The sequence below is a fragment of the Syngnathus leptorhynchus genome, chromosome 1, assembly GCF_054491065.1.
Source record: "Syngnathus leptorhynchus isolate UIUO chromosome 1, UIUO_Slep, whole genome shotgun sequence".
Taxonomy (NCBI): Eukaryota; Metazoa; Chordata; class Actinopteri; order Syngnathiformes; family Syngnathidae; genus Syngnathus; species Syngnathus leptorhynchus.
In genome coordinates, this window is record NC_141195.1 from 22663768 (window position 1) to 22785663 (window position 121896).

At 44.2% G+C, this 121896-nt stretch overlaps 9 protein-coding genes across 22 annotated transcripts; 6 read left to right on the top strand and 3 right to left on the bottom strand.

Moving 5' to 3' along the window:
• Positions 1-5123: 5123 nt before the first annotated feature.
• Positions 5124-53312, top strand: pou3f3b (POU class 3 homeobox 3b). 6 transcript variants are annotated; one of them, XR_015065946.1, is made up of 4 exons: positions 5124-5300; positions 42510-42600; positions 49772-49898; positions 52272-53312. XR_015065946.1 is itself a non-coding variant. In XM_085910857.1 (2 exons), exons 1-2 carry the CDS (start codon positions 50668-50670, stop codon positions 52368-52370), a joined length of 1338 nt encoding a protein of 445 aa, XP_085766983.1. In that variant the 3' UTR covers positions 52371-53312. The 6 variants fall into 6 exon arrangements, 1 of the variants encoding a protein (XP_085766983.1); XR_015065951.1 differs by lacking the exon at positions 42510-42600; XR_015065947.1 differs by lacking the exon at positions 49772-49898 and having other exon boundaries at positions 52272-52374.
• A 9757-nt stretch (positions 53313-63069) lies between these two features.
• mrps9 (mitochondrial ribosomal protein S9) lies at positions 63070-66167 on the top strand. Its single transcript, XM_085915365.1, has 11 exons — positions 63070-63180; positions 63419-63601; positions 64157-64219; positions 64301-64331; positions 64404-64483; positions 64553-64638; positions 64724-64799; positions 64875-65043; positions 65127-65235; positions 65586-65755; positions 65861-66167. Exons 1-11 carry the CDS (start codon positions 63091-63093, stop codon positions 65950-65952), a joined length of 1149 nt encoding a protein of 382 aa, XP_085771491.1. The 5' UTR covers positions 63070-63090; the 3' UTR covers positions 65953-66167.
• A 404-nt stretch (positions 66168-66571) lies between these two features.
• On the top strand, positions 66572-70216 carry LOC147062746 (SLAIN motif-containing protein 1-like). 3 transcript variants are annotated; one of them, XM_085915534.1, is made up of 8 exons: positions 66572-66947; positions 67426-67556; positions 67915-68028; positions 68125-68187; positions 68329-68484; positions 68883-69055; positions 69222-69329; positions 69405-70216. In XM_085915534.1, exons 1-8 carry the CDS (start codon positions 66655-66657, stop codon positions 69612-69614), a joined length of 1248 nt encoding a protein of 415 aa, XP_085771660.1. In that variant the 5' UTR covers positions 66572-66654; the 3' UTR covers positions 69615-70216. The 3 variants fall into 3 exon arrangements, with proteins under 3 accessions (XP_085771660.1, XP_085771669.1, XP_085771654.1); XM_085915543.1 differs by having other exon boundaries at positions 66577-66947; positions 68883-69122; positions 69198-69329; XM_085915528.1 differs by having other exon boundaries at positions 66578-66947; positions 68883-69122.
• A 689-nt stretch (positions 70217-70905) lies between these two features.
• On the top strand, positions 70906-77106 carry LOC147062747 (protein Shroom2-like). 5 transcript variants are annotated; one of them, XM_085924700.1, is made up of 11 exons: positions 70906-71028; positions 71316-71659; positions 71748-71910; positions 72065-72166; positions 72323-72340; positions 72507-72626; positions 73062-75149; positions 75272-75676; positions 75766-75928; positions 76004-76276; positions 76344-77106. In XM_085924700.1, exons 4-11 carry the CDS (start codon positions 72072-72074, stop codon positions 76614-76616), a joined length of 3435 nt encoding a protein of 1144 aa, XP_085780826.1. In that variant the 5' UTR covers positions 70906-71028; positions 71316-71659; positions 71748-71910; positions 72065-72071; the 3' UTR covers positions 76617-77106. The 5 variants fall into 5 exon arrangements, with proteins under 5 accessions (XP_085780826.1, XP_085780842.1, XP_085780833.1 ...); XM_085924716.1 differs by having other exon boundaries at positions 76007-76276; XM_085924707.1 differs by having other exon boundaries at positions 71316-71648.
• Positions 77107-78064: 958 nt separating this feature from the next.
• sumo1 (small ubiquitin like modifier 1) lies at positions 78065-79695 on the bottom strand. The gene is made up of 5 exons (XM_085912970.1): positions 79518-79695; positions 79126-79200; positions 78925-79002; positions 78747-78818; positions 78065-78663 (listed from the first exon to the last, which is right to left on the bottom strand). Exons 1-5 carry the CDS (start codon positions 79527-79529, stop codon positions 78595-78597), a joined length of 306 nt encoding a protein of 101 aa, XP_085769096.1. The 5' UTR covers positions 79530-79695; the 3' UTR covers positions 78065-78594.
• A 516-nt stretch (positions 79696-80211) lies between these two features.
• Positions 80212-87397, top strand: map3k2 (mitogen-activated protein kinase kinase kinase 2). 2 transcript variants are annotated; one of them, XR_015067333.1, is made up of 17 exons: positions 80212-80550; positions 81531-81604; positions 81701-81819; positions 82078-82118; positions 82197-82296; positions 82377-82490; positions 82573-82669; positions 82753-82883; positions 82974-83053; positions 83126-83190; positions 83827-83919; positions 83995-84231; positions 84339-84451; positions 84541-84712; positions 84799-84928; positions 85047-85224; positions 85336-85484. XR_015067333.1 is itself a non-coding variant. In XM_085921340.1 (17 exons), exons 2-17 carry the CDS (start codon positions 81601-81603, stop codon positions 85553-85555), a joined length of 1890 nt encoding a protein of 629 aa, XP_085777466.1. In that variant the 5' UTR covers positions 80212-80550; positions 81531-81600; the 3' UTR covers positions 85556-87397. The 2 variants fall into 2 exon arrangements, 1 of the variants encoding a protein (XP_085777466.1); XM_085921340.1 differs by having other exon boundaries at positions 84339-84487; positions 84581-84712; positions 85336-87397.
• Positions 87398-87749: 352 nt separating this feature from the next.
• Positions 87750-91572, bottom strand: LOC147062750 (alpha-tectorin-like). The gene is made up of 15 exons (XM_085919624.1): positions 91541-91572; positions 91221-91442; positions 91065-91142; positions 90900-90993; positions 90705-90834; positions 90379-90622; positions 90058-90311; positions 89866-89925; positions 89586-89788; positions 89341-89475; positions 89091-89278; positions 88745-88899; positions 88436-88681; positions 88208-88361; positions 87750-88133 (listed from the first exon to the last, which is right to left on the bottom strand). The coding sequence occupies exons 1-15, from the start codon at positions 91559-91561 to the stop codon at positions 88038-88040; spliced, it is 2280 nt and encodes a 759-aa protein (XP_085775750.1). The 5' UTR covers positions 91562-91572; the 3' UTR covers positions 87750-88037.
• A 3530-nt stretch (positions 91573-95102) lies between these two features.
• Positions 95103-100021, top strand: LOC147062751 (DNA-binding protein SATB2-like). 2 transcript variants are annotated; one of them, XM_085915087.1, is made up of 11 exons: positions 95103-95228; positions 95731-95904; positions 95997-96179; positions 96923-97049; positions 97117-97240; positions 97397-97499; positions 98008-98384; positions 98445-98630; positions 98695-98832; positions 98912-99088; positions 99414-100021. In XM_085915087.1, the coding sequence occupies exons 1-11, from the start codon at positions 95216-95218 to the stop codon at positions 99942-99944; spliced, it is 2133 nt and encodes a 710-aa protein (XP_085771213.1). In that variant the 5' UTR covers positions 95103-95215; the 3' UTR covers positions 99945-100021. The 2 variants fall into 2 exon arrangements, with proteins under 2 accessions (XP_085771213.1, XP_085771221.1); XM_085915095.1 differs by having other exon boundaries at positions 96000-96179.
• Positions 100022-110969: 10948 nt separating this feature from the next.
• Positions 110970-121273, bottom strand: LOC147062752 (vasopressin V2 receptor-like). The gene is made up of 6 exons (XM_085918798.1): positions 121024-121273; positions 115167-115546; positions 114090-114335; positions 113861-114007; positions 112869-113373; positions 110970-112273 (listed from the first exon to the last, which is right to left on the bottom strand). Exons 2-6 carry the CDS (start codon positions 115542-115544, stop codon positions 112071-112073), a joined length of 1479 nt encoding a protein of 492 aa, XP_085774924.1. The 5' UTR covers positions 115545-115546; positions 121024-121273; the 3' UTR covers positions 110970-112070.
• Between the last annotated feature and the right edge of the window lie 623 nt (positions 121274-121896).

Consider the following 121896-nt stretch of genomic DNA (forward strand, 5'->3'; position numbering starts at 1 on the left):
GTTGAGAAACATCAAGAAAGGATGGACAGAGGGAGCAACCTTCTGCAAGACTCTCGGTAGAAGCATAAAGAGCTGAATGTGAAGTTCAAGTGCGAGACAGATAAGAATCCAAGCGGAACACGAACCAGGAAGAGTTCTGAGCTGATGTTTCTTCAAGCCAGCATGATGAACATGATTGTTAACTATGAACCAAATTCTTGATTCAAGGCACAGAAATTGTTGCCCCTCCCCCTTGATTGGTTGCAAAAGCTTCTTGAGTGGTCATCTCAATTGGAAATTCTGAAAAATATTCACGCGGATCTCATTTTTAGTTCTCGTCTTGATTGTCCCAAGCGCATCCACCTACTTGTGTTGGTGGTTTGAGGCCGGTTCAAGAGGTTACAGATTCAGCACCAGCAACATGCGCTCGCTTATTAATGAAATTTTTTTGGGCAGCTTAGTGGCACGGAATATTCTCGACCTCCTACACAGCTGGGAAGGTCAAAGACGACTCAAGCGCAACCGTGCACGCTTTAGCTTTCGGATCGACTTGCTAGTGTGGCCCCAGATATTTACTGTAATATTTTTTTGGTTCTGAAATAGGCCTCAAAATTACACTGAGAAGGAAATACAGAAAATCATCTTGGACGTGACGCCATCCGATCGGTTTTGGATTGACCACATTTGCTCCTGTTTTCATGACCAGGAGGCTCTTAGCTAGCATCACACATCCAATCACGCAATGAATGAAATGAAAACAAAAGGCCATTTGTTAATTTCCCGTCGTTTCTGCAAATCAAGAACCAGATGTTGCGGACATCCCGGTTGATACTTTTCATCTGGTCTTGTCTTCCGTCGCTTCGCAGCCCATCTGTGTTTGACCGCGTCCTCATGTTGAAGAGAGAAAGGCGGCTTATAAAAAGTGAAATTTCCTTCTCGCTCTGGGAAATGGTCTGTTTTGCATTGATACAGGGACACAGGGCGCCGCTGGCCATCTGAGTCGGAGCGTTTTTTTTTTTTCTTCCTTGATGATATCCTGCCATCGCATCGCCTTTCTCGGGCAGGTCTGAACAATATCCCCCCCCCCCCCCAACGCTCTAATTGGAGGTGTTCAGGTTAAAGAACGTTATCGCAAAGCTCGCAGAGAAGCACAATTCAGCACAATCATTTGGTTGATGAGTGACTTGCATTTTCGAATATTTTTTGTGTCATTATCTCATTCATGCACCAGTTTGTAATTAATTGGAGCCGAATAGCATTTTTTCAAACATGGTCGATATGTCTGGGAATTTTATGAAGATGTTGATGGTTTGTTTTTGCACAGAGTGTGGTCTCAGAGCTTGTCTACTTTCTGCCTCTGGCTTCTGTTCATTTTGACAAACTGTGCACGCTTTCTCCCAGTCACTTCCAGGCAACCACAGCTACAATAAACACCTTTTTGGTTCTTTACACACAGCCAAGGCCCGGTTTGATGCCGAGCAGAACCACCCCTGGCTAACTCGCTTCTTCCAAGCCCAAATAAACTCACGAAAGAACGGCAGCTGCCACCTGCATAGCGTTGGAGCAGAAATGACGGGTTGAGATGTCATGTGACTCGCAGCAGATATTTCATTCCTCGGCCTTCTGAGGTGATCAAAGCTGGAAACGGTTGACGTCAACTCGGCTTCTGTTTTCTGTGTTACAAACAGCGAGCAATGACAACTAACAGAATTTTATGGCCAATGTGAAAGTCCAAGTCGTTAACGTGACGGGATGTCAAACAAGCGTTTCCTGCTAACGGCCACTTATCTTAATTGGGCTCGAGTCCGGCGTACTCGGTCTGCTTCTCATCCAGCTCCGCCCCAACACATTCGGCCAATATTTTACCAAGATGAGGTTGCAAAGACACGTTGGGCTTTGCTTATATCCGAGCATGTCGTCCTCTTTGGGCTTCTCGACTGCAACTGGGATCTTAATAAAGTCCAAACGCAATCTCCTTCTCACCCCAGAGAGAGGGCAGGGCTCCTCAGCTCTCCCATAATGCACTATTCATGCTTTTTATTACTCTCTTTTCTCCTCTGGCCATTTTTTAAATCACTCCTGTTGTTTACTCATGAATATCTTTTTTTTGTGTTGAGAAAGGGAGGGGGAGAGGCGAGATGGTTCTTCATTTGTAGGTCAGTTGTGGAAAGGAAGCCTTGTGTTTCCTCTCAGGATCATCTAACATTGCAGGACTTAAGAGTCCAAATATAGCCCACTTGAGAAGACACCTCTGGGACCAAGAGCTAGGCTAATTTGTGGTTGTCACCTCAATTTCTTTTCTTTTTTTTTGACTCGTAAAGTTGAGGACATTGCCAAATGTTTTTTTTCGGGGTTTTTTTTTTATTTATACGTCTTTTACGTTATGTTAAATGAGTATTTCATTTTTATTTTTTTGACAACCGACACTTCCTCATTCCCTGTCACCTGACCTAACGAACCAATCAGGAGCTAGCAGTTTAAGCAGATGCAAGCCAATGAGTAAAAGTGTAACAAATTTTTCAAACATAAACGAACTTAATGAACATAAACTTATTTTTCATACATTTCTAAACCTTACAAGAGCACTAATGAGCTGGGCTGTTCTAGAGCAAGTGAAAAGAGCTTCCATTTATGGTCCATATTGTATATTTATGACAAAGTGTGGTAGTGGTCATAATAGGCCATCTAGTAATATCAGGAAAGGGAAAAAAAAAAAAGACAGGCAGCATTAAGCTAATCTGTCCCCATTTCCATGCTTCCTCGGATTCAACGCGAGAGGGAAAAGTGCGGCCGTGTGTTGGACGAGGGGGGACAAGGTGTAATGAAAAGGGTCTAAATGACGGTGGCTTGACGGTGGGATGGCCTGCTAAATGACTGCGGAGTGGCTCGCCTGCGGAGAGGGGATGGAGGACGCTCCCAGTAGGCCTGATTAATTCCGCTCGCCGCGGCTGCCGGGGGAGAGCCGGGCCGGGGTTAGCGGCGGCTCGAGGAGGAGCCTATTACCAGCGCGCCGCTGAAACCGATATAATCAGTTCAACTCCGACCCGGCCTTCCCTGGGACCAACTTTTCCAGGGCTCGCTCCCCATTTGTTCCACACTGGGATTTAAATATAGGGAGAATTGCGGGGTGGAGGTGAAGGAGGTTTGGCGGCTGGTTTGGAAGGAGGCTACAAAGGATTTTCTTCTGGAGAGATGGTTAAAGAAGCTTTGAAAGAAATCCCTCCCTCGCTTCGGTTGTACCTCTGCGTCGCTTTATCCTCCAACCCGCCATCGCTTTCCTCTCTGGCTGACTTCCTGCAGCTTTGATAGCGGCGCAGCCTCTTGCACAGCAGTAGCAGCAGCTTTCATTTTTTGGGTCAGATATGAATATGTCGCTGCTCTCAATTCCAGACGCTTTTCCAACAGCCGGGTATCGCAGGTCGTATCTGACGTGCCGTATCTCGCCAACACTGCTTTGTTTCTTTGGTTCTGACCTCCAAAAAAAAAAGGAATACAGACAGAAATTTAATGTGATGAAATGTTTGAAGCATGCGTCCACTCCACAGTTGTCTTGGAGGGAGATCGCTATCCCCCCCCTCCCCCAATACTGATGAAGGTGCTGAATAATGCATTTTAAAGCACTCCACCCAGGGCCGTAGACAAAGTGTTAAAATATTGATCTTGGCTAGTCATAATAAAGAGAAATCACCCAAAGCAATCCATCACCGTAATCTGAGCGTCCACTCAACTTGCTCAATTTGCCACCTCTGTGTTTGTGTCACATTGTTGTGGATGGATGGATGGATGGATGGATGGATGGATGGATGGATGGATGGATGGATGGATGGATGGATGGATGGATGGATAGATAGATAGATAGATAGATAGATAGATAGATAGATAGATAGATAGATAGATAGATAGATAGATAGATAGATAGATAGATAGATAGATAGATAGATAGATAGATAGATAGATAGATAGATGGATAGATGGATGGATGGATGGATGGATGGATGGATGGATGGATGGATGGATGGATGGATGGATGGATGGATGGATGGATGGATGGATGGATGGATGGATGGATGGATGGATGGATGGATGGATGGATGGATGGATGGATGGATGGATGGATGGATGGATGGATGGATGGATGGATGGATGGATGGATGGATGGATGGATGGATGGATGGATGGATGGATGGATGGATGGATGGATGGATGGATGGATGGACGGACGGACGGACGGATGGATGGACGGATGGACGGATGGACGGATGGACGGATCTATTTTTTAGATATTTTTTTAATCCAAGATATATTGTGATGTTAAACACATCTGTGTACTTTGTCGCGCTTCTCATCCGATCAGTGGCGCCACCTCTAACCCAAAACGCTCAGTGACATTTCAAATGGCCATTAAGAAAACCTCCAGGCCCAACTAAGCGAGACTTTTCCCACACCTAATGAGTTTTTAAATATTAAAAGCGCCGCACTTCCTCGTCACTATTGTGAGCTCTTAATTTGCCAAGCAATTAGGCTTGTGCTCCCATTTATCAGCGCATGTTCATTTGCAGGAAATCCAGTCACTTTTTATTAATCGACGCCATAGAAACGACGAGGCGAAATTAATGCGGTGCCCGACAGAGGTCACGCCAGTCGGGCTCGCTGCTCACTGAAACGGGAGATAAAAAGGAAGTGCGCTTTGGCGGGTGATGCATGGAGATGGAGTGATGCCGGGCTCATCTCCTTAAAGCTTGCCTCGACTGATTTCTCTTACCATAATGATCTTTTGTTTGTGGACGATATATGCAAAGATGGCTGAGCGGACTTTTACTTACCAACAAGTCTAGAGTGAAACAAAACAGAAAACTCATCTGCAATTGGTGTCCCATTCATTCAAATCATATTTAAAAAGCCTAATGAGCCAAACAATTCTTAATTCGTTACAATTAAAAAAAAGAAACTTTTTTATTTGATTTGTTCCTGCTTGTATGAGAGATCAATTGATAAAATAGTAAACGACGACTTTTCAGGCATGTTGTTTGCCTCCTATGTAGTGTGAAAATAATGGCTACGACTAACATTGACTGCAAGAATTAAATGTTCTATTCTAAAGTTCGTGTCATGAACCTTTGTTCTCCCCAGTGCTCTTCCAGGACCTGAGTCAGGTGGTGGGCGGAGCTTCGATACACACCTGTGCTGACTATTTAAATGCTGGGGAGAAGAAAACTGTTGGCGAGTGCTATCATTTATTGTTTTATTTTTTTATCTTGATATTTTTAGTTTTGGATTTCCTCTTGTGTGCAATCAGTCAATTGTGCACCTCCTTAATTCCGGTAAGGCTGAATTCTTTTGTTTGTGTTTTCCAATGACTTGTGTTTTCTTTCAAGTAAGTCTTTTTGCTGACGTAGTTTTCCCTTTGTATTCTTTTGTTAACTCATAATTTGGCAGCTCCCTTGGTTGAAAAACATTGTATCTATATGTCTGTTTAGATTCTGTTCAAATTTACAATCAAACATGATTCCTGACCACACCCGATTGTAAACTAGCGCTACCGCTGATGCCGATTACTTCAGTTTACTGTCTGTATTGTAATCAGATTCATGGGTTCCTTGATCTAAATTATAGGCAGGTCTCTTGAGTTAAAATCAAGTTAGATAATAATCAAAATAGCATCGTACGGGCCCTAAAGGACGCCGGCCCACCGGGTATCCACCAAGTACACCAGATGTCAGAGCAATGGATCAAAAACAAAGATTCAAAGGGACTTTAATCCATTTTGGAAATCAGGACGATTAAGACGACAGTGGCACCATCTTGCACCTATACGGCAAGACCCCTGATACACGACCCCCAGGGATGTTAAGCCGCGTTGTTGTCTCGGCTCGGGCCCAGCACGGCTGCTAATACGCTCTCATTTCTCATCCGGACAGTCGGTAAAGCGCCGGGGCAAAAATATTCCGTTTCCCTGAACAGCTTCTAATAAATTGTCCTTTCATCCAGGCGCAAGACAAATTCTGCCTTCCTTGCCCTCCCTCCACTTTCCTCCATCTCGCTCCGTTTTACTGGAGTGCCCTCCTCCCCGATTTGGTCTACTCTGTGGGGGTTTTTGTGAAACTGGCACACTCCCTCCACCTCTGAGTGAACTGGAGTGATGCGGGGCCCGCAATACGAAGCCTGGATTAACCAGGTAGCTCCAGTCATCTCCAAGCTGAGCTGCCATAACCGGCTTCTTCTTTGTAATTGCGCAATTAGTGCCAGCGCCTGGTTTCCATACATCACAAATGCCGCTATTAAAGCGAGGCCCGCGCCGGAGCCGGCGCTACACGCTAGCCACGGTGCATTAAGGGCAACGTTTTGTAAAATGTGAGCCAATTTATCATGATCTGTTTTTCACTCCCACCCACTGCTCGCCCCACCCCCACCCAACTGCCTTGTCTTTGAGCCTGACCTTGTACTGCGTGTGTATGTGTGCGTGCATGCTTGCACATGGTTGTGTGTCAGCATGCGGAGGTTCAATTTGCTCATTGTTGCCCGCTTGCATAATTTCAGCCGGCTACACACACACACATACACGCCTGCAGTTACACACTCAAACACTTTTTAATGTGCATGTACACTTCCACATGAAAACAAAAAGCAATCGCTTCCTCCTTTCTCCACTCCCGAGCAAAAAGCCGACAGACTCATTTATATGCCGAAGCTTAACGGCATTCATTTGTAAGATGGCGAGCGGCTATAACGCAGGTAATTTCTACTCCCTCCAATTTCCAATGCACTTTCCCCTTTTGCTGTCATAATCAGTGCATTAAGAGAGCCAGGCAAATCCCTTCAGCTAGCCGCTCGCCGTCACCCGCTCGTCACCCTCTCTTATCCGTGCTTGCGTGTCGGCGCTGTGAAGATTTACGCCACGCGTTCGTTCCCTCCAACATACCGCCGTTGCCTCTCATCCTTCCTGTTCTGTGGAAGCCTAGACTGACATAACGAAGCTAATTCAAACCTCGCTGGATTTTTCACCCCGGAGAGCCGCCCTCAGCACACTAATAGGACTTCCTTTAGCTTAACTGATGCCGTCCTGAGTTAAAATGGGTTGGAATAAAAGTACAAAAGTTGTAAGATTGTTTTTGCTAGCCACGAATTGGTAGTGGTCAAACATCAGGCCCGTAAATTCACCCTGTTACAAATGCAACATTGTGAGAAGGACACAGCTGGTGAGCGAACAAGTCTCTGCCCACCTTGGCGTTAATGTGTTTGCGGCTACTTGTAAACAGCCACTTGTTTTGGATTTTTTCCATAAGTGTCTTGGCACTGCTGACACACTGCACAGAAGCGCAATTACTGTTTTTTGCTTTTTTTTTATGAAAGCCACAGCTAACAGTTTAGTGCACGAGGCATAGACCCCCTTTCCACTGCTCACACTCAATTTGATAAGTGGGCAGTTTGTAGTGATGGGAGCAGAGGATGATGAACATTACGTTGTTTTTCGGAAGGCTTTTTTCCGCATTTGGCTTAATACCAATGTGATTGAAAGTAACAAGTTAATATTAATTAGTCATATTCTATCGTTTTATGTCTGCAGTGCTTGTTTGGTTCTAGTAAACCATTTTTTTTCTGCTGACGGTTTATTTTTATTTTATTGATTTTATTTGATTTGATTTCTGACTGAAGTGCAATTAAGATAACTGTGACGGACTGACGATGACTGAAATATTGATGGACTGATAATGACGGTTCTACGTGTATTTGGATTATATTCAGAACTTATTCTTCAAATGAAGTCCTTCTGCGGGAAAGCATTTTAATTTCTTTTGCCCAAGCCAGTACATGTTGTTAGTGCTAGCTTTAGCATCTCAAACATGGTCGTCCTCCTTGTACTGCACTCACATTCCCCCGTGCCTTCAAAAGTAGCATCGCAGCATCTAATTGAAATGAATTCCCAATCTTGCATCACAAACAAAGTCCTCCTTTTAATTTCCTTTAACAGTCCCTCCAAGCCAATGAGCGCCTTTCAGTGTGTAATAGCGGCGAGAGTTAATGTAGCTTAAAGAGACAACGTAATTGTGGCTGTCTCTGTCATATTTATCTTGTTCAACATTTGCGAATACAGCAGTCGTTAATCACAGGTGCACGTGTGAGTTTTAGCGGGTAATTAGCGCTGATCGTCACCAGATATAGAATGTCACAAGGCAGTCGCCCTCATAAAAGGTCATGTGACCAATGGACTTTGCTGTCTCGAACTTAGCTTAGCTTCTCTGGGTTTTTTTTTTGCTAGCGCGTGACATTTTGACATGATTGGAGGCCGAAAGAATCGTGCCGAGATGCAGTCCCGTTGTCATGGCAGCAGCCTCGGTTGAAAGAAAGCAAAATAACATTCCAAAGTAAATCTGCAAAAGCTCCTCTGGGTGCAATTGCGGTCTTGGAATGAGCTCTTGTTTCTCAAAGATCCAACATTAGCATTGCGCTTTTAATCACAGATACCTGCTCTGCGCTTACGTAAACAGACAAATAAAAGCGGCTAATGTTTACCAAAAGTTTCCGATGCAGTGCAATGTGTTTCGTTATTTGGGATTTCCAATTTGTCTCCACTCATCCAAAGGAGCATTTGGGAAGGACAGAGATCACTGATGATGGCGTACGATTTCTGGGTTCAGATCAGGGCTTTTGAATTTGTCCCTACAATTTTTCAATGTCTTGACTTTTTTCGGAATGTGGCTGAATACTTTTTGCCAAAAGAAATATCTGCTCAAAGACCCTTTCCCAGTTTTGCATCTCCATGCAGATGCATTTCCAAGATGGATGATGAATAGTGCCTTCTCAGCATTTTTTTGCTTCGCGTCGGCGTTAATGGAAGTAAACGGTGGCGCATCTGCCTCGCCGATGTTTGTTTGCTACATTCGCAGTCATCCCCCCCCCCCCCCTTCCCATTGCACTGAGGCTTGTTTACCAAGATCAGAGGCAAGCGTCCCGGCTGCGTGAAGTGTTCCCATCATGCTTCACTCGCCGCCTGGGCAGCTCACGCCCACTCATCATCCCCACATTAGTAGTCCTCTCTCTCCCCCCCTCACACAAGCCGGCTTTTTCTTCTTTGCCTTCCTGTCGTTGTGATCTCCCTGTTTATGTCTGACCTTTTTTTGCCGCTCTGCACCGGCTAATGATGGTACAGCGATAGCAGGTGCGCCGCATTAGCCCGCCGCTGCCGTGGCGGAACAAATTAGAGGTCCGCCGACACTGAGCGCCAACCTTTTCACCGTCGCTATTCCAGTTTGTGGCGGTGAACACAAACACGGGGGCCCGTTCGGCGGCTATGTAAACTGACGTCACGGTCCCCGTTTGTGTGACTTGTCAGGTGTGCGCAATTTGAGTAAAACAACGTGACCTCGACAATATTATCTTCTCACCTGAGGAAAATTTGGGAAGGGCGAGAGTTTGAGTAGAGTTTTACAAATGCTGTGCTCTGCAGCTTTTGATCAACTTTTTTCAAATCCGCCACAGCGGATTATGCTAACCATCTTCCGCATTCAACAAAACAAGGCAAAGCATTTCCTTTCCGTTCAATTGAAGAATCTAAAATGTTTGTGGTTTACACAAGATGTCCTCAAGCATTCCGCGAGTGATTACATCTGATGTCCGTCGCATTTGCGGACAAAGGTTTTTAGCTCACGTTGGCTTTGTAATTTTTTTTTTTTAATTTCGAATAAAACAACATCCCCTCACATGTTAGCGGGAGGGTGAATGATGTATGTCGATACCCAATGACAAGAAGCTAATCTGCGGCTAAAATTAGAAAATGTCTTACTCTCCTCTAACGTTGTATTTTTGTAAGCTAATGATAGGTTTAGCGCATTACAGCAGTTTCAGTTTTTGAACAGCTAGCAGCTTTTTGTATTTCCTCATTTGGATTCTATAATTCATGTCAATGCTCAATATAGAAGAATGTTAAAAAAAAATTTGCTTTACATTGACATGTTTTTTTTTTTTCCTTCTGATCATAAGTAAATTTGGGTTTAATCGTTGATATAATTTCTGTCCGTCCGTCCGCTCATCCGTCCATCATATCCATCTAATATTATTTTACCCCAACAAATCTTGACTCAGCAAATAAAAATAAACTTTTGGAATGAGTCACATTCAGATAGAAAATTGGAGATGAGCAGTTTAGAAAAAAATACAGACAAGACCTCGCTGGAGGATATCTCTGTGCTTTTAAATCCAGCGGCCTTTGCACACCATCAACCCGTAGAGATGAAAAATAAAGTGGCGAGAAAATTAAAAACATACTTGATCGCTTGAAACTTGCTGTCGGACCAAATAAGCACCTTTTAGCAAAGGGGGATAAAGCTTCTGTTATTTGCCCAGTGCTATCTTGCAGGATGTCATTGGGCCCTTCTATGACTGTCATTACGGCAATCAGTCCTTTCAGTGTGTTGAATGACAGCCAATCTACATTGGGAACCTTGCCTCCTCCTCTTCATCAATCATACGGTATGTTTGCTGACTGATGCCACACTTCCACAACCTCACATTTAAGGCTAGCCTTCCTTCTATGAAAGCCATTGAATGGAGGGAGGATTTTGGCAGTCAGGTTAGCTCTGCTCATTTTCTTCCCAACACATTGAAAGAATCCAAATGGAGCTTTTGAGGACCCAACTTGGTTTTATTCTAGGAAATATCTCCATCCATACGTACCACAACAGCACCACCAATGACGGAACAATAGCTGATCTGGGTACAGCTAATATCTCTGACCTCTACTAGAAGTTCTCAGTCTTACCAGCCACAAACACAACAAACGAGGTTATTTGTTTGTTTTTTAAAGGAGGTGAAATTGCCTCATGAAGCGCTGCTGGATATAACCGTCTTACAATCTCCATGAGTACAGTAAAGGCTGCCTTTAAATTGAATTTACAGGTCCCTTTCTCAGGGACTCGGCAGAGGCTTAATATTGACATCACACAATTGATATTAATGAAAACATATGGAGTGTGGCTACACGGTACCACCGTTGCAAATGAACCAGAGTTCCCTGCGAAATGAGGCACAACCTGGCGAGCGGCTCCAAATTAAACAGTCAGATTTTGTTTGCGCTGCACCTGCTTGTGTGTTAGCTTGTGTGTGTATGACGCGGCTAATTAGGCATTACAAGCCGGGGCTAGCCCAATCGATGGCGCGCCGTCACCTAGCGATGCTGATCAATTTTTCTGTATCGATTTGGGTTTCCCCTCGCTCATTAACGTGTATGATGTGTGGGCTGGGGATAGTTTGGGGAAAGTTTTATCACTGCTGTGCTATAGGCGGGCTTGTTGCAGGCACGGGGGGGTACTGATTAGTCTTGTTAACACGGAGGGTGTCAGGCGCTTGTCCAAATGGCACCATATCGGTGCAGATTGCTCCAGCGGTGTGTATGAGCCAAAATCCGCAACCCAAACATGCTGTTAGGTCCACAGGCCCGGGAGGAGACGAGCTGTTTTGTTTTGGAATGCTTTGTAAAAAAAAAAAAAAGCGCCGGTCCAAAATGACCTAAACAAGAAAACGCATACTCAGCAAATCTGAGTTAGCCCTTCCCACAAAAAAAAAAAAAAAATTGTGATCCTGACTCGGTTAGCAGAGTCAGCGCCCGGACTGCAAGATGACTGTCTTCCCCAGAACTTATTAAACATAATTGCAAACTAATTAGTACAGCGATGGCTTGGCACCTCCGTCTAGTGCCAGACACTCAATGTGGCTTTACAACATGCATTTAAATTTTACACTAATTGCCAATCCTTGATTAATTCATGACTCGGTGTGCTTTATAACAGTTATTAATATGGCTGTATAGATTAGATTAGGAATTAATTTCCAAATAAAAACCTGTCATTACGTGCATGGCGGCAACTGTGTTGCATTGCAATGATTCATGTGTTGTGTCAAAAAGCAAAGGCTGAGCAATTTTATTTAACTGTTGCATGTTTTTGTGAAGGTATGCATTTAAAAAAATCATTATTATTATTATTGTTATTATTATTAATGATGATAATAATTAACAATTATCTTAAAATAAATCTTAAAACTCTCTTGTTTGCTATAAAATAGTACGCAAAGCCCCGCGCACTGGTTTTGTGCTTTCTCGTCATCCGACCTCTGACCCCTGCAATTTCCCCCAGCTGATTCACATTGATCCAGAATGCATCATCTTACCAAAAGTGTGCCCGCGTACGAATTGTGTCCCACAGCTGATTCCTAACATGCTGCTGGCTTGTTGTGTCATGATTCAGTGCAAGTATTCTCCCATTCTAAAAAGGCTTAGCGGTGATAAGTACGAGAAAGTGGGTGAATGGGGAAAAATATGTTCTTGTAGGCGAGATGGTTCATATTCCTCACCTCAATGACTTGGTTCTGATTGGCTCCTATAAGCAACTTCAAACAAGCTTTAAGTCTCATGTTAAGAAATGAAAGATGTCAGGTCAGTTACTTGTTCAGTGGACGTACTTTCTCATTTGAAGAGGTTTTTGTTTTTTTTAAGCCTGGGAGACCAGATGAGTGACAGCTGCAGGTTGTAGCCCCAAGCAGTTCAGTTGAATTCACTTTTAGCCTTTTTGATTGTCAAGATGTAAAGTCTACCGAAATAATGAAGCCTTTGGACACGTTTGGAAATCTGAACGGAGGGAAACCAAAACACAGATTGCTCCGAGTTGTACTTTCCAGCATGGACAGTTCATCACCGCTGCCTTAATGACGGTGACCAAGTTTACGGTCAACCTTCAGGTAAAACACACACCCTGTCACACATGACTCACAAGCCGGCATTTAAGAAGCAGCCCACCCGCCAACCTCCTTCCCAGCCCGGGCAAATTATTTTCTTTGAGTGCCGTAACTATCATGTCACGCCACGTTGTCATTATAGTGATTGCCGGCAGCCCTGATAGCCTCCCTGCGGTGATTTGTGCCTTTGAGGAGTTTTCCCAGCCGTACTCTCCTCTCGTCTTGATTGCGGCAGCTGTCATCAGGCGCTATTGCCTTGTTTGCAACATCCACAAAAAAAAAACTCTCCACAATTTCATCTACCTCCCCAAAAGCAGGCCGCTACCTCCTTCTTGACCCCGCCCCCTCTGGGGTTCACATCACCTCGAGTCTTTACGACGCTTTGTCTCGGTGTTGTGAGAAAGCGTCTGTCGTCTCCTAGCGCGAGTCGCTGGCCATCGCAGCGACGTTTACGCGTTTCTCTATTGATATTTTGCTTTGTTTTCCGAGCCTGCTACACCCCCCTCTCTCCCTTCTTCATGAAAGTTGTCATTTGTTGCCCATTGTCTCGCTGGTATTTAGCGGCGGGGAGATTAGGCAGCTGTGAATGGACTGCAGCTGTCTACGCTGGATTAGGGTAGTTTAATCAAAGTATTTTCTAATGCGCCTGGTAATGATGATCCACGGGGACGATGTCTCTCTAGCAGATAATGATAGCTGGGCCGGGCCGCCTACTGGAGATGACTGGCTTCTGAAAGTGCTGCTGTCTTTGTAGCTACTGCTTTTACAGGACAGTGAGTGATTCTAGACCAGGAGTGTCAAACTCATTTTTCCCCTCATGGAGCCATTAATGACTTAAATAGAAATGAATGGCCCTTCATATTATCACAACAGAATCCGGTGATGAAAAGGTTATTTTGAAAGTGGGATTGTGACAAAAAAAAAACATTCAGTTTTGATATTTTGACACATGATTTGCCTTGGCGGGCCATATAAAATAATGTGGTGGGCCAAATCTGGCCCCCGGGGCTTGAGTTTGACACCTGTGTTCTAGCCAGAGAACTGGATAGCACTTGTGTCAATTGACCTCCTGGGGTATGTTTTGAAAGAAGGCAATGAATCGTCTTGCGCTAAAACCTCAGTAGAATCTTTTGTGTCAGGGGAGGACATAAGAACGCAGATGGATCAGAGAATTTTTTTTTCATTGTCTTCTCCCCTAGCGTCCTCACACATCGGCCCCTTGCCGTGAGCTCATTTCCACCGTGGTTTGCTTCTCAATCAGAGGTTTAGCTTGCCACATCAAGGAAACCTGCGCAAACATCGGAGGAGATGAGAGATCACTGAGGTTCCACCGGTTTCCTCACCGCGACAGGTGCCGGTCGTCATGACTCCGGCTTTCTGTGATGTGCCTGACTCACACCAGACGACATGTTGCGAGGAAAAGATTTCGTTAGACGGATGGATTTGTAATCGCTGAATCTTGTTTATAGCTTAGCATGCTTCGACATAAGCTAACAGGTGGTCGCGTGTCACAGGCAAGGTCACTGGCAGGCTTTGAGGTTGCGACCATCTTCATGAGGTTCCGTCCGTATGTTCACTCAGCAAAAGTTCACTAATAAAAAAATAAGTCAATTAAAAATAAATAAATACATACATACATAAATAAATAGCGACTTATAGTCCAGAAATTATGGTAATTAATGGTGATCCTTGACCAATTGAAGTTTGTACACTTCAGCAAGGGGCGCGGGACACCTGTCTGTTCCGCCTACCCAAAATAAAAGTTCATGAAAATATATCGTCATTTCTCCTTCCTCAAACATTTAGATTTCTAAAGAGTCTCATTACCAGGTAGTGTCTGCGCACACCGTGACGGGTTGCTACCGTTCCTGTTGCGAGTCCTTGACATGAGACGCTGCTTGTTTTCCTGGAGGATGTGCAGAAATAACAAGGCCGTCAGCCTCTCTCGAGCTGACCTGCCTTTCCGACGTGGAACTCTGAACACGACGAGACAAAGAAAGCCTCGGCGTCAGTTTGTAAAAATAATCTCTCCCAGGGATCCTGCGTCAAAAATAACCACACAGCTACTTTTGACTTTTGATAGCAGTGTCTACGCTAATAGATGATATCGCTGCCACAGTCTGGAAGTACATTTTTTTTATTGTTTGTCGATTGTCTCGCCTCATCACATCATTACTGCGGGATTACATGTGCGCGAATCCCCTTTCTCATTCACACAATGACGTAATTATATTTTCCCTCCCGACAACATCTCGCAGGTATTTTCTCAACCGCATGCACACATGCAAAGCGAGACCAAAGGCCATTTTAAGACAAAAAAAAAAAAAACGGGGTATTTTGTGCCTTTGACACGCTCGCCCCTCCCCACTACGGACAAAGGTCCACAAAACCCGCCGGTGAATGAGGGTCATCTGTGGCCAGGCCCCTGGGAGCCTCCCGTTGAGCCGTTTTAATGAATGTCATTTTCTTGCGTTAAACACCCCGATTGTTGGTTAATGGCCTTCCAACAATAACATTCATGCAATTCCCCTGTCTTTTGGGTCGGCTCATTTGGGCCGCAGCAAGGGGTAGTAATTGATTGTGTAATTCCAATCAGAGCGGTAAACATATTGGACCAGTACACCTGACACATATACAAACACACTTATCAGAAAGGACACACGGAAAAGAACATCATGTAACTCCAAGTGGGGGTTCCCGGACCACCTCCGAACCCCACAGAGTTGTTTTCGCTTTCAACTTAATGTTCCAGTTTGCATTAACACTGTCTTAAATTTACCAGAATTCCATCTGACAGCTTGTTGAACCAAATGCTGCAGCCGCTTCCTTAATGGAAATCCAGTGGGAAGTGAGAAGATTAAAAAAAAAAAAAAAATTCATAAATCCACAGCGTCCCTCAAGAAGAACTACATACCGGACCACAAATTCTTCTCTGTCAAAGAGGTTTCATTTAGCAGTATGCTTATAATGTGGTTGCTTGTTACTAATAGAATTTTGGAGAGGATCGGATCATAATATTCATGACTTTCCTTCCACCAGGAGGACTCATCACCTGTGTTGGCTGGTGACCTAACCTCCGTTTCTTTTCTGTAGCCTCATTTGGGTCACAAGTGATCTGGAGTTCAGAACATGTACAAGCAAACGTTCACGCTCACATTCGTGTCTTATTTCAACTCCTCAATCAAACTGGAGTTTGTCAAAATGGTGGCTTCAACCTAAAATGACCTACTTTTTTTTTTCCCCGTTCATGTGTTGTCAACTCGTTAACACTGGTCAAACCTGGTCCTTGTGTCAACCGCTGTAAATGAGTAAACCAAGTTATTTGGTATTTTAGTTATTTTTGTTTTCCATATGATTTATTTAAAGATTCATACCAGCGCCGCCGGTTGTTGCGGTTTTCTCATATTTCTGCTGACTTGTATGAGTAAATTTGATATTAAAGCAATATTGATTTGCAGATCCTTAATCACTTTGAGTTGGCCCACTTTCGGTTATCCCCGCTGAGGAAATGAGCTCCCCAGGGGTAAGACTTCAACCTACTGTATAGACAGGCACTCTGAGGCAAATTCAATTTTTCTGCAATGCCAAAGAGATTTAAATATCCCATCATCAATCATTTGACCACATATAGATATACGGTAGGTGTCACGTGCGATCAATACTACAAGTACACCAAAGGAGTGTTTTGTCATTTCACAAGTCAGGCAAGCTAGGGCTCGTTCTAAAGTTACATCATGGAGAGTGAGAGTATGTTTAAATTTCATTTTGGGCTGGTGATGACTGACAAAAACATTTTTGAAAAGCCTACCATTAAAAGTCATTAATAGTGAGAGTCATTGAAATTTGAAGAGGCGGAAATTAATTTCTTTGCATCCCAGTTATGAGCATAGGTGCGCTTCATTTGCCGACCCAGACGTCCGACTCATTCATGGAAAATGATGTCAAACCCACAAAACCGGCATTTTCTCTCTATACGTTACATTTCTAGGCTGCCAATAATGTTACTTGTTGACCCAAAAAGACATTAACACATTATTTTCCACACTAAATTATTTGTGAAATATAACCCACCCGCATGGGAACTGACTAAAAATGTGAAAATGACCACATTTGGGCATGGAAGGCTTCCGTTGTACTCACCTGTGAGTTTGAACTATTAACCTCTGACATAATATCATGGAAATATAAGAATATAATAACATTTTTTGTTTTTATACCCAAGTCTTTTATGAAATGTCCCCTATTTGCAAGTAGAGAGAAAACCTCATAGCCACAAGTGAAAATTTTGTACATATGCTGTGTGTATTTTGTCATGTTGCTCCGCCCCCTCACACACACTTAATGCTTATGCCGCAACATACACACGTCAGTGTGAAATGCGTGCTGCTGTGTGTGCCGCTTGCTAAACAATGCTAATTAAGAGAGACTGCGGGATCGCTTCATTGACCTCTCTCTCCCCGATGTGTGTTTGTTTTTATTGTTCATGCTAATTAGGCTTAATCCTCCTCGCTTTCTCTCGCTCGCCGCCGACCACGACCGACGCCGGGCACCTACGCCACAGCCAATCTCGTAAAGCCTTACTGCAAAGCTGGAATGAAGGAAGAGCAAGAGGAGAGTTATAGCTGGACTGGTGTGTGTGCAAGAAAAGGGGGTATCATGTCGGCTGGGGCCCCTGGCAGCCATTGTCTCGCACTACAATGATACGGCTCACAAGTGAGCAGTGGGCCGGTAATGAGGTGGAGGCCCCGCCGAACAGCGTGTCCCTGCCAATTGTTCTGCCGCCACAGTGGGAGAATGGAGCTGTCTGCACGGAGCCTACTCACTCACACACACACACACACACACACACACACTGGCCACCCCCTCCCCTTCCCTCATCTCATATCTCTGACATGGGAGTGTGTTCGCTAATGGCTAATTAAAACAGGACTATGAATGAATGGCCAAGTCGAAGGCAGATAAGGAAACTTCCAGGGCGAAATTAACACATCAACGTGTCAGTCTGGATGGAGACCCGGATGAATTTTGCGCTCTCACGTGGGTCTTGCATTTGACTTTTATTTGGATTTCACTTTTTTTTTTTTTTGCATGATGACATCACACTGGATCTTTTATGAGACAAAAGTATGATGGGGGGGGTCAATGTTTGGGGTGCCTCGTGAGCTCCGGCGTGCAGCCGGAAAAGGTCAGGGCCAAGTGTTATGCGCACAACCACCTGTGCGCTGGTTCTGTGATCCCATAAGCCAAGCGCCCACCGCACGGCCATTGTGTTGCGGCGCTACAAGTGCAATTCTTCCTTTTTTGTCACGGCTTGAAAGAAGGGGGGGGGGGCTGAAAGAGCTCATGCAGAGGGGAGATATGCTCAAGTGATTCACAAGGCAGGTGGTGCAGTTCTCAGGATACACACACACACACACACACGTACACAATGCTATGCTTTTCACCAGAAGTGGCAAAATGAGTCAAACTTTGTACAGATACTTGTATTTAAAAAAAAAAAAAAAAGTAGAAGTATAGATTTAACTCCAAAGGATTGAGTGCAATGGACTAAATCATAGAAGTAAAGTTTTATTTACATAATAGCCATTTGGACAAATCGGGAATGCTGAAACACACGGAGATTTGTACATTTGGGCACTACAAAAGCAGAACACAGTTATTTTAATTGACTTTTTTTTTCCCATTAGAATGGGGGGGGAAGGAAGATCCTATGTAATGGTTAGCTCGCTAGCCAGCACTCAATGCCTTTTACGATAGCTTTCATGCTCCATCAGCTTCAAGTGGAAGAAACTCAAATTGCTCACCTTTGTGGAAAACCGCCATTGTCGACTTGATTGCATGTTGTTGATGTATTTTGGCTTTATTTGGGATTTATTTTTATTAATTATTTTTATGTATTAGTTTTATATATTTTCTATATGTTTTATTTCTATTTTTTTGTAGATTTTTTTTTATTTGTTTTATTTTTATTTATTTTATTTTTTTATGTTTTAGTTTTTCATTTTTTTTATTTATTTTGTGTGCAGTTTGGGAACTTTATTTTCTAAAGAGTGACAAATTGTCAGATTGTTTCTTTCGATTCAGTTCAGCCGATGGTGTTATCTTTGGTTTGATTCCGGCTCAGCGGTATTAGTCGGCTGCCTACTACGGTAGAGGTCAAAGGTCACCCTGTTTGTGTGCGCCTTCGTCAGTAATCTTCATCTTTGCGCGGGTGTCCCCATCCTCATATTAAATCACACTTGACACACCTGCAGCCGACACCGCCTCATCCATATTTCATCCGGTGCACGCTTGCACTTTTTTAGCCCGGCTTCATTTGGCAACTGACCCGGGCTGGGCCAGACGAGGAAATAATTGAGTTTGAGCCTGGGAAATAAAATGAAAAGGGAGATGAGTTTATAAAGTCCACCGGGCTTCAACTCTCAGCATTGTCGGGGAAAATTTTAAATGCATGAATCAGCAAAGGCTATTTTGTCAGGGGTTGTTTTTTTTGTTGTTTTGTTTCCAAAAGCAGTTGGATAGAAAACAAATTGCGCCTTCTGCTTCGAGCAGAGCCGAAGATTTGCGACTCAATCAGATGAGAGGAGATGGAGCAACACTTTGTGATGCAGAAAGGTCAAATTGTTTGCTTAATTAGCCACAAAAAAAGCTGAGCTTTAATGTGATGCTTCTGCACCCACCTCTCATTTCCTTCCTTCTTTCCTGTTGCTCCTGACCTCTCGTTTTGACATTTCAGCAGTTGGGTTTTTTTAACATCTTGGCTTCACTCGCTCTGTCCATCCCTATATGGAACCAAAACCGAATTGTCGATCCAGAATTACACTCTTTAAAATAAAAAAAAATCCTGATTTTAAGACAAAAACAAATTGCGATTCACGTACTCGCCCTTTGAAATCTCTCTTGCGACTTTGCTAGAGCGAGAGCGTATTGATTTAGCTCCAGAGTTAGAGAGTTATGACATGTAGCTGCGATAAACACATCCCATAAATTGCTCTGTAAATTCTTCAAAGTGCTCCCAGGTCCACTCGCTTTATGAAGAAGTTCCCAAGAACATACGATCCATCTAATCGATGTTCAGATGGATCTCTGCACCTCGCTGGTCCTCGTTTTGAGAGCAGACATACCTGAAGGTGACTCAACTGTTTAGAATTCCTTTCAAACCTTTTGCCGGTGTCTCCTCGGGAGTGAAATTGCAGTGATATATATTTTTTTTGTCCCTCCAGCTGCCAGCGAGCGTCCCAATCAGCAGTCATTGATTAATTGGATTAAACCGAGATGATCTAAATGACTGATCAATTTCCATTAGGTAGCCTTAAGTACATTTTAATTGAATTGGAGGAGTGCTGTGATTTTTCAGAGTTGGTGGTGGTGCACCTGAAGTTTAATGCATTCGAGAGCGACGATTAAAAATGTGTTTGCGCAGATGGACTTTTAGGCCGGATTCCAGATCATCCCTTTGGATCTAAAGTTGAAATTCCTCATTTGAAACAAATGAAATGAATACATCTCATGTCGTCCAGCTTCTTTTCTCTCTCCCACTGCTTTAGCGATTGCCCACCCTCCATGATTCGCCCTCTGTTGTTGCCATAAACAAGCAGCAGGGGGTTGTGGGTAGCGAGCCTGCCCGATGCGTGTGAAACCGGACGGGGGAATCTGGATTTTGTAGTTTGGTATGGGACCTTCTGTCATTTTAAAAGCCTCTAAACAGAATACAAAACCAAATGGCCAATAATAAAATTTTGTTTTTTATTTATTTCCTTTTATTTATTTTATTATTATTATTCATAATAATTATTATTTATATTATTTTTTTATTTTTTATTCATTTTAATTTTATGAATTGGTTTTAATTGGGCCAATGCACATTAATGAGCTTCCGTACAAAAACAAATGTAAATATGCCAGATTACAGCCACAAAGCTAGTTTACATTTGTAGTCCCCAGGCAGGCCAATACAATAAAAAGAAAATATTAATATGGACATACTCCATATAAATACATACAAAACAAAATATAACATGCAATATAAGTAACTCAGTGAGCCCAAGCACACATCATGTTTATGACAAATGTTTACTTTCCGAACAAATCGCCGGCAATCAGTTTATGAGAAGCAAAGATTCTGTTCGGAGTAAAAAAAAAAAAAAAAAAAAAAGGAAATGGTCAGGTGAGTGGTGTTGACTGACTTCACACTCGTTGGAAAGGGATGTACAGCTTTCAGAGCTTTGTGTGTACACGCAAAAAAGGAAATAAGCACTTTAGATCCCCGTTGTACACAGCTGTGAGGTTCTCATCTCCCGTGGAATACTTAGCCTGAGGATTATGCCATTTGCATAAATCCATTAAAGCATTTTTGCCATTTTCTTCTCTCTTGCCTTGTCTCCTTTTCCCTCTCTCTCATGCACCTGTGAGGGAACGACAGAGCATGGGAAGGATTTCTTTCCCGTTGGTGTGAAAATGGCGGTACGGCGCCGGAAAGCTAGCAAAGGCGTAATCAACACAGGAATCGCGTAAACATTTTCTGATCTTGTCTCGTTTGAGTTCTTTTGTGTTTAGTCACAATGCGTCCCTCCATATTTGCTTAAAAGTGTTGGTTAAAAAATTGGACCCATGCAGGAAGTTGGGTTTATTTGGTTGGTTTGTTCAAAACAACCCAGGATGTTGAGATAATTTAAGCCAACTAATTGGGTCAGCCCAATAATGAACCCAAATTGGATTATTTTGCATTTTAAAGAGTGTAATTTAATATTCAGTCAAAACAGCTTCCCCTTTACCTCATTTTGCTGTTATGTTTTTTTCAAGACTGGGCGGCCATCTTGTGAGTGGTTCGTTAAATTCTGTGCAGTCATGATTATTTTGATCTGGTACATTTTTCATGACCTCATTTTGCTGCTCAAGACTGGGCGGCCATCTTGTGAGTGGTTTGCTAAATTCTCTATAGTCATGATTATTTTGAGCTTGTACATTTTTTCATTCCATTTATTTTGGCGGCCATTTTAAATATATTTACATCGGTGCTGTAACTTCTCGTTCATCTTCTGTAATTCCTTAAAGGTGATCAACTCAATCAGGCCAAGCTAGGCATGACTAAGTGTGGCGCTGAGAAGATTGCTTTCTCAAAGCACTCTCGGTATATCTGGAGGCCTCCTCGTTCCCGCCTTCGCTTTCCCGTCTTACTTCCTCCGTTCTTCAGTGATGTGAATCATGAAAGCGGTTCCCTATACAGTCGAATGTCTAGAAGAAGAACAATAAGCAGTAAAGATGTTTTCTTGATTGTGACGCCTCAGGAGCTATGAATCCTTAGCTGAAGCCTAAAGGTCAATAATTCATATCTAAATATGTACACTTTAAGGACAGATGGGCTATGTGACTTAATCGCAACGATTGCATTCAAGGTCGAGATGGATGACATCATCGATGGGAGAAAGAGCGCACTCCAACTGCTTGCTTTCTAAAACGGCCGACCGGGGGAGTTCAAGTAGAGACATAATTACTCGGAAGCGAAAACACAACACGAAGGCGTTCTTAGCATAAATGAGTCATTGCGCTATGTTGGCTTGTTTTACTGACGTTCGACCTAAGATGTTCAAGAGGTCTTCGTTGACGGCATAAAAAGTTCTTTCACCACCACCTCCGTATTGTTTCCTTTTATGGTGCCAACATGTAGAGGTCAACATCTTCCTAATGCCCATATAAGGTCACATGGAGGGTCATGTGCTCAGATGCAAACGGAAAAGAGACGAGAATATTGCAGAAGATTCTGAGCAGAAAAAAAAAATCACTTAAATTTGTATTTATTTTATTTAATTATTAGTATTTTTTGTCATTTTATTTTTTCCCAATGTCCACGAGGGTGGACTACCTCAAGTGGCCGCTCATATTTCAACGAAGCGGTGCACGCTCGGTTCCGCTGAGCCGAGTTTCGTGTCAAAACCGAACCGACGCATGTTTGACAGCATTTAAGTCAGTGTGGTTGTATGAAGCAGAAGGTCGTGGATAACTGTAGTCTTCCTCTATCATATTGATTTAAACATCTTGAAAGATCTGCGTTGGTCGTGGCAATGTTAAAAACTTCACGTTGTTTATTTCTGGGGGGAAAAAAAAAAAATTGCTCTCTGCTCCTCACTGCTGGGGACACACACTTGACTCATGACCGCTTATGCTAATTGCGCAGCATTTAACACGCATGATAATTAAATGCAAGTTTAGGGCACGCCCAGAGGCTGCAAAAATATGCAGCACATCCAAAGTTAGTTTGCAAAAAAAAAAGTATCTTTTGTCTGCATGGGGTGATGGAAGACCTGCGGCGATCATGAAACAAATCTTGCACTGTTTTTGCCCAAGGTGCTCTGAACTCGTCTACAGGAAATGAGAAAGTGCCACTCCCCCGATGGCGAAACAACAATTTCTATCTTTTCAATTTTGCCATAGTGTCACAAGAATCTGAATTAGCTTTTTCTCCAAAACTCTCTTTAGTGGTGGTTCCATTAAATGAATGAAATCTGCACATTTAAATTTCTGTCTGCTTTTTATTTAGCCAGCACCCTAGTTCTTCATCTTTAGCCTGAAACGACAAAGAACAGGGACAATAAAAAATAATCACATACTGTGATTTAATTTTCTTTTCCCCGCCAGACTCTTGTGCCTTAAATTATGATTCAAGGATGACTCAAAACTGCTGGCTGAAAAACCAACAGGTGCAAGAACTCATTTGAGGCATTTTTTTTATTCCCAAAATCAATTCGATAAAACAAAAAAAATCAAACAATAAAAACTATACAGTGGGTTCTTTCTATTTGCAAGGGACATGTATGGTGAACAGCAAAAATCTGTTTATAATTGACAGCTATTGAAATGCATTGGTGTGGAAAAAAATGAACAAATATAATAATAATAATAATATAAGATATATAATGTAATAATAATAAAGTTCCGGCCTTTTTTCAGTAAATGATGGCACCAAAGAGCTTTAAATTGTAGAAAATGGAACTGGCATTGCAGGCAGAGTCGGAGATAAAGAGGCTTGTATGTCAGAGGTCATTGTAGGACAGAAATGGTGAGGTTATTAATTTTTTGTAATGCAGTTTGGTGCAGATGGTGACTCCTGAGCAAGGTTTGACTTTAATGAAAATGCTCGGTGTGGAAGATTAATGGCTCATAAAGATGTAGCGTTTAGATCGGGACCACTGCCTTAATCTGGACGCCGATGACTAATCGGCGCAGATCCTCAGCCGCTCAAGTGCAAACACCTAAATACGCCGCTTCTCTTACCTCACCCGGTTCTTCTTTTCCACCTATGCTCACCCACCCCCACTGCTTCATTTTCACATCACCCCCCCCCCCCCCACGCCCACCCGTCTTCATGTTGCTATGAATTGTAGCGGGGTTAAAGTTCAAGGCATGCTGAGAATTATCTTGATTTATGCCCTCCCAGCTCCAAACAGTGTGGCAGGCGGTCGGCGGACCGTTGGGCTGCTGAAATGTAAAGGTAACCTCCCTCCAGCCTTACCAAGTTGCCGATTTATTTATTTATTATTTTTTTCATCTTCTTCTTAACGAGAGAGCCAGCGCATCATCAAGTCGGACAAATCGCTTGGCTAGGCGCCAGCTTTTATTTTTTTTTTCCCCCCCTCTTTAGCTGGTTAAGCTTCATTCTAAACCTGCAAAGCCACCCAGTATGATGGCAAGAACGATATTTTTCAAGCAAATTGATTTGGAAGCTTTACGACATGTTTGTGGCACAAAAGCTGGACGAGGAGCGTCGGCCGTAAAGCAGCAAGCTGGTGTTTTATATTTCAAAGCTAGTAAAAACATTGACCCTGCCAGATGTGTCAATTAGTTCTATCTAAAATCCAAATGAAAACAGGAATGTAGCTTAACTTTGATTATTAATCATCTGCATTAAAGCCACGTTAGAAGGCGCAAAGCTAAATATGAGTTTTGGCCTAAAAACGAAGAAGCTGCGGTGGGACTCTCAATTCTGGATGGAGTTTAAACCTCCAATCTAAACAAGTCAGAACCCCGGACCTCCCGTTGCCCACCGACCAAACACAGAGCGAGACATTTTTTACAGAGTAACGTGACACGTGGAGCACGGAAAAGGTAAAAAAAAACGTGCCAGGACAAACGTGTTACGATGTTCTGTTCAGTTGAGCGTGCAGTAAAAATACCACGAGCTCAAGACTCGGGAGTTTTGTTCCCACTGCGGCCGCCGAATGAATACGGCATTGATGTGGAAGCTTTGGCATGAAACTACCTTCTCCATCCATCTGATCAGGCCATGGCGACTGTTGGCTGTCAAATGGGGGTCAAATTTATCAGGCATATTGCTCGCTGCCATGACGACGCACACGCCTATCGTGCAGCGCTAGTTAGGGCAAAGGTATGTTCTTGTCAACATACCGACATGAAAATCTATTTATTTTTATGTGGCGCGAGGAGGAGGAGGTGGAGGCGACCCCTGGAAGGCCTCAACTTCATCCAAAGCTCATCCCCCCCCCCATCCCCCCGACAAATTGGAAAGCTGCCTCCCGCACACACCTCCTCGTCTTCATAACGTGACCTTGCACCTGGACCCTCTGCCTACTTTGTCATCCATTTCATTTCGTCTTCAGCAGTCTGTGGGGCGGGTTGGGGAGGTCTGGGGGGGGGTCAAAGGTTACAATGCGCAGTCTCACCTTGTTCTTTACCTCCACTTTAGAAAGCGACTTACTTTTTCGACTTTATTTACGCCTGTTTGACCCCCCCCTCCCATTTCACTAGCTTGACATCTCTGCTCTCTTCTCAACAACAGGGAGGGAATCCACTGCTGATTCAGCATGCCTGTATGGATTTTCACACAAGTCCCAGGTAGACCTGCAAAATGAAGTTCACACTTCCCAAATCAAATTTCTCCCCTTTTGCCTGCCACGTCGTATACAGCAAGCGCGTCTCTAAAGAAATCACTCGCTAGCAAATAAGTGACAAATTGGGTTGACTGTGTGTGTGTGCGTGTGTGTGTGGTGCTGATCCGACAAATACTTGACGGTAGGATTCTCACACAGACAGACAAGTTTTCATTTAATTCAGTGTTGGATACATTCTGAAATGAAACAATGGTAACATTTAAATGAGTCATCCCAACCTTTCCATCCTGTTCATTTAAAGCGGACTTTGACTTTGATTTTTCATGCACAAATCATATTTTTGAATTTTGACTGAGGCCAAAAATATTCTCATAATATACAAATATCTGTATCTGTGCGTGTATGCATGTAGAATATTTTGCATATTTTATAGTTATTGACATTTAGTTGTTTTTTTTATTCATGTCAAATTACAAACATTATATATAGACAAAAAAAAAAAAAGCTGGAAGTCCAAAATGTTAACTCTTTGGTCTTCATATTAAATTCTGCACCTTTTCTGAGCTAAAGTGCACATTTCATAAAAAAATACACACACACACACATGGATAAAGATTAGCCCTTCCTACTGATAGCTGAGTTGCTCCTGTCAAATTACCCCAAGCGCAATCTGTTTTGTTTTTTTTTTATTCCACATTAAAATAGCCAAGATAAAGTGTTTTTCTTTTGTGTGTTGTCGTGGTAGAGTATCGCAAAGGCCGGGTGATTGAATTAGCCAACGTCCCTCGGTGGCTAAGAGGCGATAATTACGCTGGAATTTAAGATTACATTATTAACCAGTTGACTTGATTACAATGAAACATCACCTCTGTAGTCAGTTACATGCTTAGCAAAAAAAAAAAAAAAAAAAAAAGAGCGAGAATGTGGAGATGGCTGCAGTTGTGCTACGATAACAATAAAGATGTGCGCCTCATTAGCAGAGTTGTGCTGAGTCACACAAGGATCTGTCAAAGGTGAGTCATTAGCCGTAGATATTGCTTTTTGGGTCAGACCACTAAACGACTGTCGCTATTTTTAAATTCCAGTTGACATGATTCACAATCATCAATCAAAAATAAACAGCACGATAAACATTGTCTGGCCCTTAGGACTCTCATCCGCAGCCTTTTTTATCAAATCAAACAAAAACGTTGGTTTTTTTTTTACTTTAGAAATTGTGTTTCCTGGGATTTTTGTGGTGTCGTATGTGTGCCTTTAAGGGGCGTGGCCTCGTGAGTGACGTCAGTAATATGGTCGATTAGAATTTGTCCAAACTTCTGGATGAAAGTTTTGATTGTAGTTCTTGGCTAGAGTTTTGATTTTCTATTTTTTTTGTTTGACTCTTTGTATAACATTCAATAAATAAACAAATAAATAAATAAATGAATGAATAAATTAATATCATAAACTAAATCATAATAAAATAAATAAATAACCAACAATTGTTGGTCTCCCTTGAAAATTAGGCACCGATAAACAAAAGTATCACTCTATCCAATATTGACACACTTTACAGTTTATTCTTACCACACAATTCCCTGCTTTATATAAAGGCATTAAATTCACATTGGAGACAATTGAGGTTAGCGCGGTGTTGCCCTCAACAACCGTTCCAGTTTCTCACGTAGCTTCTTTGGAAAATTAATTGCCCACCCCTGACCCTTCTGACAAAACAACGGCAGCCGGATCACATACACGCGTGAGGAGCATCAGGCTTTGTAGCAATCTTGGTGTCACGTGGTGGAGTAGAAACCAAAGGCAGGTGGACCCGGGAAAGTGGGCGGGGCTAATCTGGAAAAAAAAAAAAAATCTATTTTTGTATTCGTTATATAGAAAAAAAATGTTCATCCAACATAACCACCTTGGTTGGATGTTATGAAAATAAATTCACCCTTTCACACGTGTGTGCATTTTTGCAAAGGTCTCGATCTCTGTAAACACGAGCCAAATCACCGCAGGCCCCGCTCACCCCCATTCTGTGGGAACTGAAGCCCACTCCTCCGGCTGGGACAAAGACAGCCCTCCCCGAGAACCTCGCCCCCTACCCCAGCCACCGCTGCCCCGGCCCACCTTACAACAAAAGGGGCCACGACGCCTTAATTCCCAGGCAACGATATAAATGGCCGCCCCGACTCCCGAAGACGGGTAAGGAACGAATGAGCCTGAAAACGCAATAGCGGGGGGGGTATGGCATAGAAGTCATAAAAGAGGTACCCCCCACACCACCTCACTCATGCCCCTCCCTTAGCCAAAATCTTCTTTTGTTGCTATGTTAGAAGGGACAGGCTTGGCGGGGTCGGGGGCGTTCCAGGGTGAGAGACGACAAAGGGCAGGTCGGAGAAAGTGACAGGGGTCAACCCGTCCCCCCCCCCTCCCTCCAAGTATCCACCACACATCGGCACCATCAAACGAAGATGCACACTCAGAAACTTTTTTAAGGAGGTGAAGCATTCGCGCATCTCGAATATTTCACGCTATAACTCTATAATTTGGTCCCGATCCAAATTTGGAGAGCTTTGAATTCCTTCATTTGGGTCATCCAATGTGTTGGCTGGATCGGACTTGGATGGTAGCGGATCATTCGAGTTACGTTGTCACATTTCTTAAAGCAAAATATTCGATCACAATAAACAATATGGCGGACAATTTCAAAGCAATTTTCCACCATTTGCTTGCCGAAACATTCATTACCCCCTCCAAGCCAGAGGGTCTATGGAGGACCTAACCCCCAAACTGGCCCCCACCCTAACTTTTTCTCTCGTCTGCATAACATTGAGGCTAGAGATTGTGAAAAATGCAATTAGAGGGACCAAATTAAGTAGTAATGGAGGAGCAGGACTCCGTAACAGTGTTGCCCTGGCAACAAGAACTCACAACACCGCCTCTAGTAATTTTGCTACTTTATCTTCAAAATGCACAATTGAGCTTTAAACCAACCCTCTGTTTGCAGGAGCCAAGCGGGTAGGGTGGGGAGGGGGTTCGGGGAGGGGTGCGCAGTCAGGCAGGAGGGGGGTTGAAGGGGGGGGGTGCTGCTTGCTCCGAGGTTTCTCTGTGTCTTGTGATATTGCCGTCCGTCAAATATTTATTCTGCAAACTGTCTAATGCGCCACGATTCGCTTCTGTGTGCGCATGAGGGCTGGATTTCAAAGACCCCCTCAAAGGGTGACGCACGTTCGGCGCGCTTTGATTGCGTGCTAGCCTCCAGTCGTAGCCGAGTGGAGGTGGCGGAGAGGAGGGAGGCGGCGCTCGGTAAACAGCCTTCAGTCGCGCGGCCTTGTTGACTAAAATGATAAAAGCGCTGCGAGTCGATGACATGAAGTGGATTTGCAGATTCCAAGAAATGGCATTACCCTTTTGAAAGGAGGCGCCATCGCACCTGCAGACTTTTTGGTGGATTTCACTGGGAAAGTTCACTTTGTGTTTGGATGTTTGACGGGGTTGGCGCTTCTCAGAAAAAAAGTACGACTCAAAGCAGATGACAAAGAAAGAACCGGTGGTGGGTCAGAGATCCGAGTAAACAGCAGCCCAACCATCAAAAGGGAACATGGCAACGGCTTGTATGGCACGAGGGCAGTAATACTTGACAAACAACAAATTATCCACTTTCACTTCCCGTCATTTACGGACTATAAGCCGCACCTGAATACAAGCCGCACCAGATAAAATTTGAGGAAATTCTTGTTTTGTTCATATATGAGCCGCATCAGACAACAGGCCGCAGGTGTTTTTAATAAAATGACTTTTAATTTCTTTTACCTGTATTACCAAAACACATACTTTTTATTAATTATATATATATATATATTATTATATATTATATTGTATATAATAATTATATAATATTATATATATTTTAATAATCATTCTTGTATATATTATGTATAATATTATTTTAAAAATCATTAAAAATCCATGGATAATTATTACTTATATATATATATATTTTTTTTTTAAATCAATAAAAATTCATGGATAAGCCGCAGTGGACTATAAGGCGCAGGGTTCAAAGCTAGTGCAAAAAGTAGCGGTTTATAATCTGGAAATCACGGTAATTCATCTGAAAATGATTTCTTTCCTTCAAGTCATTTATTTTAGTTGGTTGGTAGTGACAGGCAGAACAATTAAACAAGCTTCCACGGGTTTATAGAAACTTGCCTCCATAATGGATTATCATTATTACAGATTGGTCTCAAGAAAGGTTGGGAAACACCTTGCTGATTCCGTCATCACGCGACGACGGTCGCACGCCGTTCCTTTGCATTTTCGCAGCCCAGCTGTGCACATTCCGTGACGGATGACCAGGTGCCCACGGCTTTCAAATTTGGACACTCACATTCACACGCAGGTGTTGAGCAACCGACTGTAGCGGTGCCAAACAAGCGGATGGCCCAGACATGTTGCTTGTGCACAATCGAAATAGATCAGAATCGACCCGGTGCATGTATTTCCAGAAAACAACTCTTTTTTTTTCTCATAATTTGTTTTCTCAGAGAGCAGGTGAAGCTAAAGTAGCTTGCTGTTCGATAGCAGCCAGATGTTTGAGACAGTAGATGGCTGACATGAACATTTGTTTTATTCCGATTTTTTTTTTTTTTTTTTTCGAGGGGGTTCGCTTGTGGTGCTAAGCAGAACCAGACGTGGGAAAACACAATCACACCTAGAGTGGTGTGATTGAACAGACGGAGGGATAGTTCGGGCAACGTCGCTGCCTGTTGCCGTGTTTGGTAAAAAATATGCCGCTCGCCACTGCGATGGGAAGCAAGACGGCAGAAAAGCTCAGGGTTCAATTGCTTTGATCTCGGGAAATACGGTCAAGGTACTTTGGACTTCCAGTGTGTCAACATGAGAGCGAAGCACGCAAAAGCGGCAGCCAGTCACGGTGCTCAGAGCCAAGATGTTTGGCCAGCCATCCCGCAATCACTTGGTAAGTGTTGCTGATTAGGCGAGAGAGAGCCCAGCTCTGTATTGCGTTTGGACTCTTCCCAATTCAGGGCAGGGTTGAAATGTTTATTTTTATCTGGTGCAGGGGTGTCAAAATCATTTTTGTAGTCATAGTTTTCCTCGGAGGGCCATTATGACTATGACAGTATTGTCTACACAACAAACTGACTAGTTTTGAAATCAGAGACTAGTAAAAACGCTTCCGATCGTTTGAAAAGATGAATGGTCATAAAAATTGCGAGCAATATTTTTAAAAAGTGAAGACAATTTGTAATTTTAGTAATGACACAAAGTTGATGGAAAATGTGTCGTGGCGGGCCATGTAAAAAAAATGTGGCAGGCCATATGTGGCCCCCGAGCCTTTAGTTTGACACCTATGATCTGATGGATCCCGGAAAACATTTCCCCTCTTTCTCACATATGACATGAATGAGAGATGTTTTAAATAGTTTTCTTTTCTTTAGAAAATCTTGGTATGATTCCAAATTCCTTCTTCCGTAAGGCCAAATATTTATTCAAGTAGTAGCATGACATAATTATTTTATTACGATTATTTTGCTCTTCCATAAGTTTCTGCAGCCCCCGCAGGTCTAAATCAGGCCAGCCGGAACAGAGTGAGCCAAAATGCTAAGCGACTGGTGCTCACGCTCAAATTATTTTCTCGCACTTAGTGCCTGGAAAGCTTGCAAAACAAACAAAATTAAGGGCGATTTTTTTTTTTTTTTTTTTTTTCTGGTCAGTTTTTAACAATTTGGTTTTCGACAAAATCTCTCAGTGACTTTTGTGGCTTTTTATTTCTTTAACTGGACAGAACATTACAATAACAAGATGGAAACTTAAAGTATGCTGTCGGTTCCACCTTTGCAGCTTGAGTATGTCTGCGGTAACGTTTGTCCGTTCATCCAAAAGAACATCTGTAAAGTCAAAGATCACTGATCTCATTCAATAATTAAAACGTGGTGTGAAGGGAAAGCCGGACTTGATTCATTAATTAGGATTGTGTTCTAAACATCGTATAGAAGGACATCGTGCGGTCGCAAACAGAAAAAGGGAGCATTGAAATAAAGTTTAGTTTGAAAAATAACAAGCTGCAGTTTGCTGAGTGAGTTGCATGTGTGTTACCTGGCAAGCGTGTACGCGGCGCGGCGCGCCTCGCTTTGGCCAGAGGCTGCTAAATAATGGATGCGTTGGAGGGAGAGCAGGCAGTTTGAAATGTAAATGTGATGGATGGAGAGCAACGTGCCCAGGTACGCCTTGTTTGAGGCTGTCACCGATGGACGGGACCGCTTATGCTTCCAGAATGTAGCGGTGAGTAGATATGAAGCGCTGAAAGTTTTTGTGGGGGGGATTTCTGAAGGTCCAGCAGTTAATTCTATGACCTAGATTACCTGGAAGATTTTTATTTGAGGGGGTCGCTGATTCCAACGACACCAAAAGGCGGTTAGCAAGACAGATTTAGCGTTGCAGAAGCTACATGGTGCCAATTGTGTGTGTGTGTGTGTGTGTGTGTGTGTGTGTGTGTGTGCGTATGTGTGTGTGTGTGTGCGTGTGTGTGTGTGTGTTGCCAGCAAGGCAGCAGAGGGCCAGGCTGTCTGAATCCCCCTGACAGCCACTTGTCACTCTCCCCCCTGACCATCTGGACCTCTGCCTTATCTCCCAATGCACAAACACACACATATACACACACACACACACACACACACACACACACACACACACACACACACACACAGTACAAGACAATTTGTCATACAGAAAGTTTAGGACAAATGTTTTTAAAATTAAGATCATCGCAATTTGATTTGGAGCTGTTTTTTTCCCGTGTCGGGGGAGGAGTGTCAATGTGGCATGGCTACATCATAAAGATGGGACAAGATCTCGTCCCGTGAGATCTGGCAGGGATTACATTTCCAGTCTTTGCACAGCACGAGATTTATTTTTCCTTTGACTTGCGGGCTCGCCACACCTGATGTTCTAAACTCAAAAACCCGCTGCAAGAGATTCCGACTATGCACAACTTGCTTAATTGTCCTATTAGGTTAAAAACGGAATCTGTGTTTTGCTATGTTGAGCCTTATACTAGTTTTCAATATCAACAAGCATCTGGACCAGATTTGGTTTGATGCCACATGTGGCCACCTAACTGTCCTCTTAGCATTCAAGTACAAACGCGGATTTGACAGAAGATCTCCCTTGGAGTGGAATGACTTGTCTCTGGCCCGCTTTAGTGTTTTAACAGCACACGTGTGTGAAGCCATTGATGGCCGAGGAACAGAGCGGGATTGTGACAGCCGGAGCGAGTGTGTCCTATCTGTTATATTCAAAAACCATTGAACAGATAAAGTCTACGGACAGACCAGAACCACGTCCACTTACAAAAATCGTCCATATTTTCATCTCTCCTTACCTCAGGTAGCTTTTTTTTTTATTTGTCTCTCTCTCTCAAAGTGAATCACTTTTGGAATGAGAGTAGAACGAAGGATGAGACTTTGAGACCCATGTGGTCCCCGGAAGGGTTTCGGTGGGATATATCGGATGCGGAGAAGAAGTGTGTGGCTGTGTGCGCAAAAGAGCAAAAAAATGTCAGAGCAGAAGGGGAGCGAGCGAGTGTGCCATCCGGGAAAAAGAGCAAGCGTGTGTGTGAGGGACAGCTCGTCCTTCAGGCACACCACGGCACCCCTCGGGGTCCGACTTCTCGGCACAAGCTGCGCCGTTTTACTGGTCCCGGCTGACGGCCGTGAAATGGAAAGAAATTTACTGCCGGGGAGCTCATGACTTGGCAGCCGGGCGAGCGCTGCCGTCCTTGGTTTAGTGTGAGCCACCTTTACCGTCTCCCTGGTTCCCGCCCACGGCTTGCCCCCGTTGTGTCACTTTACCGTCCCACTTTGTCTCGACCTCCAATCATCTATTGTCGGCTTAATTAGAGAGGGAACTCAAATATATACTTTCAAATGAAATTTGATATTCATGGAAGCAAAGTTAGCTTGCACAATAAAGCAAGCTAGTGAATAATTTGCTGAGTTGTTTGATGTTGGTGGGTTAGTCCATGGGGGCAACCGATTTTGAGTTAAGTTGTCTTGATATTTTGAACTGGTTTTGTGTCATCTGTCAAGCGAAGACATCATCGGTGGTCAGGTAAAAAAAAAAAAAAAAAAAAATGGGCGTGGGCTTCAAGCAGCAGTGAGTCTGTGCCTTGCTTGTCTATACCTCAGATGTTTCCGCCTGACCTTCTGCCTTCTCTTTTGTTTCATCCGTCCATCAGAGTGGAGCTGGTGAGTGTGGGGCGAGATGCAGAGGCGAGGATGAGGCGGGCGGGGCGGGGGCGGGGGCTGGCGGCGTCCTGTCAAGAAAGGAGTGAAAAGTGTGTTTGTGTGTACAGCTGAGGGAGGCGTCGATATGATGAGGCTTCAGTCTTGTCGGGATGGATTAGCCGGCTGACTTTGAGGGGTTTGTTCTCTCGGCTTTGAGCACTCAGCCAACTGGCTTTACTCTCCCTCCTCAACCTAACGGAAAGCCCCCCCCTCCCCTGCCCCTGTTCTCCTCCTCACCATATATTTCTCAAAATCTCTATGTTGATCTGCTGTGGTGGGATAACACAAATCTCAGCCGCATCTGACTCGTCATCCTCAACACCTGCCTTGAAAAAATCTCCCTGGAAATATTAGACTGATATCATCTAAGCTCCGCTTTTAAATATTTGATTTGCCTCTTGTTTATTAGAAAGAAAGTGTTGACATTGTTTTTGTAATTGCTAAATGACACTCAGTTCATAATCCTTGACTCTTCCATCCGCCAAGGTTATAGCATTAGCGCATTACCGCATTAGCGCCACACTCGCACAATCAAATATATATATATATATATATATATGTATGTATATATATATTCCTGCCCCCCTGTCTTGTTGCCTTGCTTCAATTCTCCATTAACCATAAGTAATTACCAATGTTGATCATTTAGGGCAGCTGTGGCATAAATATTGGCTAATGGTCTAATAAATTTGTTAAGCATATGTTTTGTATGTCATCACGCTGATGTACGATTATGAATGCAAATCTACATATGGAGCGTGACCATGTGCGCATGCTTGTTTTGTTTTCCCGAATATCTCGTTGCGTCTTGTTCGGTCCCGGGTTGGCTCAGCCCTCCCCCCGGCCGACCCGTCTCACGGCGTGTGATTGATGTCGCAGGGGTAGCATTAGCACTTCTCACAGGGACTGGAAGGGGAGGCGGAGTCCTGTACACCAACGACTGATTACCCCGCCGCTCCCCTGCTGATGACTTCTGTAAAGATGGCTCCCTCGCAACCAATAAGGAAGATTCTTACTTAAATATAAATCACCGTCAATTATCCATGAGTGACACTTTCTTTACTTCCAATGGAGATGAAGCGTTTATCCTCAACTGTCTCGTATGTGTTTCTAAGCAGACACATAGTCTGGTCCGACAGAAGGCAGTTAGCGACGTCGTCAAAGATGAGTCGGAGCTCTCCAAAGTTATCCGCATCCCCGACTGCTCGCGTCCCGTGGCTCTGTTCCATGAAAGAGACGTTCCGCTCTCTCAGAAGCAGTCATTACTCTCGTGCAGCTTTCCGACTGACTGCTCAGCTCTCCCGTCGCCGAAAGGAAGCCAGACGACTGTGCCCGTTCGACTCCCGTGCCATTTTTTTTTCTTTGAAAATGGAGCTTTCCAGTTCAAATCTGATTGTTCTCTTTGGTTGAAAGCAAATTGATTGGTTGGTTTCTATGTGTGCTGGTTTTGAATTCCAGATGAGGGCATCTCATGGTTGTCTCATTTCTGAGAGCAGTGCCTTTGAGCAGGCACTCCCCCCCCCCCCCCCCCCAGCTGACTCGACGGGGTGCGTAACGTCCCCGCACAGAGGGCCGTCCACCTAAAACGCCATTTTTAACAGCGTGTTTGAAGACAGAGCATTGAAGTGCTAACTCACACTCGCTCCCAATTTAGTGGCGAGACACTGCTGGGATTTTTATCCCCCAGTTGAAAAGAATATTGACCCAATGGAGCTCTCGGACAACATTGGTGTCAATGAAGTCAGTCTTCAAAAGTCCTCGAGATGGAGGAGCTTCTGTTTGCAACAGTTTTAAAATAGCCTAGGTAGGAGTGATATTCTTGAAAATGTGTCTTAGCAGAGAAATGCTGACTCGGCGACCGGCTCGTAAGTGAAGCGGGGGACAAGTTCATGTGTGAATAAGCACGAAGCTGCCATTATGTGAATCTTTGTGAGATGTTACGAATGACCAAATGACGTGGGAACTTGACTCTTAAGGCCCGTAGAAAATAACTGTTTTGATTTGCTGGATTGATATAGAAGAGCCCAAAGTCCTTGCAGATAAACAATACGTATGTGTCGTGTTTCCAAGCGGAGAGAGCTAATTAGCTAACCCAAGATGTGGGTAGAGTGAGCTTGCATGTTTTTTTTGTTTTTACCTGATATTTGCGGTATACGAATCGCAGGCAGTTTTCGCCCCCGGAGAAACTCGGCGTGATCGGAGCTGGCTGTAGCTGCAGGCGAAAACAACGAAGCTTTTAAACGCGCGCTGTCAAAGAAGAAACGCCTTCAGTCTACTCGAGCGCCTTGAAACGCCGCGTTGGCTTCCTGTCTTTGTTGCCTCCCGTCGTACGTAAATCCAGAGCGTTGCGATGATGCCAGGGAACTCTCGCCGTCTGCTTTCCGGGTATCAGGCGCACGGGGATCCTCAGAAGCAGGCATTAGCAGGTAACGCAACCTCTGCCGACAGCGTGCGTGTGCATTTAAGACAATTACGGCACACGCGTGTTTCCATGTGATAGGGACAAAGACGCAAAAAAATATGTTACTTTTTCTAAGCTTCCATCTGGCAACTTAGACTCTCGAATGTTTTAAACCTTTCAGGTTTATTTACGAGGCCTCGTAATGGAACAAAACCAGGCACCGTGCACACATACAACTTGACTGGCCATCGAGACTCTGCTGCTTCTTTTAAAAAAGGAAAAAAAACTCCTGTCTTGTCAAGTTCATGAAAACACGTTTTCGGAACAGCTCTACTTTTAGCGCATTTCGATGAGCTAACAAACAGCAGCATATTTCATTTTGTTCCTGTGGTTTTGTCATTTTTTTGACCTTTCCAAGTTCTGTTGCAATTCACCAAATGGACTTCCCTTGCATGCAGACAGCGAATCAGTGAGTCTGTTATGCTTGTATGTTGTTGCCCCCCCCCCCTCCCAAGCGGAGACAGCAGTCCATCTCACAGCACAGATTGGCCTTGACAGCAGCGTTATTTCAAGTTGGGACTTTGAGCTAAATTGGAGTGAGCATTACCACCTGTGCTCCCTCACGCTGCCGCTTTACAGAGAAAAGCGAAGTGTGGAGAGCGACTGATGGTGTGTACAGCGAGAAAGGGCGGAGCTTTAAACAGTCCCTTGCTGCACCTTCATTTCCTGCCTCCAACCCCTCTGTTTCCTCTTATCAGTGGGCTGTAAATAAAGGCCAGTCTCAATTATTTTCAAGAAAGACCCACTTTTTCCCCTTCTACACCTTCCATGTGCAATACTCAAAGTGGTGATCGACTGTGTGACTGTTTTTGTTGGCCTTTTTTTTTTTACAAGTACAGTTTCGACACTGGCCGTTCCAAGAACTGTCACAAATGAACAGTCAAAATATCCCTCCGAGTCAGAATTAGCACTTTGTTGCTGGCGTGTGACAACAAGGCGGGGAGAAGGCTTCTACTCGAGTCCATTGAGCACCAACCCCCCCCCCCCCCCCCCCTCCCCCCGCCCGATCGTCATCATGTGCAGGAAAGGGTCGGCAGCACGTAAGTGACGAGGGTGGTGAAGCAGCATGGGGTCAGTCGCGAGGTCGCCACACTTACTGCACAGCCGAGCTCATTTCCAGCACTGTAGCGAGGGTTCCCCCCCCCAGGAGAAGAGCAGCCTGTGAAACGGCTCATTCGCTCTCTGATCACAGCCCTGCACACACACACACACACACACACACACACACACACACACACACACACACACACACATTCCAGGCTGTTTTCATCCCCCCCCCATCCTCGGTGTCATGAAATGTTTCCTCGGCTCTGACAGCTCATACTGTGTTCACCGTCACTTACCAGACTTGCTCGATTTCTTCCGAAGTAAATTACATAAAATTAAATAAAAAATACAAATAAAAATAAAGGATGATAGCTGCCATTATCTTGCCTCCCCTCCAATGGTAAACTTGCCCTCAGCGGGCCCTCGGATCAATACCATCACACGCCACAGCGATTTACTCACACTCGGCGCTGGCACCGAGGGACGGCAGGCGGGCGGAAGGTCAATGGCGGCATCCTATCGGGTCAAAGCGGTGGAGCTCCGTGTTAAGTGTCAGCGCTCCCAGGTGACTGGCGCACTCTCCTAACGACCGGCCAATCAATAGCCTGCTGCCCTTGATACTGACCAATCAAAGTGACACGTCGATCTCGTACATCAACAAACTCAATAAGACCACATTAACACAGAGCATGTTTATTTCCCGACATATTTTGGCATTTTCATATTCTTTGCAGCCAAAAGTTTAGTTTGATTTCAATAACAACTTCAAACCTTCCTGCCCTGATGAACTTGTGTTATTTTGGTAGTGTTGACGGATTTCCCAGTTATCTGGCGAGTAGGTTTCTTTTATTTGACAGACTAGATTTTTCTGGAGCTGGAGTCACCTGTAACCTGGAAGTGAACTTGGTTTTCCCTTTTGAGATATTTTTATCTGCTCCACCTCCTCGGGGTTTCTCTGTCAGTTCGTTTCATCTCCATTCTTGTCACTTTTTGTGTGTTTGTATCAAGCAAACCAAATTTTATTTATGATTAAGCAAAGGCAGCAGCTGCTCCCCCCCCCCCATCCCCCCCCTTCCTATTCTTCTAATGCTGCATCACGAGTTCTGGGATGGGACCGGAAAAATAGCGGATGAATAGCAGCGAGGGCCCGCATGGCGATGGCGGCGGTGGCGACACTGGCGCTTCAGTCTTCTGTGTCTGTCGCCGCCTCGCTCCGTCCCTCCAAACGCGTGCCTCAAAGGGACGTTTATCAAGCGTTCGCTCCGGACGTGCATCCTCGTCCGACGTGACCCTTGAAGGGCTTCAATGAGATGTTTTTATTTCAAATGTGTATATGCAATGTCATGTTCCAAGTTCATAAAATACCCATTTCAGAGTTCTTTGCAACATTATTTTTTTTTTTAAGTGCATTAAATTAATTAAAAACTGTATTGACTATTTCAAAAATTGAACCGAATCTTCCATACATATATTTTTCAAATGATTTTATTGTTGACTCATAGGATGCTAGCCTATGAAGAAAAGTGTACATGACAGCAGTTATGACTTAGCCATTTTCCAAACCATTTGTCATCGCACAGCACTGAATGTAAACAACATACAAAAATTACATGTCAGCATTTTCCGGCAAAAACCTCCCACATTCAAATCTAATTAATTACTTTCTCATTTGAATGACACAACAGACAGAGGGAAAAAAAGATTATCTGGTGCACTGACTTTATTGAAAACATTTACATTTCAGAAGGCACACGTTCAAATATGCAGTACATAAAAACAAATATTTTGGCTTTTACTCAGCATGATTAGTGTCTGACTGCCCTTTTTTTTTTTTTTTTTTACTTGGTTTGGTGACAGAGCCAAGAGGTGAGAAGCGTTTTGAGATGTGAGCATGAGTGGGTAAAAAAAAAAAGAAAAAAAAAATGTTATCTCCATCCCTAAGCTACGCTGACAAAAATGTCTTTAGGTGGTGAGGATTACGGATTAATCTATAATGACTAGTGAAGGAAGAGAGAATCACAGCAAAAAGCAAAACTTCCTCAGCATCTCACATTCCCGTTAATATTCCCCTCTTGATATCGTTTAGAGCCGCACTGGCAACAGGTAATTAATTTCTCCCATGCTATCCCCCCCCCCCCTCCCCACCACCACACTTCATTAAATAAACCAAACGTAAATAAAAGTGGAATTTTTTTTTCTTCCATTTTATCCACTTTAGTCGCCTTCACCCAAAGCCACCATTCCATTTCTTCATAATCTGTTTATCCGTTAGCGTCGCATTACATTTGCAAAGAAGCTGTGGGGACTGAATGGGGTGAGGCGGGTGGGGGGGGCTTATTGGTGGTGGGGGTGAGGAAACATGTCAGCGTGTGCTGCCATCTTGTATGGAGCGGCTCCAGTGTGATTAGCCGTCTCATATTTGGCGCACACTTGTCAAATCCTTTGATCTGAACCATCTCGGTAATCACTTCTAAAAGTCTTGCTGAGAGCTTCACTTTCTCACACACACACACACACACACACACACACACACACACACACACACACACACTTTCTGTTCCATTGAGACAGTGTCACATTTGTATGTTTCAAAATGTTGACTTGCTAGTGAGAACGTGACGCTTTCCTTAACACTTACAACAATGAATTTATGAATTACAGGCAGGACATTTAACTGATTTATGCCATTTTTTTTCTTTTAGAGTTGGTTGAATTTTACAGCAAAGAGAATTATTAAACTGGTTTTGTTGATTTCGGATGATTTGAAAAGTCTTTATCGCTCAATTTAACTCAATCCTGATTCATCTTTGCCAAGTGTGTCCCCTTTCTTGCCAAATGTTAAATGACGATTGATTGGTAGATTGATCGATTGCTACTTAAATAGACATCTAGCTAATGATAACCTGCTTTTTACTCTCACCTTGTAAGTCTGACTTTTGTTTGTTTATAAATTTCCGTTTGAAAGTGTACGTCTGTACTGCACGTGATTCCATCTCTCTCTCTCTCTCTCTCTCTCTCTCTTCATCTCTCTCTCTCTCTCTTCATCTCTCTCTCTCTCTCTTCATCTCTCTCTCTCTTCATCTCTCTCTCTCTCTCTCCATCTCTCTCTCTCTTCATCTCTCTCTCTCCATCTCTCTCTCTCTTCATCTCTTTCTTCATCTCTCTCTCTCTCTCTCTTCATCTCTTTCTTCATCTCTCCATCCATCTCTCTCTCTCTCTCTCTCTCTCATCTCTCCATCTCTCTCTCTCTCCATCCCTCCATCTCTCTCTCTCCATCTCTCCATCCTGGATGGAGGAGGTGGCAGGGAGGTGGCAGGAAGGTGACAGGGTGTAAAAGAAGAACCACCACCGCCACCACCTTTCCTCCTCCTATCTTTGCGCTCCAACAATAGCATTTGCATATTTCTATACTTTCTCTCTCTCTCTCTCTCTCTCTCTCTCTCTCTCTCTCTCTCTCTCTCTCTCTCTCTCTCTCTCTCAAAGAAAACAGCCCAAAGCAGCAGTCAGCGTGAGGAGGGAAGCGGATGCCGAGTAGACGGCGCGTCCGCTTTCACTTGGGGTTGGAGTGAGGAGATGCTTTGCACTCCCGCACACACACACACACACACACACACACAAACACACACTTGGGCCCTTACCTCCAGAAGTCGCTTAGTGTTGGGGGAGAGGGGGGGGGGCAAAGTTTAATGTGTGTGTGTATGTGGAGGAGAGAAGGGCGGGTGCTGAGGAGGCTCTCCTGGAAGAGGAAGAGACAAAGACATATTAGAGTCCCACGCTAGTCAAATCGCAAGTCGACATGGCCACAGGCATCGTTACTGAACGACGCTCGCTCAAACCAGCAGACGTTTCGAGAGCTGATATTGTTTTGCGACTAATATCCTCGCTAGGGTCAGACAATTGCAGCAGCACGAAGAAATGAACATTCACATTTGCTCAAAACTGTTTTAGTACTGTTAGTTAAACTCTTCGACAATAAAGAAGCACTTTTTTTTGTGCTAATAGATGCTAGCATTAGCCATAGCATGGGCCACTCATGAGAATCGAACATGATTTGCCATACAGCATTATTGACAGCAGTTTTTTTATCGCTGGAGAAAATAGAGGGGAACTTTACAAAACAGAAAATCATATTATGACTTTAATATCCATACATAGAGGAAACTTTTTTTTTTTTGTTAGTTTGGGACCCAAGGTGGTGCGCTAATAAGACGGCTTAAGAAATGTGTGGCTTCATTTATTTATTATATGTGTGTGTGTGACAATTATTGGGTCAAATTATCAAATCTATTCCTCCTAACGAAGCTAGCTGAAAGTGCCTACATGAAGTCAGCATTTTACAGAATTTGATTTACTTTTGAGATGGCTACCATCTTTTCATAAATGTCTGACAGGAGCAAAATTCCAAAGATTCCAACACAAATGGACGACACCGGAACATATCAACAGCTGGAAACAAATGCAATGGCCTTGTTTGAATGACAGATGATTGCTTGCGTGACTAACTGTAGGATCCACACTCTCCCACGCATCCGTCCTTATTTGCGTACGAGATTGGAACATGAGTTGATGATGACTCGCGGTACACTGCGATGTTACGTAACAGGAGGAAGGATGGCGGGGAAGGGGGGGTTGCATTCGTTGTGCGGTTTCGGGGGAAAGATCTGCACAATCTTAATCCAATAGGTGCTCGGCAAACAAGTACACGCTCCGTGTCGGTACCAAAAAATCTGCTTGGCTAAGCTCTGCGTAAGGGAGAGAGGCAGGCTTCATTTGACATAACATTGAATTATCGATTCCGAGGTAACAATGGCGAAATAATTGAACTCATATTTTTCCAGATAAACAGGAGCAGTATGTTTGCCACCAAATATGAATCGTCTGGTGCTGTTCTGCAAAAAGTCACTTGTGACGTTTACCTTTCAGGTGCTGTGACAAACTATTTATATCGAAAAAGTCCTCAGCACAGATGTAACATGATCCAGATTGGTTTGGCACCTCTCGCCAAAACAGTCTCAACACGCGCACATTTGCAGCATGTTCGCACACAGTCATCATGGCATCATGAAGAAAAAAAAAAAAGAAGGAGATTTGACTTGACAGTCAACACTGAGGCAATTCTTTGACATGCTTGAACAACAAAGTTCTATCGTGCCATTGCAGGCCCGCAGAATTCTTGCTTCTACAAAACCCAAGCGACTCACTCCCGTAGTGTCCGTCCATCCTGTGACGCCGTCTTCACCGAGGCCCGTTGGTGAGTCATTTGTTTGCTCCGAGAGACTACCCCCCCCCCCTTCCCCCTCCCCTCAAAGACGCTTTTGTGCCGCTGCTGGCTGCAACGCTTACAGGCTTGGACTAAAACATGGCCAGGGGAGGAGACGGGGAAACGGGACACTTGAAGTTCTGTGGATGCTGCAGTTTTTGCATCAGGGGAGCTAGTAGGTTAAGTTAACAAAGATATATTTTTACCTATTTAACTCTCCATTGTGAAATGCTAGACTGAATTCATTTCTGAATTTGAAAAGCAGTTATAGGCTAATTCAACAGCTGCACTCTTTGGCCCACATTGTCCTTCAGAAATTCCTTAAAGGGGGAAGGTCTATCACGAAGGACTGCAACATTCTGGAAACTTTCAATGGGAATTCATGTCAAGTTTTCCATGAATATAAGATGTGGATCAGTTGTACGTAAAATCGATTAAGGCATTTACGTAGTTTCGGTTTTTAAGAAAAAAAAAAGTGAAAATGAGGCTCAGCTAACATGCTGGATTTTAAACTGCACAAAATATTTGGGGGTAAATTCGTTTAGCAATATGTGATCACATCTAAGAAAATATATCAACCTTGGTGACTCAATATTAACTTGTACTAACGTATATTGTCGCATTTAAGAGATGTGTTTGATGTTGCCTGCGACAAAAATTACTATTGTCTCGTGCTGGTGTGAAAATCAAACTTTTGGCATCTGGAAAAAAAAATCCATGTCCATTCTAAAATACACAGGTTTAGGTTTATGTTATCAGTTGTGCTAATATGGTGTTTTTTGTTTCTTCATAATGTTAGCAAAGCTATGACACCAAGTTGTTTTGATAGCATAAAGGTCGCGCAAACGCAAGCTAACTCTTGATTAGCTTATTTGCTATTCAGCAATTTCTCAAAATACATATTAAATATCATTGACGATATTTTTCTTCCGGCCTCTCCTATCAACTTAGTTCACCAGCAAGCACTGACGTGGTGTGGGGGGTTCTAAGTTGAGTCATTTAGCAGAAGATGTATGTCAAGCCATTTCCCAGCAAATGGGCCGAACTGCACGGCAACGGCGTGAGGTGCCATAAGCGTCCGGCGTGCATAATGCCCGCATGAATCAAGTCTCCCCTCCGCAGTTTGAACGTGACCGCACAATAGTTGCTGTCGCTGCAGTTCGTCAGCGCTAGCTTGCCCTATAGAGCCTTTCACACATTCTCGCTGACGCCCTTTTCCACTTTTAAGTCGCATAAAGCTCAACGTATCCTACTTCATCCGCTTGCTAGCAAGAGTGTTAGCAGCACAGCTTAAGCTAGCAAGGTTGCTTCCATCATGGATACCAACAACACAAGGCAAAAATGATTGGGTAGCATTTTTTTTGCTGGTGTGTTTATTGCCTGCTTGTAAACTTTTCAAGAATTATTAGCCATAGCGCTGTTGACCAAACAGCACAAGTAATAATATAAATATTGTCATGCTTTTTTATTTTTTGCAGGTGGCTATATTTTGTTGTTTTTGTGGGTTATGCTGAGCTGAAACTTGGAGAAGTTTTTTGTTTGTTTGTTGTTTTTGGGCTTGTGACCCAGGCGGCCGACAGTGGCAGACAACAACTTATTTGTACACCTCCACATCCGCATTCACCGTCTATCGCGTAGTCTTGTTTTTTTTTTTTCTGCACCCGAGCTCCCGCTTCCATCCAATTATGTTGTTTGTCTTCTCCCGGGCCTCAATACTTCTATCTGGGCTCTTGCCTACCTGCCTGCACTTGCTACACCAACTTAGACAGAACTAGATCCATTAAGTTGGTGAAATGAGAAAAAAAAAAAAAAAACAACATACAACAACAAAGTGTGCACGAGGTTTAGCCTGGGTGCCGACTCCTCTGTTATCCAATTTTACTGGGATTTGGAGTGATTTGCGCCTAGCTCCCCAAGGGAAATAAATACTTTGATTAATGTAATCCTGCAAGGGGAGGTGCCACAAACGCTCGGACTACATCCTTAGGGACTGACGCTGTTTAACAAACAAAAACAAAAAAAAGCTGCCACCATCACCATACATATAGAGACAAACAAGCAGTGTAGATTTCCTGCGGGCTTAGTTTATTTATTAAATATGTTGCTTGATAACCAAATATAAATCTTGATTAGCAATTGTAATACAGGGCAAATGAATAGAGAATGACCATTGTGTTCATTTGCGGATTTGCATTCACAACAAACACTGATTTGTTTCCATCAAGGGCTTCAGGTGTGTGTGCGCGTGTGTGTGTGTGCGCGTGTGCGTGTGCGTGTGCGTGTGTGTGTGTGTGTGTGTGTGTGTGTGTGTGTGTGTGTGTGTGTGTGTGTGTGTGTGTGTGTGTGTGTGTGTGTGTGTGTGTGTGTGTGTGTGTGTGTGTGTGTGTGTGTGTGTGTGTGTGTGTGTGTGTGCATGCACACACAAAAGCTACACTGAGTTTACAGCCTTTAATTGAAACACACACAGACTTGGAAAGCTTCTTTTTCGCCCATCTGTCTCTTGTCACTCAACTGTCTGTCTGCACTAACACCTTGACTTCTATTTTAGTTCCTTAAATGCTTTTAATTTATTTACCATGGTCATGATTTTAAAAAAAAAAGTCGTAATTTTTATCATGATTTTAACATCAAGCTATATTTGTTTGACGATAATACATATCATCTTATCAGTGGATTAAATGCAGTTATATAATTATATGTGTAGAATAAAAATGCACCTACTGGGGGTGTGCATGCTTATTGGTTTTGATTTTAAAATCAATAGATGCTGAACTGCAAACATAAACATTTTAGCCTATCACTAACAAGCACGCGAGATGGAATGAAAGGTGTTTATAGCTCTTTAGTATTATTTATTAATAGAATATCAATAATGGTTGAGCTAGAAAGAGGGGAATGGTGTCTGAAATTGAAGACATGTTTAATGCTTGCTCTGATATTGTGCTTAGGTCATTTAATTAACGGTATAGTGGCCACATTATCGTTTAAGTGCTCCAAGTTGAATTCAGCTATAAATCAGCGTTTAGCCTGACGTGAGACACACTCACTGTATGTCGTTTCACATTAGGGGTAGGGGGGTGGGGGGGAAATTATGCAGCCCATAGGCAACTTAAGTGGGCCATAATTAAAATGGCGGGAATTGCATCCATTCAATTTAAATATTGTAACCAGGGATGCAAAGGATGCACCTTTTGAAGTGGGAATAAATCTTTCTATCGTGCATTCATGGCAGAAATGAGCATAAGGAAAAGTTTTATAAGGGAGAAGAGCAGTTTGTTGTTGTGACAAAAATATTTTTTTTATGATGATGTTTTATGTCTTACTATTCTTTATATTATCAATTGCCCTGAAATATCGGTTCTCACGTGTTATCCTGGTGGGGGGCTGGTACCTAATTAATCAATTTTCAAAACGGTGTTGGCAGTAGAACAAGGCTATAACAGGCTGTGTGCATGGTTGCAATGCCCAAAGTTGTTGCGCTAATGCTGCAAGAGCATGCTGCAGCAAAGTGGCCGCTGGTGCGTGGAGAGAAATTGAGACTCACTAATTTGCCGGATGATTCATGAGACCTGCCCGAGCCCCGCTTGCCACTCATTCTTAAAGTCAACGCTTACATATGTTTGAACAAAGAGCTGTTGGCAGATGGTTGGCAGGATCGTGCAATGCCTAATTACTAAATATTTCCATATCAGCTGTCATTGATTTATATATATATATATATATATATATATATATATATATATATATATATATATATATATATATATATATATATATATATATATATATATATATATATATATATATATATACATATATATATATATATATACTATTTGCATTCCACAATTTGTTCGAGCGCAAGACCTATTTTTTATTCAGCACAAGTCGCAAATCAGAAAAGAAAATGCAGCATCATGATTTGTGTTTAAGTAAACTAATATTATTCAAATGCATGTAAAACTCTGTCGCCAAGCAAGCTGTTAAAAGAAGCTGTCAATAATCAACAGTTCATTTAAAATTTGTTCCTTTTCATCAAGAAACTGTAACGTTTCAATAATTTATGACTGCTAGCGTTTGGCACAGTGACGTAGCACGAGTCAGCGCGACACCTGGCGGCAAATATTAATTATTTATTTTTTTAATATTTCTATTTTGGATACAACATAACCAGTGTGTATTTTTTTTTTTTATCTATGCACAAATGACAATATGTGCAGCATCTCATTGTCAAAACAATGTCTGTGTAAAAACTTTAAAAATCTCCTTTGCCTTAACAATTTTTCAAACAACCCAAAAAGCTCAATTTCTTCCCCACTCTGTAAAATACCAATGATAGTTTTTAAATCATTTGAATAAGATCAGACAACTAGCGATACAGTTTCCAGTTTGTGAAGGGTGTTTTAAATAATTCCTTCAACACTTAACGGTACAAGTCATAATTAGATTTTTTTTTTTGTCCCCCCCCCCCCCCCCCCCCTCCCCCTCCCGCCAGCCGAAGGCAGCTTTCAGTGAACTGTTCCTCGTGCACAATTCAAGATACGTAAGGACACCGAGACATTTTTCTTCTCGACTCCAGTGCACAAACATACAGCTTAATGCGACCAGTGTTCCCCTTTTTTATTGGGGCTCACCATGACGACCGCGCGCACGGCTCAGAAATGCGCTGCTGCATCAATGGAGCGAGAGGACGAGGAGTTAACCCGTGTGAGAAGGAAGACACAAGACTTCTGCTCACATTCGGACTCAAATTATCCACGCAGGCATCCAAATCAAATATCTTCTGCTACATTTAAACATCATGTCCTGATCCCAACAATCACAACCAAATTGATCAAAATAAAGAAGGGGGGTGTGCATCCAATCAACTGTAAACAAACTTCATCCATTTATATCAAACACCGCACTTGCCTCTTTCGCTCCCCTTGCAAGATTCCTCCCGATCGGGCTCTCTCTCTCTTTCTTTCTCTCTCTCCCCCTGCTTAAAATGTGATTGATGGCCCCAAGCCCTGCTTGCTCCGCTCCGGGTTCGGCACAAAACTGTGCAGCGTACATCCCAAGCTGCCTGCTCCTTTTGTATAAAAGCAACGAAGCTGAAGCGCAAAAAGCCATTGATTTTTTTTAACGCACTTGGATTCAAGAAAGTCCCATTTTTTTTTTCAACGTGACCAAAATGTATGTTGCCGAATAAGGTAGCACATCTAGGACAGGATGAGCTCTTAAATGTTCCCACGCGTGAAAAAAAAAAAAAAAAAACACATATACATGCCGGGCTTACCTCCAGTCCAGGTTGTCGACTTGTAGAAATGCTTATCTCCTTTCCCTCCATGTGACTGTCTGCTGCTCCCTAAGATTTTCTTTCCTCTGCCTCAACTGAGCACCAGCTCTCCTCTGCTCCCGCTATTATTTTCTCTAAAATATATGAAAATTTATGCAAATGAAAATCAGCACTAACTGTTCGTCTCTTGTTATACTTGGGGATGATTTTTTTTTCCCCTCTCTCCCCTGCCTTTTTTTTTTATGCATAATAAAACCGAGTCCCCCAGCAGGGAACTTAAGGGGGAGCCTTTTATAATAAACAAATAAACACATCATATATCCGACAGCGGCCCTTTGACTGCCCTAGACGCACTTTAAAAACGTCGTGTGCACAGAACATCAGTAATTTGGACCGAAATTCGCACAATCCCCCCCCCCCCCCCCCCCCCAAGCTTGCCTATTCAATGTAAACAAATGCACAAGGCGCCCTCCGTTATTGAGCCCGGTCCAAATTAAATCTACTGGGATCAGAATTAGGGGGGGGGGGGGGCGCTGGCTCACTGGCACGGACTACATAGGGCCTTATATTTGCCCCTTAAATCCCTTTAGCGTCTCTTGTTGCGTCATCTTTGATTCGGTGCGCTTTGGAGCGAACGTTCGGGGTTAATGCGCGACATGTCCCACAAATCCGGGTGGCTTGTGTACGGGTGGACCTTCCCTGGCAGGTGGGCAAACTGGGCACAGTGGGATGCAGACACCCCAGCTCGTCGAGTCTTTTGAGTGAATCGGGGTGTCGTTTGAGAAGGTGTGGCTGTGTCGTACCGTGAAGGGAGGTGTGTCCAAACGGCGGCCTGGGGACGATTTTTGGCCCGTGGCCGGTTTTAGCGGCCCTTGATAAATAACATAAAAATATTCAGATTTGCAAATAAAATACCGATAATATTATTGCATAAAAATGATAATCTTGAATTTCTGTGTCATGTTGTCCTCAACTGCTTTAAAACTATTTGCTTTATAAATTTCATATGTACATTTTGTGTATATAAAACGGATTGATTTTTAGGATACTTAATAAATTAAAAGTAAAAAATGTCAAAATCGCCCATGCATCCTTCGATTCCTCGGAAGCAAAAGTTTACACACCCCTGCTTTAAAGACCGCATTTGGCTCTTTTTCTACAACTTTTTGTGGAGCCAATTTGACCTGCCTTTATATTGACCCACAACACACACAATATCATTTACCAGCCTTGTTGTTTCAATGATCCTTTTGAGTACACTGGACAGCTACCAAAGAAAACAACATGTGCTCTCATCTGTTCATCATCCTCCAACATATACAGAATATAATTTGATTACATAATACAGCCGTTTTTGGTTGTCGTTGTTGTTGGACATAAACAGTTTGGGTTGGTTTAAGAATGTCTTCAATCGATACCTGACCCTTGAGGAATTAACAAGCCCGTGTTGATTCCTCCTATTACACAATCAGGCCAAGTAAGAAGATCATTAGAATTGTTAATGAGTGAAGCAGAAGGTTTTTTTTTTTATTATTATTACCAAAGACCTGTAATGACAAAATTAAAACCTATAGTTTTTGGGGGAAAATTTTATTTTAACATTAATTAGTGATACATCGACTACTGTTTATTTTAGCGGATACCCTTAACCAAATTACACAATTTGAAAGCACAATTCAAAACGTAGTTTTCAATCAATACTTTTGAATTTGAACATGAAATCTTTGTCAAGTGTCATTCTTCTTTGTATACCAAATATGATGCTTCAAAACAGATGCACTGTTGTCCCAAAGATTGATTGGAAATCTAATACGTTGTATACAAAGTTGTTGTACAAGAGCTTACATTCACTTTACGAGCTTCACATTTTATTTACTATTCTAGTTTTGTTTGGACTGCAATTAAGAATAAGCCAATTGGAACCGCCGGAAGGAGTCTTCGTGAGCCCTCAGTGAAGCTGCTGGTGCCTGCCAATCATTCCCCAGGCAGCCAATCAGCGGAGAGGAACGAGGTAAACATCCGCGAGTCCTCGTGCCGGGAGGGGGGGGGGGGGGGGTCGGGGGCGTAAGGGGGGGGGGGGGCGGGACTCGACGGCCAGTCAGGGAGAGAGAGGAGGAGAGGGAGAACAAGCGAATGAGAGGGGAGGCTGGTGAGCAGCGCCTTCCACTGTTCCTACGGATTGTACTTCAACTGGAGTTTGCGGTTTGGCAGCTTTAAATATATCAAAACGGAACAAAGAGAAAGACTCCTCACTCCCTTAAAAGAAGAGAGAGAAAAAAGAATAAAGCGAGGAAGAAATCTGACCGAATTACAAAAGGACTTCTCTCATTTTTTTTAAACATCTAACGGGAACATAAACTGGAAACTGTGTGGACAATTTGCAAGCTTTTTCCTTTTTTTTTTTTTTTTTTGATCACCGAAACTTTTTTGGGAGGCTTTTTCCATTCATAATTGAATTTGAATGTCCACATTTTCACCCGAGCAACTTTGTCCACGGACTGCACATGTTTTAAAGGGATTTTTGCGAAGCTGGAGTTTGTATTCGTTCATCTCGCATGCACAGCTACCCGCGCGGATGCTGTAAATGCATGCGGATTTTATTCAGTTTTTCGAAACCGTCGTTTTGGCGTTATTTACGCACGCATGGTGTGTGGCAAGCCATAACTACTTTTTGACGTTTGAATAATTCATGAGGCATAATTTGCCTACACGAAAGAAGTGACTGTAGAAAGGGAGGGAGGGGGGGGCGATCCACCAACATATTCATAAGGCTTGACGGAATGGCCACCGCGGCTTCCAATCCTTATCTAGGCAGCAATAGCATCCTATCATCGGGCTCGATCGTGCACTCTGACTCGGGAGGCGGTGGCATGCAGCCGGGCAGCGCTGCTGTTACCTCGGGCTCTGGGGGCTACAGAGGGGACCCCTCCATCAAGATGGTGCAAAGTGACTTTATGCAAGGCGCGATGGCAGCCAGCAACGGAGGACACATGCTGAGCCATGCCCACCAGTGGGTGACCTCGCTCCCGCACGCCGCCGCCGCAGCTGCAGCCGCCGCGGTGGCCGCCGCCGAAGCCGGCTCCCCTTGGTCGTCGAGCCCGGTCGGCATGAGCGCCAGTCCACAGCAGCAGGACGTGAAAAACTCCGCCAGGGACGACCTGCACACGGGCACGGCGCTGCACCACCGGCCGCCGGTGCCGCCTCACTTAGCGGCCCATCAGACTCACGCCGGGGCTTGGGGCAGCAGCACCGCGGCGCACATTAACTCCATATCGGGTGGGCAGCAGCAGCAGCAGCAGCAGCAACAGCAGCAGTCGCTCATCTACTCCCAGCCGGGAGGCTTCACTGTGAACGGCATGCTCAGCCCCGGGAGCCAGAGCCTGGTGCACCCGGGCTTGGTCCGGGGCGACACCCCGGATCTGGACCATGGCGCGCACCACCACCACCATCACCAGCATCACCCGCACCACCAGCACCACGGCGGCGTCAACAGCCACGACCCGCACTCGGACGACGACACGCCGACATCGGACGACTTGGAGCAGTTCGCCAAGCAGTTCAAACAGCGGAGGATCAAACTGGGCTTCACCCAGGCGGACGTGGGCCTGGCGCTGGGTACCCTTTACGGCAACGTCTTCTCACAGACGACCATCTGCAGATTCGAAGCTCTGCAACTCAGTTTCAAGAACATGTGCAAGCTTAAGCCGCTGCTGAACAAGTGGCTGGAGGAAGCCGACTCGTCCACCGGCAGCCCCACCAGCATCGACAAGATCGCCGCGCAGGGCAGAAAGAGAAAGAAGCGCACGTCCATCGAGGTGAGCGTCAAGGGGGCTCTGGAGAGCCACTTCCTCAAGTGTCCCAAGCCCTCGGCCCAGGAAATCAGCACCCTGGCGGACAACCTGCAGCTGGAGAAGGAAGTGGTCCGAGTGTGGTTTTGCAATAGGAGACAGAAGGAAAAGCGGATGACGCCCCCGGGAGTGGCGCAGACGCCGGAGGATGTGTACTCTCAGGTCGGCAATGTGAGTGCAGAAACGCCGCCCCCCTCCATGGACTGCAAACGAATGTTCAGTGAAACATAGAGCAAGCAGCACAGCAGAATATTTTATATCCGATTGATACACAAAAAAAAAAAAACACATACGCACAGACTATCGCCAGGATAGCAGCATTTTGATACTGTGATTGTTGAGGGAATGTGAACTGCAAAAACAAATGTTATCTATTTTTCAGCAGAGAGAGAGAAAGAGAGAGAGAAAGAGAGAGAGAGAAAACAAAGAGAACCTTGAACCGCTTTTTCTCCCAACCCCCTTCAGAACAAACGCATCTTCTTCAGGGGGCCTGAAATGTTTTAACCTAAAAGGTTCCTTCTGCTTGTTTCTTTCAGGGGCATTTTTTAGTAGATTACTTAAAAGATGCAAGTGAGGCGAGCGACCAGAGGGTGACAACCACAAGTTCATTCCACCAGGTAATTTTGGCGCATTGAGAACACACCAAGACAACCCCCCCCCCCACTCCCCCACCCCGCCCCGCCCTCCTTCAACGCACCTCATCCCACCATCACAGAGTGTTGTTTTGATGCCCCCTCCCGACCCCCCCTTCTGCCCACCCTCCAAAACAACGACCACTGTCCTGTGTGAGCGAGAACAAGGGCCAAGCTTTTTTTTTTTTTTTTGTATCCTTTTCCATGGAGGACTTTCCCCGCTTTCAAACCAATCGAAGAACGAATAAAATCCACCAAGCTTTCCTTGTTGTATTCGTTACCCACACTCGAAGGATCAGGGATTTTTTTTTTCCACGACAAAAAAAATAAAGAGACCGGAAGTGGACTGCTCCCCAAAAATCGTCTGATTGGAAAGATCTTTTTTTTTTGTTGCTTTTTTTAAATTGTTATTATTTAATGGACGCTGACGTCGTGGTGGATTCTTCGTGTCCCCGTTTCTATTTCAACAAAAGAGACATTTGACAAAGACTCCAGCTGCACTTATTTGACGAGGGGGAATTGAAAGGAAAAAAAAATCTCAAATTGTTTTGCCAAGTGTGACTGAGTGGGTGCTGCGGACATATTATTAATGCTGCCCTTTCTAAGCAGTATTCTTTGGTAGGTTTTAATAAACAACTCTGTAAAGCCGGCAATATAGATCACTAGATCAGATACTGATCGGAATTATTTACTTTATATTTTTCATCAGAATGATTTGTTTTAATATTTTATTCGGAATACCTATGAATTATTCCAAACGGTAATTTATTTCCCGCCCCATGGACTTGTGTGAGATGCTTTCTTGTTATATTTTCTCTTTCTTATTTTTTATTCTGGAGGAGCACAAATCATCACAAGCTGCCGTTGTTGGTATATTTTGATGTGATCATTTGATTGTAATTTAATTTCAGTAGTAGTTCCGTACGAGCTGATTGAGACACAATAAATTTGTTAGAATGAAATGCAGCCATCTTGTGTGTGAAATTGACATTATTATTAGTATTATTGTTATTATTATTAATATTATTAATATTATTAATTTTACTATGAATATTAATATTAAATGTCGGTGTGTATGACTTTTTCCTGGATGCACGCATTACCACTGATGCATTGTTGCTGCATACTCATCATTATATAGACTTAAATAGATTTTAAAATGTGGCGTATAAAATTAATTGTCAAAAATAATCGCATGAACGTTGGCGTTGATGCAGCAGCAGGAGCAAGGCAGTCGTTTGTTTACATTTGGAGCCTCTTCAGGCCCAATAACGTGCCCACTAGTGTGCATGGCCTATTTGGAGTTTGCACATGAGGAACTCACTTGAATGAAATAGTAATAGAACACGCATGCGTGCACGTGTCATGCTGCAAACTATTTTTGAATTCTTTTCAAGAGCGTGTATTAATTTGCGATTTCTTTTTTAGGGGGGGGGGGGTATTTTTCCACAAGCATTCAGTCGAACGTATAGAGATGTGTTGTGTTTGAAGCCAATGATGAATTTCATCTGCAGGCCAAACTCAGAAGATTTCGTGTGGGTCATGTGTCTTATGTTTGTGTGTGTGTGTGTTTAACTTTTCTTTCTCGCCACTCGCCAAAACTCCCAGAACGTGTCCTTGCGATGTACGGTTTGAATTTCGCGGATGAATTCCCGCACTATAGTTGCCTAGCAACCGAATTCAATGATCACATAGCAGCACGTCTTTGTCTCCGTGACTGAAGATGGCTGACGTCACATGCACAAAACTTTCTTTCTCTCAACCGCAAGCTATTTCATTTTCAATCTTTTTTTGTTTTTCGAGTAATCTCAACTTTGAATTCAAATAATTGTTGCGTGAGCTTTATTTTTTTTTTTTTTTCTGTTTCCATTTGAGAAAGTCCGCCAAGTTGACAACACACAGATGATTTTCCACGCACAACGCATGCTTGCTTGTGCACAAATAGCCTCAACGGCAATCTGGTGAGGGATTCAAGCAGGCCCCGACACAAAACCAGCTTCAAATCTCATAATGGGTTTTGATCCGCCTATTCTACCGCAGCTTTGGCTTTTTCATGGCTCCTCAAGCCTATGTTGGCAGCGGTGTGTGCGCTCGCGTGGGTGCGTGCTCGCGAGGCCTTCAATGGGAGCCCCAATAATCGAAGCGGCTCGACATGTCACACCACTATGCGCCTAAAACCACTTTGTCCGTGATCTGGTGGGGATTTCTCACGCAAAGCAAACTTTAAAACACCTAATTGCTGCTAATATTTCAAACGGGCTCCGGTAGGAAGTCACTGCTGCGCGTGTCATAAGAAATAATTAGCCCGATTAATATTTTATCTACGCACTTACGCAATAACATCCAATAAGGGCCATGTTACACGACACGACGTGAATATTAAGTAGGGCCAATTAATTATTAGGTCCTGATAAGGTTGATTTAGGCGCACTATATTGAATATTTAATCCATATGGGTTAACACGACATCTGCACTTTGATTTTTTTTTAGCGTGTCCTTTCGGAATCTGTATTTAATCCACGCGTGGAGTATTACTAATTATTCCGATTCGACTAACCAAACGAAGAAAAAAAAACGAACAATGCTCAAGACTGCTCATGTTGACATTTTTTTTCTTTCTTTCTTGAGCCATTTATTCGTCAGCATCATTGCACGCAGATACACTCACCTCCTGCCAAATTGTTTCGCATTATTCCCACATTAACGGCAGTCATATAAATGACCTGTAAATTGTTGCCTCTAACGTTGGAATTGTTCCCCAATTAAAACTTAATTTACCATCAAAATGTTTGTTTTAAATAAATCCCATCAGACACACACACACACACACGTTGCACGTAATTGCCATAAATAATTCAAACACTAAACAATTACTGTCGATACATTAACTTAGCGTTTATTGTTTTTGTTGCGTGATGAAAAGAGAAGGACAAACGAGCATCTTGTGGATGTGATTGTCGGGGTTCCTCTCCACAAATTATGAAGGTCGCGGAGTTGAGAACAGGCAGAGGAGGGGCCCTTCATCTCATCTGCCTCCCTTTCCCCTTTTATTCGAGCTTACCTTTGCATGCGCGGCCCCAGCAATACCTGTCTGTCTGTCTGTCTATCTGTCTGTCTATCTGTCTATCTGTCTATCTGTCTCTGTCTGTCTGTCTGTCTGTCTCTCTCTCTCTCTCTCTCTATATATATATATATATATATATATATCTATCTATCTATCTATCTATCTATCTCTAGTTTTGACCCCCCCACCCCCAAAAAAAAAAAATCTTAAAGCATGCCGCAGTAAAAACAAAGTTACCGAAAGCCAATGATTTTGGAGGATTGGTGCAATTAAATAGAAATGTTCATTCCTTTGTTAAATTCCCAAAATTGTATATTTGGTGCAGTTGTTGCGTGTAGTAAATCACTTTTGAAAAGGTATTTTTATATCTCAATCTAAGAATTTTATTTATATGTATAGATAGTAGTAAAAATCAATAAAACAATAATACAACAAAATTTTCTCAATATCATTGATATAATATATGTAAATAAAGCTAATCCATAAAGAACACAATTTAATTTGAAAGAAAACGTAGAGCACTGCAAATCTACGACCCTGCAGCGCCGTCCAGTGGCCACTCGGCTCGAATTTATTCATGCACATTTCTGCTTTACATAAATACAATGACAAGGTTGTCGTTTTTAGCTCCCAATATTTTGTTGCAAGATATGTTGGACGCTTTTAGACAAACTATTGTTTAAAAAACAAAAAAAAAGTGTTTAATTTTTTTTCCCCCAATGTAAACGTTTGGTATTTGCAGTCTGTTTTGTTTCTATGCAGGGGTTAAAAAGCGCCTGATGATCCCCACAAAAGATGTTCTTCAAGGTTTTGTGGTTGCCAAGGGAACCAGGAAGCTAGTTAGTTATCTTTCATATCTTCTACAGTTGACACATGTGACTGATTTGCTCGTAGTGGTGATGTGATTCTCGTATTTTAATGTATGATAGATCGTTACTACTACTCTGCAAGGCAACTAGAGATTTCAACTCAAATTTCAACTGTTTCAAAAATTAACATTTCAAGAAATGATTTAAAGGCACAATACAACATTTAAAGACAAAAGAATTGAAGACATTTGAAATAACAGAACATTTTAAGACTTTAAAAGTAATTTGTGGAAGAACATGATTTTGACCCCCTGCAGTGTAAGAGAAAAACTTTTTTTCTCCAGATGACATTCCAACAAAGTTTTTCTTGTCATCCTTCCTTTTTTTTTTTTTTTTTGTGGCATAGAAATGGCGTATTTGAAAGTGACATGTATGCTCCAGTTGGCTGGCTAGGGACTGTCCCGACAGGCTGTTGGCCCCGGCGGCAGTTACCTTGGTGACAGCACCGGGGGGGGGGGGAGTCATTGGGGAGTGAGCGGGGAGCCAGACACATCACCTACTCCGATGGCTTTGTCAATACTGCTTAGATCAGGAGCCACGCCAACCTGCTGCGACCACCCCCCCCCCCCACCCCTCCCTCTGCCCCATGGACACTTCCTCACATGACATCACATGACTAATTGGTTTGTATACATGAAGCAGTTCTCCAGTCCGTCCATTCATTTCCTATTTTGCTTGTCCTCATTGTGGGGTCATGGCTAAGGTGGAGCCGCTCTTAGTTGACCTTGGTCAACCTCGGGAGATACAATTGCGGAGCATCACAAAAAAAAGAATCAGTCAAAACGTTTATCGAGAATAATTTTTCAAATCAGACATTCCTGATATTTTCAAATACTTCTGAAAATCTTTGCAGGATGACAAGCCACTGGACTGGTGATGTATTTTGTCATGTTTTTTTGCCTGTGCAATCTGAGTATAGGCTGTCTACTTTTAAAAAGAAGGTGTGCATGATTTAAAAAAAAAAAAAAAAACTTCACAAATTCACTTGTAAAAGTTGACCTTTGGCTGCAAAACTCTCAGCACGAATAGTTTTGTCGTGGCCATTCAACCCTACGACACACACAAAACATTTCTGACAGGCTGTGGGTGCATGCGTGGATTCAACAAAAAAAAAAAAAGACAGCCGGCATAAAAACAAAACAAAAAACAAGAGGTGAAGGAATCGAGAGTACCCCGGGCCGTCTCGCCCGGTATCTTATTAATCAAAGCAAAAGGCAGATTGGAAAACAAGCGTGCAGCCCCGGTTTGTTGGTGTAACCATTTCTAGCCGCTGGATTTAATAGATTACTAATGATGGGCTTCGGGGTCCTTGCAGGTTAGACATTAGAACCCCCCCGCGCCACAAATGAGCGTGCTAATCCGCAGTTTCCAGCGAGATGCGAGCAAACGGATGCGGTTGGCGCTATGATGCGGAAACGCTTTGCTGCCTGCAGGTAATCTCGGCCCGGTGAGGAACGGCACGCACGGAAAAAAAAAGTGTGAGGATGAAGCTCACGATTCCTCCAATCTGACCAATCCTCTTAGCGAGAGGCAGCTCCTCTCAAGCGTCAACGTTTCCACGCTTAAGCAGGGGGAGAAGGCAAAGAGAAGAGACGCACTCTTTGCCCATATCAAACTACGGTAACATCTGCTAAATGTGCAAAAAAAAAAAAAAAATGATACAAAAAGCAAACACAGAGGTTGCTTGTACTCAAACATCCGAGTGGCTTTCGTTGCCGTTCTCAAAAAGCTTTGCTCATTGAAATAAAAGTAATTAATTGGTGCGATACACCAAGGACGTAATTATCTTTCTTTCCAGTAACTGGCACATATTTAATTACCAGTAATTGTTCCCCGAGCATCGTTTCAAAAGTGTTGCACACCAGACGCTTCTGATAAAGCCAACACTAATCCTGCACTTGATACTCATGTACAGCAAATTTGTGACTTTGACAACGCACACATCATCAGAGCCAGAATGCCAAGTAGGTCTTTGTCACACACACACACACCCATCTTGCACTTTGCCACCTCAGGGTGCAAATTCCTACCTTTGCTTCCCGAGGTGTTAATGCCTGCCAGATTGGGGGGGAGTAATTTGAGATCATTCCGCAACAAAGGCCCGGGATACTGATTAACGCCTCGGCTGCTCTCTCTCGCCAATCGGTGTGGTCCCGTTTAAAAGTAGCGTCAGGAGCTAAATGTAGCCTCGGGGCACGTAGGGGCCAGAGGCAGCCAAGGCGCCCTTCAACATGGGAACAAGGTTTAATAAGTAAACAGCAGAGGCGGAGAACAACGCCGAGATCAGGCTTCAGCGGGCCAACCGAGCCCCCGGTATACGCTATTAGCTGATTAGCCCGGCCGATTGGACCTTGTAATTGCGGCGGCTTGACCCCCCCCCCCTTCTCCCTCTGGGCAAATATTTCATTTTAGTGGTTTAACCTTTCTACATTGTCAAATTGCCAGATGTTGAGGAGCACAGTTAGCCTTCCGATCACCGGGGGAGGGAACGCTGGCAGATTTGTTCACCCCCGAGAAGTTCTGGTGGCTTCCCCAATGATGTCAAATCACGAGCGAGGCGTATCGTTTCAAATCGGCGTGGTCATTAGCCAGGCTGGGAAGATCAATGGGGAGAGCAAGCGTGCATATTAACCCAGCAGAGTCCTTCGCTCCAACCAGCAGTGTCATTAGTCAAGTTGTTAAGGTGCCACGATGACCAATCTAATTGTACAAACGAAAAATGAGTCAGCTCTTTTCAAATGTAAAATCTCAAGTGAAACTGTTTGACCATGTAGAGACATCTTGTGAGAAGTCTTATAAAAAAGTTAGGTTTGAGTTGGTTTTTTTTCCCTTGAAGTATTTTTCGTCCAGATTTTTGTTGTTGATTGATGTGTAAGAACATCTATCCACATGTTGATGGAAAGAAAATTTTAAATCTTCCCTGAAGCGTGTCAGTTCCTGGATTCCATCTACTGGGTCATCTATCCATCCCTTCACACATTTTTTATCGTTGATTTTATTTTTTTTCTTAGCCAATCCCGACCGATTTTATGTTGCCAGTCACATTCACACCAAAAGACCATTTAATCGTCTCCATGTTTTTCCTATGTAGGATCGTGATTCTATAACTCCGTGACCCCCCCCCCCCCCAAAAAAAAGACTCATCCAAATATGTACTGCAAGTCTTCACGCACAAAAAGTCGTTTGTTATTTGCACGTGTCCAAGCAAGACACGCTTTGCCAGGTTTTTCCAGTGATGTGTTTTTATAGATGTCTATGAACTTAAATAGAATGTGTACAATGCACTTGAGTGTTTGCCCCCCCCCCCGGGGACCTTACATTGGAGCAGACTGGGCCCATTATGGGGAAAAGTTTCAGGGGGATGAGGAGGGCAACCGGGTTGCCGGATGTTTTTCTTCGGTCATTCCCAGACATTTGGAGAAGTCTCAGGTTTCGTCCTGTCTACCTTCCAAAGCAAATCCTCTTCCTCTCCAATGAGCCAGGCCCCAGTTCGTTCAGTCTGAAATGGTTTCCTTCCTCTCCAGCCGTTGGAGAGGAAAGAAGGGGAAGGAAAGTAGTCATGTCATCTCTTCAAGTCAGAGATGGACTGAAGTAACCTTTCAGCTGTTGGGGGAACTCAATACGGCGTGTGAGAGGGCAACGGGGTGAGCTGGTCGACAAAGTGGTTCCAGGTGAGGGATGGATGTGAATGTTGGGAAACATTTGGATCAACCTCTCGGAACTGAGGTGGAAGGTCATATCGGAACACGGTTTTGCTGTAACCGGGTGTTGCGAGAATTGTGTGGGCCGACTCAATGCTACAAATACATCATGTTTGTCATGATTTAAATTTAAGGAGAATGTCAGCTATCATAATATTATCATCACTCCTGAAGATGGATTTGGATCTGAACCTGCATCAAAATGACCTTGGCTTTTATTTGAATGCGTGCATGTGGAAACACACTCATTTTTTCAGAACAGTGACGAATGTTGATTTTAAATGTATTTATTGGAAGATAGATTCCAATGATTAATTCCAATAAATACATTTAAAATCAACATTTGTGAAAAAAATAACTAAATGAACAAATTAATAAATTAATAAATTCATTGGCTATATATACATGGAGACAAGCTTAATTTTGATCTGAAATCTCTTATTGTATCGCATGTATATTTATATTTCCAATTAATCTAATTGAGGTCTTGTTAATTTATTTAATTATTTATTTATTTATGTATTTATTTATTTTATTTTTTTATTTTTTTATTTATTTATTCATTCATTTAAGCGCTTTCAATCAAAGCAAAAGTTTCCAGTCGTCAGCAAAGATCAATGAAGCAACTTCCTCGTTCCAATACTTTTGTAAAGGATTGTATTTCTGAACAATTTGCCAGAACACTGTCTCATTCCGTTTCGTTGTCTTTTTCTTCCAAACTGTCAAAGGCTATTATCCGCAGATACAGCGGACCCAAACGTTGCGTTCAGCTCAGTCAGCACTTGGTCCCGTGGAGGCAACGTGAGAAGAAGGCGCTCTAATACCTGCAGACAACTATGGCCGCCGCCCAATCTGTTGCACGCGCACTTCATTTCACGCGCTGCCAGAAGTGCTTTGTAATTATCGTGATATTGATGAGGGTTGATTCCTACAGGTCATCGCTGGCAGTTCGACTCCCTTTACGCATCTCGATAAAATGTCTTTATCCATTACTGCTGGCAAATTCATTTCCACTCAGGGACAGTTCTTTGTAATCTGCAGATTTTTTGACATGACTGCTGCGATTAGATGCACGCCACCTAGCCTTGAACTTTTTACAGTACTTCTGTTACGCACTACAATATAAGTTAAAAAATGTCTGCTAAGTGATTTATGGTATGAATGACCACTTGTAATTAAATCCAGCGTGGCTGTCTGGCGGTTCGCTGAATCCCCCCGACGCCGCGGCACCGAGGGTAAATAAAGGAGCACGAGCAAAGTGGCCATTCCAGTCTCCGTGTTTGTGGAGGAACCATAATGGATTCTTTAGAGCCGTGAACGGTTTATAGTCATGTTTCAGCATGATGGGCTTATCCCTTTCGCACGGCGCTAAGGATATTAGGAAATCAGCGTAAAGCGGCATGGAAATGATGACGGGAGCAAAGCCTCGGCTTGGCAATAGTAAAGCCTCCGTCCTCGGTAAAGTGGGGGAAGGAAGGCTTGGCTTAGCTCCACGATGTGATATTCTCACTTGGGATGTGTATGTTCCATTGCTTTTTTAGGCGCAGAATTAAAAGGCGGGGGTCTCTTCATTTAAGAGAAAAGGGAGGTCATTGTGGCCTATTGTGGAATCCCGCCATTTTTGTGCGGAAATCAGCGGCAAGTCTCGGATTGGGTTTGTGATTTTATTTTCCGCAGATACGCTTGCTTGTCATCAGCAAAAAAAAGTGAAATTTGAAGATCTCCTTGCCAGTCCGCCCACGACAAGTCTCCTGTGAGATGAGGAAGAGATGATTAATATCCCAAACCGGTAACTCCACTGTGAATTAGAGAAGGCAGGTGGAAAACAATTTTTCTTGGTGGGCAGGAGGACGCTGGTGGCAAAAGAAAGGGGCAAACACTGTTTATCATCCAAGTGACGACAGGCCTCCTTGAGGCAATCTAACCACACGGCCAAATCGACTGGCACCCGCCCCGGAGTCAGTTGCCCCTTCGCTGTGATTAATCTTCCCATGTTCCTGTTCCAACTCTATCAAAGTGAAGACACGCAACATTGATTTGTAGCCATAGTGCTCTGTACCATGTGCATACATTTTGTGCATTCTAGTGGTTCGGTTGTGAACTGGGACTGGAGTGATGGCTGGAATGGACTGGAATAAAATAGGAAGAGATTTGGTTTTACATTTTACGTACGTTTGCTTTGTATCGCTAGGAAAATAGCTGTTTTTATTTTTTTTTTCCTCACTAGATATGTCATGCTGTGATGTGGACTGGAGAGCCCCTCGATTTCAAAAGCGGAAGTGGCCTATTCTTCAAGACTTTATTTTTGAAAAATGTTTTGTTTCAACATTCAGTTTACTGGTTACTTCATTTGTCAGTCCTGGCAGTTTGTGTTGTGGCCTGCATGCCATCATGTGCCTGTTATTATCCACTTTACAGTGCATTCTTTTTTCTTTACTACATCTTTTTTGTTGGTCAAAATGCTTTTTGGAAGGAAGGAATTTATTCATTGAGCCACTCCTTTATAACATAGGAGAATAAATTGTATACCAGGCATGTTTTTACATACAGGGAGAGAGAGAAAGATAATGAGAGAGAAGGGAGTGAGAGGAACAAATAAACGACTCATTGAGAACTTATTCAATTAAGAAATAAAATATTTGAATATAAGAAAATGTTAACAAATAATTCCATTAATAATATCTATTTATTATACCATGTGTCTTTGTATTTTTAATCCAAATAACTGCATATTCTTGTTTATGTATGTATGTATGTATGTATGTATGTATGTATGTATGTATGTATGTATGTATGTATGTATGTATGTATGTATGTATGTATGTATGTATGTATGTATGTATGTATGTATGTATGTATGTCATGAACATAAACGATTCCCTGGCCTCTGTATCTAAGGATGAAGTAAAACTTATGAAAACGGTTTAAGAAATGAGCAGGTTATTTATTTTCCATGTCCATGCATTGCCTTCGATCGGAACGTTGCCCCTACCAATATGTCCGCCATACAGTCACGTCACGCAGGCGGATCTAATCTGTCTACACGTGACGTCAACTTCCGATGTGACGTCACTTTTAGCCAGCCGTCATGGCGGCGCCGTGTAAGCGAGCACTCGGCTATTTTCTCACAAAATGTGGGACATCTTGTTCAAGAGTCTCGTCACAGGTGAATCGACAGGTAAGATTTTTGTTATCAGCGACGAATATTTTCTTAATTGGGCATATTCAACAATATTAAAACAAGATTAAAAAGAATATGCCCTTGAGCTAGCGTCTTCTTGCTATCTGAACTCCTCTTACAGTTGCTATGTTACGCCAATACGGAAATGTGATTTTATGTTTCAAGCGAATTATGTAGTCATTTGAGAACTAATGAATTTCCTCACTAATCAAACTCTATGTGTCTTCTCCTCTAGGTAGCCCGGCGACAGACATGCACAAGTGCCGTCATGCACAGGAAGAACTTGGCTGCCGCTGGCCCCAAAAAGTTTACCATGGAGTTTATCGAAAAACAGGTGGAGGAATTCAATCTCGGCAAGCGGCACTTGGCCAACATGATGGGAGAGGACCCTGAGAATTTCACTCAAGAGGACATAGATGTAAGCCTGGAATTTATATTTTATTCTGAAATGACAAGAGTATTTGTCGTAGTCAGTGCCGATGACTTGTATTTAATTTCACGCTTTACCTCATTGCCACCCAAAAAAAGAAAACTGTTGTGATGCCCATTAAATGTTCAGCTGGCGCCCTCTTGGGAATGGCCGCCATATTGCGAGGGGCGGGGGGGACGCAGGGGTGACTTCATCTGTCGTTGCCTTTTACCACGCTTCTTGTCGAACTGCGAAGAGCCTTTTGTTGGTCCTCCGCTGCTGATGACGAGCTGAAATGTGAAGGTACCGCCTGCACACCACCTGCTCGCCCATCCGTGACGCCCTAAAAACAGAGAAGAGCATCTGTTGGACGCACACGTGCCGAACTTTGTCGGAATCGTCCGCTGGCTGTCAGAGTTGCCACAAAAAATGAGCTCACCTTTCTTTGAACCCACGGGCAGCTTGTGTCCTGCTGTCACCATGACCTTCGTTCTTCTCATCTCTTGTCATTGGTTTTACTTTCTTTTCAAATGGTTTTTTTTTTTTTTTCCTGCCACGCTGCAGAGAAGCATCGCCTACCTCTTCCCCTCGGGCTTGTTTGAGAAGAAGGCGCGGCCCCTCATGAAGGTCAACACTCTGACTCAACATGTTTTCTCATCTATCATGTGTACAAAAAAAAATAATCTTATTTTTGCATTTCTCCGTCAGCATCCGGAGGAAATCTTCCCGAAGCAGCGAGGTATACCACACTGACATGAACACGTTTCGCTCGTCGCTCCGGAACTAAAGTCGGCCTCTCTTCTTCTCGCAGCTGTCCAATGGGGGCCGGACGGGCGGCCGTTCCACTTCCTGTTTTACACGGGCAAACAGGCTTACTACAGCTTAATGCACGTGAGTTTGCCTCCGGTTCTGCCTAAAAAACCAAAAGAATCCCAAATTCCATTCCTGATCTTTTTTTAGGACACACAGAGTAAAATCGTCAACATCGAGAAGCATCAGGATCGTCTGCGTGTCAAAGGACTCTTCGACCAGGACGTCAAGCCCATGTGGGTGCACCAATTGCTTTGGGGGAAACCGAGGATTCGCGTTATTGTTGCTACGAATGTAACGGCACTGTCCATCTCTCATCAGCCCCCTCGGCACAAGCAGGTGGCTCCTGAAGGAGGAGCTGGAGGATTTGCTGGTGGAGCCCATTTCCGTTCATGATGTAAGCCTTTCCACACCAAAACACCCATTTGAGTTTATGGATCCACACGCAAGCTCAACTTTGATGTCCTTGCAGTATACTCGTTTCCTTCAGCTAATGGAGCGGCTGCTGTCTCTGCCTTACTGCGCCGTGGAGGAGCAGTTTGTCCTCCGTTACCGCCAGCAACTCCAGACTCAGTCCAGGAAGCAGACAATCCAACCTCTGGAGAAGGATGAAAAGGGCCTGGCTTTTAGTACCTCACAAGGTAGAGGCGGACGAGGATTAGGATTTTAGTTTGTATTGGGAAAAAGAAAAAAAAAAAGCAACCCATTGTGCGTTGACTCTCAGGGCGAAGAAAGTCATCCAACGCCTCGGTGGTTCTGAGAGATGGCGGCTCTGGAAGTGTCACCGTTAACGGGCTGAACTACATCCAGTACTTCAACGTGCTACAAGACAGGTTAGCGGGAGCCTTTTTTTTTTTCTCTCTCTTCTCCAATTACTCCTCCCACCACACGGCGTGTGCTTATCTACTCGTTGGAAATGAATTACCCAGTCGAGAGCATCCGTGTCAGCAACCTCACACGCTCGCATCTTCCCGTCGTTGCTGAGTCAGGCCTTTTTCTTAATATGTGCCGGCAAGCGGAGTCACTCGACCACATCGCTAAAAGGATGCATGGCAATTTTCACCGTTGGAAACTCTCCATGGGAGTCAATGGCTTTTTTTATGCGAATAAATCAAGAATTTGAAAATATTACAAATATTATGAAATATTATCGTTCTATGTCCACTCTGGGTGTTGTGGACAGAGAGCAGCTGATGTTCCCGCTCCAGTTCATGGGCATGTTGGGACGCTTTGACGTGGAGAGTAGCTTGAGCGGTGGCGGGCGCTCCAGCCAGGCGGGGGCGCTGCGACACGCCATCTCCCACGCCCTGTGCAGCTTTGTCACTGAGAGAGAGGTCGAGATCATGAGGCAAGGTGAGGATGCCGCTTTTTTTTTTTTTTTTTTTTTCGGGCCAATTGCTCATTGAACTTAAATTGTTCTCAAATGTTGGAGTTGTTTTCTTTGTTTTCATTGGACAGCTGGTCTTCTGACTTCTGATCCCAGACTGAGGGAGAGGAAGAAGCCCGGTCAAGAAGGTGCTCGGAAAAAATTCACCTGGAAGAAACGTTGAGGATGATACCACCAGAACTTTTGAAATCATGAGAATCTTATCATTAGGATATTTGACAAATGGAACTGAGATGCTCTCCGATTCAGAAAACTTTATCATTCATGATGGAACATGAGATGTTTGGTTCTCAGCCACCAGGCGCTTGTGTCCAGAACAACTTGGATTATATTCATGAGTTTATGAATAAACTACCGTAACTTGTGTCGTCAAAAAAATGTTCAGAATTCAGCAGCTGTGTCCAGTGTTGCCGAAAAATTGTCATTTTAATTCAACAATCAGGTTTTATAGTGGGTGGGATAACTATGTGATCCGTTCGGAGGCTTGCGGTGGTTGCAATGATGTACTGTAACCACTAGATGGCGACAAGTAAACGAAAAGCCCATGTGCTTTTAATTCCTACCAGCTACAAATTGTGAAGTTATGCTGTAATCGGCGTGACCACTAGATGGCGACAAATGAACGAAAAACGTATGTGCTTTTAATTCACACCGGCTACAAACTAATTGTGAAGTTATGTTGTAGTAATCGGCGTAGAAATAAAAGTTACATATTTATAAAGAAAGAAATTTGTGTTTACGACCGTGGCACCGTCTCAAAGGCGGATTTTGTAGCGTGGGCGGAGTTACTTTTTTTTTTTTTCTTCAATTAACGGAAAGAGTCACCAGGTTGACCCTTTCACGGTTGACTCGATCTAGAGATCCGATGGAGGCTGCAGTGAACTTGGCTAACGCGGACCTCAAGAAGAACCTTGCGAACGGCGAGCTGCATTTAAGGAGGGTGCATGAGATCGTCCTCAGGCTGGAGCTCCTCAACAAGCAGAAGCTTCCAACTGGGCCCCGCGGTCGAGCTTGCACGCCGCTTCCGTGTCAGCTGGGTTCACCCAAACCGCCTGAAGACAGTATCCAGTTTTTACAGAAGCATGACGATCCATTAGTTCTGGACGAAGTGAAACTTTTGGACTTGGACGCGACTGGATTTTCCGATCATGAGACGTGGTGAGTGTCTTACTTGTACATTGAAAAAAAAATTGCACGTGCTTTTTATGAGTTATTTTGTCCTGCAGAAAAGCTGACATAACGCCAAGCTGTCCATGCAGGAAAATAATGTTTAAATCTTTGTTTGACCATGATTGAGTTAATCAGGTGTACCGATTGAAATGATGTAATTGAATTGCTTTGGAAATTATTTGTTTACTACAAATTTAACATTATCTAGGTGTAACATTTCTTATTTAGATTTAACTATTAATTATTGCTCTCAGATCATTATTGTAAATAAGTACAGGAGTGACACGTAAATGAGACAATGTTGGTACTTTTTAGCATGAACTTTGCAAAATATTGACAAGCATTAAAATTAACAAACGCACAACCAGTGAATCCATTTTTTTCTTACATTCTTGTATGGGTTAGTCAAGAGTTTTCATATGCAAACAAAATTTGACTGTCTTTGTGTGTGGTGTGTCTTTGACAGGTTGTATGTGCCGCCCCAAATCAAAAAGAACTCCCGAGATCCTGTAACCCCGTTACAATGGTGCCGCCATGTTCTGGAGGCTCCCGAATGGAAGGTAGCGAGGCGTTTTATGCGTCTCCAACTGGAGTCAGGTAAGAGATGACTTTTGCGTCATCCTGCCTAAAACGCAAACGTGCTTATCAATTTTTTCAATCGATTGAGCAGTTGGGATCCTTTCTTGTCAGCTTTTGTTTTTGAGACAAAAGCGTTTATTCAGGACACTGGTGACAGGCGGTGCAGAAGAGCTAACGCTTTTCAAAGACGCCTTTGTCACATCAATAGTCTATTCAACTGTTTCTTCAACTTCTTACAAGAACCTCCTAAGAAATGCTTGCAAATTAGAATTTAGTAAATTTTGAAAAATGGATTGTTAGGATATTCAAACGGAGCTAAAAGTTCAACACAACTGATTTGTTGGCCTCACTCACTCTTTTCTTTCAACATCTTCAGCTTTGTGCTGGCGTCAAGTAATGTCCAGCCCTCGGCCCACTTCCACCCCTCCGCCTCTCGGCAAAGTTGGGGTCGTGTCCCCCATCAGCAGCCCACAGTCGCCTGAGACTCACGGTAACCCACCTGGAACTCACAAACCAACCAAAGTTATGCTTTGGGGGTATTCAGAAGAAAAAAAATGATATTATTTTTGTTTTCCTCTTCCTTTAGCACACGCTCAGACCCCCAGTGGGAGGGCAAGGACTCCCACCTTCATCCCCCATCTGACGCGTGGTAAGCCTGCTTTGGTTAATACCCACGGTCTCAATAAGCGAGGAGAGCTTTACTTTTTCATTTTTTATTCCCCCCCCCCCCAAAAAAAAATCAAGTGTCAGTATCTGAAAATGAAGACAAATGTTTTTTCTGGGTTGCCAGGCAGCAACAGCAGCCCGCGGCGCCGCAGCAGCCCTCGGCCACAAGCGGACCTTGCCGTCATCCCTCCTGGACCGGACGAGGATGACTTGGTCCCTCATGGCTACAAACTGAAGGATCTGACTGATGTGCAAGTGGTGGCGCGGTTGCAAGAGGAGAGTAAGTCCAAACCCAAGAGCAACAATTCCGTTTCTTTCTTTCTGTCTAATTGCCGTCATGCCTCCGTCCGTCCCCACTAACTGCAGACCTTAGAGCTCATCGCTACTTTAGCTTCATTAACCCCTCCAGGTGATTGATTGATTGATTGATTGATTGATTGATTGATTGATTGATTGATTGATTGATTGATTGATTGATTGATTGATTGATTGATTGATTGATTGATTGATTGATTGATTGATTGATTGAGTTGTGTGTGTGTGTGAGCGCTTGTCAGAGGTGGGGGACTCTTGTCACATGACTTGACTCAAGTCAGACTTAAGTCGCTCCAAATGTTGATGAGCCATATGTGACAGTCCCGCCTCTGGTTGCGTATTCCTCCTAACTCGCTCGCCCAGAACTCAGGCAGGCTTGCGCCAACTCTTCATCCGCCCTGGCCACCCGACGCAGCCGGAGCGTCACCCTCCCGCTCAGCGCTCGCCGCGACCCGGAGGAGGAAGACGAAGCCGGCGGCGAAGGTCACCTCTACCCGCCGCGCGAGCGAAACTTGCAAAGCAGCATCTTCCCGTCCGTACGTCCCTCCGCCCCACCTCACCCCTTCGCAGGCCCGTTGCGGCAGCTTTTCAGAACAGGTCCAGGTGAGGAAAAATTGAAATATCAACTTCTTCAAACTTGAATGACAAAGAAGCACACAATTGGATATTTTGGATCAGATGTTCTCTTTTTATGTCTTTCAGATAAGACCCAGAGCAGCTTGTCCAACCTTGCCCGAGCTCAAAGTCTCCCCAATTCTTCTTTACTTGCTACTAACCAGAACTTTGGTTCCCCAAGCTACTCGTCCTTCCGTGAGTGATCGGCACATCTCAGATTTTGACTTTTTACACACGTGTACAATCTCAATTATTATGTCTCCACTCCAGCGGCCTCGCCCACCTTGCGGCACACCAGAGTCCAGAGCACGGGGAGGACATCTTCACCGTCACGGCGACCACCTAAACCCAGCGCCTACGTCAGCCCGACTATCAAAGACTCGGCCCGCGCCTTTGCTTCACGTTCACCGGGCGGCGCCGACGGCACCAGCAGGATCCCGATGCGGAATAAATGCTCCTCCTACTGTATGTCGGGCCTAAGCCCATCTTGGCCCGCCAACAGCTGGAAGGTGGCCCAATCCGGGCACAGCTATAGAAATGCGGTGCGGTTATTTTCCGCGTGACGTGGAAGTTACAGCGCTCGTGTTCCTTTTAAACTGTTTTATTTAAATTTATTTATTTTTGTCTCTGCCAATGGAGAGTTGTCACTGCCGCTTCTGTGCACTAAACAACCTTTTAGAATATTTAAGATCGTTCTAGATTTCGAAGCGTGATTATTAATAAATTTTGACCCAACATATGTCGACAATGCTGCTAAAATCTGATGTCACTTTTTTTTTTATATTTATCAATGTTCACATAATGATGTGATTTGCCATGTTTGTTCACCTGTCGTCGTAATATATTCGTCTCCGTGCGGTTTGACACAAGACGCATGCACACAAGTTTGTTTGGTCACACTTAAAAGGAATTATGATTATGTTCTGATGTGCTCTTCACCCAGATTGTCACGGTTATGCATTGTTCAAAGTAGCACTGCAGCATTTGTTTTCTGTTTGTTGCGGCAAATTTAGTTGAATGCGTTCATGATGAATTAAATGATCAAATAGTTTTCATTAAAGACACTGAAATTTATGTCTATTCATATTTTTAATGAGGTCATTTCCTGCAGCATTGACAAATGCAAAGTTTGTCTTGTGTACCGAAAATGAATTTAGATTTAACAGTGTTTGTTAAATTAGTGGGGACTCTTGGTGTGATTTTATTTTTTATTTTTTTCATGGGACAGAATTTTTAGAGTTAATGGAACTGTTGCTTTCCACCACATTTAAAGAATTTCCTGCAGAAATTGACACCTCTTGGTCCATGAAGGATCAATTATAAGAGTGAAACCACGACTCCATTTTTAATCAGATCTCTCATGTTCCTCCTGCACGACGGGATGGAACCTCCTGAAAAAATATCTTCTTCTGTTTCACTTTCGCTTGTAGTCAGACATCTTCCCGAGTGCAAGTGAGGCTGCTTTGCGTAGTGACGTTTGAATCCAATTATAAGTTCCAAAGCCACTTGTTGGACTCCAGTGTTTGCGGGTTGGGGGTGGACAAACTCGGAGGTGAAGCAAAGTGCGAGATCTTCTCGCCGGAACAGACAAACAAACAAACGCTGTTAATGATGCTGATGAGGAAACCAACGTGAAGATTTGGAATCTGTAAAACGACTTTTATAAGTTTCCCTCAGGTGAGCCCGTATCCAAGCATCCCCCCCCTCCCCCCCGTCGCTACAGAAGGATGGTACGACCCAACCCAGCCCATGTTGCCAAGGTGAGCGGACCAGCGCTTTGTGTTGGCACAGAATGGCCGCTTCGGACTTTTCCACTTCCTGTTTCCCTTCCATACGCCGGTTCATCTGCTCTGATCAAATCATGTACTTTTTGAGAGAAGAGCGATTAAATCAGGTACTACATGTGTGAGTTGGTGATAATAACAGCGAGATAACTTGTAAAACTTTAGAACGAGTGATTGGTGATTTGTTGTCAGCTCTGTGTTTTAGGAGCAAGATTGTCAGGTTATTGTCCGAAACAGCCACTAAGCTCAATGGTGATGACTTCGGCACTTTGCTTTGTGTTTGCTCCACCGGTTGTATGTTTGGGCCCTGCTGTCAGCAGGCTGTTGAGAGGCTCAGGTGACTTGGGAGGGAGTCGATGATGCAATGCAGACTAAAATTGGTTTCTGTCTCCTCAAGGAACATCTTTGGCTGCCTGGAGGACACAGATAAAAAAAAAAAAACAACAACAACCCTACATGGTCAAATAAATATATTCTGGACTGCACTTCTGGGGAAACCCGTACAAGATTCAACTTTCACACACGCCTTTGATTAGGTGTGAGCTCCTTTTTAAAATCCTAGATTACAGCAAGGACACTCCTCCCCTTCTCTCAAATCCCCCCCCCCCTTTATAATCCCAGTGGAGATCTCCCAGCTCCATAAAGTGTGTTGCACTTGATGGTTCTGTCCAATGCCAACGACTACGGTTTAAAAAAGTCACATGGTCGGGCATTACGTCACAGAAACGACGTGAGTATTCGGTGAGGTTGTTTTTTTTTTTCTTCTCTTTATTCACAATTATATTTATTCACACATTATAATGTACACTGTGTCATTCCCACATTATAGCCTGAGCACTTCCAACAGCTCGAAGCCACAAAGCTCCAAAGCATGGCAGGAAAGGAAAATACCTCCCTACATTCCTCTGTGGAAAGAATGTGCTTCCATCAGAGCCTGGCAGCGTGAAACCTTTTTGTAGCCGCTTACATTTGGAGCGCAAAAAACTGCAAAGGTAACACAAGTCGCAGATCTGTCAGCCTCATTTTTGTCCCTTCAGTGAGAGTTGAGTGTCATTTAGTCGTGTTTGTGACTGGCTAGCTTTGCTTCAAATGTGTCTTTGCTTTTTTTTTTTTTCTTTTTTCCTCCCCTTTGCTCGTCATTATCAGGGCTAATATGGTTGATGTTGTGTCAGCACACACCATGCCGTCAGAAAGCGAGGTTCTCGTGGCAAGGTGCTTTCTCACCAAGATCTTGCGAAGCTCCATGAGGTACATGTAGCAAGCGCACCTCTGGTCACGTAGCGCTTAGGGCTGGACAATTCCGTTCTTCTGCTTCACTTGTTTTTAGTGAATTAATATTTTCCCGACTTTCACACACACGAATGCTCACATTCATGTTTTTTTTTTCCCTGACATGCAAACCAGGAAGAATCATCTCAAAGGGTAGGTCAGACCAAATTTAGAAGGTCTTCTCTCTATTCCTTTTATTCCCGTTCTACAAGTCGACCCAGATAGCAAAAGAGACACGGTGGAAGCTCGGTAGCGCCATCTTCGATTCGCGACGATGATGACAGCATTTGAAAGAAGTCGGTTGCTTTCCGCTCAACAGGAAGAATGATCTGAGCTCACGGCCTCCTTCCTGGGATGTCTCCAAACTGAAGGGGAAGGAGTCGGAGACCCTCGGCAACCAAAGCGGCGCAGTGCCAGTGTGGCAGCAAAAAGAGGCAAGGTGAGCCTGATAACTTTGGATGCTTCTTTCAAAGCTCAACCATTGGACCAATCGTGGTGCGTCCAACCATCCATCCACCCATCCATCCATCCATCTGTCCATCTATCTATCCATCCAACCTTCCATCATCCATCATGTCTCCATCCATCCTTCCTTCCGTCCAACAAATCCATCATCCATTTATCATGCATCCATCCATCCTTCCATCCAACAAATCCATCCATTCATCATGCATCCATCTATCCATCAAACATGGATCCATCCATCCATTCATTCATCATGCATCCAGGCATGCTTCCATCCATCCATTCATTCATCATGCATCCAGCCATCATGCATGCATGCATGCATCCATTCCATCCATCCATCCATCCATCATGATGGTCTTTATAATGGTGCCTTAACCCTAAATGTTCATGTGACTTTCCACACCAGGCTGAAAGAGTGGTCCAGTCAACCAGGCCAGAATAACCAGCAGCTACTAACCGGCCAGCTCGGCTCAGCGCGTGTTATGGAGAAACTGGAGCGTCCTACTCACCCTTTCTCACCAGATCGTACTTCTCCGACGAAATATACCGGCATCAGCAAACCTCTGGCTGCTTCAGAAGGCAGAAAAGTCACATTCGGCTGTTTCTCCATTGGATCCAACCCTCTGGTTCTAGACTCGCTCGGCAGTGCGGAAAACATTTCTTTCAAGGCTCTTGGGGATGAAGGTCACCTGACAGTGGAGTGCCTCGACTACCTTCAGACTTCAGACCTTCAGTCAGATGAGCGGAACTCCTCTCGGATGTCAAGTCAATTTAGGCCCAGCATCAGTTCAGTGTGGCAGGTACCGGAAAAGAAGTCTGAATCTCCTCCTCCACCTTCTCTATTGCGTGATGGAGGTCGTGTTGCCACAAGCATGCTGCCGTACTCTGATGGATCTGACAAAACTCCAAAGACTTGGTCACTTGAAAGGTTGGCTGAAGGCAAGTCCAGATGTAGCTTCACATCACTGTCAGACAAAGTTCTTGAACACAACCAAGTCCACCCAAACAAGCATTTCTCATTGTCCACCACTGATATCAGACAATCAAACGGACCTTCTCACCACAAACAGTACAACGACGAGAGGTTCTTTCATCCCAAGTCATGCTTAGCTCCTCCCACCAAGACTCAGAGTGTCGGAAGTTATTATCGCAGTTTACAAGATCTGCCCACCAAGGCTTCCAGCCATAAATTGATGTGGTGCTCCTCAGCAGCAAGTCGAGAAGATGACAAATACTCTGTAAAGCTGGAGATGGGGCGCAATGGTCTTCTGACAAATATTCCCCTCTTTGACTCTCAGATCTCTGATGGCTCTCACTGCCTTGGTCCACAGCATGCCATGAATAGAAGTGAAACGCATGTCAACAACATGAAAAGAATATTCCCAGCTCATCAAAGTAGTCTCCACAAGCCCTGGGTTCCACGAAAAGACCACAGAATATCCCCCTCGGAAACGCCCTTGCTTCATTCACTGGCACAGGACACGAGAAGTCAACTGCAAGTCAGGCCAACGAGTATGGTGTCCTCCAAGAACTTCTCCGACTCCACGCTCGGCAACAAAAGCAGTCGGCGAGGTGACCGTTACGCCACCACGTTACGCAATCAAGTGCAACAGAAGCGAGCCCAGCTGCAAAAAAGCTGCAGTGCCGCGACGCTGATCCACCGAGAAGATCCCGCCGAGTGGAAATACGCGGAACCTTCCGTATCCTGTTGCGGTTCCTCCTCAAACGCCTACAAAGATAACCTGAAAGAAGCACAAGCTCGGGTCCTTCAGGCTACCTCTTTTCAGAGACGTGATCTGGAACCCCCCGGGACCAAAATCTCTCACGGACGGGTTCGAGGACGCAAGCGGTTCCCCTTAGCCAAACGTGTGCTGTCCTTCTCAGAACCTGACAAGATAGATCGAGTCGGAGTGGATAGAGCGTGGCAAGACGGAGCTTCGGACCAAATGAAATTCTCGGAGGCCGAGGCAGTCTTTTGGAAACGGGCTACGACGTCCGATAGGGATGTGAAGCGAGCTCCCGTTAGAGCAGTTGAAAGCAAAGAGAGTAGGAGGATATCTGCAGAAGCTCAGGAGACCCCTCCATCTGTGGAAAGCTCCCCAGGTGCGGCGCTCCTTCAGGAGCAACAGAAGCTGGGAACCTTTGCCGAGTACCAAGCCACATGGAACAAACAGAAGAGAACATTGGAGGCCAAGATCCAAGGCAGGTTTTACTCTGCTGAGAACATCTTGGAGACCAAACCCGAGGAGAAGGTAGCGTGCTTCCATGAAAGATCCAGATCTTCTCCATCTGCAGACTTCTCCCAGGATTTTCTTGCTGCCACACTTCAGCCCCCGTCGAGTTGGAGTACCAACCCTCCTGGCTCTCCTCAATCAGAAGAAGGCAGAGGAGATCCAGAGAGCAAGAAGGAGCAGACGGCGTCTTCTTCTGATTTGTGCCTTCTTGCGCCTTTGAGTCTGATGGACGCGTCCGTGCAGGAGGATCCATGTCTCGGGTAAGCGGCTTATCTCCAAGTCTGCATCATCTCCTTGACTTCTGGTCACGCAACGCTTTTCTCTTCTAGTAATAACAACAATGACTAAATCATTGATTCATTCAAATCTTGTGTGATTTCAGATCTGGAAATGACTCCAAGTCCTCGAAAGCCGTGATGGACATCAACAACACGTCTGGCATCTCCGAGCCTCGCTCAGACATTATTTCAGTCGATGCCAACGAGAAACGCCCCTCCTCAACATTCAACGATCGCATTCAGAACTCCACTAAGGACCCGGGACAGCTCCGACTCAAGGCCGGCATTCCCGAGTCCAACCTCATGGTTGAAGAAGATACCAAGACAGAGCAGCTGGTGAGAGATATCATGGGCAAAGACAAATCCTTGATGGAGATCTTAGATCAGACTGGAAGGAAGACCACAATGGACCTGATGGAGGGTCTATTCCCCCAAGAGAAGCAGATCCTGGAGGGGTCCCAGCTACGCAGAAAACCCTCAAGCGGCTCCAGGTTGTCCACCCCAAGCAGGTTTGTCTTCAGCCCAACCGTGCACCTTCTCTGATTTCAGTCAAACTGATCTTAACTTTGATCTTGTGTGTGTGTGTCTACGATGTTAGGAAGGACGCAGAAGATGTCTCTGCAGCAGCTTCGCTGCTTCCCAGTTCCTCCTACTACGACACTTCAGCTCCAAAGGCTGAGCTCCTCATCAAGATGAAAGATATGAAGGAACTAGAGAAGGACTCTGAAGATGAGCTGGATGTGGACCTCGCCAGTAAAAAGGTGACCCAACCTTCATTGAGCTCTGATATTTCAAATTAGGAAGAAGAAAAAAAAAACTTTCTGGAATCTCTGCAGCAGGAGCTGATCTCAAGCCTGGCCAAGAAGCTGGACGTGCTACGGGAGGCACGACAAAGTCTCCAGGAAGACGTGGAGGACAACGAGGCTCTAGGTAGCGAGGTGGAGAACGCCGTGCAACGCTTTTGCCTGCCCAACCAACTGGACAAGTTTCGGATGTTTGTGGGTGACCTGGACAAAGTGGTGAGCCTGTTGCTCTCGCTTTCGGGTCGGCTGGCGCGTGTGGAGAACGCTCTCAACGGTCTAGAAGATGGAGCTCCACAGGAAGAGAAGGTAAGTTCCTTCAGAAGATAATAATAGCTCGATCACATGACTAACGGCTCCCGTCTCGTCTTCTCAGCGCACTCTGACCGAGAAGAGCAAACTGCTACTGCGGCAGTACGAGGACGCCAAGGAACTGAAGGAGAACTTGGAACGCCGGGAGCGTGTAGTGTCCTCCGTCATGGAGGGCCACTTGGACCCCGAACGCCTGGACGACTATCGCCATTTTGTCAAGATGAAGTCTGCTCTCATCGTGGAACAGCGTAAACTGGAGGACAAAATCAAGCTGGGCGAGGAACAACTCATGTGCTTGTTGGACAGTTTGCCGTTGGAGCAGCGCTTGCAGATTTGAAAAAAAAAAAACACCTGGATGGATTACAATCCTCAAACTGTGATTACGGACCTGAAAGCACTTTTGGAATCTTGTCACTTGAATGAGATGATTGACTTCTTTTGACAATTGTTACTCAAAATGGCAGAAACTGGACGCGTGGACATTTTGTGAAACTTGAATTTAATTCACGTTTACCTCGAAGATACAAAATGGCCGTTCATACTGTGGACATTGCCGCCATTTATTGAGGATTGTTCAAAGTTTGAACACACAAAAAGTTTATTTGGTTGCTTGTTTTTGTAAATCACTTGAGGTGAGCAACTCGAGGTTGTTTTCTACTCAGTAAAAACTTTGTCGTGATAAATTGAAAAGTCTCCATTTATAAGTGTTTGGTCTGGTCCTTTCCGATGTGACCTTGCTTGGAGTATTGAACTTTTCCATGCTTGAAATAGGCGTTCTCCTATCTGACCAGCACGTGTGGCTGAGAAGTAAGAAGTTACCGGACCGGTATCACAAACGATATTTTGGACTTGAACTACGACCTGTGAGTTCCCCCCGCCCCCCTTTCATTAACATCACTCTGAAGTATTAAACCGTGACCTCAGCTCTTGGCAATCATTGAACTTATTTCCACATCATTTTGTGCACTTCTTCTCTGCTTCAGGTTGTCAAGCCATGAGGAGGTTGAGCAATGATGTGACAGTCATTACCGGCGATAAGTCATGGATCTTTTAAGTACGACCCAGAGACCAAAGTTGTGAACCTTTGTTCCAAACTTTATTGAAGAGACCGACATCTCTGAAAGCAAGAGTTATGTTGATGGCATTTTTCCATTTGAGGAAACATCGTGTACCAGGTCATCCTGATGATCAACTAGCAAGTCTGCGAGTGTTGGCTTCATTTGGTGCAAACGAATTTTGGTGGGACAACTCACGGCTGCTCCAGCAGCTGACAGTTCCTGGCCAAGAACATGCTCAAGCAACGTTCTCGACTCGGCCTATCTGGCCCATGTGTTTTTGGACCAAGCCCAAGGATTCACCAATGTGGATGATAGCAAGATGGCAACAAGAACTTCAGAGGATCTCCAGAAGTATCCATTCCAGATTGCATTGTGTGGCAAAGAATCCTGGGACGTTTTCCGACCCACCTCCCACAGTTTAACAGTCAAAACATAAGCTTTGTTCTTTCATAAATATTTTATTTGGGGGGGAAAAAAAAAAGCTCAAACCATCTGTATCAAGGCTCCTCTGGAGAACAACTGTCTGGATTTCAACACATCTGAGGGACTAACTTTCCACTGGATCATCTTGGACGTTGCAGTTGGAGAAGAGGTTGAATGCAACGTTAACCCCTGAGTACGCAAAGGTGAATTTTCCAAAAGTAGGAAGCAGCAAGCCATTCATTCATTCATTCATTCATTCATTCATTTACACAATGACATCTTCCAATATGAGCAGGAGACCACACAGGAGATAATCATGGCTTTATCAAACACCAAACCCAACACATGTACAAGCACATATTTTTATATATAAAAAAAAAAAACAACAGTATTGCAATTGTATCAATACCAAAACCCCCTAAATTCATTGAACCAGAAACGGTGAGAAATGTAGACAAACTAACGCATGACTTTTCTCATAACAAACAGTGGGACTTTAAAATTCTGTACAAGGGAAATGCAATGCTCAAAATGAAAGTACATTTCAAAAAAAAAAAAAAGGTATGTCACTTGATGACATGCTGCAATGTTTACATCCTGGTGCTGTTGCTGTGTATGCGACATGATGCATCCTTGAGGGACATAAAAACCACAAAGACAAACTTGCGGCATGACACGACAGCTCATCTGTAACAGCCCCGATTCCTATTCCCGATGCATGGAAGCCCAGATAGTATTGATCCAGATGGTTTGAAAGTGAAGTGAAAATGCATTCATCAAAAAAAACAAAAAAACAACAACTAAATACAAAATAAAAAAAATACAAATAGAGGTTTAATGATTCCAAAGTCCGCCTGTCTGTTCTTGATATACCTCAATGACGTCCTCATCTTCCATGCCCAACTGTCAGGAGAAGATTATGCATTTCAGTAAGATGCAAACAAATAAAGTAAAATAATCGATCAATCGGAATCTAAGTAGGCTACCTCTTTCGGAGTTTGATTATCTGCGATTCGCTGTCCTTCAAACAGAAACCTGAGTGTACTTGCTGGGACGCCCTACAACACATAAAAACATTTAGATGTTTGACAAAATTGTAAAGATACCAGTATGCAAATTGTTTTCTATTCAACTATACTTCAGTCCAAGTGTGTGCATTCAAACCTGTCTCTGGCTGTAAGAGTCCTTCAGCTTTTTCAGATGTGTTGTCATCTTCACTTTAAAATGGATTTCACTACTATCCTGTGGACCCAACAGTGACCGTGTCAAACAATATATCAACCAAAACATTTATTGCCCCCCCCACCTCCCCCAAAAAATAGTACCCCAAAATAACCCTTTGGACAAATTTCAAGAAGCTCCTACCTGACCGATCACCTTCAATTTGATGTACTCTCCATCCTTCTTGTCCCCACAGTCTTGACTCGTTGGTTTTGTCTCCTACAAAATAATAGCACTGTTAAACATCGCAAAAAAAAAAAGAACTAACACAAAGGATCGGAATGATCGGGGAATAGTAAAAAAAAAAAAAACGCCGCTGTTTCAATACAACGTTGTAATTAAAAGTTCCAATATCGGTTGTTGGGAAGCTTGAACCCGAGACTTAAGTGGGATAGTTGTTTGAAGGAGTTTGGGGCCTCTGACTAGAGCTAACAGTTAGCATAGCAAAAGAAGCCACTAAACATTGCGGTGTCTAGTTTGGCGTGACGAGCACGTGTCGGGGGCAAAGCAATAACTGCGATCTAATTTAACCTCACCGTATCCGACATGTTTTCCTCTGAGGGCGATGAAAGAAAAGCAATAATAAAATTATCGCTGGCTAGTAAACGCTGTTTGGCCCTCACATAAGCACAGCTAGCACACTAGCTTATCTCAGGCGAGATGTTGTCAATGTGAGTCACAGGAAACGGAGGAAAAAAATACATGCGGACTTTACACTTTCAAAATGAAACGCGTTTTGAGAGTCAGGCAACGGAAGAAACACATATCAATGATACACTTTCAAAATAAGAACTTTATGCTCGTCCAAGAACAAGTACTTGGAATAGTTCAGAGGTGTGTTCAGGCACGATCCTTATGTTTATGAAGCTGGAGGTCATTTTAAAACACCAAAAGTAAATTGAGCTGCAATTTAACGCAATTGATATGAATTTTGTTGTAATGTGGGGGGAGATTTTTTGTCATTATAGAAACTAACAAACTGTTCCAAATTTGCATGGGTGTAAGTTGCATTTAGTGTATGAACTAACTTATTTTCATAATTCTCAAGCTTTGTTTGTGTTTTGGTACTTTCTTCCATAAAGGTCGAAGGTTATGAAATATCAAGTATGCTTCATTACGAAACGTGGATTTCTTGTGTTCGGCTGAAAAAAATAAAAGTTATCCCACCATATGATATTGCGTTAGACGTTTATTTTGTCAGTAAATAAAGCGACTTCCGGTACTCATGATCAACAATCAAGCTATTGATGCTGTAAGGCCACAGCAGCAAGCAAAAGCTAGCGTAGTCAACCAACACGGCGGAAAGTAGCATAAAATCGCAGCTATTTAGAAACTTCGCTTTTTTTTTTAATTAAACAATTTTTACACTCAAACATCTCAATGCTGCATTCTACGTTGGGTAAAACGGGGTTAAAGTGACAGCCCGAGGGCCTCGTCGTCGTTTCCCAAGCAGCTTTCGAGCGAACTTGTCTGCTCGGTGCCAAACTTCGGCTCGCGGCGGCTCTCCGCGGGGCTCGGGGCGCGAGGCTCCGGCCCTGTGGATGAGGGGGTAAATTCCGCTCCATCCAGGTAAGGTATCTAAAATACGAGCACAACGTCGGAAGGTTAATTCAACCGCGTTTCTTGACGCGATACGCGTCGAATAGCTTCACGATTGGTGCAAGCTTGAGCATTAGCGTAGCTTGGCAACTTGATTGGCCTGACAGCTAGCCGAAGTGGCTGCTAAGCCTTCTTGTCAGTTCCAAGTTTGCCGTCGTATGTGGTGGCATGCCACGGCCGTCAAAGTACAGCCGATTTGTTTTGGAATTAATTTACTTGCGAAATTGACGTGAAATGTTTGCTTGCCGGGGCTCATCGAGCCGCGCTAGGTGATAGCGTGGAAGCTAATTTTCTGCCGAGCAGGCCATAATCACGGCTGCAAGCAATGTTTGTAACTTGTCACAAGTCGTGTGCTGTACAGTTTCAAAAGCTTTATTGGGAAAAGTTGTATTTTTTTTGTGTATTGGTAAAGTATCGTGGCCTAGCACCAAACCAAAATGTCATCAACAGTGCAGGTCAGTTTTGTACTCTGTCATCCAATGTTGCTCTACGTCGATGTTGTAAATGGCTGGTCAACGACACTCAATTTATAAATGAATAATAAAATACTATGTATTAAGGGAAATCGGATACATTTCCTTAGTTGTGACATCTGCTGGTTGGTGTAGATCACGTTAGCATAGATGCGGGCTGGCTCATGCATTCAATTGATACATTAAAAGAATAATAAAACCTTGAATTAAAATCACACCAAAAGATTGCAGAGGTTGCATTTGTGACCGAATCTAAACGTAGACAGGGAAGGGCAGCTGTGGAGCTTCTTGAGACAGGGGAAAAAAAGACTCAATAAAGATTAAAAACAAATAAAAAATCATCGGATAAGGGAGGTGAAATTGGATCATATCATGATACAACCCTGATGATAAGTCACAGAACACTTTTTGGGAGTCAACAGCTCCACGAAGCAGTAAATACTCCAGCATTTTGTTTATTTTCAACTTGTCTTACAGGAGGAAGAAATCCCTTTGATGGGAGAATCCTCTTTCCTGGTCTCTTGGGGTCAAAAGTTGTGCCGTTACGATGGGTATGTATTTTATGATATACATTTTATGCAGTGTCACTGTTATGCTTTGATTTGTTATCATGTTTTTGTGTTGTTCTTTTACACTTATGTGAGCAGATGAGCAGGAGGCACTGCAGTCAATCATGCAGGACCTGGCAGAACTCCACCGCTCCAGCCGTCCTGCTGGGTTCCTGTCGGACCTATGCAAGCCCAAAGCCTCCTCGCCTAAGAATCTGGTAAGAAACCAGCCATGTGCTCACTATCTTGGATCTTGAATTTATTTACTGCTATTTCCTAGAGCAGCGGACCCTGAGAGATTTGTAGGCCGGCAACAGGGAATTTAATTAGAACATTTATTTCTTCACCACTTTTACTGCATCTTTATTTCTGCCATGTGAAATGTCACAAAAGTCGGGGTCACACTGCCCTAGAACTATGCTTGAAATGCATAAAAAGCAGCTTTTCATTTCTCTCCTTCTCGATTTTTGGAACAGAACGACGTGAGGGTGAAGTTCGAGTTCAAAGGAGAGAAGAGGTGAAGCTCGAGCTGGCTTTGTGTTCCTCTTGGACTGGCCAAGACCTTCACCTTGACCTCTCCTCTTGGTCTGTGTAGGATTTTGCAATTCTCTCGCCCCGTCAAGCTGGACGACCTGAGGGAAAAAGCCAAGGTGGCTTTCGGTCAGGCCATGGACCTTCACTACAGCAACAACGAGGTAAGACGAACAATCGAACGAGTCGGTCTGCGGCGGTTCGCTCGGCTCTCGTGGCTTATTTGGCTCCTTGACTCGCGCAGCTGGTGATTCCGCTCAGCGTTCAGGACGACCTGGACAAGGCGGTGGAGCTGCTTGATCGAAGCGTTCACATGAAGAGTCTGAAGATCCTCTTGGTGGTTCTGAGCTCCTCGCAGGTTACTTGGCTCAGCTCCGTTGTGGACGTTGCCGCTCTTCTTGTTCACTTATTTGTTTTTATTCCTGGCTTTCCTTTTTCAGAACTCTTCCTGCAACATGGGCCTTCTTCCTTCCTGCGAGGAATTGGACAACACAGGATTCAGAGTCGCAGACAAGAAGAGTATGTTGGCATCGTCAGGTGAAACATCATTCAGTTCTTTGCTACTCTCCCATCTCCTTCACTTTGGCACGACAGTTTTTTTGTGGTTTTTTTTTTTTTAGGGTCTCATTCGACGGACCGCAGCTCTCCTCCACCCGGATACATTCCCGACGCACTCCAGCAAGTGGCAAGGAACGGCTCCTTCACGAGCATCAACAGCGAGGGAGAGTTCATTCCGGAAAGCATGGACCAGGTGCGCCTCCTCACTCCAAAACGTGCACGGCTACACCACACACAGCAAGTATGAGTTGTTGTTTTTTTGTTTTTGTTTTTTCCTCTTCAGATGCTGGACCCACTTAGCATGAGCAGTCCGGAGAACTCTGCGTCTGGAAGTTGTCCTTCTTTGGACAGCCCGTTAGACAGGTAGAGACACTTCTCTTTTCAACAATGAGTGCCAATGGGAACCCGTTCTTGACTCGCTTATCCCTTGAACAGCGAATACCCAAAGTCGAGGATGCCGAGAGCACAGAGTTACCCCGACAACCATCAGGATTTTCCAGGTGGGAAATTTCAACAAACCCAAATGATGACATGACAAGAAATGCACTGATACCCGACTAACTTGCCCACGAGACAATACTTAATTGCCTGACTATTTTTTTAAATTGCTAACTAGTTTACATAAGAAGCAGGTATGAATCTTCAAATGCTAAAAACAGAGCAAATTAAATTGATTATGGTCACTTTGATGCTTTTGAAGAATTTTCATTTTTTTTTTTTCAGTTTCCAAGAAATTTATGGAGTCAATTGGATTTAGTATTTAAACATTAATTCCTCTTTCTCACGCTCTTCACATTTTGACATGACGAGACCGAGATTGATCAAGAGTTGAGGCTTTAAACAGGATGTTCTCGTGAGGAAGTGGCCGCTGAGCTCAGAGTGTTGCGTGCCGCTTACAAGAAGCAAAGGAAGACACGTCGCGAATCATATCGAGCGCTCGCTCGTTGCTCATAGTCTTATCTCTCGACTTCCACTCGGGCTGTCCTGATGCAATCGCGCTCGGAAATCTCGAAACATCAGCCGGCCATCGGGACTCGGGTGCATTCAAAAAAAAAAAAAAAAAGCCATCTCCCCTCCAGACATTTTGTAACTAAGTAGTTGAAATTGTTGTCACCGATGCGTCCCTTCTTCTCCAGAGTACGACATCCCCGTCTTTGACAAGTCGGGAAAAGGAGGCACGTACCCGCGGCGATACGGCGTTCCCTTCGGCCTGCAAGATTACAGCGACGGTTGGCATTCGTTCACTTCCGGTTTTTTCCGGCTGACCGGCGCACGACGACACACTTCCTCTTTCTGATCATCAGGGAGGAAGACCTTCCCTCGCGCTCGGCGAACTCAGGCGCAAGGTCTGCGCTCGCCGGTCAGCATCAGTCCCACCGAGCAGTCTCCGAGCACCAGCAGCGGCAGCAGCGTGTTCACCCCCGACCTGGAAGACGGCGCCGGACCCGCCAGGCGGCCGCGAAGGGGAAGCGACATCGAGGCCAACCAGTCCGCCGGGACCCCCGGCCTGTCGGTCATGGACATCAGCCCGCCTAGTCGCTGTGAGTTCTCGCATCCCATAACATTCCCGTGGCAGCAATACGACTCGTTGAAAAAGTTTGTCACGAAAGAAGTGTCCAATGAGTCATCGTAGCGCCTTTGCGTTCAGCTCCGCGCGCGCCCACCAACTGGCGACTGGGGAAGCTCCTCGGCCAGGGCGCCTTCGGACGGGTCTTTCTTTGCTACGACGCCGACACCGGACGGGAACTGGCCGTCAAACAGGTCCAGTTTGATCCGGAGAGTCCAGAGACCAGCAAGGTCAGAACTGTGGTGCCACCATATTTTTTTTTTTTTTTTGCTCTTCTCTCCAGAGCAGGAATGCTTTTATTGTTCTCATCTGGTCTGGAGCAGGAGGTGAGCGCGTTGGAGTGCGAAATCCAGCTGTTGAAAAACCTTTGCCACGAGCGCATTGTGCAGTACTACGGTTGTCTGCGAGACTCCCTGGAGCGGACGCTCTCCATCTTCATGGAGTATATGCCCGGAGTGAGTGCTTTAATTTCTCCCAACGCCGCGCTCGGCTATGGACGTCGTGCTGATGATGACCCCCCCACTTCCCGCTGTGTCCACAGGGCTCCATAAAGGACCAAGTCAAGTCGTACGGCGCACTGACGGAGAACGTGACGCGTCGCTACACCAGGCAGATCCTCGAGGGGGTTTCCTACCTGCACAGCAACATGATTGTCCACAGGGATATCAAAGGTAGACATTTCAGGAAAAAAAAATAATATCCAGCTTGCATCAACAAATGGAAATTGGACTGGCTATTGCTAATGAATTAAGAGACGGAAGAAAGTTTCAAAGCTGCGGTCGTCTTCAGGGGCCAACATCCTCCGAGATTCGGTCGGAAACGTGAAGCTGGGTGACTTTGGGGCCAGTCGGAGGCTGCAGACTATTTGCCTATCAGGAACGGGAATCAAGTCGGTGACCGGCACGCCGTACTGGATGAGCCCGGAAGTCATCAGTGGCGAGGGCTACGGCAGGAAGGCTGACATCTGGTAGGACCGCGTTTTCTATTAAAAAAAAAAAATCACTCGTTCGGGCTTTTTTTTTTTGGGGGGGGATCCGATAGTGCTTACGGCTATCCCGTGTCGTTCTTCTTCTGTCAGGAGTGTCGGCTGCACGGTTGTCGAGATGTTGACTCAGCGACCCCCCTGGGCGGAGTTTGAGGCCATGGCGGCCATCTTTAAGATTGCCACTCAGCCCACCAATCCCGTCTTACCCGCCCACGTGTCGGACCACTGCAGAGAATTCCTCAAACGTATCTTTGTAGAGACCAAGCAGCGTCCGTGCGCAGATGAGCTGCTAAGGCACATCTTCGTACATTAAGGTCCCCGCCCCGCCTGCTTCCTCGCTCGGACCGCGGAAGAAGGTCAGGCGCTTTGTATAAAATTGCAGAATCAAATCAAATGTATTTATATAGCTCTTAATGGCAGAAAGGAGTCTTCTGTTTTTTCGCACCTTAATTTCTCAAGAGGGGATGTGAGTCAAGTCCCTTTTCTTGTGACGATCCAAACTCTTGGGAAACATCTCCGTTTTTTTTTTTAATGCTAACGTTGTGCTGCGGGATGGCGTCTACGTTACGAACTCGACCCCAGAATGTAGTCTCCTGCCTTCGATGACCAGGCCCTGCTGCTGCTAAAACAAAAAAAACAAAAAAACAGGCGGACGGACCACAACGTCCAATCATCTGCCTTCATCTCGCCCTCTTTGCTAGTCGCCATCTCGCTTTGTGCCTTTTTTGCGTTTCTCCACATTGCCTGGATGAGTCGTCGTGAGTCGTCCGTCATTTTTACGTTTGCTCCTGGATGAAAGCAAGTCCTGTTCAACTTTGCTGCAAGCACATCCATATCTGGCGCTTTCACTTTGAAAATGATGGGGGGGGGGGGGGCGGCCATCCTTAAAAAGACTTTGCATTTTTTTGACACATCGCCCGAATCCATCAGTAACACTCCCGTTGCCTTTTACGTTTCTTCCTGCTAGCAAACAAGAAATCACTGCAGAGCCACAACTCGTTTCAAAACCTCTTCCAATTCCCCACAGATGCAAATCTTCCATTAATCTATGTATCGACCATGCCCAGCCTTGAATTGAGTTGCAATTTTGACACTCAATGAGCCGGCTTTGCACACATTCCAGAAAACACCTCTGATTGTCTTGTCACCCGTAGTTTGACTTCTTGGAGGTCAAGATTGCCGTTAAAGACACCAGATTGACTTTTCTTTCCCCCCTTTTTCAACAGCAGCCACTTGATGGTACGAAAAGCCACTAAAAATCATTTCCCTCCATTCCTCTGAAAGCACTTAACCTGCACGCTATTGCGACATGCTCCGCTAGATGGCACTACAACACACAAACGCACAACCTTCCACATTCACTCCTGCTAAATCAGGAATGTACCCAGGATGCATATTTAACTCACTAAGGTTTTGATACTTTGTGTGTATTTGTATATATGTATTTAGAGAGAGAGAGATATAATGTGTATGTATATTATATATGTATAGATCTACATCTATAATATATATATACATATTATATGAATATATATATGAATATATATATCTACATATATATGCAGATATATGTAGAAATATGTATACACACATTGTTATTGTTTTGCATGTTTTTTGTTTTTTTTAACGTGTGTGTGTTTGCTGCAATGATTGAATGTCATTTGGGCTGGTTCACCAGAGTTGATTAACATTTCACTTGCAGTATTTGGTTCTCAAGGTTGCGATTGCGCGTGTTTGAACTACTGTCTTTACTCAATCGGGGCCTCCCAAATTGCCTGGTGCCAGCCTGCTCAGCATGGGGGGGAGTGGGGGGGGGGGAGAAACTCTGATGAGGAAAATCTTGTACAAATGTAAAAAAGTCAAATGTACCTTTTTGTTTTTCTAAAGTCTGTTTTGTGTATGTCTTGTAAAAGAAGCCATGTTTATAATTCTAATTGGTTTGTGACCAATACGCCTGTTTATATCAGATCTGTATATCAGTGGTATGTATAATTTTTTAATATATATATTTTTATTTTACATGGGAGATTTTATGCATGGTTGGTCCAGACCGATGCAGCGGTGCCGTTAAATGTTTTTGGCCAAATTCTGCAGTAATGCAACAGCTCTGTGTTTATCAATATGACGGTGACGAATAATAAAATTATTTATTTCACCTTGTGGTTGGTGTGTCCACGTCCCGAAGTTTAATAGGGATGATACTCGTTAGATTGACAACTTAATCGCGCAAACTGCAGTCAGCGCCTCATGAAATTAAATAGTAGAAAATACATGGATAGTTGATCAAGTGCCCTGACCACATATTTAACTGAAAGTAAAAGTGTTGATTTGAATCCTCATATCTCCAAAATCATCACTTTTCAGGACCGAAACCAGCTGTGTCAAAATTCAACCTTTTTTCACATGTTAACTTTTCACTCTATCTTTGCAGCTTTCTGACGTTGCCTTGCTATCCACAGAGTTTACGGTTTGGGTCGGAAGAAAACCACGTTTCAATCACCATTTCCTTTTATTACAATGAGGATTAGGAATGTCTTTATGTCAATTGAGCCATCCATTTTTTAAGTGCTAAATATTTTGTCCCTTATCTCCAAAGCCACACAGGTAATTTGTAACATCACAGGATATGGGGCCATCAAATCATGTTTAATAACTTGAAGACGGACGGACCCCTTGATCACCCGAGAATACAACATTTACTATTATTGCCAATTTCCCCTCAAGCAAGGGTTTCGATCTCTTCACGTATGACAAGATTGAGAAGTGACCAATGAAAGCAATTCTCCAGCCTGTGTCTACAGCCTCCACTCCATTGAGATCGAGTCTCCAGCAACGTTTTCATAGGTGTTCTTTAAGGCTCTGCGCCGTCGTCGTCGATTGCGGCTGCAGTCCTGCTTGGACAGGAGAAAAAAAAAAAAAATGGTTTCTCGTCTCGTATCCCGCAGAACACGTGCTGGCGACTCACCGGTTTGCACATCGGCATTGCGCACAGATTCTCACTGCAATGCAGGTAGAAACCTGAGCTCTCCACAAATCGGAACATTCGGAACGTGAAGGAGCTCTCGTTTCCCTCTCCGTTGCTATTTATCTCCACCGTGTCGTCTTTGGGGTTCGGACAGCTGTCCAGAAACGAGAAATGTCGTTGGACGAGGTGTTGGCGAACCCGGCTTAATGTGAAAGCGGCGGCGGTCACCCATCGATGATGAGGTCGTATCTGGCGGTGTCGTTGGGCATCGGGTGTTCCGTCACCCAGCAGGAATCGGTCACTAGTTTCACCAGGCTTCCATTCAGCCCGTCTGCTCTGAGCTGGATCCAAATCTGTTGGTTGAGCTCCAAGTCTATGTCGGGATCCAGCGGTTGCGTGAGTCCGCTGTCTGCAAACGTTTCCAACACCAAGGTGTAGTTCTGGTCCTGCGATATCAGTTGACGAACCACGGAGCTACGAAACGTACAAGTAGTGAGCAAGTGTTTGCGCGAACATCGGACATCACGCTACACTTACCTGCTTGTGACGTGTAAGGACAAGTCTTTGGTTTCTGGCTGCTTGTACGTACAGGTGAAGTCCACCTCCAGCATGCCGGTACGCGTGATGATGGAATCGGTCAGAAGGTGACCCAGTACGATGCTGTTTTTCAGAACCACAAAGCTGCTGTTCCTCTGTCGGGAGAAAAAAAAAAAAAAACGTTTCATCTGTAAATGCCAAGTGACTCGTTCGTCATTTTCCGTCACTCCCGGATGGATGGCTTCAGCTTCTCCAACCCGGTCGTGTCGTGACCAGGCCATTGTGATAACCCCCGACGAAGCGCCAAAACGTTCACGTCTTCTCCAACCGAGCGTTGCAGACTCACCTCGGTTTCCGTCCCACACGTGTTACTCGAATCGAAATTGAAGGTCACCAAGTGTGTCTCGTCGTCCCTTTGACCTGTGCAGTTCTCATTTTTCAGATGCAAGGTGGTGTAGTCGATGCCCTTCTCCTCCAGCAGGCAGCCGATCAACGAGATGGATCCTTTGCCCTCTTGGCAGACAGGAGGGTCACCTGAACAAAAAACAAAAAAAAAGTGTCAGCCAGTGCAGGTAAGGGAAGGAATCAACGCTTACCATAAAGATTTTTCAACTTGTACTGTGAAGCATAGATGGCTCGGCAGAGGCAGGCGTTTTTTTTCAACGGGGACTCGCCGCAGAACTCGTTGGCACCGCAATCGTGGTTCTGACAGTAGGCCTGATTGGTAGAAGCTATGGGCACACGCAGGTTTCCTTTCAAATTTCCATTTATTTATTATTTTTTGGGAACAAAATTATGAAGCTCAGTTCTTTAGTCAGATGGTAAACAACGGATTACTCACGGCAACCGACGGAAGTCCTCCAGTCTCCCAGGTCGATGTCGTACTGTTCCTTGCAGACGCGTGCGTACGTCTGGAAGAACTGGCAATCGAGATTGTCCTTTATGGGGTAATCGCTCAGCGTGGCGTTGCACGACTGCACGTGCGGCGCCACCGGCACTTTGGAGTGACAGCGGGTGAAAGGTTCCTCCTCCAGCAGGGAGCAACTACTCATGAACAAGACAGATGGGAAGATGATGAGAAAAGCAGAACAGCGTCGTTTTGGACAACGAGGGCCGCTTACCGTTGGATTCCCAATGTGCTATCCACGATTAAATTATTCGCTCGGGGCATCGTTTCACATCTGGGGGGGGGGGGGAGACAAAGAAGGGAAATATTTTAGCACTAATTGGAGCCATCCAATGGAAATGAAGAAACAAAACATGTTAGACTGTTTGGTTTGGTTGCGTCGCGATAACTTGAGGGAGGAGCCTACCCGGGTTCGCTTCGGCTATCCGCGGTGGGGGTCGCGGAATATGTGGGATCGCTTGGGTTTCCACATAAGCCCATCAGAGGCCCGCCGTCAGGCACTGTGATGTACGCAGTCGAGCCGTCAAAGAAAACGGAAATATCGACGGGCGAGATGTTTCCGCTGGAAATCTCCAAAGTCACACCAGCCTCGCTCCTGGAGAGATGCACCTGCGAGCCACTGATGGGCATGGTCTCCAGCGTTAGGATTTGGCCGTTGACCTACATTACAAAAAAAAAAATGGTTTCATCACAAATTGAAACACAGAATGAATTCGCTTCTCCTTACCTGAACTTTACCGCTCGTCTCAAAAGAAATCACAAAGTTGGATGACAACATCAGATCCAGACGCTCCAAGAAAGTCTTGATCTGACTACGGCGATCTTTGAAAGTCGCCAGCAGAGCAAAGCCGCTCCCAGTGGCCGGTTCCAGCAGCCTGTACGTGCAACGGTCTGTAATGGACGACACTTGGCCGAAGAACTGGATCACCTGGCCGCCGCTCACCGTACACACTCGGTACATGGGCTGGCACCTGCATCAGATGGAACCCGAGCCCCGAAACACATTTAGCAACTTCACAAAAGAAAGAAAACCAACCGAGACTAGTTATTTACATGTTATCGGCAGCGCAAGTCTCCTTGGATCCACAAGCGGACACTGTCGTGATTTCACCCTGAGCGCTGCACGTGCGGTCGGTGCAGTTTTCTGAGATGATCATACCTGAAGCCGGGAAGACCACCTGTCCTGCAGATTCAAAGAGATGGCTTCGTTTTCTATCCATCATTGGTGTGAACCTTTTTCAAACATACCCATTATCCTACAGCCGCTGAGGTCCAAGTACTTTGTTGCTTCTCCTTCAGCCTGGGTGAAGGTGGCGTTGAAATCGGCGGTTGACCGGACCAGCTGCGTCAAAGCCAGTGGACAACGTTAGTCTCAAAACACCTCGGCCGTCGGACGAGCTAACGCATACTTACGACATTTGCTTGCCCGTACGATATCAGCTGCACGCTTAAGGCCGTTTGGGATCCAAAGCTCAGAAACATAACAGTCATCTGGGAACATTGCGAGACAAAACCAAAAAAAATGTCATGAGCTTAACCGTGGTTAACGTTGCACATCAAATGACTCACGTTCAGTTGGCTGTCGGTGGAGAAAGTGATTTTCCAAAAGCAGGATAGGGTGCCGCTGGCGAACTGAGGCAGCGCTGCCTGGACTGATGTTTGGAGATCATCGGTGACATTCCCCGACTCGGTCGCAATGGTGAACGCATCTGCACCAGAGATTACGATGCACTCGATGAGGGCTGAACCAGACGTAAAGCACAATTGAGTGAAGTCGTTGGATTGGTGTATCTGGAAAGAGGGAAAATATCAACAAAGTCAAGGTAGTAATTAGATATATATATTTTTTTGTAGTCTGGACCACAATGTTCCACCAAACTACTACTCACGTTTAATGAACCATCATACATTTCCCCAAAAATGCTAATAGGACAACTAGCCAAATCGATAGTCTGCGTATCCGTCGGAGCCAAGTGGCTGCAGACAACTGGAGAAAAAAAAAAAAAAAGTTCTCAGTCCTCATCCAGGTTAGACTTTTTTTGGTTAATAAAATGTGAAAGTTAACTCACCTGCCAGCAGGAGAAGCAACGCGTTGGCCTTCATCACTGAAACGGCAAGCATCATAATATGCTCTGAGGAAAAGGATGCGCTTGAGGAGACCAAGTCTCGTCCGATTCCTGCTCGGCGTTTATGAGCCGTTTGCTTTTATGCACATTTGATGATGCCCCCCCCCCCCTCCAAATTACAGAGAACTGGACACATTCTCAGACTATTCCAACCTCCCAAACTGGTTTTGCAAAAATGCATAAATGAAAAAAAAAAAGGTCTCACCCATGGTGAGAAAAATGACTCTTAATTACTTAATAGACAGAAAGTGGCAAACGCTGAAGATATGGAAACACTGGGTTTCCAAAACACAATAATATTAACATATTACAGCATTTAAGATTTTTTTATTTTTTTTATTTTAACGTACTTCACATATGTGTCAAACTCAAGGCCCGGGGGCCAGATACGGCCCATCACATCATTTGATGTGGCCTGCATAGACGGATGGAAAATAAATCCAAAAATTTGGTTGCAACCACTTTGAGGTTTTTCTTGACTTTCACTTTGGCTCATTATCTTGATGTTTTTTTTTTCATAATCCCCAAGAAATAGCTGTCGTTTGTCCGAATCAGTGTAACCAATTAGAAATAAAAGCTCTTGTCTCACTTTTGGTGACAAACCCAAAGATGTCTGTCGAAAGCAAAAACATTAGGGATAGGCCCATACTTCTGAAGGCGTAAACGGAACTTAGTGAAATATTTCTATAATAAGCGCCGAAGGGTTTGGGGCACTTTGAAACAGGTTTTGACCACAAAACAGATACAAACCGCGCTTGCTTAATAACAGTGGCGGCACCGTTCTGCATTTTTAACAAAACTGCAAAAATGATAACAATGTTACTCGAGGCTGAATTTGTGAAAAAAAAAATGACAAGTGGCTGTCCGTCCCCCTCAAAAAACGTTGACGATCCAGTTTTCACCGATATCCTGTGAAGATGCTTTCTCTCAGAAGAATACTTCCCAAGCTCATCTTTTCGCGTGAAAGTCGATGATGACAATTATTAAGTGATGGGTCATTGTGACGAGGGTGTCGGGATTGGTCATCAGGCAATCTCAAGATCACGTATTGATAACCACACACACACAACATATTCTATTTGTGTTCAGTATAACAGTTGAATATTTTCTTCTTTTTGATTGTTCTGGTCGTCAGCAGGTTGAATAAATCCTCAGTGGGGTTTAGGTCTGTGGATGGACCAATTCATTTCTTGGCTCCAATGAATTTGAAGATGAAGCTGCCTAAAGTTGCATTATTCATTGCATCGATATCTTTCAAGGTGTGTATGAAAAGTGAAATAATCGGTATGATGAACCTAGAAGGAATGGGCCCGTCCCCGAAAAAACAAAAAAACAAGAAACAGGTTTTGTGTCGCCACTGGATTTTTAACGCCGAATGTAAAAGTGCAAAAAATGACACCAATGTTACCCAAGGCGGTAAATTGTGACAGATGTAGTAAGTGGTCATCTCCTGAAAAACGTTGATTATCCGGTTTAACGTACCCAACCCACCACATTTTACAGCAAATATGTTGCAAAGGTACGTTTTCGGAGGCGTGCTCTCGGAACTTGTGAGAAAATAACCCAATGATCGAATGATCACAACTTGAAAAGATGTTGCTTGGATGGTAGCCAAACTTGGACATGAATGGTGTGTTCACACATGTGCCACTGACCCATGTCACGGACGCCCACAAACGGCGGTTGAGAACAATCCAGACGAGCCTCTTAATCTTTGGGTCCAGAAGTTCCAGAAACAATTTAAAACGTGACCCCGGTCAGACCACGACGACAGAATTTGACGCTTCTTCGATATGCCCCGAGAAGCCGGCGGCATTTTTAACCTGTTGATGTGTTGTTCCAGCTTTGTTTCCTGACAAACGTTTTCTGAGGTGTTTCTAATCCCACGTGGCCAAATCCTTTTCCCGAGACTTTAAAAGCGAGGGAGTGTTGCAAACTAGAGGTTCTTTGTATGGTTAAAGCTTCAAATTAAGGTTTCAAAATAGAATTAGGATACAACCAATCAATTTTTTTTTAAATGTTACAATTATCTTCCATTTCCAATTTCCCGGACCACCTGCAAAACCGCCACGGACCACTAGAGGGCCGCGGTTTAAAGTAATCCTTTTCCCGAGACTTTAAAAGCGAGGGAGTGTTGCAAACTAGAGGTTCTTTGTATGGTTAAAGCTTCAAATTAAGGTTTCAAAATAGAATTAGGATACAATCAATCAATTATTTTTTTTAAATGTTACAATTATCTTCCATTTCCAATTTCCCGGACCACCTGCAAAACCGCCACGGACCACTAGAGGGCCGCGGTTTAGGGTTTCAAAGAAATTTCACAGTAGTGTCAGAATTTCTCTTAATAGTCTGAAAAGTTGGTCTTCCACTTCACACATGCTGTCACCTTTAATTGTAGTAAGGTTTACGTTTGTAATAGAGGTTGTAAACTAGTGTTATCCTTTATTTTTTATTGTTTATTGTGATTCTAGATCAGACTAAGTTTTATTCACAATCTATGCACAAAAGCAATAAATTCCAAACCAAATTTTTACTGCCACTGTAATCATCGCTCGGGAAATATTGCGCTCGAACCAAACAGCATTTGAACGGTGTCATTCCCCTGGTGACCGCTAGATGTCGTCATTTGACATCTTTGCGTCTTAATGAACTTGCCAAGACTATTTGAATTGTTTTCAGCAATTGTCTGGATTGATGTGGGATTGTTTTACAAGCCATATATTTTAAATGTAACTGAACACATTACAGAAGTCAGATGAACGCCCCCAATCAAGTTCAAACAGCAGGTACAAGATATTTACAAAGCTTCAATACACGTCAAAATAGCACCAACGCCTTTCCACCACAAGATGGCGTGAGAGACAAAAAGAAAGAACGCACACTGCTCCGCCGACGATTTCTAATTGCAGAAAGCAAAGGCGGGAATTCGCCGTAAGCTTTTTTTTTTTTCAAGTACTGCTTATTTACTTGATTAAAAGTTTCAAAACTAAATACTGGAATGTGCCAAAGTAAAGCAAAATTTTTACTTATAACCATTTCAAGTTTTGAGAGGGGTGCAAACAAAATAGTTTCCCTCTTTTATTAACTTGAGAAAAATAAATACTCAAAATAGAGATGGCTGAAAAATCTGCATGATGACAATATTTCTGCTTCATTAGAGCCGAATGAAGACGTTGAGGGCCACGATGCGCCCCCCTCCCTCCCACTCGAGTCGACTCGGCAGCCCTCCCGCCCGCCCAACCGCCCGCCCGCCGGCCGACCGGCCTCCTTTGCATGCTCTCAGCTGAAGCCGCAGCACTTGCCCACTTGTCACTGCTTGCGTTCACATCTCGCGGGGCGCCGCCGAGCTTGCCAAGCAAAAGTTGGCTGTCAGATCGGACGGACGAAGCGGCGCAACTTTTTCCAAATGGACGGGCTGACTTTAAGGTGGCAGGCAGCATGATGAAAAAAAGTAAGTGCTTGTTCATGCACGCGAACAAAATGTGTCATTGCACGTTTGTGTTTACCGCGTGGCTGCTAGAATTACAATTAACGCCTCTTTACAATTAGGTAATATTCATGTAGCCAAGTTTTAAAAAAATATAAATTTTTTTGGATTATTTATTATAGTATTTGTTTTCTATTTTTGGAGGGGTGCTGGGTTAAAGATTTTGTTAAATTATAAAATTGTTTATGGACACTGTGCATAATGACCTGATTAAATAATTGAAATTGATTAATTTATATTGCAATTAATTTTTTTATTGCTATAAATGAACTAATGAACATGAATTAAATAATTGAATTGATTAATTTATATTGCTATTAATTTTTTTTATTAATATAAAAATGCACGCATGCACTAATGAACAGGAATTTGCTTGTGTTGAAAAATCTGAAAATCATCTGCCTATAATAGGGAGTCATCAACATAAATGACAAACTCCTCTTTATTGACACTTGATGTTCTTCAGGTTCTTTGCCAGGTGGAGCAAGGGGACCGGAGAGCCATCACGACAGTCCAGAGGAAGGCGCTGGTGTCGGGAGCACCCCCCCGAGCGGACCCCCGCTGTGCAAGATGAACCTCGTGGAGCTCAACGACTCTCCCCAAATTCAGCTTCACAGCGACACACCGCTGAGACCAGGAGGTGAGACTGCGACGAGTCAACCCAGGCTAAACTTAACTCGACCTCATTTGTCAATTAGCAATTAGCCAAGTGTCGTTCGTAACTTTGTGTAGCAGGCGTGACCATCCCGGTCTACTGCGTCGTGGAACACGTAGACGTAGCGAGCGACGGCAGGCAGCACGCTCACCGTCACGCCGACTTTGTGCTGATCCCGAAAGATGTCCCGTTCACGCAACTGGTGGAGACGGCGCTCATGTCGTTGGGCTACTCGCAGGGCTCGGCTGTCCAGGCCCGAGGTGCGTGTATTTCCGTCATTAGTAACCTCCTCAAAGGTGTCTCCTTCTTCTCAAACATTCAAGTAGCATCCAAATGCTCATTTCCCTCATTTTAAGTTTCTTTTATTTAGGGAATATAAAAGAAAAGTATCTCACGTGGGATATTTCAAATGTTTTTGGTAATTCATGACTGAGTAGTGAATTATTAAGAGCGACAATGAATAGATTGGAGCTGTTTTCCAGCTGGGTGGCTCCACCACACCGGCGCAATGTGTGCCAGGAGGTTTACACAATAAAGGCCCATGACTCCATCTTGGATTTTGTTGTTGTTCCCGGCCGTGTCCTAAACACGGGGCGGGGTGAGGTGCCTAAGCTAAGTGCCCTCTAGGTGACCCTCCTCCGTTCGACCTTAGCCTTTTTTATTCACAATTTTTTTTGTGTGTTTGGCATCATCCCAACACTGCTCCACAATTGTAGTCGCAACCAAAATGACATGAATTCCCCCCCCCCTTTTGATTCCATTTTATTTGGCATGACTTTGTCTCATTGAAGTATTTTTAAAGCAGGCCAGGGGTTCTTTGATTTGGCTGCCTGTTGTTTATTCTGAGCCGACAAGACTCCAGCGCAAACACTCACTGACATCAAATTTGGTTTTTTCCTCTCCCAACATGAGCGTAGTCCTTCATTTGGACTTGTGGTCCAGAATGAAGGGCACAGCCAAGCTCATCATCATGTCTTTATCGGAAGGTGTGTTTGTTTTCCAGGTGTCATCAAAGTGGGCCAATGGAAGCCGATGCCCGTCCACAACCTGACGGATGCTCCAGAAGCTACGGTGGCCGACATGCTGCTGGATGTTTATCACATGGTCACGCTACGGATTCTGCTGCACAGGTACTCCAGTCCGGTCTCTGTGATCTGGAGGAAGATAAAAACATTTTTTATTTTATTTTGTTTGCAGTTTTGCTCGGCTGGAGGAGCTTCCTTCTGAACAGTGGACGCATGCCACAGTGAGGAAGGCCCTCAAAGAGATGCTCAGAGAGACCAATCACAACGCTCTGCCCGAGGAGTGTCCGCTCTCCCAGGTAGGTAGGACACACACACACACACACACACACACACACACACACACACACACACACACACACACGCACACACACACACACACACTCACTATTTGGAATATTGAAAACTCTGCACTCATGCTATATTCAACTTTCCTCAATGTTGTTTCTCCCCAGAATCTGATTTCTACCATAGTCAACAGTTCCTCCTCTGCCAACATGTCCGTGTCCAAATGCCAAGAGTTTGGACGCTGGTACAAACACTACAAACGCACTCAAGGTGACAACTTGCTTCAAATCTGCATTTTTGTGTGTGTGCGTAAACCGAAGCGTCGAGCCCTTGTGCCGGTGACGGCTCATGGTCGGACGGAACCGTCATCCCACGTGCTTCGCATTAATGTCACCCTTAATAGATATGCCATAGTCGAGGAACCAGTGCAGAACACACACAACATGCGGTGGGTACAAATTTGACACTCTGCCAAACCTCTGTCCCATTTTTATTCTCCTAATACCCCATGTGACCCTCAACCCAACACCAGCCTAACAAGAAACACATTGGCTACAGTGAGGATGAGTCATCAAAATCCACAAGAACTGAAAAGGACTTTCCACTAGTCAGATACTTGGCGGAGTAGAGCTGGAGGTGGTGCAAATGAAGATGTTGAGCTTTTTCTTCAGGTTGATCAGATTGCTGAGACTTGGAGATCAGAAGGAAGAGGCAAAATGATGTCTTTTCCGTGACTTTGAAATTAAAAACCTAAAAAGATTCTTTTGTGTTTCCACAGCGGAGGGAGATTGGGAGTCAAATACGTTGGACAAGCGTCTTCCTTCTCTTTTCCCTGACCTGGGTGCTGCCGGATGCATCCCGAGTCAGCTCATGGAGCAGCACAACTCCAGCCTGCCTCATTCCAGCAATCCTTCGCCCAGCCCCCCTTTGCACGGCGTTCTCCCGCCGCTCATGCGCCATCAACTCGCCGTGGCGCACTTCATCGGCCGACAACTGGCCGTCAACCGCCTGCTGTGCCGCCGGCCGTGCAAAGGCCCAGCGGAGCCCACGGGAGCCGAAATGTCCGCTGACATCTACCGTCGAGTTCGGAGCGAGCTCAAGAGAGCCGGCGTCTCTCAAGCTGTCTTTGCCCGGGTGGCCTTCAACCGCACACAGGTAAACCCACCCGACCCGAGTCCGACCGAAATCATCCCATAACGAGTCGTCATCGGGCAGGGCTTGCTCTCGGAGATCCTGCGCAAGGAAGAAGACCCCCGCTCGGCTTCCCAGTCACTCTTGGTCAACCTCAAGGCCATGCAGGCTTTCCTGGCTCTACCCGAAGGAGAACGAGACCGCATCTACCAGGCAGAGCGAGAGAGGAACATTCCAACAAACCAAAACAACGCTCACAGACACACGCAGGTACACGCGTGAAAAAAATTGGATCACGTGACACCACTGCTTCATTTTTACTTCCTGTCTGCAGACTAAATGCCACGCGGAAACTCCCGTTAAGACGCTTGAGAAGATCACGTCGAGGATTTACGAGGAGATCCAACAAGAGATGAAGAGGGCCAAGGTCTCCCAATGTCTGTTCGCCAAAGTCTCGGCCAACAAGAGCCAAGTGAGCGCCGCCCTTTCCGTTCCCCCGCAATTAGCATAGATGCACGACCGGCAACGAGAACAAATGTTGTCACGGTCAGGGTTGGCTGTGTGAACTCCTTCGATGGAAAGAAAGCCCGAGCCAAGAGAACCGCACGCTGTGGGAGAACCTGGGCGCCATCCGCAGGTTTTTGTCCATCCCGCAGGCCGAGCGCGACCGCGTTTATGAGGAGGAGGCCAGGCAGCAGCACGGTGGCCCGCGTATCCCCGAACATCAGGTTTGTCCAGCTATAGAGCCCAAATCATACAATTTCTTGTCTTTCTTTTCGTCTGGCAAGTCATTTAAAAAAAAAAAAAAGAGCCCCCGCTCGGCACTCCCCACAAAATATTTGCCAGGCAGTCTCCACCTCTGTATCATTCCAAAGGCAGCCCAGCCTGTAATTTTATTTTTGGACGGCGAAAGAGAGAAAGGAATTGCCATTATCTCTATTTAGGTCTGTCCAGTCTAATTGATGGCCCATGGGTTTTGGGTTTTGGGCGTGCCGCCCCACCCCAGTCTCCAAACGTGCACAATGAAGCTGTGATTTTTTTTTTTTTTGACAGGGACCACCCCTGCCACCTCTGAGAGCTCTATCGCCTCTTCACGTGCAGCCGACAGCCTCACCTCTCGTCAGCGGGTCTGAAAACGGGCCTCAGCACGAAAGGAGCCCGGGCTTCAGAGAAGCTAAAAATTCCCGAATCTCCTTGGAAGCGTTGGGGATCTTGCAGAGCTTCATCGGCGACGTGGGGCTCTACCCGGACCAGGAGGCCATCCACACATTGTCAGCCCAACTGGATCTGCCTCAGCACATTATTGTCAAGTTCTTTCAGAACCAACGCTTCAATTTCAAGCGACGCTATTCCAGGGAGTCGGGTCCCGAAGACGACGACCGGGAGCGTCCCTCAGATGTGGGACCAGAAGAGGAGTCCGTGGACTCGAGTGAAGATGGAAGAGGTTCAGCGTCTGCAACTGAGGGAGATCCAGAGACAGATCGAGAGGAGAGAGATGCTGGAAACGGGTCAGCACCAGCAATGTCGTCCTTGTCTCCGTATAGCAGCCCGGACAGCCCAAATTCTTCAGGGCAGCGGAGATGACGGCGGGAGAAAAACAGTTGTGTGATTTGAAATCCCGAGTTGTCGTTATAATTTATTGTCGCCTCAGCAACTGAGAAACTCAACGATGCAAATATAAACGTCACTATTTATTACAACATTTATATGAACGAAATAAAGATTTACGATGTTCCTCTCTTTCCCCTCAGACTTTTTTCGTAGATAGGAACCTTTAGTTTGTCGACTCGGATCGCACATTTTGTCGCACGGGGAATGAATCGTGCGCGATTGACGTGTTTGCGGAGGCTCGTGTGAAATTTGCTCTCATCTAATATTACAACTGCATCAGTGACTGTTGGCACGCTCCGTTTGGTTTTGCACACAGCTGGCTATTAGAGCCGTATGGCGCACCCATAAAGGGCCATTAGTGTGTACGTGTGTGTGTGTGTGTGTTTTGGGGTAAGGACCCAGGTGCTCTGCAGCCTGATATTACTCAGGATGCTCGGGGGCGGAGGGCCTTTGGAGGAAGGAGGCTCTCTGTGGAGCTTGCAAACACACCTGTGATCCTCTTTTCACATGCTCGACGTTTTCACTCTCTCACACGTACACAAACACACACCGACATATACATAAACCAGACAATTTCTTTTTTTTTTTTTAAATGTTATGATCTGTGCATGGAGAAATGAAATCCTCGCAGATAGCGGAATTCAAATTATATTCAAACTACTTTATGTCCGTATGATGACGTTAGGTTTATATTTCTTTGGTAGTGGCTCTAACATGATGCAGATAAATATTTGAGTAGCAAACTGAGAAATAAATCTCATTAGAGAAAGTTTATAATTTTATTCTTAATGATAGAATGTATTTTTAGAGCTTCTCCATGACTTATTGTTTCAATTTAAGGCCAAGATTTTCGTCATATAAAACATAAATAGACTTTGGCAACAAAAGATGGCCGTCGCTTCACTTCCTGCGTTTATACTATGTCCGTTCTCATACCGGAGCAAACGGGATTGAGCAGGTATACAAAATAGAAAATTGTAGAAATAATTGAAACTATTTTGTGATAAATATGTGGGCAATGCAAATAGTTTATTTTCGGTGAACACTTTTAGTTTGAGAAGTATGATTGTTGCTTGACGTTAAAGTTGTTTTTTTATGCCGAAAAAAAAAAAAAAAACTACCGGATTCAGCAGGCGCAGGCTCGACCTCTAATTGGCGTTAGTACGACAGCGTCGGACTGTCAAGAGGTTTTTTTTTTCCACTAAAAATCTTGATTTTCGATATCTAATTAAAGAAGTATGTGAATATTGAAGGACTAAAAAATGAAATGGACGAATTTTGTTTCTCTTTCTTCGTAGTTTATAATAAGCAATTTTTACTCAAGTATATATATAATTTGATATATAAATATAAATATTATGATGATACTGATGATGCTTTGAACTTGATTTGAGCACTTTTTGCTGTTGGCGTAAAGCAAAGAGAAAAATAAGTTTTTTTCTTTTCAATATTTAATGTATTGTTTTCTTGCAGTATTAATTTGATGTGTTGTGTGTTGGTAAACCTGAGCGGTTTTAGAGACAATAACTACAACTGTCATTTACCGACATTTTGCTAAATGCACTAAAGTTTATTCTTCTTTGTGGACTGATTCTCAGGCCGTTTTTTTTTTTCCTCCTGGAGAAACTTCTTGATTCTAAAGCGAGCCTCGGTTAACCCGAGCGGCAAGCTCGCAACAAACTACCATTCCAAGGACCATTACATGATGCCATCACTTGTTCCTATCAAGGTCAAGGTAGGATTTGAATTTTTCTTTGCTTCTTTAGGATTGACTGAACCTTGGAAACGACCCATACTCAAGCCAACACATCTTACCGTTAGGCGTTTGGGATATTGTCGGGCTATATTGTTCTTTTATTGCTTTGTATATCTTGTTGTTATTGATTTTGTACCTCAATTTAAGGTATCTATAAATTTCAAAGGGAGAATTTTAAGGTGCATATGCAAATTGATGCTGCCATTTTTTTCTGGCGGGGTCAAGTGTCATCTTGCCAATTGTTTTGTTAAGCTTAGAACAAGAATCGATTTGTAGCGTTCCGATGTTGTTGATTCACGAGCACTTTTAAATGGGACAGTTGCTCTTAAATGAATGCCTCCCTGAGCTTTGACCTCACTTGATGCTCAATGAGCTGTTGAGGCGCTCGCCGATTATGTAAGGCGCCACGCTCGCTGAATAATGACGAGCGTACCTAACGTATGAGTTAACATTTTGGATTTGAATTGAATGGATGGACATAGAGGTCATCATCGGTGCATGCCAACTTGTCTCGGGCGCCTGATGCGCTCGCTTTCTGCACCAGCTGCACGCTCGGCTGTAGGAAGCGCCACCAGGTGTTTGAGATTTCACGCCGCCTTCCCTCCTCGGCTGGTTCCCTTACGCAGCCTGCTCAAGGGACAATTTACAATGGCATCAAAGACAGCCGGCCTGCTAGCATTCTCTGGCTAGGAATGGTTAGCATTAGCAAGTACAAAATTTGCATTGCGTCCTAGTTGTCCTGGCTGCATTTGGGACGTGTGGGGTCAACATTGAAAACTAGTTTTAATAGAAAATAAAAATTGAAACGAAAAAAACAATAACATAAATAAATTAATAAATAAATAAATATTCAAATTATTTAAATTATCAATTTATTTATTTATTTATTAAATAGATAGATATATAGATGGATAGATGGATAGATAGATAGATAGATAGATAGATAGATAGATAGATAGATAGATAAAATAAAAACTAATATATTAACCGCAATGTCATAAATTATCACCAGCAGCTATAAAATGGAGTCAAAAATTTAAATGTCAGCTTGTGTGACCTTAAAAAAAGTCAGTTTGGCTTCCCAGCAAGCAGTGCTCCCATTTTTACTCGCGGTTGCAAAATTGCGATAAAAAGTTCAGGTCTGACAATGTCCCAGCACAGGTTTTGTGCGACCTGATTGTGTTCGCATTTTTGTTGGATGGAGCGAGGGCCTCAAGGCCGCACGTGGCATTACCTGAGCCTGTTGCAAAGCTTAGAGCAACTTCACTTTTTCTTCCCCTCAGCCTTGTTGAAGGGAGCAGTCTCGCGTTGGGCGGGACTCGAGCCTCCTCTGCCGACACGGGCCCTAATTTCATTAATTATAAAGCAATATGCTGCTGCCGGGCCGAGACCTTCGGAGAGGGCTTTACCCAGCGCTGGCATCTGTTCCGTACAAACGGCGAGGGAGCGGGAGAAGGAGAGAACAAGGACATGGCGCCTCTCGCCGAGGCTGCGGAGTGGCATATCCCGCATGTTGTCGCGAGAAATGTCATTTTTGAAAAAGATACATTTCTGACTGTGGAACAAAAGCAAAGCCTGATGTCATTTCATTGTTGTCGCTGATAGTTGCAACTTTGTGCTTTTTGCCGCTCAGAATTGTTCTCCCACACTTGGCACACATTTTTTTGTTATTTACTTCCCCTGGTGGAAATGAACAAGATGCGGAGGTTTCCAAATCGAAAAGCAAAGCTGTTGTTTCATGTCCGCCAGAGCCCAACACTCAATCGCATCTCCACACGAGCCAAGTGCAAAAGCATGTAAGCTAAGTGGAAGCTGTTTATGAACTCATTGTTCATAAATTAGACCCCCCCCCCCCCCCACACACACACACACACGGGTTTTGCTTAGGTGCGATAATAGAAATAGAACGATGATGAATACCAACGAGCATTTGGTTGTTGTTTTGTTCAAAAATCACTCAAAAATGACCTCAACACAACCTTTCCTTTCTTCCTTATACATCTCATCTGTTTCTCGTGACCTTCTCTATAATTATTGATTGTCAATTATTATTCAAACCCGTTACTTTTTTTCCTACCCCAATGAGCGGCGTAAAAAAAAACCCCCCAAAAAAAAAAACTGTGGTTTAGTCGCTTCATATATCACCCAGCGGCTGTAATGTGATTTTCAGCTCTAATTAGATTTAAGGCACTTAGTGTGTTATAATGATGTTTGTCTCGCCGAGCAACAGACGCCGTCCATCAGCCCAATTAAATATTAAACTGGCCTACCGCTGCTTCGTGCGTGTAGATGTGTGCACACACAAACATTAATGCTCACATACAGTATGTGACCTACATTCTTGTACACAAAGTGTCAAGAGAGGTGACAAACATGCACGTGTGTGGGGGGGGGGGAAGAGCAGCTATGCCGGTGCACTGAGCCATGCATCTAATGCAAAATGAGTGTTAGCTTCCTGCCAAATAATGCATGACGGACGCCACATCCCACGACGACGACAGGCAGCGGAACTCTGCGTGTCAAGCCCGCAATTGTTGTCACTCTCCCCGATGAAGGATATTTTTTATTCCAGATGTCACACGGAGATGCTAAAAAAGTGCAGATGACTCCAAGGCCTCATTGTTGCAAAGTGAAACAAGTGACTGGCCGGACAGTATATATTTTTTTTCTTTTATACTATACAACTTTTATTTCTGGTAACGTCACCCGCACTTGAGAACTGGATGTCAATTGGCCGCCGCTGTCCGGCGATTCAAAGAGACGTTCAACACGGTCGCCTCTGACTACACTCTCCCCGCATTCCCAGACTTGAGGATGTGCTCTTGTTTCTTTAGCCACTTCCAATGAGTAAGATGAAGAACCCCTCCCTCCTTGCAAACGTCTGTGAGAAAAAACAGACAAATAGACTTGAGGCAAAGAAGAGTGGAGAAAAGACCGCAGTCATGTCTCAGCCGAGCTCACCACGCCTCGGCCGCGTGTTGATCCAAACCTGTTATTTCTGGCACTGGACGTTCTCAAAGAGATCAGCGTCTTCTGAGAGAGGAATGCGGCAGCTTTAAATAGATCAAATATAAGCAGTGACGATGGGGAATTACAGAGCTTCTTTTTTTTTTTTTCATCAACAGAGACTGTCTGACCGAGGTCAAAGGTTGGATTTCTCAGTGAGACACACAAAGCCGAGACAGAATGTCTTTTTCAGCAATCCATCCTTTCGCTCATCTGCGCTGGAGACAGAATTTGAGCGATCGACTTGGATCGGTCGCCAGTCGATTGCGGGGCACAAAGTGTTCACCCAACAAGCAAGCGTTCATAGTTCGAGAAAAAACATGCACAATGGGGTTTTTTGAAAACTGAAGGTGGGCATAATGGACTGGGTGGGCCGTGACACTCCAGCGTGTACTATGGGCAGCCCAAAGTCAGCCTGTTGAAAATGCATGGAAGCCAAGTCTTTATTGCCAGTCTCCCTTCCCCTTTCTTGTGAAATTCTGGACACAAAAAGAGGGAATAAAATGTATTTATGTATTCATTTTTATTTATTTATTTATTTATTTATTTATTTATTTATTTATTTATTTATTTATTTATTTGTTTGTTTGTTTGTTTGTTTATTTATTATGTGATTTTTTTTTATTTATTATTACTTATTTGCTAGCTATGAGACACAATCAGTTATGAATTATTATTTTTTTTAACCTTTGGTGTAAAAATGGCCATAGAATAGAGTGGCATTGCAGTCTAACTGAGGCAAGGCATTTTCATTTAAAGTAAAATGCCGCCCTCGTGTGGCGAATTCTGCAACTGCAACTGGTCTTTCTCGCACAGTGACGTAGTCCTCGGGGGTGCGGTGTCCTGCAAGTTTCTCTCTCTCGTCTCTCTCCTGCAACACGCCTGATTCAAATGATCTGGCTGGTTTTGCAGCTTCTGCAAAGGTTGACAGCGGTTTTTTTTTTTTTTTTCATGCACACATCGGAATGAAATGTCTCCCAATTCCATTACTTAGCTGCTCCGAAATTTACTCTACTTTTGCATTGCGTCACTGCTAAGGCTGCCAGCAAAACACAAATAGCCTCAATAAATAAGTTGAGTAGTTGCTCCATTGATCAGGTCTTAGTGTAGTTACACTAATTGCCCACACAGTGGCAGTGTTGTGCATTTTATTCTCGTGCAGCGACGACATCTATCATGATGCAACATCTTGAGGCCCAGTTTTAGTTCACAGGTCACACCACTTTACCTTTACTACGGGAAATTGAAGTCATGATTGTGCAGTTTGCCACAGTGACTCAATATGGTCATATTGTTTTTTTTTATTGCTTGTTATTTCCAAAGTAACGGGTTGAATTCATTTAACCGCAAGACAAATGTTTACAGAGGCAAAGAAACAATGTGGAAAGAACAAGATGACCCGAAAAGAGGGAAATTAAGATAAAACTTCAACATAAAAGCATCAATGACTAGAGACAAAGCAATAAAATGACAAAACGCATGTAAAAACGTCATTTGAGAATAATGGTGACGATTGGTCGATGAAAAGCAGCTGTGAACATTAAAGTTCAACATGCCGACAGATGTCAAATTTTCAGTTGGTTTCTCGACAACACAATCCAAACCTGCATGACTTCTTGTTTGTTCTGTTTCTGGAAAGACTCCATTTATTTATTTATTTATTTATTTATTTATTTATTGCGGCTGCATTGAAACAGATCAAGTCCATTTCGTGTGTTCCATGTGGAGCCTTAAGATTCAAGAGTTTTTATTCTCCATGTTTGAGCGTGCTAAACAAGGAATTTTAGGTGACTAATAATACTGAGGACATGTGAAAAATGACAAATATTCTCAAACATCATTCAAACATTAAAACCCAACAAATTTCAATTTGCAGACTCTCGTGGCACAAGCACGCGTACGTAAACCTGCATTGTGTTGCGCTCACCTCGGCCAGAGGACAATCCAAATTTCAAAGAGGAGGCGCGGCCTGCTGCCAATCCAGCCACTGCCAGATAGACAGACGGACGGACGGACGGACAAGACCGTGGGAAGAAGCTGCGCATTTGCTGAAACAAACGCCGCCGAAGGCTGCGGGCTTGTCTCGCTCTTTTGCACTTGTGTGATGGCCTTCCAAGGCATGATTGCGCTTCTCTGCGGGAGTACCTAACCAAATATGTTCGAGTATTTACTTTTTTTTTTTCATAGTAAATACAATCACAGGAAGGCTAGATTTGATTCTCGCTTGCCCGTTGGATTAGCCAAAGGTCATTTCAGTCAGTTAAAAGAAAGCTGTGCATGGAGTTTAAGACAAAAAAAAGTTTCTGGTTTTTGGAATCCCAGCCATTTCTATCCATATAGCGATTCTTTATGGCAGGGGTGTCAAACTAGTTTTTGTCACGGGCCGCATTGTAGTCATAGCTTCCTTCGGAGGGCCATCAACGCCTTTTATTATACTTTTTATTTTTATCTTATTGTATTTATTTTTTTATTTATTTATTTATTATATTTTATTATATTTTATTATATTTTATTATCGGCTACACAACAAACTAGGTTTGAAATCAGAGACTAGTAAAAACCAGTAAAAATGCTAATAAAAAATACTAGCAATAATTTTTTTTAAAGTAAAGCCAGTTTGTAATTTTAGTATTGACACATGAAGTCAATGCACGATTTGTCTTCGGGGGCCACTTAAAATGATGTGGCGGGCCGCACCTGACCCCCGGGCCTTGAGTTTGACACCGATGCTCTATAGTGCTCATCATCTTCATACTTGCGGAAAGATGGACCACTTCCTGACCCGCTCGCCGCGTAAACACAAAAGACAGGCAAGCGTTCACACTCACCATCCCAAATCAGTCAAACGTCGCACCACGGCTTCAGTCAGCCGTGAAGTCACGCCGTCCGTCTCTTTTCTCACCACTGTGGCTTTTGTTATGATTGAGCCATGGCCATTGTCTCCGTTATGTCACGGCACAGTGTACAGTAGAGCAGCCGCTAACGCAACAGTGTGAGCCTCTGCGCTTTTCTCTCTCTCTCTTTCTTATCTGGCTCTTCCGCTCCCGTGTGCATATCCACTCATCGGCTTTGTCTGCCGGGCGGGCCGGGCCGAGCCGCTGGTCAAAAAAGCGGCCATATATGGAAGCTACCTCCTTTCCTCGGGTTCTGCTTTTATTTTGCTTTTCCATCACGCCGCCGCTCGTTAACTGCTCTCAGTTGGACATGATGAAACGGCAGCGGACGCAGATCTTCTTTTGTATAGTTAGTAGAAAATGCTGCGGCGAGACTGAAAAGATTTGATCGCATTCCTCCTATATTAGCCAACTTCCATTTCAGATGTGACTTCAAGGTTCTTTTATTGACTTGTAAAACAGTGCATGGCTTAGCACCTTCGTATCGCGTCGACCTAGTTGTCCGCCAAACGCTAGTCTTTTAGTTGACCTGCAGGGTCTAGAGCATTTTCTATTTAGGTTCTATTCTATCAGAACTGCTACATTTAAGACACATTTTTATGACATGGCCTTTCATGAACCTGTGGTGGCCGTGATCAGTTTGGGTGATACCTGCAGCTCTTCATTTTGAATATGAACATCTACTTTTTCTTTGGATTGTTTTAGATGATGTGTGCCCTCGCTGCATCCATTGCAGCCTGGTCATGCTGGAAGGGGGATGCTCCCATTTGTGTTCTCAAAGTTTCTCATTTTTGCGTTTTTCCTTGCCCTCCTGTGAGTAATTGTCCATTTTCGCACACGTGGAAGCCCTTTGAGACTTGTTTGTGAATTAGGGCTACATATACACAAACAATTAACTTAACTTGACTTGACTAGTTTATCAAACCGTTTTGTTGGCTGTAAATCCATCAAAAGCGGGTCGTAAAACGTTTGTGAAGAATTGTAAAAAGCGAACGTGAAATGCGATCGCATGCAATGGATGCCTCGTAACTTTTTTTGTATCAATTTGAAACAGCTGTGGTCAAATTGGCTGTGAAATCTTGAAAGAAAAGAAAATCCATCCTGGTGGGCAGCGGTCAAGGCTGGAGGCCTCATCAACACATCCCGCACTTGTCCGCCGGGCCCGAATCGATTTTAGAAGCGCTGCTCACCCATTTTGCTGACCTTGCCTCCGTGACTTGGCGGCAAACGCCTTAGTAGTGTTAAAAACATGATTAAGTGACTAACCCTGTAAAGTTAATTCCCAGGGGCTGATGGTTGATTGTTATGATTTGTACTTAAAATACGTAAATAAGCAGGCGTAATAAGAGTTCTGTTTCAGATGGTACAAATTAAAAGATACTTGCAGATTTATTTCCCTCCTGTCAACCTCGCCCGTGCCCTAATTCTAACAAATCCTTGTTAGCGAGCGTGCACACTTTTGTGTAGAATTTACGGCCATCGTCATATTTTGTGTTTGGATGACACAAAGTTTAGCAAAGCATAGCACCGGAGGAATTGCAAGCGATCAGACAGAAGGCAGGAGTACGTTTCATCCTTTGCAGCGAATGAAGAAGAACTGCGTGAAGCTGGCCCCCCCACCCACGCAAAATGTAAGGAAAATAGTCTGTTTCGTTTGTGCTTCGTTTGTGCTGGTTTGTGCAGCAAAAATTTTCGTTAACAAAACAGACTATTTTCCTTAAATTTTGCGTGGGTGGGGGGCCAGCTTCACGCAGGTCTGTAGCTTGTATGTCATGTTTTATTCTGCCCCCCTAGTGGCCAAAGCGTGAACATCAGAAGGAACAGCACAATGCCCATTGAATTGGAACAAAAACTGATTCAAAATCTGTTTAATACTTAGCATCCAGAATCCTAAAGTATTTCTAATTCAAGTGGCAGTACAAAATTAAATTCACAATCCTCACAAGCATACAAAACAATCATACTTTACATTTCTGGAAGTTGTCAATGTTACAGCGTTCTGCCTTTTTAAAAAAACATTTTTAAGGCTGTCATGGATTAATTGCACTTCCATGGAAAAAGGATATTTGAAAAGTGTTACAAAGTGTTTTGTCTGAGGAACGAGGTCACGGAACAGATGGAAGTTTGTATCTCAAGGCACCATAAGTGTGAGAGGCCTTTGCGAAAGCATCATTGGAGAAGAAGTATCTATTGACCTCTCCGTTTCCTATCAGGAAGAGGAACATACATTAACACCCAAAGGAGTTTGCGGAGAACTTGGCCCACTTCCCGATGAAACAAAGTAGAACACGCCAGGGTGTTGATGTAGCTTTTCATCTGGCAAACTATCAAAGAGGAGCGTCGTGTCTGGGGAACAAATGCTGGACGCGGCGCCGGGCCAGAGGAAAAGGTGAGGCTTCTCCTCCGACACGAACGAGGATTCCAGAGACATCTTGAAAGCGTCCCAGCATTGTCCTCCGCGTTTGTGCTTTGGACACAAAAACAGAACGTCTGGAAATGTCTACTTTCATCTGTGACAGCGGCCAATGGCTACATCTGCGTAGTCTTAGGAGACACCATCACAAAGGATCACACGGAGATTCTTCTGCTGCTCCTTTGCCGTCTTATTGCCGAGCTTGTTTCGACCGTGCTGCCTCGAGCCAAGTTCAATTTGTGATGCGGTGGTGCTTTTTAAATTCTGAAAACATCATTAATCCATTCCAAACGCTCTTAAAAAAATCCACCAAAAAGGGAAAAATAGCAATTTACGTTGTATGACGCTGTACGTTCGCAGCAATGTGATCAATGATTCAAGCGTCAAAGCATGTTTTTTTTTTTTTACCTCCACATACTTTGCTTCAATTCAATAGAAGTTGTGCTGCTCCACCTGCGTCACGCAGAATGGCCACCTGGGGGCAGTATAATCCACACCCAGCCATACACGAAGAGTTGATCTAGTAGTTCATTTTTCGAATTGTTCTAATGTCCGTCTCGGACTGATCGCTGGTGTTTGTTACCATGAACTGAAACAAATTCATTTTCTTGATTCTTTTAAGAAACATCTTTCGGAACGATCCTAAGTTGCAGAATCGTGCCTATCGAGTAGTATCGTATCAAATCAGTGATCTCGTGTTTACTTTTTAGCGAACACTCGAAATGACGTGTATTAACAGAGGGCAGTGACCACACACAAAAGAGAACAAATATAGAAGACAAATATTGAACGTGACACAACATTTAGTTGCTGATTGTGGATATTAGTCCATTGACTGCCATTTTTTTTACGCTTCTCCTCTGTTTCATATTTGCGCATCTTGCAGAGCCGGAGTGACATTTCCTTTTGACGGTTAAAATGAGAATAAGAAAAATGCAAAGAGCAAGTTTTTATTGTGCAATGTCATGGAAATGTCCAAATTCAGGCACTTGAAACTGCAGTGTAATTGCGGCCTTTGAATCTGCCTCATGTTGACGACACTTTTGATCTACTTTCATTTGCCAGACTTTAATAGTTGGATAATAATTCCAAAAAAGCAATACTTGATGTCTGTCAGAAATGCATTACGAACTGTGAGGTGGAAACTGTCGACAAATGAAATTGAAAAGCCGTGCGCCGGCGAGACGTCTGTCCGTCTCTGGCCATAGCGCCTCCGAGAATAACCCAGTTGACGACAGCGTGAGATTAAACCGAGGTTGTCGGGCTCTAAAAGTATCCGTGGACATTATCCACACTCTCTTTCGGACCGGCATCGCTTTTCTAATGAAGAACTCGAGCTTATCTTTGGTTACACGACTAACGCAAACTTGTGGCGACTTTCTACGAACGCATGCTATCCCAACGTGCCTGATAATCAATATTTATCCTTTGACATGGAATGCTTTGGAAATGTTTCCTCTCGTTCCTTCGGCGTGTTGCGTAACCGGTCAGGAAGTCATTTTCTATACTTCACATGCTGTCATCAAAACACATCATTGTGTCCCGCTGGCTTGCGGAAAGCCGAATTGTTCGTTTTGCAGACCTAAGTCGCCCCCGCGAGGGCTCGTGTTTGTTTGAGTGGATGTGTTCCAGTGTGTGCGCGTGTGTGTTTGTCTTGAATGAGCCTCTCTCGGGTTTGCTCTGTTGTCCTCTTAAGTTCATGCGTCGCTAATTTCCCTTGCTTCCAAGTTTGTTCACATGATTGGATTTCCACCGGAGCCTTCCTGTGGAATAGCGTCGTCCGTCACATGTCGGTCCGGCGGCAGCGAGCTCGCCATCCGTTTCTCGTGACCGCCATTCACACCTTGCGTTCTTGAGCCGAGGTCACTTTCCACCTCCGCGCGAGCCGTCGCGGCGGATTCTGTCACGCTCCGACGCGGATGGAATTCCCGTCCGCATCCATCCCATTTGTCGGGAACATCTGGCAGAAGCTAGGTCACCCCGTGTTCTCCGGAGGACCAGGTGAGGTTCTTTGGGGTTGTCTCACCGCGTCAGTACTGGCTGTCCTTAGTGGTGGACGTGTGCGTGGCGGTGGAGTCGTCGGGCAGCGAACCCCGGCGACGTCCCGCTGGCCAGCCGCAGCGTAGCAGATTGTGAAGCTCTCTGGACACGCTGCTGGAGAAGGCCGTGTAGATCCACGGGTTGGTGCACGAGTTGAGACTAGCCAGCAGCATGAGGATGGTGAAGGCCACTCCTGAAAAGACAAACGGATCAGTGCGGAAACCTCACCGAGTCGTAAAGTCCATTGTGTTGAATGGCGTTCTAATCAACTGTCCTACTATAGACTTGGAAACATTCCAGATGGCCAAAAGCCTCACGTCCTGTTTTTTTGGGGGGGCTTCTAATAATAATCATTACATAAATCGAGCCTATGTCATACGGAAGAGTTGATTTGGGACTAAACAACGATAAACATCAGCCGTGCTGCCATATGTGCGTGCGTGTTATACGATATGGAATTGCGTGTTACTCGTTGAAGGTAAAGGTCAGTTGTAAAATAAAAGTTGGACCCGCTTCCAATTTTCGAGCCGTCGGCGCCGATCATTGTTGATGAAATGTCGACATCTGGGCCGCTCAGGTTGCAAAATCACTGGGGAGGTTCTTTACTGCTGTCTGCTGTTTACACACTTGCTAACAGGCCTTGCTTTTGTTTGGAGCTATTTTTGGAACCGAGCCACGGTGGCAACCTGGCTGCTGTTTTGGTGACTCCTGCTTTTAGTATTCTGAGCCAAAAAGTCTCTGTGACGTTCCAGAAACTTTGTCCTTGTTCCTGTATGAATGTTACTGACCTTGATTGGGAGCGTTGGGGTCCCAGGCGGCCCACAGCTGGACAATGAAGAAAGGGGACCAGCACACAGTGTAGACCAGGACAATGACCAGCGTCATTCGGACCGTTTTGGACATGGCCTTGGTGATGCTGGGAGGCGGCGGCGCTTCTGGGCGAGGGGGGGCGTAATCGAGGGAGCAGCGAGGTGAGCCGGGGGCCGCCGCCGCGCAGGACTCGTGGCGCTCGGGACCGTTGGTTTGCTGCAGATCGGCCGACGTAGCGCTTCTCGACGCGGCGTCTCCCGCTTGACTTTTATTGGACGTGTTTTTGTTTGTCGCGGGCTTCAGGCGCAGCCCTGGATGAGCTCCGCCTCCGGACGCCCGCCGTTCCCTTTCCCTCTCCCTGGCTCGTTCTTCTTTCTTAAAGCTGTGGAAGCGGAAAAAGATTTCGTTCCTCTTCAGCTCAGCCATCACCATCCTTTCCGACTTTAGGTAGATGTTGTTGTGGATCTCCCGGAAGATTCTTATCTGCGAGATGAGCATTTTTTTATTTTTATTTTGCACAGTTGGAATGACATCAGCAAAAGCACTCTGGATTCCATTTAACGACGATCGCACGTCACATTTGCATTTCTGGTTGAAGCGCTTCAGGAAATTGAAGCAAAGCAAGGGTTGTATGTTGGCCTTTGCCGTCAGCAGTAAAGCAACCACAGACGTTCTCATGTGGCATGATTGAATTCTCTCTCTGGTGCTCAGAATGAACTCGATAAACATCTGCTCCCCCTTAAACACGTGCTATGCCGTCAAGATGGCCGCAAGGTGATAGAAGCACTCGTGACCGTCCCGATTTACGCATTTTAAAATGAGTACAAACATTTTTATTTTTTTTACCTTTTAGTCACGAGACGCTTCTTGGAGCCTACTTTTAGTTTCTTCCATGAACATAATTTTCTGCCTGTCCAGATGTTATCAAAAGTTAATCAAAGGCGATGCTGGAAAAAAAAAACTGTTTTACCTGACAGATGGTAATGATAAGGGCGGGCAGGAGAAAGACAGCCAGTGTCATCCAGGTGATGTAGGCCTTGAGCCCCCACGCCCCAGCAAAGTGACCCCAGCACTCAAACTCCCCGGCACTCACTTCTGAGCGCGAGAAGATAAACACCTGACAGAAGAACAAGAGGGGTCGGACTGCACGCTCATCAAAATGGCAATGATAAAAAAAAATAAACGTCACTCGCTCTCACCTGCGGTAGGCTGAGGACGAGCGCCAAGCCCCAAGCCACCATGACGGGCGTGTTCCAGCGGGGCACTGCCCCGCTGCGGTAAGCCTGCAGCGGGCAGCAGATAGCTTGATGGCGGTCCACCGTCATGGCCACGATCATGTAGGAGGACGCAAACATTCCCACAATCTGCAAGTACTTGATGGAGCGGCACAGGAAATCGGGTCCCTGGAACTTGTCTGTGATGTCCCAAATGAGCTGGGGAAGAACCTATGCGCACATTTTGGAGTTTTTGTCAAAGTGCAAATGCATTCCGGACACTTTTCATGTCTGCCCTGCGTTGATATTAATAATTTTGTTGATGTTATTTTAGCCGCTGCCAAATAGCCAGGTAGACGGATGCAGGATCTTGAAAATGATTTGCAGATGTTGGATGTTAGCCGGGTGCCAGCAGAGCGCAACGACCTGTCACTTTCCAATATATTGTCTGCTGACTGAGTCAAGTATGATAAAAGCGCAAGGAACGTGATGTTCTGGCTCCTTCGGTGACATAATCATGACTTCATGATGATGATAGGAAGATTTCTTGCCGCTGAGTTGCGCTATTGGGATTTTAGCTCCAAGCTCAGAACGCGCCGGTTCCGAGCTCAGTGTTCCTCACCAGTCAAATTTTAAACATATTGGTCGGAACATCAACTCTGTCAGGCTCTCAGTCTCACGGGTAACATTTTCGTTTTTCGAACGATTAATCCACTGGCTAGCCGTTAGCTAGCCACCGCTATCCATTTTGAGAATACATTCTTCATCATGTTGTGTCGACAGATAAAAAAAAAAGCTAAGTACATTTTAAATATAACCAAGTTTTGACCTTTTTTTTTTGTTTCGTCTTGTATATGTTCGATGGATTCAGAACAGGATATCCCAGAAATTTCAATGTGAGTAGGCGGCTGAGCAAATATTTGTACCGCCTCCAAAAAAAATCCTGACGGAATTCTAATCATCAATAATCATCGCAAGAATGTATACGTGGCTTCATCCACTGCTGCCCGGGACGTCGTTGATGATTGTCCAGTTGTGTCGAGTCGAGTTGCGGCTCCTCACCTGAAAGAAGGCCACCACCAGGTCAGCCACACACAAGTTGACCATGAAGACGTGCATGGGCGCATTGTGCTTCCTCCTCCTGAGTAGCACCCACAGCACAAAACCGTTGCCCAGCGTGGTGAGAGCCAGGATCACCCCGAGCACGGCGATCTCGGCCCGGGCCAGGCCCTGGTCCCTCACCCTGGGTTGGGGCAGCGGGTACGGCGTGGCGTCGGAGCCATTCTCCGGAAAGATCCCGAAGAAGGAGGCTCCGCCGTGGGAGCCGTTGAGGGTGTTGAGCTCAAAGACAGACGTGGAAGTGTGGTTGTTGCTCGCCGGCGCCACCAGAGAGGAGAGGCTTAAGGCGTCCCAGTCCGTTTCCAAGCTGATGCTTTCCATTCCTGCAAGACAAACATTGCGGTCCGGCGGTGAGGAGAACAACTTGTTGTGGAAATCAAAAGCTTGCTCACTGCGTGACTGCTATTTTCAACGTGTGACCTTTGGCCTCCAGCCTGAGCCTTATATCAGATATGTTGAAATTGATCGACAACGCGATCGGATTCAACGGTCGTCAAAGGAGGACCGGTTATGCCGTCGTGGGAATATTATTCCATCTTCAATTTTTAATTAGTTTGTGTACAGTGTTTATTTTCCCTTTCATATTTTCTCAAGGCTGATGGACAGCTTTTTTTCTTTCTTCACCTCCACTCCACTTTGTCGCATTCCTACGTTCTCTCGTTTCTTTTGATCGCTTCGAGTACATCACATTCTCTTCCACTCGCTCGATGTCACTGTGGAGCGCAATAAATGTCATGTTTATTTTTTCTTTGCTTTATAAATAAATTGCTTGTTCGTCGTAAGAGACGAGTGACATGGCAATCTGAGGAACAGAAGTTCGTGGGAGGCCGGGCGGAAGATTGAGCAAATAAACGCAGATGAAGTCAGAGAAAACGTGATCAGGCTATTGTGGGAAAAAAAAAATATCGTACGTGTTTGTTCTCCATCTGTCTTTGCTACTTTGTACGTTGTGTTTGGGGACTTTGCAAAGTTGTTGCATGAGCCTTGTTTACCCATTTTAATTATTTTTTTTTTCGATAATCCCGCTTCCCTGCACTCGGGTCCACTTTTTGCCTCCACCAACACATCAAATAGCCACTTGTGATTTTGCTTGGCTAAAAATAGGGAGGTAAAAGTGCTCTCTCACTACTCCACTGGGGACCCGCTAGCCAATTAGCCGCTAATAGTGCCGAGTGACATGTTGTCAAGTGTCTCATGCCGGCTTGGACGGAGGAATGCTTGAGTAGCCTTGCCAAATGGACTTCTCTGACCTGAACGGGGCTCCTCTCATGTCAATCATTCAAATCTGCCCTGGACTATTAAATAAGTGTTTTCCTTATGGCAGAGCGAAGCCGCTTTTTGCGACGGTGTGACGTCAATGTCCGCTCTTCTATTTTTTTAATTAAGTTTTAACGGTATGAGGAGCTCTTCAATTTCCTCGGGCCTCTGTTTGAACCTCGCCGTCTCGCTCCTGTTCTCTGTAATTACGCCATAAAGCATTCTTTGTGCCTTCTATATGGTCTCATTATCTATGTTCTCAATAACTATGTGGCTGACCTTTAAGACTTTTTTTTTTTTTTTTACGCTTGGAAGAACATAAGGGATCGTTACGAAGCAAGAAGAGTCAAATTTGATGCAGGAAGTGTCGATGCTAAAAATGAGTGGTGCACATGAAAGACGCCATCTTTGGATCACAAGCTTGTCAGTTGGGGGAATCATCGTAAAAATGTGTCACTCGGAGCTCCTTCGGTCAAATCAGCAAGTGTGTAAAATTCAATTTAGAAACAGATGGATTCATTGACAAAAACCAATATTCTAAATCTTCTATAATTTGTAAATCTTGGCTGGCAATTTGATTTTCAAATTGGTCTCAATTTGTACTTTGAACCTGACACAATTTTAACCCCAAAAAATCTGCAGCAAAATCTCATGGTTCAATAAATATTCCTGTATTTCCTTTGGGGTCATGCTATTCGTCCTTCTAATCCGTATTTCTGATTCAATTATAAATAAAAATTTTTTTAATTAAATATATCGCTAAATCGATAAATAAATAACTTCCTAAATAGAAAAATAAATAAATAGATTCTGTGTGTTTTGGATGATTTTGTTCCTTCCAGTCATTTCATTCTTTGTTTGTTTGAAAAGTGGTGTGGAAGGCAATGCACACTGGATTGGACGATCACGTGCGCTATACGGCGATTCCGTTTCCCTCCGAGCCTTTCTTTAAACGAATGGCTATGTCTCCTCACTCGGCGTGAATCTCCCCAGAGGCCACCCGGTCGGCGCGCAACCATCAATTTCCATCTCATCCTCTCAGAGCTCAGCGCATTGGCTAACGATGCCTCCGGCATGACTGAAACAGGTAGTTAAGGTGAGGGAAAAAATATTACAGGTCTGGGGAGTCTTTCAACACATTGCACACACGTGTGGGTCAAAAGCCCATCATCGGCAAACTATGCACCGTCGTCGGATGAAAAATCGAAGCGGAATGCAAAAAAAAAAAAAAGAACCACAACTAGACTGGACTTGCATAACCCTCACAGTATGTCTTTGTCAGTTGAGGAGCACCAAGTCATTCAAAAATGGCAAGTTACGTTTTCACTCACGGGAAGTGTCGAGCGGTGCCAGAATCGCAGGTCTAAAGTGCAACACGGTGCAAACTATGTGAAGTCGAGCCCGTTTATTTATTTTGTGAAAGTGGAGCAGTGGTTTACGTGGGAACCTAATGTGTGTGTTTTGGAAATGGACTACAAACCCTTCTGTTCAATTTTTTTTTCATTTTAGTTTCATCCCAACAACTACTTGGTCAAGACGTGTTACTTTTTAAACCTTTTGAAAATGCAAATACGATCAAAAAAAAAAAAAAAAGATTCTGCAGTAAATGTGCTGATGGCACACCTTCTGTTTCTGTGATTGGTTGTTTTGCTTCTGGCGCAGTGGTTTCTTCTATCAGTGGCACAACAATCTTTTTCTTCTATACCCAATGAGCATTTGAACAAATACTTTTCTTGTTCTTATAAAATTGCTCCTCTAGCTACTCTTGCCAGTTCTGCAAAGATTTGACTCGACACAACTTTTCATCCGTCCCATTTTTTATTCCGCCGTGTTGTGCTTTTGTCAGCGTGGCATGAGACTTTATTTACCTACTGATCGACACAACAAAGAGCCGCATGAGTCAGCCGGCTCGACGTGTGGCTAAATTGGACCAAACACGACAGTGCTTGAGTGCCAGGTGGACGTTCTGCACATGAATGCCGATCGTTGGCCGTCGGCGTTGATTTATTCATCGGACGCGGCGAGGTGGGGTGAGCTAATAAAAGTGAACAATTTGTTCCTCCTGTGTTACGGCAAAACAGCTGATTAAATGTTAATGGTGTGGAAGCACACCTCATTAGTCACCCACATTGTCGCCACCTGCACCGTGTGTCACTCGCAAACAGCCGCCGTGTATTTCCACAATACAAGACGCCAATGGAGATGCGTTGACCAAGTTTACTTTTTTTGAAGGGGGGCGTGGTAATGTATCATTAACCAGCAAGTCATGCTTTGAGTCATGCTCTTTAGACTAAGGCGACATGGTGTGCACATGAAGCCATCACCTCTAAAATAAAGGTCAGCCACTCAAAGAGGGATTTTTTTTTTCCCCAATGGCGATAAACCAAGGAAGTCCTTTTGTACTCGTTTTAAATTCTGCCAACTACTTGAAGGAAAAGGGGTGGGGGTATTAAAAATAGCTTCTGATTAATGGAACAAACCCTCAGGGGGGCCTAGTGTTGATGGAAAAAAATACATCAATACATTTTTGGAGTGGCTCATTGAAATCTTTCAAAGATTTACGTGATGTTTTAGCGGATACATTGAAGGCCTTCGTGGGATTAATTACCATTACTCCATCTGGAAAGTGCTTCAAGCACACGTGTAGGCTAAAAATATACTTTTCTTAGGCTTCGATGTAAAAGAATCCACAATACATGCTCAGTCAGCACGTAAAAGTTGGAGAGAACATCTTGAGGTGTCCACGCCGGTTGAGTTCACATGTTGCCGTTGGTGCTTCGCTTTGGTACAATGTGAGCACCATCGTCAAATGCCGGTGCCGTTTGACCCACTTGACGTGGCAGATCAGAGTTTGAATGTGTTTGGAAAAATTCTGTTTTCCTCTCACTGTGTGTCACCAACACACAAAGGGGCGGGGCTATTTAAGAAAGCAAAACATTATACTATGGAAATAAATGTACTCATCTGGCTACAGTAACATTTATTTTATTCTATATACTATATGGAAAAACTGGCACAACTTGATTTTCATGCTGAGTTTGGGATTTTGTCAAAGCACCATGCTGGGCATTCTGGTAGGCGGGACTTTAGACCAGCTTGGAGCAGGTCTAAGTTATTGCGCAGGTGGTGTAATTTGACTTAAGTCAATTTGAGCCAAGCGTAGGCAGACAGATTTTTCTGTGATGGATTTCATCTCATTCATAAATATAACAACAGCATGCTCGGAACAGATAGTACAGATCTGCCTACAGTTCCTCACAAATGTAGTTCTTTGTACTCTGTTATCTTCTGGATGGACTCCAGTGGGTCCATTTCTGATTCTACAATGTCATAGAGATTGTGTACGCCTCTCCTGGATGGAATTGAAAAGGAATGAGAGAGGAAGAGGCACTACCATTGGCGGGGAAGCAAGTCGGCTGTGTTCACTCCCACAATGGCGCAAACACATGTTTTTTAACTGTCCGTGCCTCCAAAAAGACCAAACGGAAGAAAAGTACAGCCATGAGCAGCACAGTTAAGGTGCACTTTGTGCTGGCCGTGAAAATTGGGCTCAAAGTCCTCATGTTGTTGATACTTTTTAGAAAAGGTCAGAATTATGACACAGTGTTTTTTCTTATTATACTACAGACACTTTTACAACAATAAGGAATAAGGTATTTATACAGGAATAAGGTGTTACAACAAGATCGTATTCGGATGTTTCAAGAAAAGTTTTACTTTGAGAAGAATAAAGTTTTGGAGGAAAAAGTTGCATTTCACCAATGATGACTTATTTATTCAAGACAGTCTGTCATCCTTGGTCAATGACATTCTCGTATTGAGCAAAATTATGTGCTGCATTTTGAGACACGCTGAATCAACACTCACTTTCAAAACAATTCTTGACCTGATCAATTCATGGATTTGGAAGACAATGCTGCCTGAGATCTCACCGCTCTTCCTTCTACAGGTTTTTTGTGACCGCAGCGAGACAAATCTTTAGCGCTGTCACCGGATACAATCCATTAACATTTCACACAAATAAGCCAACACTTTCTTAGAACTCGGCTAATCCACTCAAACCCCGTGGAGCCACGAAACTGTGCTGCACATAGTTTTCACGTTTACAAAAAAAGTGCAATCTATTCTATATGGTATTTACTGCAGCAGATAAATAATCCTCTTGATTATCAATATTTCACAAACTTCCTTTCCGCCAGTTTTCGTCATTTCAACAACAAGCTAATAATCATGTCATGATTTTTTTTTTGAAATATGCATACCGGTCAAGCAACTCATCACTCTTTTGCATGTCTTGATAGTGACAGTACATGAAAAAAATAATAATAATAAATGGCTGAACTATTATTCGAATATTAAAGGGGCTGTTAATGTGCCATGTGTGTGGCATGGAGACTTCAGCAGTTTGTTTGTGGAGCGATGACCCACATTGATCACATTGAGTTGAATTGTATACAGCCACTTAAAGAAATTGGATTTCAAGATTCATACCATAAAGAAACTTACAAAAATCAATCAATCATTCAAATAAAAGGGCACTCACGTGTGATCCACTTTGGCTATGCAATTGTACGAGAGATGTCAGAAGAAGTGATCAATCCATGTCGGCATAAGAAAAAAAAAATCTGATGGCTCTATTATGATTCAGGTTGGATGCAAAATAAAATGTAACAAATGTCACTGCATTTCTTTTTTATGCCCCCCCACCACCACCACCATAGTAGACTGCAATCTCTCTCGTAAAGTGTCCTTGTCCAGATTGGCGTTCACCGATGCTTGTAATCCGCGGTCGGCGTACCCGCCCGGCGACTTGCGTATCACTTCTTGCAACGTGCTCTGCCTTGGGCTGCCTTCGGCTGCCTTCAGCTGCAGCGGTGCAAATGAATTTGAGCTCCTACCTCCCCCCCGCCCCCCCCTGCTATCTCCCCTCCTCCTGGGTCAAGCCTGTCCTCGAGGGCTGAGGGTGGAGCGAGGAATCGAGGAAGGGTGTGATTGTTTCACATGCCTATATTGTGTGAGAGAGGTGGGCTGCTTGCTCACGTGTCAGAAACAAATAAAGGTTAATGTTTGCTGGTTGGGGGGGAGCCGCCCTTCCCTCATTCAAGCCGTTTCTCACTTGTGTATACACACGCCACTTTGCTTTGCATTCTGAGCACTCCCCCCCTCAAATGTTGTTGTTTTTTGCTGCTATTGGCCGGCCAGGTGCCTGTTCATCAGATGACAGCAATGTCATTTGGTTGAGTCAGCAGATAGTGACCTTGCCATGTACTATGCGGGGGGGGGGGGGGGGGGGCTGTCCTCTATGTTCGATGGCGGTCCTGGTCAGAGAAAAGCTTTGGACGTCAGGGAGGTGTTGACTTAGCTTGGATTGGTGGTAGAGAGTCTTCAAATGTGCATTTTTTTCTTATACAAGATC

Excerpts from the sequence above, each read along its gene's own strand:
- LOC147062751 (XM_085915087.1), top strand. Across the intron at positions 97,500-98,007 it reads ACACTACAAACGCACTCAAG|CGGAGGGAGATTGGGAGTCA; the intron begins GTGACAACTTGC and ends GTGTTTCCACAG. Across the intron at positions 99,089-99,413 it reads CGCGTATCCCCGAACATCAG|GGACCACCCCTGCCACCTCT; the intron begins GTTTGTCCAGCT and ends TTTTTTTGACAG.
- mrps9 (XM_085915365.1), top strand. The coding sequence starts at position 63,091 with ATGGCGGCGCCGTGTAAGCGAGCACTCGGCTATTTTCTCACAAAATGT. Across the intron at positions 64,332-64,403 it reads AATCTTCCCGAAGCAGCGAG|CTGTCCAATGGGGGCCGGAC; the intron begins GTATACCACACT and ends TTCTTCTCGCAG. Across the intron at positions 65,044-65,126 it reads GGCTTTTAGTACCTCACAAG|GGCGAAGAAAGTCATCCAAC; the intron begins GTAGAGGCGGAC and ends GTTGACTCTCAG.
- sumo1 (XM_085912970.1), bottom strand. Across the intron at positions 79,003-79,125 it reads AATTGAAGGTGATCGGTCAG|GATAGTAGTGAAATCCATTT; the intron begins GTAGGAGCTTCT and ends TTGGGTCCACAG. Across the intron at positions 78,819-78,924 it reads ACTCTTACAGCCAGAGACAG|GGCGTCCCAGCAAGTACACT; the intron begins GTTTGAATGCAC and ends TATGTGTTGTAG.
- LOC147062746 (XM_085915543.1), top strand. The coding sequence starts at position 66,655 with ATGGAGGCTGCAGTGAACTTGGCTAACGCGGACCTCAAGAAGAACCTT. Across the intron at positions 66,948-67,425 it reads TTTTCCGATCATGAGACGTG|GTTGTATGTGCCGCCCCAAA; the intron begins GTGAGTGTCTTA and ends TGTCTTTGACAG. Across the intron at positions 68,029-68,124 it reads ACAGTCGCCTGAGACTCACG|CACACGCTCAGACCCCCAGT; the intron begins GTAACCCACCTG and ends CTCTTCCTTTAG.
- LOC147062750 (XM_085919624.1), bottom strand. The coding sequence starts at position 91,561 with ATGTATGATGGTTCATTAAAC. Across the intron at positions 89,279-89,340 it reads CAAGTTGAAAAATCTTTATG|GTGACCCTCCTGTCTGCCAA; the intron begins GTAAGCGTTGAT and ends TTTTTTGTTCAG. Across the intron at positions 88,900-89,090 it reads CGTGTGGGACGGAAACCGAG|AGGAACAGCAGCTTTGTGGT; the intron begins GTGAGTCTGCAA and ends TTCTCCCGACAG.
- map3k2 (XM_085921340.1), top strand. Across the intron at positions 83,920-83,994 it reads CCTGCAAGATTACAGCGACG|GGAGGAAGACCTTCCCTCGC; the intron begins GTTGGCATTCGT and ends TCTGATCATCAG. Across the intron at positions 85,225-85,335 it reads GGCAGGAAGGCTGACATCTG|GAGTGTCGGCTGCACGGTTG; the intron begins GTAGGACCGCGT and ends TTCTTCTGTCAG.
- LOC147062747 (XM_085924700.1), top strand. The coding sequence starts at position 72,072 with ATGGTTGATGTTGTGTCAGCACACACCATGCCGTCAGAAAGCGAGGTT. Across the intron at positions 72,627-73,061 it reads TGGCAGCAAAAAGAGGCAAG|GCTGAAAGAGTGGTCCAGTC; the intron begins GTGAGCCTGATA and ends TTTCCACACCAG. Across the intron at positions 75,929-76,003 it reads TGGACCTCGCCAGTAAAAAG|CAGGAGCTGATCTCAAGCCT; the intron begins GTGACCCAACCT and ends GAATCTCTGCAG.
- pou3f3b (XM_085910857.1), top strand. The coding sequence starts at position 50,668 with ATGGCCACCGCGGCTTCCAATCCTTATCTAGGCAGCAATAGCATCCTA. Across the intron at positions 51,907-52,271 it reads TGTACTCTCAGGTCGGCAAT|GGGCATTTTTTAGTAGATTA; the intron begins GTGAGTGCAGAA and ends TGTTTCTTTCAG.
- LOC147062752 (XM_085918798.1), bottom strand. The coding sequence starts at position 115,544 with ATGGAAAGCATCAGCTTGGAAACGGACTGGGACGCCTTAAGCCTCTCC. Across the intron at positions 114,336-115,166 it reads TGGTGGTGGCCTTCTTTCAG|GTTCTTCCCCAGCTCATTTG; the intron begins GTGAGGAGCCGC and ends ATGTGCGCATAG. Across the intron at positions 113,374-113,860 it reads TTATCATTACCATCTGTCAG|ATAAGAATCTTCCGGGAGAT; the intron begins GTAAAACAGTTT and ends CTCATCTCGCAG.